This window comes from Callorhinus ursinus, unplaced genomic scaffold (assembly GCF_003265705.2).
Source record: "Callorhinus ursinus isolate GAN/ISIS: 27379988/994484 unplaced genomic scaffold, GSC_fseal_2.0 scaffold4, whole genome shotgun sequence".
In the NCBI taxonomy this organism is placed as follows: Eukaryota; Metazoa; Chordata; class Mammalia; order Carnivora; family Otariidae; genus Callorhinus; species Callorhinus ursinus.
Genome location: NW_027397066.1, coordinates 147,902,315 through 148,046,493, shown reverse-complemented (window position 1 = coordinate 148,046,493; position 144,179 = coordinate 147,902,315). Strand labels below are relative to the sequence as shown.

Below are 144,179 nucleotides of genomic sequence, written 5' to 3'. Positions count from 1 at the left end.
CCAAAAAGTAGTGATACTCAGACAACTCTCTCCAAGGTACATTCCTTATCCCATAACCAAGCATGTATGTTTCCTCCAATAATATGCTTGTCAGGATATGACCTGTGAGGGTTTTGCTTGGGGTGTTCCATACAGTACAGAGTTACAGCTACATAAATAAATAAGCAAATTCAAAACACTAATCATCTGATGCTTTGGAGTGTCCGGTATACTTCTAGTGGCTTGAGACAATGAGGCAGTCTGGAGAGAGAGCTAGTTTACGGCCACAGAAGAGCTAAATGAGAGGAAAAAAATCAAACCCACAATGGTACATTGAACTGCACATTAAAATGTCAAGGCAGTAGGTCTCAGACAGCCAATATTTATGACAACAAATGAATGTGTTTTGAGAGGTGGACTGAGCATCACTGAAAAATACAGCTGTTGCTACAAAGATTTCCAGACACACTGGAGTTGTTGGACCCTGTTACAAATTCTAACTTTCACCGTCACTTAGTGAATTCATTTGTGCCATTGAAGCAACTGAAATAAGAATGATGTTTACATTTTATCAGTGTTTTATTTTCAATTAAACATCTCAGCTGCTATTTACATAGTTGAATGGTGGGGCGTTTACACCATGCAATTTGATTTTATTTCTTTGTAAATATTTCTCCCAAAAGAGACCTACATTCAAATTGGTGGTGGAAATGTCACCAAAAATCAAATAAACTTTAATTTAACCTTGATCACAAATTATTGTTAAGCAAAAGCTGAGAACCTGTAAAAATTAAAAAAGGAAGACCAAAGGAATGAACTGATATGCACACGTCTCAGAAAGTGACTTGCTTTTTCACGGCCTGGTCCTTCTAGGACATAGGTTGAGTTAATTCAACTAAGGTCAAGTTAGAGTGGAAAGTGAAGCTATAGAAGGCACAGGAGAGTGACACAGTCAGGCTGTGCTCAAGGTTTCACCTCCCAGGCCTGCAGGTCCATTCTGGGATAGGTCCCAACTGGAATGTTTCCTATTTCTCACTAATAGTGGCTGTTACCCGCCCGGCTCCTCTGTCCAAGATCATTCATCATGGCTAGAAATCTCTACTATCTGTGTCTGAAACTTTCAGGGCCAGGCAAGTCAGCATCAAATTCAGAGTGGAAATAAAAATGTAAGAGAGTCTGCCTGGCTTCCACTGCAACTTCTACTCCAGAACATTCTCTTCCTGTTCTCGCTTTACTACAGAGAGAAGCCTAAATAAATAAGTAATGTTTTAGATTTACTTTTCAACATTTCCTTGTTGATTTCTTCCAATGTTTTAGATTTTGACATAGAAATCTGAATATAAAAAAACCCACAGGCTTTTGGGTAAAACTTGCTTAATATACTCACAGTGTAAAAGTCAATAATCACAAGTATATAATGTGACTTGAGAGATTCCAATCATGCCGTTATTAAAAAAAAAAAAATCTGTTGGCTTGGCAGATACCAGAGACGGAGGTGGTTACCATCCTCTTTTAAACTCTTAGTAGCTCTAGAGGGGTAAAACATCAAGCTGGTGCCAGTCATTTACAATTCAGTGTGGATTCCTTTATTAGATTATTTTCCCCTGAGAAGGCTAAATGAAATAAACAAATAAGAATTCGACAGGGAAAAGAGAGAGATCATCTTTGGGCAGGGGTGATGTGATATCCAAGAAATTCAGCAATTTACCAATTTTGCCAGCCTACCAAATTTGCCTTGATGTGGGGGAAATAAGACAATCTTCCCCTTCCCTGTTTAGTCAGTAAACTCAAAGACCTTCACCAGTTAGGCAAGTAATATAAATCACACAGATTCAACCCTGGGGAAATCAATAGAGGGCAGTGGGCTCTATGATGATCTAGGAAGCACGAACTTCACCCCAAAAATTTGCAAATTCAAAAATGAAAATTATAAAACAATTTGACTGGCCAATTAAGACCTATATCAGCTGCTGGTTTTGGATTCCATTTAGTCCAACCTGAATGAAGTTTTATGCAAGAATGATATTATACACTATAGAGGGATTAAATTAAAACATGAACCCGTACCTTGTGAATGCTTGTTAAATCAAGCAGACCTAGAGAGAATCCAGCTGAGGGGCAATCACTAATTGCGTTCTCCCTGATTTGTATACATTTTTCTCATGGTGATGATGGTGGTTAGATAGATTACTTGAAAAAAATCTCATGTTATGCAGAATGAATTGGCAGCATCTGACAGAGCTGTGCAGGGACAGGCACAAAGGTAAGGAAGGAGCCAGCTTAGGCATTTGGGAGCTCAGAACCAGAAAGCAAAGTGCTCATCAGCAGCATCCAAATAAATACCACTTTAAATTATTTTCTTTTGTTTCTATATCTCCAAAAAGAACATAGCGCTTCCAGTGCAGTGCCTACCTCAGAGTGGTATTACGAATGTTAGTCATGTTAATGTCATACAGGTACTTTGAAGATGAAAAGGACTAATTAGCATCAAACCATGAAGTGGCAGCCAAGACATCCATAACAATTAGAGCAAAACAGGAAGGAGGCACCACTGAGAAACTTGGAAGCAATACAACAATGTATTTGTTTCTGTGCAAACCTTTTAATAATGAAAGCTTCTGAACTCCTCTTCAGATGAAAAGAGGCTTTAACTGTGCCTTTAATTAGATCATCCTATTGGAGCACAATATAGTGATAAAGAAGATTTAATAAAGCATTTTGTCTTTTTATTACTTTGATTTGATGCAACATATCTGCTCATCCAAGAAAGATGTTTAACTTCAAAGAAGTTCTGTCCACCCTCCCCTCTGGCCAATAAATAACTCCAAGAGGGGAAAAAAAACAATGTATTTGGAGCATCCCAGACTGCTGAGTGATGAAAAGATTCATCATTTTTTTTCCACTGTGGACATGGGTCTTTAATTAGTCCTTTACTTTTTTCCCATAACCGGTAGAATTTGCAGGGCTTTAGATTTTGCTGGTTATTGATTAAAATACATGGTGAAATAATTTTGAAAAAAAAATCTAACTACTCAACAATTATAGTAAGACTTTCCTGTTTGAACAAATCCTGGATATGTCCATTTGACTGGGAATTTTACGAATAAATAAAATTAAGTCAGAAAACTGTTGGCATCAAATTCTCTGGATCATGATAAACTTATTCTAAACATCTTTTTGATATGCAGGTCTATAATTGGGGCTAGTTCTTGAATTTAAAATTATGGCCAGGCTAAGCCTGGAAACATATAAATAGAATGTTTAGGAGGTCAAGGAATTGGTTTGTGGAATTTGTTGTTGTTGTTGTTGTTGTTGTTAGTCATCTTAAGAATATTAGCATAGATGATCAGATAAGCCAGACAACCATCCTGAGTCTATACAAAAGAAAACTTCAGACAAATCCATCCAAATAATCTGGCAGAAATTGATTGAGTGGCATGGATAAAAATAAGAAGAAAAAGACGGCAAACTCCAGGGAGGAAACTAAAAGAAGATCAGCAAGAAGAGAAGGGAAAGGGGCACCTGGGCGGCTCAGCTGGTTAAGTGTCTGCCTTTGGCTCAGATCGTGATTCCAGTGTCCTGGGCTCCCTGCTCAGTGAGGAGTCTGCTTCTCTCTCCCCCTGCTCTTATGCTCTCAGTAGCTCTCTCTCTCTCTCCCCTTCTCAAATAAATAAAATCTTAAAAAAAAAAAAAAGAGCAGAAGGAAGAGTGAGCAATCCTGTCACTTAATTGTCTTAACGACACTACATCTAAAAGCCATTCTGACTTTTTGGCCCTTAACAAATACTTGGCTGAACTGATGAACCAACAGCTTCTCATGGAAGCTGACCTAAATCATCAGGTAAACAGAAAGAAATAAGAAGTGTCCCAAATTGTTAGGTAACATAACAGAATTCCTACGTGATTTCTTAGAATCTATTTTTTGTATAACACAAACAGTTTAAAAAATAGTCATTCCCAACATTTCTCTTCTACAAGAAAACCATTGGTTTCTGTACCTCCCGACTTGGGTTCCTTACTACTACACTCGTACCTGTGGAATCAGAAAGACCGGAATTCAAACTTCACCTTCATCATTAACAGGAACTTCAGTTTTCTTATCTGTATAAATGGAGGTAATTAAATACCTATGACATGTAGTTATAATGAAGATGAAGTGAAAAAACATACATAAAGACCTCGGAGTGTTTGACACACTCAGTCACAAGTACGCATACTCCAACCACAACTCTACCCCTGTCCTCTGAGCTAGGCCCCTGTACTGGCATCTTAATATACTTGCATGTTCTCCTACCAGCTCTTCCACAATGGTATGGATCCAAGATTACATCCAATAAACTGCACGTGTCCAGGGGGAAACTTGTTTCCTTACCTATTGTTCATAAACTTTGCAAAGGCATTATCCATTTGCTCAGGGAGTTTGACCTGGATTTTTGGAAGCATATGGATATGGCTTTATGCTGCAAATTTCTAGAGGATAGGGGGCATCACACCGAAGGACCTGGCCTAATAGACTTGTCTGTTGCAGGTAGGAGAGAGACTCCAGAACCGAACGTATCCACTGATGTTGGACAGCTCCTGGGAGTCAATCCCCACCTGGAAATGATAAGGGACAGGCAAAATTTGACATCCAGCAGTGGGCTCCACCCTCCACGTTGCCAGTCAGTAGACTGGCAAGAACAAGGCCAGATTTGTGCAAGCAAGGCGCTGAAATTTGGGGCACGTTACCAAAAGATGAACTTGAAAGATGGGGTCTTAGTCGAAGCCTTCATGGTTACACATAACAGAAACCAACTCAATCCAGTTTAAGCAAACTAGATAATTTCTTGAAAGAAACTGAGGTATCTGATGGAACCCAGACATCTTTCCAAGGCTGGAAAAGCATCCAGGACCCAGGGAGACCTCTGTGTCTCTCAATCTCTTCCTTTCTCTACCTACTGCCTCTCTTCGTGGTGGGAGACAGCTGTCCAGCTGTGGCTCTCATGTTTACAGCCATTTGCAGAAACTGATTCCCTGGAAAGGATCCGGAAGGCCTTTGCTTGGATCAGATGATCCTAACACATCTGCCAGAGGCCCGTGCCTACGCTGAAGTGAAGTTCTCAGGAATAGAGGTCACTGGGAGGATGGTCACCATAAATATCTCAGCTACAAAAAAGGATCACAAACTCTGGAACAAACCAGCAATCGGAAGAAATGTGCTGAGCCTCAGCACATGATGCATGTGGCAGGAGAGCCATCCAGGCAGCATCTGCCTTCATGAAAGTGAATCCTTAAAACTGAGCCTGAAGGATGGATCCCGGATGAGCCCAGCCACCGAGAAGGGATACTGCCATTTTGGAAGTCTCACGGGCATGCCCATCCCAACATTTGTGGGGCCCAGAGCAAGAGCGCAAACAAAGGCCCATGGACTATATGTGTAAATATTTAAAGTTGTAGATCAAGCTCACAAACTGTTAAATACAATATATTTTTTTCTCTGACCTTGACAAATAATAACTTCATAACAACTTAGAAGGCCAGGTTCCAGTTTAGAATGCTCAGACTCCTCGGACTTCCACACTGAAACATGGTAGTGTGGACAAGCCGATGTGGATGCCCCATCCCGCACATCCACATTTAGCCCACATCCCTTGCAAATAGCCACCCCTTTTACCCAGCTGATGAGAAGCACAGACCTGGAAATGGACTGTTTAGGGAGAGAATTTCAGGGTCCTAGGAATCTAGAGCAAAGTTTCTCAAGCTTGGGACTATCGACACTTAGCCTTGGATAAGTCTTTGTTGCGGAAGGTAAGGAGGAGGTTTGCCTGGGCATTATAGGATGTTTAGCAGCATCTCTGGCCTCTACCTACTAAATGCAAGGCAACCCCTGCCCCCAAGTTCTAACAACCAAAACAATCCCCTGACATGGCCAAATATCTCCTTAGGGACAAAATCGCTCCCAGTTTAGAACCACTGACCTAGAAAGGAAAGGCTTGTGCTGTGACAAGTGGCAGGGCTGGAGAAGGGCTGGGATGAGGTAGGGGGCGCTCTAAAGCACAGAGACCAGAACAAGGGCTGTGGGGTGCCACGCTCAATGTTGGCTATCTTCCCAGAATTATTTTCTCAGATCTTCCCAACAACTCAGCAAGGTGAGTATTATTAGCCCATTTTATGGATGAGGAAACTGAGGCTTGTGAAGTTAAGCGTCTTGCCGAATTTCACACCATCTCGAAACTGGCAGAACCCATCATCCAGCACGGGTCTGTCAGGTGCCAATCTGGTTGGGACTAAGTTAACATTAAGCCAAACTAGAATCTCAGACATCAAAATGACCTTAATAGTAAAGTAACCCAATTCACGTTTCTGTCAGATACGGAGCCAATCTGCTGATACTCAGAAAATGGTATGTGGTGATAAAGAATACAACAGGAAATGTTCTCTCTTGTTTAGGAAAACAGCCAAGAGCTGAAAAGGTTATTCCCGACTTTAATATCAACACTATCTTTATAAAAATATCATATCTGAGTGGGAAATATCTATACCCTCCAGTCTCTAATTCATTCAAACTAAATGAGAAACTGCTTTTTTTTTTTTAGATTTACTTATTTGAGAGAGTAGGAGGAGGAGGGGCAGAGGGAAATGGAGAGAGAGAATCTCAAGCAGACTCTGCACTGAGCACAGAGCCTGACACAGGGCTCGACCTCACCACCTTGAGATCATGACCTGAGCTGAAATCAGGAGTCCAACGCTTAACCAACTGAGCCACCCAGGTGCCCGAGAAACTTCTCTTTTGAAACCAGTAAAGATTTCGTCTGTGCAATTAAGCAAAGACTAAGGTAAGAGACATGTAAATTAAGGTGTAGAATTATGTGAGCAGGTCCATAAACTCACATAGATACAGTTCTTTAACGGCAGGAGACACATCTTTCTTATTTTGGATCTAACACTGTATGTGACGCATAAAATATACTTAAGGCACTTTGTTGAATGAATGAATGACTTCAGATTTCCCTAGATAATTTCAGTTCAAAAAATCCACTTTCCTCCACCCACAGGAAAATTTCTGGATAATTGCCTCAACTTTTTATTTAGCTTTAACTGTATAAAAGCAATCTGAGAGAGAGCTTTGGAATATATCATATTTAAAAGTTTTAAGATAAATTTGGTATTTGGTGCAGTGTAGTTCACATTATGCAATGTATCCAGCAGCACTAAATAAGCATGTGTCATCAGAAAGCTGAAATGCATTAATAAATGCATTTGCATGCACTAGACGAAGGTAATAGTACACAAGGGCAAAGGTTAAACAGTCAGAGGCCCCAGTTTAATAGCAGACCTGAACTGTTATTTAAATGTCACAAATGTCAGTGTTCGTCTTCAAACAGTATTACAGTAGGATTAGTGTCCTAAGCCTTGTTCCAATTTATGGAGAATCAGGGAGAATGATTCTCATCAATTTGGTCCAAAGCAGGAGAAGATTGATTTTCCTTTACCACTCAGTCTGCTTTTATGAGTTTTCCAGACCCTCCCTCTCCCAGCCAGCATCATGGATGGAAACTGCCAGATCTGCTTGGAGGCCATATGTGAGCAGTGAATCTGAAAGAGTTATGGCTCATTGAGAAACCAATGAAGAAAATCCTGCCACTCTCGACCACCTCCCCCCAGCTGGGGCTCCCTGCAAATGTCTGAACCTCTAGTGGTTTCAACCCCCGGAACAAGTGTAGGGCCCACCATGCCAAAGGCAGAGACCAGCAGAACCAGGATGGGGAAGTTCATCCTTTGTCTCCATCACATCATTTGTCTTTGCTCAACCACGAGAAGGCACACGATTCTGAAGCCCTCATCATCTTTGTTAGAACTTACCTTTGCTAGTAGTAGTAGTAAAGTACAGGCATTTGAGCACCTACCATGTGCCCAGCACCACAGCCTCTCATCTCCTTGAATGTTCACAGAGCTCTGTGAGGTAGTTATTACTATTATGCCTGCTTAAATAATGAAAGTAAAACTAGAGGTCGTACAACATGGCAAAGGTTACTTGATTCCAGGCCCCCCCCTTAACAATTACATAAATGGAGTGGCCAGCAAAGACAGAAAAGGCAAGAGATCTCAAGGTCACAGAGCTTTATCCCTTAAAGAATTGCCCGCCACAGACATGGGGTTATATAGCTCGAGTGGCTGGAGCGTGGGATTCTCAGTCCCCCCTAGGATGCCTGATGGGCATGCCATTCGAGATGTCAAACGACCTCCAAACGAGAACAGTGTCTGCCCTTGATATAGCCATTTCCTCTTTAGAGCTTTGGAGGTACCACAGGAGTGGTTTTCCAAAAGAAGGTAGAGCCTTTCCTACCATAAAGAGGACCAAGGGGATGTCAGAGGTCATGAGGACCCTATTGGGGGCCTCTTAAAGCTCTCAGAGGGGAATGGCAAACACTGGCTGGCCAGGCAAACAGAAGGAAGCAGCCATTTCTCTACTCCAGCTCTTTCCATCTCCCAGGCCTTTAAGATTTACTGTAATTTTGGAAGAGAAATGAATTTCTGGTTGTGCTGAGGATTATGGGTGTGTGGTGGTGTGGGAAGGCTGCAGGAGGCCCCCGAGGGTCCACAAAAAAATATTCAAATAGCCACTGCAAGGCAAGGAATTAGACATATATCAAGATCTCCAGAAAGAAAGTGCTGAGGGCAGCCAAGCTCCTCTCCACTAAGTTTGAAAAGAGGTGTACCATCTATTCCTTTTTTCATTCAAGTACAATCAGATGACACACATAAACAATAACCTAGATACCTGTTTTGGGGCTACATTGACGACTAATGAGATAACCTCAAGACACAAGATTGATGCCATGTTGCAAAAAATAGCTCAGTATTTAATCAGTAATAACTAATCCTTTATATTCTGTGAACATGAAATGTACAGAGTACTTACCATGTGTCAGGAATTATTAGGCACTTTCATATATTCAATTTTTTTACTCACCATTTTTTTACCTACCTGTGAGGTAGGTGATGTTATTAACTCCTTTTTTATTTTTATTTTTTTTAATTGTATTTATTTGAGAGAGAGAGAGAGAGAGAGCATGAGCGGGGGGAGGAGAGACAAGCAGACTCCCTGCTGAGCAGGGAACCCAACCCCGTGCTTGATCCCAGGACCCTGGGATCATGACCTGAGCTGAAGGCAGATGTTTAACCAAGTAAGCCACCCTGGTGCCCCAATTCCTTTTTGTAATAGATTTTATTTATTTATTTGAGAGAGAAAGAAAGAGAGCACGAGCAGGGGAGAGCGGCAGAAAGAGAGTGACAAGCAGACTCCCTACCAAGTGTGGAGCCCAACACAGGGCTGGATGCGGAGTTCGATTCCTGGACCCAGAGATCATGACCTGAGCCAAAGTCAGATGTTCAACCAATGGAGCCACACAGGCGCCCCTAACTCCTTTTATGTAAGAAACAATGTGTCTCAGGGAAACTGCATGACTTCAGCAAAGTCCCAAAGCTATAAGACTCTGAACTGGGGTCTTTTGATTCTAAAATTCTTGCCATTTCCATTTCAGCTGAGAGCTCATCAAGGCCAGCAGTCCACGGGGGCAGGAGCAAAGAAAGGGTTTGTGAAAAGGTCATTACCAAGTAGAGAATTTTATTCTGACAAAACCTTCCTAGGTCAGCTCAGTTTGTTCATATTGGTAGTGCCCAGTGTCTAGATACTTTAAGTGGGATTCACATAGATAAAGTAAAGATTTATCTTCATAATTTAAAAATTATTATTGAAGAAATTGGAATTTGGTACCAAGATCAATCAACCATCATGTTGTTCTATATAGTCCAAATTCACCTAATAATTATTAATGACCCTTAATTTTGTTTGTGTAGACATGTCTTATTCACTATTTCATTCTTTCCATTAAAGTTTCTTGTTTTTAATAGTTCATGCATACCCATAGACCCTACACGCGCGCACGCGTGCGCACGCGCACACACACACACACACACACACACACACACTGACAAATTAGATTTGAGTAAGAGGAAGGAAGAACAGCAAAATTCAAAACAATTCCTATTTTGTGTTCTTAAAGTAGGAATTAGTCCAGACTAGTTTTTTTAAGTCCACCTTTCTTAAAAAATTTGTTTTTAAATTTAAACAAACTTTGAACCTCCTCTGTTAAAATTTTACACAAAAAGAAGAAGAAAATACAGCCCCAGAATCACTGGGGGAATAAAATTAAGCTCTTGTTCTGGAATTGTATACTAAATTATAAAATGATTTACTGTATATTGTCATCTCACATGATTTTTTTCAGAAAAAAATAATATAAAAGGCTTTTTGAGTGGGTTTAAATTTATGTGGTCCAGTGACCAGACTTCTATCCTGATATGCCAGAAAACTTTACTTTAGTAAGAAACTTCAGTTCTCATCACTTTTGAACATCTCCACCCCTCCTAGAATGTTTAGAAACCAATGCATCTTAAGGAGTGAACACATCCTATTTGACAGGTAGCCACTTTCCTGAAGAGGAGTAGAAATGAAGAAATGGGAGACCCTCGTTTGAGAGCAGAGGAGTTCTGGCAAAGTGGTGGTGGGGAGAATCAGAGTCCAGGAAAAAAATGCTCTTGGGCTACAAAAAGGCTTTTCAGTTTGCAACAAAAATCCAATTCAACTTACAAATTAACTTTTTCTTAGTTCACTAATAATCTGAAAATAATGTCTACATTAAGCTAGGAAGTAAAACCATTCAATTAAGGAATTAAAAATATCAATATGAACTAAGAACTTTCTGATGGTAAATGTATAATAGCTCTTTTGTTAGTCTGTAAAAGAAGTCCAGGAAATATTTTGATAGATTAATACTCAAATGAACAGCAAGTTACATTTTTCCAGCACAGTAATGCAGTCTGCTTTATGGAGCCCCAAAGAGAATGTTGCAAATGTCCCCACTGGATAACAATCTCTACACTGTTTGATTTTAGCAGGTGGAACTCCAGCTTGCCAAAGACTCAAAATTAGGAAACTGCTCTTCCAGCCATCTCCAGACTGCCAATTCGTGATTTGGCGAACAGAAAACTGTAGGAAGATTGTCCGTAAATACGTGATCAGATCTTGAACCAATCTTTTGTTTTCTGTTACATTCCAAAGAGGTCTTTATGCGGGCCAAATAACTCAACAATACATTATTAAATGGATAAAGAAGGCTGATGGAACATCAGTAAAGGCTGATCATAAGATTTCTGAAGGCTGAAACTTGCTTCGACACACTTATCTAGCTTATCCAGAAGGCAGTAATGAGAATTACTAGACACATCAAAGAAAGGAGGCCCCTTTATTGGATAAAATAAAATAAAATAACTAAGCTACATATGGAGATTTACTTCACAATGCTATTTTCTCCCTCTAAGAGGTCTTAAAATGTTTTAATTTAAATATTATATGCCATTTTATAAAGAGTTGTTTTATTGCTCCTGGACCTTAAAATAGTCATAAGTGTTATATTAACTCAGGGAGCCATGAGGAGATGAGCTGTAAAACATTTAATATAGAACCATGGTGGTTATCCACAACCGAATAATGAATTGCATGTCACACAGTGCATGATAGTTATCTGTGTTGCTGAAGTTATAGCTGAGGAATTATTGGTCTCTCTTATCTGAAAGACCAAATGTAGTGTGAGATCAAAGGAGGCAATAATTGCGCAGGAAACAGCATCTTAAAAAAATTCCTCTGAGGATGAGAAACTAATTTATAAAGTTCAAGATTAGTAAGTACTGAGTATCATTTTAGATTACCCAAGTTGGATAAAACATTTTTAGCAATATTTCTAATAGATCATTTGCAGCAAGAAAAAAAAAAGCACTAAAAAATTGCCAAATTGCCAAATCAAGGATCCTTTCTGGGGACTGAACAAAACAGCAGGTGAAATTATTTTCAGCCACTTACATGGAAATGGGAAATGTCCATGTAATAAATACAACATAATTACATAAATTTGTTTCATTGGAAAGAGATGGCTCTTGAAGTCCACTCCAGAAACCCCACAGACCAGATCAGATCTCTATAAGCCAAGAAGACCAGCGAAGGGGGGTGGGGGGCGGTGCGGACATTTCAGGGCCCTGCCAATTGAAGACATTTAATGTTTTCTAAATTGTCAGCCTCTGGTGATTCAAGAAACACTTTGTGCAGATTGATGGATGGTTCATATCAACCACTGGTCAATGAGTGAGATACCAAGCCAGATTATTTAACCCACTTACCAAAGCATGCCAACAAAGAAAACTTTTGGAAGTCATTAACAACTGATTGCAAGACATAATTTATTAACATCCTTAAAGACCTGCAGGGCAGAAATGCTGCAGAGGCTTCCCTAGTAAAAGCTCTTCACTCAAAAAAATTCTCCAACCAAAACTCAATTAAGGGGAAGTGAAAAGTTAGGATCCACAGCTTTCTACAATAGTAACTACCTCAACATTTAGAACTAGATGTTTACAAAGTAGGAAAACAGGGAATAACAATAACCATCTCTGAGTGAAATTAAAGGTGATTTTTATTTGCATTTTCGTCTTCTCTTTATTTTCCTAGCTAAATACAAGAAGCACATGTAACCTTCATAAAATCAGACAAACAGAAAATGTTAAGAAACATCCATAATGTGGACTTCAACTTCAGATAATAGATGATTTTTCATTCTCCATTTTACGTACGTTTATGCCTGCCTTCCAAACACAATAATGTTTCTAATACTTTCCATTTCTCTTTGTTGACTCTTTGGAATGTTCTATGAGCACTCGGGTCTCATTTGTTTTGCCTACCAAAGGAAAAAAATTTAGAAATGTTGTCGTGCAGTACTACATTAAGCCAAGTGAGGATTTGATCTCCCAGTTATGCCTACAAGATAATAACGGCCAAAACTTTTCTCCCGATTCAGTATACAGTCTTTTATGATTATTTGCCTTTCTGTGATCTAACAACACAGCCTTAACACTAAACACTTATATATAAGTATCATTCTATAGGAAAATAATCTTGAAACAAACCACTTTCCTTTTACATTTTAAACCTCCAGGAACAATCTTAAGCTATTCATTCTGGTTGTGGTCACAAATGAACATGTATAATTAATACAGAATACAAGAAGACAAAAACAACTATGAATCAGAAATTTGTTTCATGTCAACCACTGTTCGGTTTGAAAGACATCAATGTCATCTTTTACCCCCTGTGTTAGAGACTTTAATATAGAGCAAGTCTTGTCCCTGAAACTCTACCCACCCAAGGTGGACTCCCTAAATGTTCATAGTCCTGTCTGGGGTTTTGCTCACCTAGCTCATGTAGGCTACCTTGTACAATGACAGATACACACACACACACACACACACACACACACACTTCCTGTTTTCTCAAATTAATTGTAGGTTCCTTATGCCATTTTTTAGCTCCCTACCCCAACAATCTCCTTCCTGACCTCAGTGCCCGACACCATATTCAGCACATATTTTTTCGTTGCTTGATTTGAAGGACTACGCTTGACTTCACTTTCTCGTTTACCAATCAACCATCTTTAGCTATGTGCAGTTGCAGTCCTACTGTCATAAATGGGAAGGCAGAATGGTGGGGTCAGAAGTCCAATAAACTGGGAGACAAGGAATCAGGTCAGGTTCCAACTGCTCATCACTACCCATGTGCCCTTGGACAAGATGTTTCACTTTCTGGGCTTTAGTTTCCTCATCTATAAAATGAAAGTGCCAGACTAGGTAAATGATAAGGTTTATGCCAGCTCTTAAATGCTATGATTCTGAGGCGACTGGGTGGCACAGTCGGTTGAGACCCAACTCTTGATTTCCACTCAGGTCATGATCCCCATTTTGTGGAATCAAGCCCCGCATCAGGCTTCCCTCTTAGTGGGGGGTCCGGTTGGGATTCTCTCTCTCCCTCTCCCTCGACCCCTCCGCTGCCACATGCTCACTCCCTCTCTCTCTCTCTCTCAAATAAATAAATAAATAAATCTTTTAAAAAAAATGCTGTGATTCTACGTGTTCAGAATACCCCAAGAACTATTTAGTGCTCCACTGTCCAGTACAACTGCCACTAGTTTCAAATGTGACCATTTAAATTTAAATGAACTAAAATCAAACACAAATAATTCAGTTGCTCATCTGCATTAGCCCCATTCAAGTGTTCAATAGCCATATGTGACTAGTGACTATTGTATTGGCATCGATATGGAACATTTCCATCATTGCCAAAAGTTTAATTGAACAAATCAGATCTAGAATGATAATATCAGAGTTGTCCTTCCAGTGGTTACCAACGAATCCAATTAACTTTAAGTATATTACTCTCATCTCATTGCCGGCTTTAATCCTGAAAAGCAATTCATACATTACAGATGCAACGTGTACCTTTTTTAAATGACAATCACTAATGTTCCTTTCTCTTGAAAAAAACATAGCAACAAATGTCACCCTTAGAGCAGTAAGCTGAAAAACCGGAGCCTAAGATCCACCATTCCCATTTAAATTCCCTAGTTCAGCTAGGCTGAACCGTTTCCCCACCCCTCACACTTGGCAATTTCCTGTGTGCATACCTTTGCTTGTCATGTTTCTTCCACTGAGAATGTTTTCTCTTTCTTCCCAAGCCCCTTCCTAGGTCCAAATTCATCAAGGCCCTTTTCACAGTTATTTTTGGCAAAGCTCAAAAGAACTATTTCAGATGCAGCCATATCAGCTTGTAGCAAGAGGGGCCAGGATTGGATAGTTCAAAGAAGCTGCATCGGGAAAGTGCTTAGGCAGCCTGGGACTGTGCTCCTTGCCTCAACTCTACCAAATATGCTAGTTTCATGGTGAATCTGCTGAGACTGGGACAGGTTTCTCCCTCGGAGGGGGGGTGCAGCTTGAAAGACTCCCTCTGCCCCTTCCCCTCTGCCCCTCCCCCCACTCTCTCTGTCTCTCTCTTTCTCTCTCTCTCTCTCAAAATAAATAAATAAATCTTTAAAGAAAGAAAGAAAGTAATGTCTCCCTCTTTGGAACTGCCATAGCATTTTATGTCATTCTTAAAGTACTTAAATGCTTTCAATCTACCCTGTCCATTTCTTAATTCTCTTACAAGACTGTAAGGAATTTTCCAGAGTTTTAGTACGATGATTATACACAAATAAGTATGGAATATGAGAGGGTATAGGTGAATAAATGTATTGAATAAATGGATTTCTGAATAAATGAAAACCCTATAGCGAACCCTATTGCTATCGCCCAAAAATACACTGCCCTACCTTAACACAATGACTTTCTTAAATTCCCTCTCTTTAAAGGTCACACATAACAAGAAATGCCCAACAACAATGTTAACTACAGTGATACATTGTTCATGTACAGAGCAGTTTGAGAAGTACTCAGGAAAATGTTCTTTGGCCACATTCCCTGAATTTTACCTTCTTTTCTCCTTCTTATTTTGTCATTTAAAATAAATGTTAGAATTCTTCATTTGAGGGTCGCCTGCATGGCTCAGTCAGTTAAGCGTCTGCCTTCAGCTCAGGTCACGATCCCGGAGTTCTGGCATCTATTCCCACATCAGGCTCCTTGCTCAGCGGGGAGTCTGCTTCTCCTTCTGCCCTTCACCCAATTTGGGCTGTCTCTCACCGCCCCCCCTCTCTCCCTCAAATAAATAAATCTTTAAAAAAAAGAATTCTTCATTTCATACTTATTTGGATATCAAATAGAATTACCTGGATATAGTACATTCTTGAAATGGTATATGACAATATTAATCATTATTAACACTAACATGTTTTCTCACAAGATTTCTAACTCAGTGACAGAAGGGTTTTTCCCCACCATCCCCAAAGCTAAGAGTATCTAAAAATTATCCATAAATGAAAAGTATTTTTCACAACCAAACATTTCACTCATGCAATTATCATGGGCTCATACTTCTTATGTACATAATCTTAAGTAGGCTACAGAGACTTTTCTTTTTTTTTCTTTAAATTTTTTTATTGTTATGTTAATCACCATACATTACATCATTATTTTTTGATGTACTGTTCCATGATTCATTGTTTGTGCATAACACCCAGTGCCCCATGCAGAACGTGCCCTCTTTAATACCCATCACCAGGCTAACCCATCCCCCCACCCCCCTCCCCTCTAGAACCCTCAGTTTGTTTTTCAGAGTCCATCATACAGAGACTTTTCTAAATTTAAATTTGTTGTGTGGCTCTGACACTGACTAAAAGACAACCATAACCCCCAATCCACTAAAGTTTCTTCTCTGCTGGAGTTCCCTCAATTCTTTAACTCTTGCTACAGCTCTAGAATCCATATTCTTTAAATGTCTATATTATAATGTCAAGTGTAAAAGCAAAATAACTTATATTCTACAACCAGGAAAAAATGACTTAGGCATATAGGTAACTTGGAAAATGAAAATAGTGAAATGTATAATATGATAAGTTTTTTATAACTTTAACTTCATTAAAATTTCCATTTTTACTTTAAAATCCAACTTCTACAGATTAATTCTACAGAGGTACTTGCACATATATTAGATAATACACATGTAAAGTTATTCATTATAATACTGTCTATAAAAAATAAAAGATTGGAAACTCAATGTCCACCAATAGGGGACTAGATAAATAAATTATGATATATCCATTCAATGGATAATATGCAAATGTTAAAAAAAAGAATAAAAATGCTTTCTATGTAATGCATTCCGAAATAATTTATTCCATTGGTATCCGTAATAGAAAATATCGGAAACTACATCGAAGTCCATCAACAGGTAACTAGACAAATAAGTTATAATACATCCATTCAGTAGAATAGTATTTATATACTATTGTTCACTATTATATAGTGAAGAAAATGAGGCTATTCTTCATCTATAGAATGGTCTCCATGATATACTAAGTGAAAAAAGCAAGATTAAGAACAATGTTTATACTGTGTTAACCTTTGCATCAAAAGAGGGGAGAGTTTAAGATATAGTTGCATAAAAAAACCTCCAGAAAAGTACACTAGAAACTAGTAAAAATGGCTATCTAAAGGAGATAGAATTGGGTACATGAGGGACAGAGGAGGTAGCAAAACTTCTCACAGCATCCCATTTTATATTTTTTATTTTTAACCTTGTGAATTGTATTACATGTTCCAAAAAATTGTAAATGTATATTTCTATTATCATTCTTCTAGTGTTTGTCTAATAATAAATGGATTTTCAGAAAATCATCAATATATTATTCTCCATCCTTCTTTTGCCAAATTTCCATCTGTACTCTGCCCTCCCCTCTTCCATATCAAATGGCTTTTCAGTGCTCATAAAGACCTGGCTGGGGGAAACAGCTGAGATAGAGCACTTTGGAATGGAGTAGATTTTGATCCAAGACATGATGCTAAATAATGAAGTAATTTGGGGAACATGTTTGCCTAGAAATGAAAGATGGGATGTGTGGTCTGGGTAATGGCCAAAATGTTGAATAATACAGAATTGTAGTGGCTTCTTGCTAACATCTTAATGGTCTGATTATCAGAAAGTCGAATATAAATGTTTTCATTCTTAAACAAGATAATGATTATCAACCACTCGCTAAAAAACTAATTATTTATTTCACTAGCTTAAACAGGTTTTAAGGAAAAAGGAAGGTAACTGAATAGCCATACTGAATTATTTTTAATACTAAACCAGCTATTTAGATATTCAAGTCATTAATCTATATTTGGAAATCTGTAATCATCTGATGTAACAGCCTTCCATTTATTAAAAATGAATTCACACCAAAAAAGCAACAATGCTTAAATTTGGTGTTCAAAAGGCCCTCTTGGCAAGAGGTATTAAAATGTCAACCTCGTTTAAATGAGACATTATTGACCCCCATTAGTAGGACACGTGCTTGGTTTGGCTTTCTCTAGTGGTGGTGATGGATTTGCTCTTGTCCATCCACACACTCCTGCCATGTCCTCTTATGACCTGGGGCAGACATATGCTAGACAGCTGGCTGGACCAGGCCTGTGGTCACTGAACAAAGCAAACCTTGCTGGCCCACACAAAGATTGAACCTGTGACCTTGTTCTCATTAGCTCAATGCCCTAACCACCTGAGCTAAACAGCCACACACACACACACAAAGTGAAGTTTGAACACTGTGTAGATAGATGTCTGTGTGGGAGTGTCAAAGCCAGGTATAAAATAACATACAATAATGGACATAAAGCTGGTGCTTAGGTATTAAAGGGGGTATTACGTCCTCTTATAAGTTATATATCTTGGATCCCATGCCCCAGTGGCATTTTCCAAGCTGAGAACCAAAATATAATCACCTTAAAAGGAATTTTATATCAGTTCTGTACCACAGTTCAATATGGTACCAACCCTGAATAAAGAAATTGGCCATTGAAATAGTAGTTACCCAGAATGTGCTAGGAAATCCCAGAAAGCAAGAGATTCCACATCTCATCAGATTTGTGTTCCACTGAGCCTTGGGCCAAAAAGGAAAATAGAGATAAGAATAGTTGGCAGGGGTAGAGGTGAGAATATGAGCCAATAATCTGTGATTAGAAGACACAGAAGCTATGTATCCAACCAAAGCTTTGGGAAGAAAACATCTGTACTCAGCCAATCTACAACTTGTGGTTGAGTGTCCACAAGTTTTGTGTGTCACAGGACTTCTGGTTACAGAGATCTACTAACTGGGAGGGGACTTCCACTCACAGGACATACAATCATGGAGAAAGTCACTAAGTCTAGATTATCCAGTTTCTCCTTAGCCCTGAATAGACTGTTACTCTGGTGCCAAGTTCTAAGGGTCACCATGACTGTAGACCCAATGCAATACTCAGTGAGTGTGGAAAATCCCAGATTAGTGAGAAATTTAACCACAAGTACAACAGGGACAGTTTCATTGCCAAGGTTTTACATCAAGGGATGAAATCAAGTTCCACTCAGAAGTTCTTCCTCCTCACATGAACAGACATTTCTGCAAAGAAAACATCCAAATGGCCAACAGACACATGAAAAAGTGCTCAACATTGCTCAGCATCAGGGAAATACAAATCAAAACCTCAATGAGATACCACCTCACACCAGTCAGAATGCCTAAAATTAACAAGTCAGGAAATGACAGATGTTGGCAGGGATGCGGAGAAAGGGGAACCCTCCTATAGTGGGGGTGGGAATGCAACCTGGTGCAGCCACTCTGGAAAACAGTATGGAGGTTCCTCAGAGAGTTGAAAATAGAGCTACCCTATGACCCAGCAATTGCACTATTGGGGAATTACCCCAAAGATACAAATGTAGTGATCCTAAGGGGCACGTGCACCCCAGTGTTTATAGCAGCAATGTCCACAATAGCCAAACTATGGAAAGAGCCTAGATGTCCATCAACAGATGAATGGATAAAGAATATGTGGTGTGTGTACACACACACACACACACACACACACACACACACACACACACAATGGAATATCATGCAGCCATCAAAAATGAAATCTTGCCATTTGTAGCAACGTGGATGGAAGTAGAGGGTATTATGCTAAGCAAAATAAGTCAATCAGAGAAAGACAATTATCATATGATCTCACTGATATGTGGAATTTGAGAAACAAGACGGAGGATCATAGAGGAAGGGAGGGAAAAATGAAACAAGACAAAAACAGAGAGGGAGACAAACCATAAGAGACTCTTAATCTGAAGAAACACACTGGGGGTTGCTGGGAGTGGAGGGGGGTGGGAGGGCTGGGGTGGCTGGGTGATGGACACTGGGGAGGGTATGTGCTATGGTGAGCGCTGTGAATTGTGTAAGACTGATGAATCACAGACCTGTACCCCTGAAACAAATAATACATTATATGTTAATAAAAAATAATAATAAATTTAAAAAAGGATTCTTCCTCCTCAATCATTTGAATGGACTCTTCCATCAGGATCCTGGTCAACAAGACCACAGGCACAGCATTAACCCCCAACCCCTAAGAGACAACAACCGAAGTCATATCTTGGGTCACAAGAAGTATATGCCAAGAATGCCATCCAAAAATGCCATTGTTCAGCTCCCTCCCTTTTGAAAGATATAATTCCCCACAGCATAAAGCGCCAATTCTTTACCCTGACATCCAGCAGAAATTCAAGGCTAAGTCGTCTTTGTCTTTGCATCCCCATGCCTAGCAGAGGACTTCCCATATAAAATGAGTTCAATACATTCTTGAATGAAGAAATAAGTGAATGACTAAATCTGATCCTGATTTGTCTTTCCACATTATCTCACTTCACTTCTCTTACTTAATCCTTTCCTCCAAGACTCACACTAGTGTTCGTGTTGCTCCACGAACATAGCTGGCCCTCTCCTTCTTCTTCTTGTTGAGGATGTTCTCTCTAAGGGCATTAACATTTATTGAGAGCTTATTATGTATCATTTTATATATTTTATCTCATTTAATCCTAAAAATATATCCATTTTTCAACAAAATGCTTTAAAAAGCTGAGTAACTTCCCAAGATTACACATCTACAAAACAATGTAACTAAGATTTGAACCCAGATTTGAACTCTGTCTGGCTCCAAAAAGAAACTCCTCTCCCATCTAGGGTATTCTTCTGCCTTCACGTACCCAAATTCTGCCCTTCCAAAATTGGTCTCTCTCTCTCAAGGTTTAGTGAAAGCTGCACGGAGAGGAATTCGTACCTGTTCACTCCACCCCTAATGACCTTTTGTGGGTTTAACTTCGTGTTACTAACACAGAGTCTCAGATAACAGTCACAGGCTCCTTCAACACCCCATCTCCTATCTTATTCTAGTTCTCCTTTTCACTTTTCATGAATCCAGCCCTTTTCAGCCTAGCTAAACTGTGAGCTCAAAGGGCAGATTCTACATGTTATAATTTGCTGTATCCCTCCACAAGCATGGACGAGACCTCAGGGTGTGGTAAGCACCCAACAAACAGGACTGACTAAAAGTGACTAATGGCAAGACCTCCATCCTCCCACCAAGAATTTTTGTGCCAATTCTTATAGTTATGATGAAACACACTCCTTGAAGTAGTTATTTCTTAAGGCTATTGTAATAAAGAGAGACAACAAGAAAGTTTGGAAAATTGAAATAGCTATGTTTGTAAAACATTTTCACATCTTTCATTATTAACCTTCCGGAGCATCTCTGCTTCTGAGATGTCTACCAAACCAGTGTTTGGGAGATCATCTTGTTAAGATTTCCCTTGTTTTTCTCAAATACTCTCATTTCCAAAGGTTAATTACTTGGTTGTAAAAGTGCACTCCAGAATGAAATTTAACCTACAAGTTCTCCATCTTAAGGTGAATATTCTTAGCAGTTTTTTTTTCCAAAAATAGGAAGCCATCTGTTTAGCCAATTTGAATACATATAAAAGAATAAAAAAAAATAGGAATACAGAGGTTCACGGATTTTTAAGCACTTTTGAGTATTTGTAAAATACATTATGACTCTGATGCTTGAAAAAATATGAGGTGGTGCTCTTAGCTATAAATCAGCCCCAGAAAATAAAGCTGAGCTAGAAGGGGGGTATCTTTAGGACAAAAATTTTTTGATCATCCAAAATGTTGATCACTTGTGGGCCACAGAAAAGGAAGATTTATCATTTTTGGATGGTTCGATTTTTAATAAGATAAAGACATACAATTTGAGAGAACATCAAACAGAATGTGGTTCTTATTAATATCACATAACCTTTCCTATAAAACTTTTCCTTTCTCCAGCCCAGCTCCCATTAGAACCAAACTAAACACGTTGACAGCTACAATTTAGGAAGGTGTTAGGCCAATAGTCTCCCCTTTTGAGAAACTGGATCATTAATTCAATATCATGTTTCCGGTTTTCTTCATAAACCAAATACATGGGGATAGATTCTATTCTACAGGGTTTAAACACACACAAGTGACAAAAACCACAGAACACAGATCCTAATCAGCAGGGCCTTCAACCATGAACTCACTGTATGCACGTATGTCACTCCCATTATCATTAGTATGAATAAAACTCTAACTTATTTTACACATTTGGAAGAGGCTGGATCTCAGTGTTCATGATTAGATATGTTCTCGTAAAAACTACATTGTTTTATTACCAAATGTGTTTATACATATCAGTATGTTTTAGAATTGAATATTCTCTTCCTGAACAAAATAAATCATTGTTTCCTGAACAATCTATGACTTACTTATTTCCTTTTAATCCTAAATCCTCATGTAAGTCTAAAGTTAGCATTTTTGTCTTTAGAATTTTTAAGAAAATCAATGAACTCTAGGATCTCATGTTGGATTTATTTTAGGTCTTGCATACAGTAGGCATTCAATCAACACTTATGGAAGAATGAATTAATGACTCCCAATCATGTGAACTTTGTGACCCAAGAGTCACAAAAGGGTGCACCCTAGAAGAGACTCCAGCTGGAATTCAAGATAAAAGTCTAAAAAATGAGGCTCAGATCCACTTCATGTAATTTATTCCACATAATTCTGAGTTTGAATCCCAGGAAGAAATAGTTTTAAGGTTTCCAAAAGATGCAGTTAAAATTAGTCAATCAGAACTCAAAGATAATAGATGTGACTATATCTTTAGAAGAACTAGCTTGGACCTTCCTTTGTATGAAAGAGAACCCTCAGAGTTTTCTCCTAAATCCCCTCTGGAGGCCATCCCAAAATTGGTGAACCCAGAATCATATTCCAGAGTTGTATGGCTATCCATCAAAACAAACCAAAAATGGGTTAACACCAATGCATTCAAGGTGCCTGGGTGGCTCAGTCAGTTAAGTGTCTGACTCTTGATTTCAGCTCAGGTCTTGATCTCAGGGTCATGAGTTCAAGCCCCACGTTGGGCTCCATGCTGGGCGTGGAGCCTACTTAACAGCAATGCATTCTAAGATCACCCCGCCCCCAAATCCCACCGCTACTGCCACTATTACTGGCACAGCTGTATCCTAGTGGGGAACCCGCCCACCTAGCCTGTGACCTGAGACACACACCAGAGTATGCCTGCAAGCGAAGGTGCCTGCCTTTGAGGGTTCACATTTAAGTGGGCTGACCCTCCTATCCACTCAGATGGGGAGGAGAAGGAAGAAGACAACCAAGGTTGTCAGGGGAGGAGTTGGGGATTATTTATTTTGTAACCAGAAGTTTGTACATTTTGACCTTCTTTACAATTTTGCCCACTTCCCATCCGTACCTCTGACAATCACCAGCCTGTTGTCTGGATCTATGAACTTGTTTCTTTTGTTTGTTTATTGTGATTCCCACATTTAAGTAAGATCATAAGGTATTTGTCTTTCTCTGCATTAATTCAGTTAGCATACTGTCCTCATGGTCCATCCATGTTGTTGCCACTGGCAAGATTTAAAAAAAAATAAAATAAAATAAAAAAATAAAATAAAATAAAATAAAAATAGGTATATTTTTATTAAGGAGCTTATATCAAAATCAATGTGCCATACAAATATTGACTAATACTTTCTCATAACATCAAGTACTTTACACAGTAAGTCACTAGCTTCATGTCCAATAGACTGTAAGCTCAAAGAAGATAAGCATCCATCTGGATTCGCTAAAGGATTGGCTGCATAAAGCCCAATGCCTGTAGTATAAGAGATGCTCAATTATTACGTGGCAAACGAATGAATGAGAGTGGATAGAAGAATACAATCAAGAGCCAGTCCGCAGGGGTTTCATTCCTTCCTGTTACTCAGTAGTTATATGACCCTGGTAACTTCTGTGTGCCTCAGTTTTTCATCTGTCAAATAGGGATAACTGTACCTTAGTAACTGTGAAAAATAAATGAGATAATATGGGAAATGTACTTAGAAAAGGGACTGACATACAGTAAGTGCCATTATTATTATTATTATCACTATTACTAGTACTATTCCAACTTCTATTTCTATTTTTTTAAGTAATCTCTACAGCCAACATGGGGCTCAAACTCACAACCCTGACATCAAGAGTTGCATGTTCTACCGACTGAGCCAGCCGCAGGCACTCCCAAGCTCTAATTCTTGATGTTGAGTGGAACAAGGCCTTGACCAACTTCCTGAACTTTACACTATCCTAGAGGTGCTCATTGCCCCGTGAGAATGTTCACCCATGTAATAAATCATCCTCCTTTTGCAAATGAGAAGACAAAGTTCACCACTCAATAAAATGACTTCTCCTAAAGCCCTAACGTCTTGCAATGTTTAAAAATATTCTCCAGTGAGAAGTCTATCACCACTCATGTCCTTAATAATTAAAAAAAAAGTTGTATCCAAGTTACTACCCAAAGTCTACTGATATTAAACATAAAAAAAATCACCTCCCCTCATGTGCATAATTTGCACAAAATTCCATCAGTGCAATTTTGACAGGTATAAGGAGACTCCCAATATTGCTAACTGTTCACTGGGTTTAACCTCAGACAATGATTCAGCTAAATGCTATATTGGATTTCATCATTTCCATTTACACGGCCCCTGCAGTAATTCTCTGAGCGGTTTACGGTTATCTAGAATGGCCCGAGTGCCTGGGTGTGTGCACTCGGGTCACTGTGGAAGACTCTGTTAGTGGAACAGGAATGGGACCATCTTAAAACAAAACAGCTGCATCAGAAATGGCCAAGGCTTGGGAGCAATATGATAGCTGCTATTAAACCCCACTCCAAGCTTCCCCCAGCTTTGATGATTTCTTTCTTCCTCTCAAAAGTTTACCATTCTTTTCCTGACCTCGAGTCAACCTCATAAAAGCCCAATTTTTGTTTAGGTTCATATCAAAGTTATTGTTGTGTTATTGTGGGTTTCGGGATTTTCATCGTTTCTGTTGTTTGTATTTTCTTTGTCTATTTGGTCTGACAAAACACTAAATCGAGGTGGGCCAGCCATGCTAAATTCCCTCATATAGACATGCAGTGAGGACTTTCTGTTGCCTGGCGTTCACCTGTCTCATTGTTTTTGTCCCCCATGGTACTTCCTCCCAGAAAGCAACTGGAAATGCCCGGGGGGTGGGGCACAATTCTTTTTTTTTTTTTTTCAGGTTGTGTGGTAGCAATCACCCTTTTTGACATCTCTCATTCCAACTGGGAGCTAGCTGAGTTGGAAGACTTCATTTTAACATCCAACTATGGCATCCTTGAATAGAGTTTATCATTCGCTATTATAAGTGAGTAAGAGCTTACATGAGCTGTTAGAATGAAAAATTCTTCTTCTGTCTGACAGTTAGGAAAGCATTTAATGCACTTTAAATTCCTTGAAAAAGGTATGTTGTAGGAACACCGTGATAGAATTGAAAATATTATAAAGAAGCAGTTCAAGGGCCTTCTAACCCTGCAATGAGGGAACTAATTTAAATGAACTATAAATAATGTTTGCTGGATTAATGTACCTTAATTCCACCATTGTATTTAGCATAATCTTTTCTTAAGGTGATAATTGAGAAGCCATCACTTAGAGACGGTTTAATGATGCTGAAATGAAGCCGAGGCGGAAGTCAGCCAACTCATTGGGACTTTTTCCAGCTCCCAAAGACCACCTGGGATTCATCTCAATTCTCTGATGCTGTGTTTCAAATCAGCCACTCAAAGATACTATTTGCTGTCAGCAAGTCCACTGATTTATTTAATCCTTCCCCAAAATATGTCCTGAAATTCTCACAATTTAACCTCTATTTGTCATGATGGCAGTCCTCGGCAATGACTCAATCACTCTCTGGCATTGTCAGGTGCTTGCAGGGGCCCCGGCACGGTGCCGGTGGCCAGGAAGTGCAAGACCAACCCTCGGGAATCCTGCTGCCACTTTATCTTCTCAGCAAACCATCACTAGATTTTTTTAATTACACTTAGAATCTCCACTAGACCTCTCCAAAAATAAGAACATCCAAGCATACTGCACGCATACAGTATGGTGTGTATAATCAATATATTGTTATATTTTGCATTTTAAGAATGATATTCCTAATTCCATCTACAATAGGTACACTTATTGGTTTTTAGATTAAATCGTACAGTATAGCAAAATATGAGTCCGAGTAGGATAACGGAGAAAAGAAGAAAAACAAGTTTAAAGGACAAAGAGAAAGGAAGGATAATGAAAACTCTTCTCTCTGGGAGCCTGAGTGGCTCAGTCGGTTGAGCAACCTACTCTTGGTTGCGGCTCAGGTCATGATCTCTTGGATCCTGAGATGGAGCCCCACGAAGGACTCTGCACTCAGCGGGGAGTCTCTTGAAGAGTCTCTCCCTCTGCCCGCCCCCCACATGGGCGCGCACTTGTGCACGTGCCCTCTCTCTCAAATAATTTTATTTATTTATTTGACAGAGAGTGAAAGAGAGAGAGAGAGAGAGAACAGGATCGGGGTAAGGGGCAGAGGAAGAAGCAGCCTCCCCACGGAGCAGAGAGCCCAAAGGGGGGCTCCATCCTAGGACTCCAGGATCATGACCTGAGCCAAAGGTAGACACTCAACCGACTGAGCCACCCAGCACCCTAAATAAATAAATCTTAAAGAAAGAAAAAACCTCTTCTCTGACTTTAAGAATAAATGTGATAGCGGTACCTGGTTGACTCAGTTGGTAGAGCATGCAACTCTTGATCTCCGGGTTGTGATTTTGAGCCTCATGTCGGATATACAGATTACTTAAAAATAAAATCTTAAAAAAAGATAGATATGACAATCAGATCCAATGCAATCTAGTTTCATCTCCTTTTTTTTGTTTATTTATTTTAGTAATCTCTACACCCAACATGTGGCTCGAACTCACAACCCCAAGATCAAGTGTCACATACTCTTCCAACTGAGCCAGCCAGGCACCAGTCTAGTTTCATCTTCTAATGTGTGAATCAGTCACTTAATGAACTAAAAAATCACTATAGTTTGCAAAATAAAAGTCCTATGATGAAGAGGTGGCATTTTTTTTTCTTCCCCAGAATAGCAGTAAGAATGCATTATAATCCATATTAAAAATCAGAAGGAAAAAATTCAGACCCAGTTTCCATGGTGCACTGAAAATAATTCTTATAAAGTTGACAACTTCTACTCTCATTCCCAACATTCCTCTATTTTCAGGTCAGTTCTTGAAATCACTAAATGTCAATTGACTTTTTTATTAAGCTTCTTATTTTGAGGTAATTATAGATTCTCATGCAGTTGTAACAAATTATAGAGATCCCTTGCACCCTTTACCCAGTTTCTTCCTGTAGTAACATCCTGCAAAATTATAGCAAAACATACCAACCAGGATATGGACATTAATACAGTTAAGATACAGAACATTTCCATAACCACAAGGATCCCTTTTGCTGTCCCTCTATAGCTGCACTCACTTCCCTTCCACTGCTCCTTAACTTCTAGTAACTACTAATCTCTTCTCCACTTCTATAATTTTGTCCTTTCAAGAATGTTACATAAATGGAAACATACAGTCTATAACTTGTCCTGGTTAGTATTTTTCCCCTGGTGTAACTCTCTGGAGATTCATTCAGATTCTTGAGCTTATTGATAATTTATTCCTTCCTTTATTGCTGAATATATTCCATGGTATGGATATACTATGATCAGCAATACATGCTTACTTGTCAACAGAATGTTTAACAGTTTGTCTATCCACTGAAGGATCTGTGAGTTGTTTTCGGTTTACGGCTAACGTGAATAAGCTGCTATAAGCATTCATGTACAGGTTTCCATGCAAACCTAGGTCATCATTTATCTGAGATAAATGCTCAGGGGTGCAATTGCTGAATCACATGGTAGTTACACGTTTACCTTGTAAGAAACTGCCGAACTGTCTCCCAGACAGGCTGTACCATTTTACATTCCCACCAGCAGTGTCTTTTTTTTTTTTTTTTCCTCCAGCAGTGTCTTAATGATCCAGTTTCTCTGCATCCTTGCTAGCATTTGGCGTTGTTGTGGTTGATTTTTACCCACAGCCACAGATCCAATTTGGGAGAAAAAGTGCTCACAAGACTCCAAATTTAACATATTTTGTTCTTTTAACATTACCTGGATACTGAAAATGTATATATGTTTAATGTCAGCTCTCTTTGGTTTCAACCCCACAACTTAAAAGCTGTGCACTTGAGACAAATTACTTTAACACCTCTGAACTTCGATTTCCTTATATGTAAAAACCTACCCCTTTTAAGAAGTATATTAAAGGAATAGTGTGTGTAAAGAGCACAGGGTAAAATAAGTGTTCAATAAATGCTAATTCCTTTCCTCCACATTATTCCATTTGATCCTTGTGTGTCCCAATAGGCATGCTTCCTCTTAATCCTTTCCCAGCACCACCTAGAACCATTGCTTCTGTTGAGTTGTAGAGCTCCCTCTCCCCTCAGTTCAGACAAATATGAATACAGTCTAAAGTCAGTTAAGATGATGGAACAATGGGCACCTGGGTGGCTTAGTCCGTTAAGTGTCTGCCTTTAGCTCAGGTCACCATCTCAGTGTCCTAGGATCGAGTCCCGCGTCAGGCTCCCTGTTGAGCAGGGAGTCTGCTTCTCCTTCTCCCTTTGTTCCTCCCCCTGCTCATGCTCTCTCTCACTCTCTTTCTCAAATAAATGAATAAAATCTTTTTTTAAAAAATGATGTACAAGAAACAGTGTGATATTGCTGTCAGAAAACAAGTTCAAACTCAGCTCTGCCTCCTACCAACTGTGTGAACTTGGGCAATTATTTCACCTCTCCAGTCAATGCCATCGATGGTTCATTTCTTCCATCTTTAGAATGGACAGAAGCACACCTGCTTTACCACCCCTAAAGAGATGTTAAATTCAAGTGAAGAAATATGTGCAAGTGATTCACAAACAGTGAAGAGCTACACAAACAGAGTAAGGCAAATTATAAAAAACAAAGTCTAGTGCACCTAAAGGGTCTCATTCATTCTGCTGTAGAACCTTAAGGAAGAGAAATGCCAGGAACCATAATTATGTCTGAGTCAGAGACAGTGGTACCCCAAAGAATGGGGTGCAAGAAGACCACATTAGAAATTCTCTTTTTTTTAAGTATTTATTTATTTGAGATAGAGCTAGAGAAAGAGAGAGCATGAGCAGGGGGGAGGGGCAGAGGGAGTGGGAGAAGCAGGCTCCCCGCTGAGCAGGGGCTCGATCCCAGGATCCCAAGACCAAGACCCCAGCCCAGGCAGACGCTTAACCAACTGAGCCACCCAGGCGCCCCAGAAATTCTCTTTATATTTGTTTTTATGTAAATAATCAGAAATGAGTTCACCAACACCCTGGCTTGGTCCTAGTCAAGTTGCCCGAGGCACACATGGTATCCTTAGGGAAGGAGAAGATCTCAGCTGCAGAGGGGTTGACAGTGGCCCCCGCTTGAACTCACATGGACTGAGATGTGTGATGGTTTATCTGGCTCAGGTACGTGGAAACAGATGATGTAATCCAGTTTTAGCTAACTAACCTTCACCAAATGGACAGGGGGCTTTATAAAAAGCCCTACAACAAACCTTAGATTAAAGATCATTCAAATACAGGCATAAACCATCAAGAAAATGGCAGAACTGACACTCTCCCTCCTACTGAAGAGCTTTAGTCAGCCACACAACAAGGCAGAAACGTTGAGAAGACAGATCAGACAGTAAGCTGATGAAAAAGCATTTTTATTTATTTATTTTTAAGATTTTATTTATTGATTTAACAGAGAGAGACACAGCGAGAGAGGGAACACAAGCAGGAGGAGTGGGAGAGGGAGAAGCAGGCTTCCCGCCGAGCAGGGAGCCCGATGCGGGGCTTGATACCAGGACCCTGGGATCATGACCTGAGCCGAAGCCAGATGCTTAACAACTGAGCCACCCAAGGTGTCCCGAAAAAGCATTTTTAAATGACCAAGACCATTTAAAAGGTGGATTTGCATCCACTGCTGATAACTGAATTTATCTCACCTGAAAATATTTACACCTATTGTTTAAGTCTTCTTAAAGCTTGCCCTCTTTTAGTTCATTTTTTACATGGGCTTATAATGTATATATCGGTAAAGTAGTACAGATTTATAATTTGCAAATAGATCTATACCTAAAATGTCTTACTGTTAGAGTGCACAATTAAAACAATGGGAGGGACCATTGCCCTAGCATATTTCATTTCTTTAACGCATAGTTTCCCTCCGTTTAGACCATTGTGTCAGGCACCAACAGACCACACTACACATGGGCTAGATGGCATGAAACTAGATTTCCGCTGCCAATCTGGCAGGTTGCTATCACTAGGTCCATCTCCCCATTCCTTTCTGGAGCCTCTAAAGACAGACAGAAGCCATTGCCTTTACCCTGTCAACACTGAGGTCTGGAAGCCAGTGTAGGCTTCTCACACGAGTCTCCATGAAATCTGTGTGCTGTCAACATCTCCACACTTAGTGGTTCTCAGGAAGGTAACTGTGGCATGCCACTTTTTAATGCTGTGGAACTGTGCCGAAGAGAAGAGCTACTGTTTAGTAAGCATTTACTCTATGCCAGGCCCTCAACCAAGAGCCTTATGGGAATCATCTCAAAAAATGCTCATCACAACACTGTAAGAGTCTACACTTATTATCCACCTTCTGTGGCTGTGGTCCCTGAAGCAGAGAAGAGCCATTTTCCCAAGAGCACATGCTGCTATGTGTTGTAGTTAGGATTCAGAACTGTGCCTCTCAGTCCAGAGACTTGCTCTCAGTCACAAGGTTATGCTACTTTACACGCATAGTATTCATAGCTTTATTTCCATGTATTATGACGATGATTTCTTAATAATATAACATTCTCAAAATTAATTTTCAAAAATTTGTCTCATTTCAAATGTGACTTTGCTTCATCTTGGGATCAAATATTTGTCAGAAGACATCACTGATCTAGCAATAAGCAACAAAATCAATTACAATTAGATTTACAGGGATTATTTTGATAGGTTTTTAAAAATGTATCTTACCAATTATGGAAAAAAACAGCTTTAGGATCTTTCTGACATGAAGCAGGGCATAAACAATAACACAATAAAATGTACATGGCTTACGATTTACTCAAATGTATCTGAGACTGTAAGCTAAAACTAGCATTCAAGGCAATGAGAAAAATTCAGTGCATGATCCAGTTGTTTCCTCATACTCAGATAGCTAACAATGAGAACAAAACACAGGAACAGTTGAGTGAACCTTTCAATCATTAACGTAGCTATATTAATACCATTTGATAGTAAAGTATTTAAGGAGAGAAAAGCCCATTGGGTTGCAGGTGCTCTTAATTCCGTGACTTATTTTTTTAAGATTTTATTTATTTATTTGAGAGAGAGAGCATGAGCAAGCCAGAGAGCATGAGCAGTGGAGAGGGAGAAAGGGAGAGGGGGAAAGAGACTCCCCTCTGAGCAGGGAGCTTGAGGAGGGGCTGGATCTCAGGACCCTGGGATCATGACCTGAGCCAAAGGCAGATGCTTAACCGACTCAGCCACCCAGGTACCCCTCTGTGACTTTTAGTAAAATATAGTAAGTAGAAATATGGCAGGGTGGGGGCTGGCGTTGTGGGGTAGGAATGGCAATATCCTTCTGAGGGCAAGCTCCTCTACAGGATTGTGTGCTCTTGCTTGTGTATGTTAAGGACCCTTGAGGTTCTCTTCCCAGATATCCTCATTGCAAATATCTAGGTCATGATTGAAAAGCACTATAACTTACAAAATGCAGCCCACACCTCACCTCACATACTGCTTGGTTACCATGGCTGTTTTACCTTTGATGAGCCATCAGATTTATCTTCATAAACACTTCATTAAATATCAGTCTATCTGAAAAAAGAAAAATTCATCAAACAGGAAGGCACTTCAACAGCCCATATATAATCTATATTTGCAATAAAGCAAAAATAGTCACTTGATTAGATTCTGTAATTTTATTGCTGACATCATCTTTACTCGAAAACAAAAGATGCATGGAGCTTAACAATGTTGGGAAAAACCAAAAGAATTACTAGGAATGTAAGAAGGCAGTTTCTTGCTTTATTTATCCCAGAATAATAACAAAGTTCCCTGGTTTATCCCGAAAAAAAGTTGTTTTTAAGTTTTTTCTCAGCAAGTTGGAGATTATGCAAATTATCTCATGGATATATTTCACCAGTTTGAAAAAATTCGTTGCTTTTTGCCATGTATTCATTTATCACAAGGTTCTTTTTTGACATATATTCATGTAGAAAGAACAATGTATAATGGATTAAAGGTCCTTATATTTTAAACCAATATTTAAAAATCATGGAAGCTAGCATTTTCGCATATACAAGAATTTACATATATTTTTTATCTGGGCTTCTTCATCCAGTGAAAAATCTATGTTTAAAAATCACTGAATTAAAGAAAACAAAAACAATCTCTGATTATATGGATCCAATTCATCACTTTCCTGTTTATAGACAAAGAGCCAGATCCTGCCTAAGGAAATTGTCTTTTTCAGATTTTATGTTTCTGCACTCCTTCTGTCTTATATTTTTCATCCCCCTCTTCCAGTCATCACTTCATAACCGTAGTTAGAAAAAGCATTTGCTCATTTTCCCTGATTTCACATTTGAACAGAATTTCTTTTAGATGGACCACAAACAATCTCATGGAAAAACTCCATTTTCTGGTAGATTCTGTAAAGGGTAAGCAGTCTGTCCACTGCACTGTCTATTTGTCACCCCATACAAATAGGGAATCCTATTACCTACAAAGGTATTAAGAAAGTGCTCCCAGCTGAAAGCATTTATCCAATTCCAACTGTTGTTTGGAAGGCTAAAATACTAAGAGTGGTATTGTTCCAGGAGCTACTGTTTAAAACAATGCAATGCCTGTTTAGAGTGAAAAATCAGTACTTGAAAATCTGAGTTGGTTTAAAAAATAATAACTGTGCATCCAAAAAAGAATTCCTTAAAGAAACATTTCTATGCCAGGCACATGTTTTTAATTTTAATAACATTGGCTTACCTAAATAAATATGTAGAACCTAATAATTGTTCCCTATATTTTGATATTTTGTATATTCTATTTTAGTGAGTTTGCAAAGAAGCTAATGAATAACAATGTTGAAAAAATATGCATCTGTGAGTACAAAGTTGTTGTGGTTTTTAGATACTGCAAAATGCTGTGTTGAAAAAAATTCTGTTAAAAAGTAATTGAAAACTGCTCTGATTTTAAGAGAAATGAATGTAGCCATATCCCTATAGGATAATGCCAGATAAAAAGTAATCATGTTCCCTCTACAATTGTGTTTGTTGGCGTTTATAGAAGAATAATAATGCTTTAAGGTTATTTTCATAGTTGTTCACTTAACATGGGATTAACATCAAAATCTTCATAATTATCTGAGATCACCCATTTGAAAACAGTGTGGTAAAACATGTTAATGATTAAGACACTAGCAGTTTTAATACTAAACAGATTAACACACATGAAAGTAATATTATAATTTGTGCATTGAATAATATGCCAGGCCAATTTTTTTGGTGAAGAGAGAATTCTCATGAAATGGTACCCTTTCTTGCTACTGCTTCCTATTTCTTGAGAGATATACATGAGTGTGCATGACATATGAACTTGAAATATTATTCTGTGGCTTTGACACTGCACAATTTTATGAAACCATTATTCCTGAGGTGTGCTTTAAATAAAATTGAAAACCAAAATTTTACAATAGAAGTGCGATCCAGAAGAATGAAGCTACAATCCAGGTGGGATTATAAACCAAAAAATAATGTAAAGCTTAAAAGAGATTGCTAATTGACTAGAACACCTATGAATTTATTTTATGACCACCAGCAAACAAATGTAAGTCCATCCACACCTTATGCATTTTTAAATAATGAAGAAGTATATTTTAATATGTATCCCCAGAGTCTCATAAATATTTCTCTGCCTCAACTTTCCCACCTCCTTCAGAAGTCAACACGAGAGGAAAATGGGTAGTCATTTATAAGGTAATATGAAATCATAAAATAATGACCCAAGTCATGTCCACCTTTCTTGAATCATCGTGAAAATAGCATTCACATCCCAGATTTAATTATTCCAAAATCCTTGCTGCTTTTGCCAATGCGGATTGTGTGCAATCTTAGAAATTAAACTGAATGTAACAAATGCAGGTGCCTTCCCCCAGAAGGTGAAGAATGTGTGTTAAAAGACAGTATCTGTATAACCTCAGCTGTGCCTGAGGGGGGGGGGGGGGCAGGGCGTGGGGATTTAAATCACGTTGTTTCCACTTATGCAGAGAAAATCCATAAAAAGAGATTTATTATCATATTTTCTTTTTGAAATGTATTTGTTTTTGACTTTAAAAGTGCTCCGCAGTACAGAGCAGAGTAAATATTACAATTTTGTTAAACAGCAGCCAAGATTTAATTGTCTGTGAAATACAAGGCTTAGGACCTGATCTGAGTTAACTACTATTCCGCTGATACAAACTAGGCTGGCCTTCGCGGTGACCGAACGCACTCAGCGGCCGACGTACACAGAAGAGTCATCCCGCAAGAAGGCAGGGAGGGCAGGGGGCCCTGCACACGCCTGCAGGAGCCCGTCCAAAGGGCTTGGAGCTTTAGTCTTCCTGCGGGCGATTTAAAGCGACTTTGTACAAAAAGTCAAACAAGAAGCAGCACCTATGGAAAACAACAAATCATGCCAGCAGTTTAACAGCGAGAAAGAAGGGGAAACCAGTACCCGCTAACAAATACTGAAGAAAAATGTAATGGAGATAGAAGTGGGGGGAAAGGGAAGGGAGGAGAAAAGGAGCTGGATAAGGCCACAACATCGTTGTCGGCATGTGCACTGCACATTTTATTATTACTGCACATATCGCAGTGGCTCGGCCGGGAACCTGAGAAATCCCTCTCCTTTTACCATTGCTCGCGCCCTTTGCACGCGGGTTTAGGAAGGGCTCCGCCGCCCGCCTCTCCCTCGCGTCACCTCCTCCAGCGCCACCCCCCTTCCTCCCTCCAGTGGCTCTGCGGGTCGCTTCCTCCACCCGCCGAGGGTGCAGAGGAGAAAGCGGGCGGCTGCAGATTTGCCCCGGTGGCACCGCAGCCGCAAGCCAACCCGTAATTGCAAAGCAAACAAGGCTGAAATATTGGATTGGTCTCAATCGTGACAAGATCTACGCTTTTGCCGCCAATTTGTTTGTGCTGCTCTATTTAAAGGCACTTGATTGAGGAAATGTTGAAAATAGCGGTGAGGGTTTCCCTAATGAGACCTCTGGAGGGAAGCGGCGGCCTTCGCCCGCTGCCGAGGACTCGGGATTGGGGGCGGGGGGTGGTGGGGGGCGGGAAAGGGCGCGGTTAACCCCTTCCTGCCCGCCTCGGGCGAAAAGCCGTCGGAGACCAGCCGGGGATGCTGGGGGCCCATCCCGCCCCGGAGCGGTGACTTCCCCGAGCCTGAGCTGCGGGAAACCGGCCTCCTTGGTGGCGGGCACCGAGAGGGGGGAATGGGGATCAAAAGAATAACTTAACGAGGGTGGAGGGGGCGGCCCAGCAGCCAACGTAGTGGCCGGAGGGCCGGCGGCCAAAATCCGGGGTGGCGGCTCTGGCCGCGCCCCTTGCCCCCCAACGTTCGTGGGCAGCCGCCGCAGGCCCACATCTCACTCTCCCACGCCCAAGGTCCTGCGAGGCCTGAGGCCCTTGCGATCCCCGCGGAGACGCGGTTGCGCTTGGCTCAGGGCACTGAGGCAAGTGGTGCCCTCCGCCGCCACCCGGCCCATCGCCGTTGGGCTGGGTCTCCAAGAGGCTGTAAGGGAGGGGAAGAAACCGAAGAGGCAGGAAGAGAAAATACATATTTATTGAGCGCAGGCTGCGTGTCAGGCGTCTTGCTCTCGCGTGCATCTTGATCTCATTTAATCTCCCCTACACACCTCGAGGTCGGTGTCATTAACCCATTGTTCAGATGAAGAAACTAAGGCTTAGGGAGATGGACGATCTTGTCCGAGATCAGGCAGCCAGTATTTGGGTGCCCGAGAGTCCCGCCTGCCCAGCTCTGACTCCGGAGCTCAGGTTGTCGAGAGAGGCCACCTGGGGAGGCCAGGCCCGGGCTGAGTTTTCCACTCTCTGAGCCAAGGCCGGTTGACCAGAGACCCATTGCCAGCGGGATCCATCCCGAGGAGGCGTTTCCTGGTTCTCCCGAGGGCTTGGAGATGAAGGTCTGTTCCCTAATGAGCCGTCCACCTCCTCTACAAGCTCTAGTCGCTTTCAAAATAAAACCAATCCAGTTGCAATTGGGGTATGCGGAATTCACCCGTTTTCTCTAAGCCACCCTTTTACACAAACTGTTTAATCCCCCACTAGGTATGTTGATTGGGGGCTCAAGGAACCCAGAGTCACCAGAGGTTAAAGGTATGTTCCCAATGGTCTATCAGAGAGAGCGGTCTATCAGAGAGAATATGAGGGGGTGTGCCAAAAAGGGGACTTGATTTGGGGAAGCAGAGAGAAGGAAAGCAATACCTGGAAAGGCTTCCTGGAGGAGGCGGCATTTAAACTGGGCCTAGAAGAAACAAAGAAGTGTGGATTCTTTAAAAAGAGAGAGATGGATTGTTTGCCAGCTATGCTGGCAAATCATGGCATGCCAGACAGACGGTTGGGGACAATCTGGGAGTCACACTTTCACCACCTGCTGCCATCTCCCGGCTACCCCTCTAACTTGGAGAACTGTGAGTTGATCAAGCCCTGAGCCAAAGTTCCAATCTTTGGATTGGAAACCCAGGGCTTGGGATGACACCAGCAGCTAGACCTTGACCCCTCCGGAGCCCTGGACTTGGGCCAAAAGAGATTGTCAAAGACAGTGCAGGAAAATGGCACTGGGGATGCTCTTAACAGAGTTCTGAATAATTCCTGAGTTTTTCTTAGAGGGATCTGGTCAGAGATGTACCTTGGCCAATCTGAAGTCTGTCTTTCTGGAGTCAGGAGCAGATGTAGGCTGGGAAAACGAAGACCCCCAGAGGGCAGGGGAGGACTGGTTTCAGTTGTACTTCCCCGAGAATGATCTGCACCTTCTGTCAGCAAAGCAAAAAAGCATCAGTCATACCGATTTAGTGAACCCTCTAAATGTGTTCTGAATGGAATTCTGCCTTTTTTTTTTTTGTATGCAACCAATTCCTTCTTTTGAAGTTGGATGCTTCTCAAGCAGAATGCAATTCCATTTTTTGTTCCTAGAGGTTTTGGCCTGTATTAACTTAAGTGGGCACTCATACAAGTACTAAAAAGAAAGCCATTCTTTCCTGGAAAATAGAACAAAGTAGCGCCTCTCCTATCATGGTGCAGATATATAATCTGTAACAACAAATTAGCCTCCTAGTGCTGCGCATTTCCAGCAAGCATCCTGCCTTCTCTGTTTATATTATAACTTCTCTGCCTGCAATTATTTTTATTTTAATTTTCTGTCACTTTAACAGAAACCAGAGCCTTTTCTTCTAATGTTTTGTACACAACATGTTCATTTTGATAAGATGTTCTTTCCTATCCTCTTTTAGCTTGCCTTTCCTTGTTTAGAGTTCTGTATCAGGAGTTTCTAATATTTCTCCCTCTTTTTTTTTAAAGAACTTGTCCCTGTCTTGCTTTATTTGTTTGTGTGAAATTTAGTTTGAAAGGAGATCAGAGAGAGCAGGACGGGTTTGTAATAAGAGAATGACCGAATGACCCAAAGGCTGATTATCTATCATTAACTGGAGACTCGGTGTACCCAAATTACCAGGGGGGACCTCAGTCTGCCGGATCCTTACCCAGCCAGAAAGGCAAGGGTGGAATGCACACACTGAAACAGGCTCCTGGCATTGCAAATGAAGCCATTCTGCTCATGCATTTTCTTAAGGAGGTTTCCTCCAAAACTCAACTCGGGTTCAGTGGACAAATTTATTAGATTCTGACATGCTGTACACAGGTAAAACTCTTACTGAAAGACTAATTTTAACATTTCTGTAACTAACATTTTTGTGTTGTTTCGTTAGAAGCAAAATTGCAGTTAATTGTCTAAGCTCCAGAGAATATTGAGAAATCAAACCAAGCTGCTTTTGATCTGCTCAGGCTGCTAAACCTAAGCCTTGTAAAAATCGAGGTTTGCCATTAATATTGACAATAAAAGGGTTTCTTTTTGTTAACCTGAAACCTAACCATCCTGTCTCAAGTCCCTTGTCTAGAAGCAAAGGCCCTAGAATAAAGTAGAAAAGGTTTGGAAGAAACTGCCAGGGTTTAAAAAAGAAAAAGAAAATCTACACGAATTTGCAAAGGAGGCTTCAGAACAGGACTTCCTAGGAATGTGAGCAACCCGGCAGTTAGAACTGGGAATTCACCGGGGCCTCAAGTCACAAACAAAACCTTCAGTCACTTGAATAGCTTGTCCAAAGTTTCACATTTTAAGTTGCCATTTGCTTTTGTATTTTATTCTGGACCCCAGACTGTATTACAGACTAGTCAAAGTTAACTACTACTTATTTTTCCATGGACCCTGTATGCAAAATTACAATTATTTCCTCACCTGAATTCTAAACGCTTTCTTTCTGGCTTGGAAGAAAATGTTGCCAGTGTGTATGTAATTTGCTTGAAACAAAGTAGTTAAAGAAATCCTGTGGGATGTATTTTTTCATGCCACTTTTGCTCTAAGCTCTATCTATATTTTATTAGAAAGTAGCAATGATCAGATCTACCTTACTTCTAACCACCTCCCATGTACATATCCTGCTGCCTCTAGGGTGGCCCTTTCACTACATTATCTTTTGTTCCCTTTAGTCTGAATAAGTGTTTTAGCTTTACAGACTGGCTTGGATACCTGGCAAAGTATCTAGTCCTCCCTTATCAATGAAAACCCTCCAGAGCAGCGGCACATCTACCAGCTAATATGAAGATCCACTTATTGATTATTTGAAGAAAATGCAAATTCCCACTGCTTGTAGTACTGGATATTAAGATTTTTCTTACACAGTGTACATCTTAAACTTGCACAATGTGATGTCAATTATATCTCAATTTTTTTAAAATATATTTTTCTTAAAGGACTAAAAGATAAACCAGTATCTGATTCTTCACCAGTTTCAGGTTCAGTGACATCAGAAACCTCAGAAATCCAAGCATTGCTCAAAGGCAAATTAGAAGGGAGGGAGGGAGAGAGGGAAAGAAGTAAGGGCAAGGAGAGAAAGGCTAAATGGGGTGGGGAGGGAGGCATCAAGCAAGTCCCAATTTTCTCCCCAGACTTAAATGTTTCCTAATCAAAACTGGACTGAAAAAAAAAAAACTGGACTGACGGAGTCACAAGCAATCAGCCCCTCCCCGCCCCCATCTCCACAGATCTGCTCTGGATGGGAAAGAGGAGGGAAGAGGGATCACTCACCAAATACCCCACCCCCACCCCAAAATGCAAACGGAAAATGCTCAGAACAAATAAAACCTCGGAAGAGCCAAAGACAACTTTTCCTGTCCTTCATTTTTGAAACAGACATAAGAGTTCAATCAAACTGGAGTCTGCTTTGTAGAAGTGTGTGTACTTTGAGCACCATCACATTTCTGGAAACACTGTCACTTGTCTTGTCTGTAGACAACTGTTTCCCAAAAGGCAAACCAGAAAGGGAGGGATTACAGAACCCGAGTTGAAAGGAGATACTCGCCACCACTCAATGTGCCTTGTTCTTATGTCCTAATGGTTCTGGGACCAAGTGGCTAGCATATAAAATGATGCAATCCCACCACAGGCCAGACAAAATGCAAAGCCATCAAGGCGTCCTAAGAAGCACCATCCTTGGAACAGGTGGGGCTGCGGTTACATCTTCAGGAACACATTGCTTTTTCTGCCACTTTCTGGGTTTGATGTTCTTTCAGGAGTTCTTAGCAAACATTCTGGGGTTCACCTTATGTAAGAACATTATAGATATGTAAGGGAATGCTCAGTCACTTCTACTATGTTGCTTAGGAAAATAAGGTAAAACAAGACTTGAAAAACGATGAAGGGAATTGAGCCATAATTCCCGTAAACATAAAATGTGTGTTTATGGCCCTCCGGCCTGGTTCTTTTCAGGTCCAGTTTATTTTGAGTTCTCATGAGCAAAACACGAGATACAAACTGCCCTTGCCTTTGTAATAATAAATACCTCAAAAAGATCTGTATTTTCCCTAAAAACAGACTGAAGTTTTTTAAAAAAATATTTAGTTTAAACCAGATTGATTTTAAAAGGAATATCTCACAAGACCAAAATGTTTGTAAGGGAGTGCTTAGCCTCTCCCATGCTCCTTTGAGTGTTTTCCAGGGTAAGGAATGGGAGTGAAGGGAAAGAGCCAAGAGACATGGGTGCAAAATAAATTGTTGAACCCAGTTCGGTCTGTTTAGTTGGAGGCAGAGGTCATGTGCTGTACAGTGGGTATATTACCATCAACTACAGTGAAGACCGGACATAGAACCACAGCATTTCTCCAATGCGGGGCTGCCCACCTGGGTAAGATTGGTTGCCCATGGCTTCGGAAAAGGAGAAGCAAGTTAGTATACCCTCACCAGGATTCCTCCTTCGGGTACCCAGGGTGGCCTACAGCCTGCAGCATCTCAGATGTTTGGGCCCTTGAAGTACTCAGAACACGTGCCCTTAAGGGGGCAGCGCACCGGAGTCCACGCTAGCACAGTCCCTGGGCTACATCAAAGCTGGTAAATTCATGCCCGCATTTCCCTTCCATCACTATCCACCCCACCCCACCCCCCCAGAAGGTACAAGCCATCTAAACTGGGGGCAAACCGGAGATGGCATCTGCCTCACAGCCTTCCAAAACAGAGACTAGCCCAGCATCCCACTGGACCTGCAGCAAAATGTACAAAAGGGGACACTGAGAGAAAAAAGGGGACACCTTTAGTTGTGCATTCAGAGTGGCACTCAGCCAGTCTGGTCTCTGCAAGTCAAGAACTACAGCTAAGGACACTAGAGTTCATCCATTTGTCCCCTGCCTCTAAGCTGCCTTTCTAAGGCTGTAGTCTCGGGGCTTGGCTTTCTGAGCTACATGAAGCCCTAGACCTTGCAGAGCCTTAATTAACTGATAATGACACTGTCAGTGAGGACTGATGTTCAGATTAGCATCTTTTATGAGTTTTTTTTCTGTCCCGTGTTCTCCATCTCTTTTATCACTTGCCATGATATCTGGAACCATGAAGAGATTTGCCCATTTTTGGTTTCAATTAAAAGAGCATGAGAGAGGCTGAAACTGGCAAATACTGATGGCTTTGACACTGAGGCCACTCGCCTCTGGTGGACACAGCATCCCAATCCCCAACTCAGCCTTCTGCCTGGCCTCTTCTTCCTTTCAATTCTCAAAACTCCCTCTGGGTCTGAAAGCTGCCTACCAACGACTTCCCCTGGATTGTTATCTGTTCCCAGCCGGGGTGCAACCATTTTAACTTTGTCTACCTGCTTCCAAGGCCTAGATGTGTTCCTATAAACAAACTTTTTTTTTTTAAGTATCAAATGTCAGAGGATTGAACTACCAGTATTTACACATTCAAGGTTTGCCTCCCTGGTGAAAATGTAAACAGAGCCCCACCACACTACCTATATTCTTTCCTTGAAGAGCGAGGGCTTTAAAACGTCCCACTCCTGCTAAAATTGCAGATCCATCCAAGTTGGGGGTTGAAAGCTCTAGGTCGCTATTTTGTTCCATGCCCAAGTGGCACTTTACCAACAAATCCGATTTCAGCTTCTCCTCACACCCTGTTGTCTGCCTTAAGATGCTATGCTGGGAACATCCAAGGAAAATGACCCCTTGCCCAGGGGACAGAATGGGCCCTGAATGTACTCCCGCATTGGATCTGTGAGCCTATGCCCCTCTCTGAGTTCTTTCCCCTCTCCTATTGCCCAGCCACCGCAAACCTAAAAAATATCTCTCAGTGCTACTGCCCAGGGCTGTAGTGGCCGGTGGAGCCGGCCCTGAATCCCCTGCAGCAGAGGCCCTGGGAGCCCCCACCACCCCTCCCTCCGTTTGCACTGACCTTGCCTTCCGACCCCAACCACATAGCCCGCAGAAAGCGCCCATTGGGTTGAGAAAAAAAAAAAGACTGTCCTCACCAAGTCCTTGGGGTGGGGCTCCCTTTGAGGCCTGGGGCCTGACTCTGCCTGCTTCCAAAGGACAATACCCAAGGTGGAGGCAAGGGTCTTCTCTGGGTGACCCTAGCCAGGCCCAGAGACGAGTCCCAGGCCGCCACCGCCCCGCGCTGTCTCCTGTACACTCCGCCCTGGGCTTCCTCTAATTTACAGCCCCTGGGGTCCTGGCTGACACCCTTTTCCACACCAAACTCCATCAGACCGAATCCTCATCTACACCTCAGTCTCCCTTCGCGACTCCCAACCAAGCCCCCGGGAGATTCCAGCTCCCCGCCACTGTCCATCCCCTGCCCCAGCCTCTCTTCCCGCTTTCTCAAAATGCTCACGCCACGCGGACGCTGTGGCCGCAGGCCCGGTGACTTACAAAGAGAGATCCATTTTCCGTTATAATGCGTTCAAGATCACTAAGGCCAGCAGTCTAAACATCCACGAGCCGTCCTCCCGGTCTGCCTCTTAAACTGCTGTTTAATGGTTCCCCTCCGATAACTAAACCTGCTTTCCACAGATGCCCGCTTTTATGGGAGAGGCAGGAATGCAGAGATATATTTATATGTTTGTTCATAAAAACTGGAAAATAAGCTCTGAACACGCTGTAAAAAATATTCAGTTACTTACCAAACAGGCTAGTTAAACCAGGGGAACACCGATACCGGCCACATCACAAATTCGAGGAATCGAGGTGCCTGCGCTTTGAAATCGCCCAAGGTCGTCTCCGGGGCTGGTGTCCCTGAAGAATATGGAAATAAAAGTATTTACAATCGGCTTGACCGTTCGTCCGGGGGTCTCAACCACGATCTTCAAAAGCAGCCACGATAACAGGAGCCACTTGAGACAGCCCCCGCCAGGGTAACGTGCCGGGTAAGTAAATAGACATCGAGAGGGGCATGTCCAGCTTGTGCCCGGGTCAAAGCGGCCGCCTTCCCCCCGCCGCGCCCGCTGGCCGCCTCGGCGAGGAGACAAGACCGGCTCCCAGCCGCCCCTTTGCCGGGGGAGGGGGGGGTTGGGGGCCGCCGCCCGCTGCCTTGGCTCTCGCCCCCCACTCCCTCACCCGCACAAAAATGGCACGAGGCTGCCTGCTTATTTTCTTGCCTCGGTTACCTACAAAAACACTTCGAAAAGAGATATCTGCGTCCCCTCCACCTTTTTTTTTTTTTTTAACCAGAAAAGAAAACAGAGTGATACTATACCTGGTTTGAGATTCTTCAAGATTTGAGACTTGGGGGGGGGGGGATAATTTAATAGTAAAGCATCTGCTAAACACTTGCATCAACCTCTGGCTGATAAAAAAAAGTTTTTTTTAACCCTGCCCCCCCCCGTTTTAATTATCTCATGGTTATGAAGGGGCAGCCAATCCTGGAAGAGGACTTCGACAATTAGCGACGAGAACATCAAAAAGTTTTATTGCGGAGAGCGAGAGGCACCGCCCCTGCCGCCCCGGGATTGGCGTGAGGAGCCTCTGACGACATATATTAACCCGAGCAGCCCTAAAGATGTAGCTGTACATGGAGATCTTGCTGGGAAAATCCTTTTCCTCCCCTCACGGCGTCCAGCCCAGGAGAACTGCCGCCGCCGCCGCCGCCGCCGCCGCCGCCGCCGCCGCCGCCGCCGCCACCCGGGAGCTCCCTCGACCACCGCGCAGACCCCTCCGAGAACCCGAGCCGCCGCCTTCGCTCTCCGAGGCGCCTGCAGGGCCCCAGATCCTTCCCCTGAAAGAAGGAGAGGATCTGAGAAAATGGATGCACTGAGACCTCTCTGAAAACCCTCCGAGGGAGCCCGAGAGGAGTGAGGACACGTTATTCGCTGCTAAAATCACAGTCAAGAACCAAAACAACAACAACCAAAAATTTCATTAAAACAATAAGCGCCCAAGAACCCAGATCGGGCTGGTGGGGGAGGGGAAGGGGCGGGAAGGGGAGGGTCGCATGGAGGTAGCTTCACAGTGAGCAGTCGACCCCGCCGCCTCCCTGCAGAGCCGGGCCGGCTCTTCCAACCGCGGCTCGGACTCGTCCTGGGACTCCGAGTTAGCTTCGGTGTCAGGATCGCGGCCGCGGTGGAGCCCGGCGCCTCCGCAAAGCAGCCCCGCGGGAGCCCCGGCACCTTTGCATGAGCACGAGAGGATTCTGCCTGCCCGCAGCTGCCCGGGAAGCAGGAGCCGGCGCGCGGGCCGGGGAGCAAGGCGGGAGCCGGCGGCGGCGGCGGCGGCGGCGGCGGCCAGGGGCGCACGGTGCCGGGACCAGCTCGCCGCGCCTTATGGGGAGCCGGCGGCCGCAGGGCTGCTGAGGCGGGCCGGGCGGGCCAGGCGGGGGACCGGGGCCCGGGCTGCAGCAGCCCCCTCTGCGGCTGCCGGGCCGGCCCGGGCGCCCGAGGGCTGGGGGGTGGGGGGTGGGGGAGGCCGCCCAGCGCAGAAGCAGGAGCCCCGGCCGAGGGCGCGGCGGGGCTACGCGCACGCTGGGGCGCGTGGAGGGGCGCGGAGGGCGATATGAGTCTGGTGGGGGGCTTCCCCCACCACCCGGTGGTGCACCATGAGGGCTATCCGTTCGCCGCCGCCGCCGCCGCCGCCGCTGCTGCTGCCGCCAGCCGCTGCAGCCACGAGGAGAACCCCTATTTCCATGGCTGGCTCATCGGCCACCCCGAGATGTCGCCCCCCGACTATAGCATGGCCCTGTCCTATAGCCCCGAGTACGCCAGCGGCGCCGCCGGCCTGGACCACTCCCATTACGGGGGGGTGCCGCCGGGCGCCGGGCCCCCGGGCCTAGGGGGGCCGCGCCCGGTGAAGCGCCGGGGCACCGCTAACCGCAAGGAGCGGCGTAGGACTCAGAGCATCAACAGCGCCTTCGCCGAACTGCGCGAGTGTATCCCCAACGTGCCCGCGGACACCAAACTCTCCAAGATCAAGACGCTGCGCCTGGCCACCAGCTACATCGCCTACCTCATGGACCTGCTGGCCAAGGACGACCAGAATGGCGAGGCGGAGGCCTTCAAGGCGGAGATCAAGAAGACAGATGTGAAAGAAGAGAAGAGGAAGAAGGAGCTGGTCAGTACCAGAGGGCAGGGGGCAGAGCGGGTGTGGGGTTCGGGGGACCGGTGCTACCGGACTCTCTCCAACTGGGCTGAGCAATGACATCCCTAGTTTTTTGGCTGCATCCGAAGCCATGGTTGTTTAAACCAGGTTATGGAGAGAATGGTTTCCCCAAGAAGCTGAGGAGATTGGGGGGGGAGGTGTCAGCAGCAGAAGGAGGAGGAGGAGGTTAAGAGGGATGCTTCCCGCTGGTGATCTTCCCTCCGGGTTATGGCTGTTCCCACCGGCACTTCGGGCGTTCTTTTCGGACCCAGGGTCTCCATTGATCTTCCATTTGCACTGTCGCAATCATTCTATGTCTCTTAGAGCCTTCATTTGGCCTCCAGTCCTATCTTGCTTTCAGGTATTTCTAAAATAAATCGCCCAGAAGCCCTAGATAGCAATTATTCAACTATTGATCCCTATCCCCCTCTGGAGAACCAGGCCACCACTGATTTTAAGAGAGTTTTGTGGTTATTATTACAATTCTCAGAAGACGTAAAGGTAAACATAAAATAAGTACTTTTAACTTCAAAATGCACCTCCAGTTTCTCTTTGGCTATGAGGTTAAACTCCCCAGATTAGTGTACTTCATGGGTATTTCTTGTTTTATTTGCGTGAGCATTTTAAGACAAACAGTAAATACTAATATGGTCATTGTTATTGTTGTTAACAGTAACATGGAACTATAACTGAAAATTAGTTTTCTTAAGTTCCTACCAAGTGCCCATAGGTTGGTGGTGGTCGGAGCAGGACTGTTGCCATGAAGGGCCTGGAAAATAATCCCATTTGTCTCATTTTTCTTCTTTGGGGCCTGTGGTGCTTTAGTCTGTGCATAATCGAGTGACCTCCCGAATAACTAGGGATTTCAGAGGCCTCGGAGGAGAGGCACTGCCGTGTTGGGGTCCCGAGAGCCCCTTGCCCACCAGCCCAAGCCAGGGCACAGGGAACTTATCCCCATCTTCCCTAGAGTGCAAACCTGGGATTGCGATTGAAAACAGGGAAACCAGATTTAGCGCTGACCCCCGCTGGTGCCCCTACATCAGGAGTCAGAGAAAAGGCCCCCGGCTCCTCCGTAAACGACTTGGAAACGGCTGGTTGTTTATAAATTTGCCTATCCGGTAGAGCGTTGCAGGGGCGTGGAGGCCTGGGCAGTAGCTAGGGCTGCGCCAATCTTTTTAGCTTTTCTACAGAGGCGAAGACTTGAAACCCTCTCATCCCTTGCTCGTTCTCTCACTGTCTCTTCCCCCCCCCCCGTGAAAAGTGCGGGGGTAGCGTGGAACCAGGTCTCCTTTCTGAATTTCTCTTTCCACTTTTCTCCCCTTCACCTGTCCTCTGCCCAGAACGAAATCTTGAAAAGCACAGTGAGCAGCAACGACAAGAAAACCAAAGGCCGGACGGGCTGGCCGCAGCACGTCTGGGCCCTGGAGCTCAAGCAGTGAGGAGGAGGAGGAGGAGAGCGGGAGTGAGCCAGGGCCCAGGAGCCGGAAGCCGACCCAGGACTCCGGGCAAGCTCTCCACGCTCTGCTCTGAGGACTTCTTGCAGTTGGAATCATCCGGTTTATTTATGTGCAATTTGCCTCCCCTCTCTTTGCCCCCCCCTTTGAGGCATCCGCTCCCCACCTCCCCCCTCCAAAAAAAAAAGTGGATATTTGAAGAAAAGCATTCCATATTTTAATATGAAGAGGACACTCCTGCGTGGTAAGGGATCCCGGCGTCTCGTAGATTCTCTGTGTGTGAATGTTCCCTCATGGCTGTGTAGGCACCAGCGTGGCCCCCTCCCCACCTACCCAACCCCTTCCAGATAAAGACAGCAGACAATTGTGTGTATGTAAAGTGTATCTTTAATACCTGGCCTTTGGATATAAATATTCCTGGGGATTATAAAGTTTTATTTCAAAGCAGAAAACGGGGCCGCTAACATTTCCGTTGGGGTCGGTATCTAGTGCTGTCTTATCATCTGTGGTCATTCCCTATTCGAAGATGTTTCCAACAGCTACTTGTTTTGTGCACTTCCGTCCTCTAAAACTAAGTGGAATTTAATTAATATTGAAGGTGTAAACGTTGTAAGTATTCAATAAACCACTGTGTGTTTTTTTTACAACCCCCCCAATCTTTTAATGGTTGATACCTCAAAAGAGTTTTGAAAACAAAACTGTTATACTTGTTTTCATAATATTTAAAATATTCAGAAGTAAACTAAATTATCATGATTGCCTCTAACTTTATTTGAAAGAGTCAGTAGTTCCGATCAATCCTCACCGTGAGCTCCAGCCCTCGCAGGGAGGTGTCCTTGGTGAAAATCCTGCTAAAGGACCTGGGCTCTATCAGAGACCTGTCTCCTTCCCGCTGCCCTCCCTACCCCACCCCCGGAGTAGGCCGAGTGGTCAGTATTAGTAGGAGCTGGGGCCCGAGAAAGGCCTTGGCAGTTCGCTGGAAAGGTGGAAAGGTGTTCTTGTTTTCCCGAAATCAACCAGATGCCATTCTGTGGGGGACTGGTTTTTGTTTGGGGAGCGTGTTTTAGGTGGAGGAGATTGGAGGAGGATCCCAGGAGTTACTGCAGCGGCAGGAAATAGTCCATAGTTTTTAATTCAAAATGTAGGGTTTTCATCCGGGAAAAGAAAAAAGAGGAAAAGAGGAGTTTTTTGCTTGTAGTCTCCATCAGGGTGAGTCTCATCTAAGTGGGCCTTGGGGCGGGGGGAGAGCTTTTGGGGGGAAAAAGTCCATGATTAGGTAACAAGGAATTTTACGTCAAGTAAGAAATCGCGAACACGACCGAAGGTTTAAAGGGGGGTGGGGGGGGGCTAGATTTACAAGGAGCTACAGGGAACTCAATATTAACTGTGCGGTGTCTGAAGTCTTCCCGGCCCCAGGCCAGCCGAACAAGCGGCTCCCTCCCCTGGCTACCAGCCGCCGGGGACGTCACCCCGTCTGAGGTTTGGTCTTCTGGAGTCCCAGCACATCCCGAAGGGAAGTCCCTAAGGCCTCCTTTGCCCGTAGTCTTGGCTAGAGCAGGGATTCTGGCTCTAGGAACCAGAGAAACTGAAGTGCCATAAAGGACTCGGCAGGCCGGGGACGGGGTGGGGGGAGAGTGGGAGGGGGGGTGGGGGAAGAAAGGTGAAACGTATTAAAAAGCGGTTTGTTTCATGAAACGCCACGTATATAAATCTGGTGTTAGGGAGGCTTGCCAGAGGGTTTCCATCTTGGAACCCATCCTCGGGGTGATGTTCGCACCTCGGCTCCAGGCACAGACCCTCCCCTGATATCCCAGGGGTTCCCACGGCTCGCGGGTGCCCACTCTGAGCCTGCCGCCTGCAACGGGCAAATTCGCAAGCGCTGGGGGAGAGACGAGCGAGTGGCTCTGCGGGTTTCTTCTGCGGGCAGCTGACAACGCGAGGGCGAAGGGTTAGAACAACTCGGCCAAAGCGATCTGAACTTTCTCCCCTCGGGTCAGGCGGCGCTGGGCCGACGTGGTGGGCGCGGGCTGTGTTTACAGACACTTGCCTTTGTTTATAGCACTGGGGGGCGTAGGGAGGCGCGCCCTGATTTTCTATTACTCTCAGGATTCCTGTCGGTTTGACCGAGTGGCTCTCTCCCTTTCCTGCCTCCAACGGCCTTTTGCGTCTTGACTTTAATCTGATCGGGAGAAAGACTTCATATCCCAGGGGTAGAAGAAAAGAGTTTATTGAAATAGTGGAGAGAGTGGTGGTGGAGGTGGTGAGGTTTTTAAACCAGGAACTGAAGAGGAGTTATCTTCATCATGCATGTGGGCCTGTGCTTGCCTTGGGTAGCTGGTCTTCTTTACCATCTGGGCCTTAGTGCACTTTGGCTGGTCTAACCTTTTCTCTGGTTTGTTAAACACCAGCAGAGGAGATCCAGAAGAGCCTGGCAGCAGCATCGCTATGGGGCAACTTGCTGCTACACATGCTTTAAAACCCGCGCTGCAGAAATTCGTCCTCTTTGTCTGGCCCGGGCCAGGCGCTGCCCGCCTTCTCTCCTGCCTGCCGAGCCGCTTCCTCTGGCCCAGCAGCACCAGCCCCGACACCTCAACCATCTCGACATTCCAACCTGTGTGAAATCCCAACTGGCCAGACATCCAGCAGACCCGACACCCCAAGGGGCCGGGCCCCTAACTGGATGCACACCCTAAGTGGCAAGACTCCCCCAGATTATCTGTCTCTGCAGTCACCGGGGACATCCCAACCTTCCCAGCCACCCAACATCCCTGCCCCACCTTGTCAAGTCCCGGGAAGTGAGTGGTGTGCTGGGCCGGCATTTCTTCTGAGCTTCCATGCTTTTCTCTTCTACACATTTATTTCTCTTTTAACTCCCTTTCTTCTGTGCTTAAAAAAAAAGAAAGAAAGAAAGAAAGAAAGAAAGAAAGTTTCCAACCTCTTGCCTTGCGGGACGGCTAAAAGGCCTCTGTTTTAATTGCTCGGATAATGTGGTTGCTGCCATTTTGTTAAAAGCAATCACTCCTGCAGCGAAATCACAAGCTCTCTAGACAGGCCGGAGCCGACAAAAATGCAGGATTTGACGTTAAAAGCTAAATGGGAAGCTGGGGCGGCGGAAGGTAAATTGATGGTAGATCTGGCTGTCAGGGCCCGGCCCCAGACCGCCGCGCAGGCCGAGCGCCTGATAACCCTGGAGCACCGGCGGGGAGAGGGCTCGGCCGCTGTGTGTGTGTGTGTGTTTGTGTGTGTGTGTGTGTGTGTTCGTTCCTACAGACCCATTCTCAGCTTCTTGGGAAGTAACCTAGAAAGCTCAACAGAGCAGGACCTGAGCATACTCCTTGCTCCCAGTCACAATTTTCCAGGATTTTCGGCCCCCAGCTGGGACATAACGGCAGCTTTAAGAGTTTTTTTCAGGTCGAAACTATGAGAAGAAGACAGCAAGATCACTTGGGGTTCTTCCTGCCTTCTAAATCCCGCCCCACCCTCTGGAGGCTTGGTGGGAAGCTCCAGCATCCGAGTGGGCGAGCCACTAGGTCCGGGCACCTAGGAAGGGTGGGCCTCCCGGCCTAGGCTGCCCTTCTCAGGACCAGGTGGCCTGGTCGTCCCCGCGATGAGGTGGGGGCAGCGGTGGCGCCAGGAAGGGTAGCAAGTGTGCCTGAGTCGCGGGTGGAGGGTGGCTCGATCCCTTCCCCCTTGCCTATGCCTCTACTCTGTGAGGATCACAGAGCTGGTATCCCACCGATTGTTAAGGAAGCAGGAGGGTGAGTTGTGTGCACGCCAATTTCACTGGAAGGCGTGCCTAGGGTGAGAGTGAGCTCAAAATCAAAGCCACAGGGAGCGGAAGGAGACAGGTTTGTGAGCTACTTCCGAGACTTTAGCTTGCAGAGAGAACCCGGGCCAGTTGCAAGCGCTTGAGGTGTGCGTGCAGGGGACAATAAACTGGTCCGAGGATGCCACAATAGCCGGAACAGCATTTGCACTGCGAGTCTGAAAAGCGCGGGAAACCTCTCGGCTATTCCTGTAGCTTTAAAGAAATGCTGTGTCTAACGCTGCGTGTGCGGCTCCCAATTTTCTCTTCCACAGCCGCCTTGCGTTCTCTCTGCGCGCGAGTCCCACCCACGCGCCTGGACTTGGAAAAGGAACTGGTGGTAGGTGCCAAGCCGAGATGATCTGCAAAGGAGGCTTGTGGCGTACGCGTCGTAAAGGGCCCAACCTGAACCCTGGGCTCTGCATGTCTTTCCTGGATCTGTTGACCTGAGGGAACTCCTTCCCTCCACCCAGCCCTACTCCTACGGTCCAGACCCCTGCTTGAGGAGGTGGCACTAACAAGTCTCCGCGACGCACTGGACTCCTGGCCTGTCGCAGCCCGCGGATCCCTCGAAGAGAAAGACCTTGGAGCCGCCCTCAGACTGGGGCCCAGGACCCCTGCTCGGGGCCCCAGGACCCCCCTTCCTGAGGAAGCTCAGCCTTGCTGTAGGGTTCACGTCTACGGGGTGGCGGGGAGGGGATGGGGATGTGGGAGAACGAAATATTTTTTAACTGTTTAGAAAGGGGGGAGGGGAGGAGGGGGTAACTCCAGGAGAGGAAACAGTCGCACGTTTCCGGGGGCCGGGCAGCTCTGGGCACGCAGCTTTGCCCCCCAGCTTCTGCCCGGCGAGTGCTCTCCGCACCGCAACTGTCTGCCGGGCTCTAACTGGCCTCTAACAGCTCAGCGGCTTCGGCCAGTCAGGCTGGTGGAAGTTAAAGTGCGCTGCGTATCTGACTTACACGCGCACAGAAGTTAGACTTCTCTCCCTGTTCTCGCTCCACCCTGCCCAAGTCAGTTTCCTTCGAGGATCGTGTCCCCCGCCTCTCCCCTAAACGTGACCCCCCTACACACACATTCCCTTCAAATTCTCCTGGCATTTGGGCCGCTTTGATGATCAGATGGTAGAGCCCTGATTACAAATTTATTCCCGGCCGCTCCGTCCGTCTTTATCTCCGCTATTAGGGACATCTGGGAGTGATTAGCGCCGCGCCCGCGCCCGGCCGCGCTGCCTATCTCGCCGCGGCGGGGCCCGGAGCCTCGCTGACGTCAGGGCAGACGGCTCGGAGCCATCCCAGCCGAGCTGGGTGTAATCGGCGGCCGCGCGGCCAAGTCCTCCCCGGGCCAGGCCGGCAGCTGGAACGCGCCGCCTGCTTGCGCACAGGGACTTTCTAAATATGTATTTTTAGCCCAGAAGACGTTTTTGTTTTTCTTGTTTGAGGTAAGGCGGGGCCGGTTAAAGTTTCTATTGGCCCCCTCCTCACTTTAAATTTTCCAATTCGCTGCGCCTGGTGCGTTCAGCCTGGAAAAGCCTCCCACAGCCGGCCCTGACTGACCTGCGGGAACTCCTCTAGCCCAGCACCAGGATGCTGCTCTCCTACACCAACAGCTGCGGCCCTTGCCGCGGTGCCCGTGCAGGCGAGAGGCAAGGGAGGCGGCTCTTAGTGCTGCTCTTCCCGCACTGGCCCCCGCTCGGCCCCCACAGCCCTCGGGCCTCAACAGTGGGAGTTTCTGCCTAATGAGGTGGCCGGGCAGACGCTTATTACAGAACAGGCCTCTCTCCGAGCCTCTGTCTTTGCACCTGTTATTAAAGCCCAATGGATCTAAGGAACGTAGGCGCTAGACCTTCTTCTGCCTACTCTCCCCCTTTCCCCAGCGGGAATGCTCCTTGGCTGAAACAAGAATGACTGGCATCCACTTGTCCCCTACTATATCTCAATGCGCAGAACAGAGGCTAGGTATATTTGTATAATTCCTGGACCGGAGGAGAACACTCCAGACCTCCGACTTTGGCGTCCTGGGGCACTGTCCTGATCTCTGGGATGAATCCAACTCCAGAACACTTTAGGTTGGAGCTTACCACACTGGTTATCCAAAATCTCTGAAGAACTTGATAAAATTATCAATTCAGACCTCATTTCACCCCACCTTTAGGAGAAATCCTGATTCAGCAGGTCAGGTAGGAGAAAATAAATCTTCAATTTCCAAAAGCTCTCCCCTCCCCCACCCCAGGATTTAGGAACCACTGCCTGAGGCCACACACACCCACTGCAGCTGATTCCACATTCTTGGCACTCTGTCAACCACCACTGTGAAACACTGGACCCTAGGGGTGAGGGTGGCTTCATCAAGGATGGGGGAGAGGTAGGGCAAGACCTGCATTATTTAAAGTCTCCACAGGGAGAGAACTGGCCATCCCATGAATCAGTCCTACACCTCAATTTAATTGGGCAATGCAAGGACTCAAAACAAACCCGGAAAAAGCTATTTACTTCCACACAGGTTGCAAAGCCCAAGCCAGTGTTTACAGTGAACTTAGGTAGAGGGCAAAGAATTCATGGCCCATGATTTGAATGTAGTGACAAGAAGGTCTATTTGGGGGGCCCAGGATATCAAAAATAAACAGGAAATCCAGTGGAGAAAATTTTCCAAATGTTCACCCCTCTTTGATTCTTTGAGGCAACTCGAAACTCCAAATTCCACAGTGTCTTCACGTAATCTAGAACGGATGAGGACCATTTCCTCCTAAGTCAGTGAAAATGTTACATTTGAGAGACCTGGACTCCCTCTTTTACCCACTCTTACCCCAGCAGAAGGGTAAGGAAGGATTGAGCTGGGGTGGTGGAGAGGGCTTGGGGGCTAGGAATAGAGAAGGCTTTATTTTTTTTAAAGATTTTATTTATTTATTTGACAGAGAGAGAGAGAGATAGCGAGAGCAGGAACACAAGCAGGGGGAGTGGGAGAGGGAGAAGCAGGCTTCCTGCCGAGCAGGGAGCCCGATGTGGGACTCGATCCCAGGACCCTGAGATCATGACCTGAGCCGAAGGCAGACGCTTAACGACTGAGCCACCCAGGCGCCCCTAGAGAAGGCTTTAGACAGCTGAATCTGATGACTGGAGAAGGAGGGGCCTACCTGTACTTTTAGGGGGGAGGGGCAGGTAATAGCTGCACAATGTAGTTTCCCACAGTGCTGGTAAGTGGCTTCCCCATGATCTTCCTTAATGATGGAGTCTACTCAGGCAACTAGGAAATTTTCCGAATGATACAGACTCAAAAGTAACAACAACAAAAACCTGCATTGCTCAAAACAAGGTAGGCAAACATTACCTTTTATCAATACTTTTGTGCATATAGCATAAATGAATTTTTACTCGAATCAGATGTAATGAATCCACCTGGGCCACACTCCCAGAGAATCCCAGTTTGTATTTCCAAGCAAAGGAGACAGGCTTGCAAGCAGCTAAGCCGTTCATATAAAAGATTGGGTACTCAGCAATCTCTTCCCCAATAAGCCAGTTTTCTCAAATAGTATATTTAATGAACAACTAATTACGAACAGCCAGACCCCACCTGATGCTTCCCTGTGACCAGATGGAGTATTTCAAAATATCTTTCCTTATTGTAGAACCAAATTATCGTGGGGAACAAGAACTAGAGTCAGGGAGACCTGCAGATTTTTCTGTAAGAAGTGGGGTCATTCGCTGTTCACTTGTTTGCTGCTTCACCAGCTGAAAGGATTTAAAAACAGTTTCTTACTTAGGGGGCAGAAAGAGTTTTCAACCTTTATTAAGTACATTGCCTCAAGAAGAGGCCAAAAGAGACATCATTCTAAATCAAAGCAGCCGTTAATACCTCCTTCCTGAAAAGATGGAAGCCAATGGCCACTGAAGCCAGTGCATGATTGACTTCTATTTAAAATGGGCTGTTGTTTCTTTGAGCTGACAGTTTTGTCTTTAGGATAAGGCAGAAACGCAGGAAAAGAAAAATGTGTGTTTGTTGCTTTTATTTTTTAAGGAAGAAAATGCATCCGAAGTCTGTAACTAGAATTTGGCGGTGAAGAAAAGCCGGTGCGGTTTTAATGGGAGAAAGTGGCCGCCAGGCCGCCTGACCATCGCCTTCGCTTTGCAAATCTGGTTTTCATATTCTCGCTCAGTAATTACCCAAAGCCATAACTGTCTCTGAAATTATTCATTAAAGTCATTTTCAGGGATTCTCACAGGATGACTCTTTTACGTTTATGATCTTCTGAGAGCAATGACATCAGCCTCTGTCTCTTTTCCGCTTTTAATTAATGTGCTGGTTAGAGGAGAGGGGCCACGGCTGTGTCCGTGGGGAGGGGGCGCGCGGGGGGGTGGGTGGAATTCGCTGGCCGTTCCGCTCCCGGCGCGGTCAGCTGAGCTGCGGCGCGCAGACATCCTTTGATTAAGGAGGGTATTTCGGGGAGTGCAGGCTGTGCAGAAGATCACGTCTGTGCCCTGTGGTGCTGTCAGCAGTGACAGATCCCAGATGGGGCCGCTACTGTATGGCAGATTGAGTTTCTCAGCAGAAAACTCACCCTCCCTCCTAAACGTCTTCAAAAACCTTCTCCAGATACTACAGGTCCCTCCGTGTGAAACTGAAAAAGTCCATCACCAAAGTTGGTTTTGCGTGCTTGTGTGTATGTCAGGTCCCCCACCCCCCTTTCCTTCCCCTTCTTTTTTCTCTGCGCTTCCTCCTCTGAGCATCTTCGACACGCTGGGCTACCCCGCTGCCTGGCGGTTCCTGCTCGCGCGACCCACAGCGCCGCGGCGTCGACACAGCACCGAGGGGCCCCGAAGGCAATCCGGTGGGTAGAGGCACGGCGTCCGGGATGTGGGGGCATCGTGGAGCACCCCAGACAGCGGGGGTGGACCACAAGGCCCAACACTCCCGGTGGGGCGGGGTTGTGTGTGTGTGGGGGGGGCGGTTAATTGAACCTAAGGCGGAAGCAGAGAGCACCGGCGCTTGGCTCCCGCTTGCCTCCCTAGTTTTCCAGAGCGGAGCGCCATCACGCCAGCCTGGGCAATTTCGAGGGGCAGCGCCGAGCCTGAGAAGGGGGGGGGGGGGGGGGGGGGGGGGGCTGTCTGCGGGGATCGGGAAGTGGGTTGAAGGCGAGCCACGGGAGCCAGCAGGGGTCCAGCCTGGTCCTGGATGGGGAGAAGCGGGATAGGGAAAGTCCCGGTTGCGGCCTCGGCGGGGAAGCGAGGCTAGGGCATCTCCAAGGTGAGAGGGGGCGCAGCGAGACCCGGCTTTCTATGCAATAAACATCCGTCCATTTGTGAGTCTGGGACCTGAGTTTCGCATCCCTGGGCACACAATGGGTGCGAAACTCCGTTGCAAAAACATTTGCACTTACTTTAAACCTTTATTTAAAAAATAAACAAATGCCGCGTGTCCCTGCTTCCTCGAAGGCAACGGAGATTCCTCCCCTCCTCCCTTCCCTTTCCGGAAGGTTCCTAGGCCGGCTCCGGGGGAGCCGTAGTGGCCGGGAGAGCGGGATTGAAAGGCAGAAAGGAAGGCGCACGACACTCTGATTCTGCTCGAACATCTAGATCCCACCCATCCTTACCCCCATGGTCCACTTAATTATGGAACTTGTGTTCCCACAGACTTGGGCCGGGACGGGGGTGCGGGGGGAGCGAAAGAGAGAAAAGGCAGTGAGGACAAAAACCTAGAGAGTTTTGGTTTAATTTAAACGTAAGTAATTTTTTTCTTTCAAAATCCCCGTGCAGTCGCCTCCACCTACTCCCACACCCCCTCCCAGTGAGGGCAGTTTGGAGAGCCTCCATTTGGCTTACAAAAGAGCCTCTAGGGAACAGAGAGAAAAGCTAAAAATACCGCAGACGTGAGGCCCAAGTCCAGGAGGAGGTAGCCGCCTCCCCCCGACCCAGCCCTGCCCTGCACTGGAGGGGGCCGGCTGTCGGGTCCCTTTCTTTGAGCCAAGGGACAGAGCCCGGGCTTGGCTGGACGCCCTCACTGCAGCGGCCGGGCGAATTTCGCCTAGTCTTTGCGCCCTGAGCTGGTTACTCTTGAGAAGCCTTCCAGTCCAGTCTCTGGTAAAATGAGATGTTACACTATTTGACGCTTTCCATTCCGCCTCCTCTGCAGACTCAGTTTTCAAGACTCACTTTTTTAAAAAGAAAGTGGGACCACTGGATCCCACTTTACGTCAACAATAATCCGGTCACGCAACTATTTTTGTCCCCAGTTTGTAATGATCTGTATGGATGTATGCAGTTGTTTGCAGTCCTGGGACACAAGCTGATTTGGGAGAAACCTGTGAATTTCTATTACAGCCCTCTTCCGAAAAAAAAAATTTAGCAGTTATTTCCCCCACAGTTCCCCCTAGGTTATCAGGTAAAACCACAAAACCCTTTATATAAAAGCAAAACACACACTAAATTTCAAAACTCCCGATCGCCCCCTTTATAAGGCAGCTTCTATTTTCACGGCCCACGCTGGATGAAAGTGGTTTATTTTGATTTTTTTTCCCCCTTGTACTCATACGCCTTGTAAAAAGTTCCTGCGCACTGGCCCGGCCCCCCTCTGATGACCGCAGGGCCTTGCTTCCAGACTGCAGCCCCCGCCACTTGGTTTTTAAGTCCTCGCCTGGAGCCGAGGTGTAATTGTGACCCCGCCCGAGCGGCGAGCCTCCCGGGGGGACGTTTGGCCCGGCCAGCATTGGGGCCGGGACCTCCCAAGTGGCGGACCTGGGAGCCCTGAGCTGCGCGGTCCTCTTCCCCCACCCTCCCACCCCCCCCCCCCTCCCCCCCCCCCCCCCCCCGCCTCCTCCTTCACTCCTTCCCCTGCGGATTTTACTCGTTTTCTTCTGGGTTCCACAGCTCCCCTGCGCTTTGGCGCAGCACTTCTCTTTCCCACTACTTTTTTTGGTTTTTCTCTTGCCCTGTTCCTCCCTAGCACCTTTTCACCGCTCTCTCCGTGCCTTCACGCTGAAATCCCAGGCCCAGAGAAGCAAAGCGGGGCTTTGTCGGAATCTGGGGAAACCAACTGGGAGCCTCTGGCCCCTGGGCGCCGCGGCGGAGTCGCAACAGGGCGCGCTTCTGCGTAACGTCAGCGCGCTGGGTAATTTACCTTCCCCGGGCGTCTGTCAATATGACTAATTTCCATCGGGGTCAAAATGCCTTTCTCCGGCAGTCCATCTTGGAGCGCGCTCTTACGCCGCAGACCGGGTTAGTTGTTTTGTTTCCAGCCCTACCTAGGAATAAATACTCTTGGGGGCAGCTCGCGAGGAGCAGAGGAATATACAGTGTCAGTTAAAGGCAGTTTTCCTTGAACTACGAATTGGGATTGGGAGACCTGCGTGCCTTTTGGTTCACATTACCTAACTCGTCCTTGATGCCAGTGCTTTCTTTAGAAACAGGTAATCAAAAAAGAGAGATAATGAATCGTTCCAGTTTTTCTCTGTCACGTGTAAATCCCTATCCAAACATCTCCGCATTTTCAGGGTGTGATGTAAACGTAGAGTATGCGCGCGTGTCTTGCTAATCTGGCCTCGACAGACAATATATCATCCGGGCGGTGTTTTACAATAATTTCGAAACTGCCACTGACTTCTAGGTGTGAAAACAGTGCTGTGGATTTAAATATTCTTCGGGACTCGATAGAGGCTAATTATGCTGGTTGCATAACTCCGACTCACTTTTAAGAAATGCTCTGAAAGAAGCCAGCGTGGCTTATCTAGCTGAGACAGGGCGATTCTCTGTCTGCAGCCTTCTCTCTTGGCAACAGGGAGCCCAGACGTGGTTAGCATTCGCCTTTGAGAGCACTAAGTCGCATCCCTTGGGTGTTGAGAGAGGTAAACTTCTCCAGTCCAGGAATCGGGTCCAGCGGGAAGCGAAAGTCTTCAGACAACCCCTTTCCCTGCCGTCTAGGCTCAGGTGCTGAGGCCCCAACTAAAAGTTTTCCCCGAGTTAAATCTTTAACAAACTTTTGAAAAAACACGTTTCTCTCCCCCATCCCTCTTCTTGTGGCCTTTAGGCAAGTAAGTACTTGGACTTGGGGCAATTAGACGCTTCGGTGGAACCTAAGGGAAATGTAAGAACTAAAAAGGCTAAGCGGAAGCCCTAGGAAGCCTCTCCGAGTCTGGTCTCAAGTCACCGTCCCTGAACTCTGTCCTCGGGGTGTCACACACCTCCGCCCCTAGCTCTCATCGTGACCGGACTCGCACGCCCGCGCCCCCGTGCCAGGTGCGCGCGCGCGCGCGCACACACACACCCACCCACCCACCCCCCCACCCACACACACACACACACACGCCCCTCTTTCTTTCTCCTCTGTTGGTGCATTTATGACCTAATGAAAGTATATCCTTTAGGGAAAATTCTGTCTATAAAACGTGAAATATGAAGAACCGGTTTGGATATCCCCACTCCCGGCCAGGCCTGATCTTGAAGTTTTTTAGCAGGAACACCTTGACTTCTTCTGTTGCTTCCATAATCACTCTGTTATTTTCACTAAATGATGAGAATTGGTTCTAAGTGACCTCTGCTCATTCCCTCTGGAAGGAAAAAAATGCCTCCAGCCTGAAGATGTATATTTGGGGGGAAAGGCATGCCTTAGAGAAAAAAATAATTTTATTTTCTATCCCTTGTCATCTTTGGAAAACCCTGGCACCATATGTTTCAACTTCTGCAAACAGCTGGGGAAACCAAGGGCTCTTTTCAACTCCCTTTCTTTTCCTTCCTGCCACCCCTTTTCCCCAAATGCCACCTTTTGGGATTTTCACAAGCATTGATCAGTTCTCTATCCTGATCCATCTTCTGAAATCTCTCCTAATTTCCAATATACGAGTACGTCTTTGGAAATCACATAGTTAACCACCTGTTTTCGTGGGAAAAGGTGATCTGATTTTGTGTTTGGGGAAGATTTATTAACACAAGTGGGTAGAACTGAGATTATTCCCCATGTGGTTTTCTATATACCATACCTTTATTTTTCTTTAAAGATTTTATTTATTTATTTATTTGACAGAGAGAGAGAGAGACAGCAAGAGAGGGAACGCAAGCAGGGGGAGTGGGAGAGGGAGAAGCAGGCTTCCTGCGGAGCAGGGAGCCTGACACGGGGCTCTATTCCAGGACCCCAGGATCATGACCTGAGCCGAAGGCAGACACTTAATGACTGAGACACCCAGGTGCCCCTAGAGCATACCTTTAAGTAGGAGGGGTTTTTTTTTAAATATTTTATTTATTTATTTGAGAGGGAGATTGAGAGTGAGAGAGAGCACAACCAGGCCGGAGGTGGGTGGGGAGAGAGAGGGTGAAGCAGCCTTCCCACCAAGCAGGGAGCCCGATGCGGGGCTTGATCCCAGGACTCTGGGATCATGACCTGAGCCGAAGGCAGACACTCAAGCAACTGAACCACCCAGGTGCCCCCAAATAAGAGTTTTTTAAAAGTCCCTGTAATCTTGCAATTTGACCTTTGCCATGAGATCGGTTTAGGTTGTTTACTAGCAGGAACTATGCAACAGGAAAAACTGCAGGAGATGTAAACACTAGTGTTAGCTGATGAGCTGCATCCCCTAGTAGGGTGGAGTTGTTTGCTTATTTTTTAAAGGCACAGCAGTTTGAACTTCCAAGTCGTTTTAGCATTCAAGGGCCATCTAATGACCTTAGCGGGGGGAGGGGTGTGTTAACATCACTAAAGGAATTTATACCCTCCTTTTTTTGATTTAGGCTTAAAACATTGTTTCCTGAGTAGAATTTGCCTAATAAAAACTTTTGCACCTGGTTAAAGCTTAGGGAAAGGGCAGACATCCTAGGGCAAAGTGGTTAGCCCACCCTCAGCGGAGTGAAAGGATATGCTTGGAGGGGGAGCCACCAAGGGGCAGCCATTTCTAGGGAAGGATTTTGTCCTCCTCATACAAGGGAGGAAAATTGTCCATTTTCAAGTGTCTATTAGGAAACATCAGTCCTTTTACAGTTGTGCTCTCGCTTAACCTTTGTGCTTAGGACTGAGGGCTCAGCCAGTCCTGCAAGTCTGTGTTCCCAGTAAAACCTGACTTAACTAGAGTAGCAAATAGCTTTAAACTGACATATATTCACATCTGGGAATAGGATAGAAATATTTGAAGAGAGGAGTAGTGTGCATTTTGTCTCACCTAAAGGTTTATACTTCTGCATAAATCTGCATAAAATATTATTTTCTAGTCATAGTTCTAGCTTATGACCAATTAAGCAAAACAGAAAGTTTATTGTTTTTTTTTCTAGATCTCCTTTAGATCCTCCTCCCTAATGTGTGATGTTATCTCTAAATATAGTTAGCATCTAGCATCTCTCATATATATCCTGATCAGATTAAATAGGCAGTAATTCTCATGGTTCAAAAATCTACAAAATGTACATGTGAATAGTCTCTTTCAGTATCTGTCCAGGTGCTTCTCCCATTGTTCATTTCTTGAACATCCTTCTTGAGCTTCCTAATGCATAGAAAAGCAAATAGGAATATAATCTCTATGGATCTAGAATGATGCAAGTTATTCCATTTGTATCCATTTTGCGGGTCTGGAGGGCTTGGCGGTGGGGGGAGAGATCCCTGGAAGCTTTGAAGAATTTTAGAAGAGGATCTCACCAAATACAATCTGGCCAGGGTGTAAGATGCCTCCTGATTGTAATTAAAAGTACCTGGGAAAAAGAAGATGGGGCACATGCAGAACAAATCATTTCTAAAGCTCCAAACTGGGTTGTTTTTTCTCTGTGGCTGAGTCCAAAGAATAAAGAAACAGGGAAGAAGGGAAGGGAGAATAGCAAGCAGAAAGAGTGAGGTTATACCATTCTAGAGTTGTGGGGATGTGGCTCCTCATTTTTTGAGGCAAACACATTGGAACACAACTTAGAAAGGACTACACTGTTAGCATCAAATAAGTAACAAATTTCCTCCTACTATAAGGGAGGTTTTGCCATGTTCTAGCCTGCAGATATCTTGAATGGGTTATAAATAATGGGGAAAGGGATTGGGACATGCATATGTATTATAAAACAGTAGATAAGTTTGGCAGTGTAATAAGTAAGCATATGTAGACTTGAGAGAACCTTAGATATTTTGTCCTTTATAATTCAGTGAGAGATGAAGATAAAGCCATAGTTGATTGCTCCCTATACAGAGCAGGGGGCACCTTCAGTTATATCAGTGTGGTTCTCAGAGAGGCTCAAAGGTCTTGCTGGCTGGCAGTGACTGACCTTGACCATCCACTATGGAGGAGGCAGATGTGGATGGAGAAGAGAACACCTCTTGTAGGAAAAGTACCAGGCACAGGGCCCCTTGCCCGGGATGGAGCCAGTTCTATCTAGGGTGTTCTGTGACTTCCTGGTACCTGGCCAGAATTGTGGTTGCTAAATTGGCTCAAGTCCACATGCTTCTCCTCCTCACCACGCCTTATCCTTGTAAATGGGGTTGGAAGTATCTTCAGCTTTTTTTTTTTTAATAAATTGTAGTCATTACTCTGTGTGTGTGTGTGTGTGTGTGTGTGTGTGTGTGTGTGTGTGTTCAGGGAGAGGGTTGCTAAGTGTATAAATGCTAAAAATTTCTCTTCTTTCACTTTGGGCTTCTCCTTCCTCTCTCTCATAATAAAACTAGGTGCAGTGATAACAAGAAAAGCTCACTGCTAATTCCTTTTATCTCCTTTGAACAGATTCTTGCCTGTCCCTCTTAGGGACCCACTGCCAGCTTTCAGTCTTAGTGGCTGTGGTTAGCTTGCAAGGGGTTAGCTTTCAGATCACCCACTGTGTTCAACTGATGCGCTTGTAGGACCAAAGGGCATTGGTTGGTGAAAAGGACCCCAAACCCTCTGCCCCCTGAAGCCCTGGAGCTTTTCATTAGACTGGAAGCCAAAGGCCCACAATAACTCTAATTAGTGTGTGCATATGTTGGCCAGCCTCTTGGCTGGTTTTATGGGGTTTCCCTGGCGGTGCTTGAATTGGCCAGGTCAGATGAGGATTAAGGTTCCTAATGAATCATGTGACCATAAGTGGACTTGGATGGTGGCTGGGTTCTGGAGACCTATACCTGGTGTTCTCTTTCCATGCCCAGAGAGAAAGGCTGGGTTGGGAGGAACCAGCCAAAGAGGGCACTGTTAGAAGTCTAAAATGTCCTCTTCATCTGCATCTTGGACAGAACATTTACTGGAAACACACACACACACACACACACACACACACACACACACCGTTCAGAAGTAAGAAGAAAAGTTTTTTTTTTCTTAAAAGTATTGAATTTAAGACTGGAAATAAGCCTTTAGAGCTTACCTGTTCTAACCACTTTTTTTCCAGATGAGAAGACTTAGGCTCAAAGATGCTCCTGGTACCTAGCCAGCATGTGCCACTAATTAGTGACACTGGGAGTGGTGAGTTCTTTTCCTCTGGTTAGGTAGTTATTTCCAGGGATCTCTTGTTTAAGATAAAAACATAAATAAGAAGGAGGTCGCCGTAAGAACAGTTTTTAAGGAAAGAAAAATGATGTAGAGGACCAGGCAAGAGAAGAGGTAGCCGGAGAAATGACAATCTGGGGGATGGGTTACTTGAGCAGGCCTATCTCATCATTTCCTGAAAGTCTTTACTCGACTCCAAGACAATTATTGAAGGCTGATGTTTTCACAACACATATACTTTTCGTATGTGTGTATTTAAACCAGTCCAGAAAAATAGATTCTTCTCTCTCGGGGAAAGGGAATGGTGTTTTCAAAAGGGAAGCAGCTCTCATCAAAAGCCTTCGTGGATCTGGTGACAACACGGACACGCGCTTCGCTCAGAGCCTGGAAACTGTCAGGCGGTGGCGGCGGGGTGGGGGACAGCTAGCCCCGCGGAGTCCCAAGGTGAGCGCGCAAGGGTTGGGTTGGGGTTGGGAGGGGGGTGTAGTTCTACGCTGTACGGGGGAGAACGCTGTTCCAGGCCTTCTTCAGTGCCGTTCTGGAGTTCGGAGTGGGCTGCGTCCCTGTACAGAGGCTGTGGCTCAGCTAGGGAACTAGCGACAGTTCACAGGGAATCGTTGAGGGAGGAAGGTTGGTACAATCACCGCGACAGAAAAAGATGAAATGGGGGGGAAGAGATCGCGGGAGTAGAAAGGTTGAATAGTCATGAAACGGGGCTTCCGGATCTCTATAAGGAAACAGAGTCCACTTGTAGGGTGACCGGATCCGGTCCGCTGTCGGGGCTGAAGATCGTACTTGGGCTGGATGTGCCCCCTCTGTGTGTGGTGGGGAACCACCAAGGTGGCTCTGAGTTTTGCACAATTTCACGCTTTTAAAAGGGGTGGGTTTTTTTGTTTTGTTTTGTTTTGTTTAATTCTTTTGGCGTGAGTTCTCAGTGGGACCTGAGGTTGGAGGCTTTCCCAGCCTTCGGCTATCTTTCCTTACGTCCCGGAAAGAGAACTGAACAAAATTAAAAAATCAGCCAAGGAAACTAAACAACAGCCCCCACAAGCCGTCCCACAATATAGCTGGGGAGCAATGTTCTGGCTTCAGCGCTCAGGTTCGAAATCCGAATAAATGGAGCCAGATCTTGGATTACACCCCGGGGACAGGACTTTAATGTAAATGTAAAATATGCTTGTAATAATCACTTGTGAGCCCTGAAGCAGCTCTAGAATCTCTGTTTAATTATGGGGGCATGAGAGGAGAATTACCAGCTAATTAAATCCAATCCTATTTGTAATTCTCCCTCTGCTGCTGCCGACTTTAAAATGCGAAATTGCTTTTTAAACGTGCCTGCATATGAATTTTTTAACACATGTGAAAACTAAAGGAGAAACAAGGGGACAAGGGGCGGGGGAGGAAAAAAAGAAAGCGAGACACAGGCTGCTGGGCCCGAGTCAAGGGGGGGTATCACAATGGATCTCCCCGGCTGGGCCTGGCCCTCTCTGCGCTCCTGCCCGCGCTCTTAAGTTTGGCCACGAATGAAGCCATTTCCTGTCTTCGCAGAGGTTTCGACCTCTCCTTTCCTGCTAGTAGGATTTCTCTCAGCCCACGGACGTCGCCCCAGGAAAAGTCCAGGGGCGCGGAGAAGGCGCCGCGGCCCGAGTCCCGTGCGCCCTGCGGCTGCGGCCGGCCCAGGAGCCCGTTCCTGCTGACGCAAGGGAGCGGCGCGGGGAGGAAGTGAGCTCACGGGGGAAGGGAGGAAAGAAAGGCGATTTGGCCGGCCGCCGCCAGGCCCGAAGTGTAGGGCTGGGGCGCGCGGAGCCCGGGGGAGGAGCTGCGAGCTCAGGTCCCACTGCCTGCGCCCACGGAGGAGGCCGGGGGCCGAAGTGCTGGAGCCGCAGGCGACGACTACACCTCGAGCCGTGCATTCTTTCCTTCCTGCTCCCGGGAGGAGGGATGCGGGGCCCGAGTCGTGAACTTCAGGCCTCGAAGATAGAAGCCTGAGTTGGAGACTTGCGAAGGCTTTAGCGGGCGGACAAGGCCCCCGCTTTCCCCACCCTCCCGCCGCGTGAGCGTTTGCTTCTGTCTGTCCCTGCGCGCTCACACACACACACACACACACACACACACACACACACACACCCCTACCTACACTCCTCTTTCATTAGCGCCCCTCTCAAAATCAGGTCCTGGAACTTCGATTTATTAGAACGTCTATTGATTTGCATGAGAAAACCAGGGTGACCGCGGCCACCAGTTCTTGAACACGCCTTAGTACTGGTGAATTAGACTATCCCAGGGGTCTGTTCCAAATCTGGTACCATCTGCAGCCAACTACACTGTCACCCAACTGCTCCGAAACGGTCTGGTCTGGGGAAACGTTCTCAAGAGGGAGGCCGGCTATCTCTCCGGCACCAAGGCCCTGAACGCAGAAAATGTGAGACTGCAGCCACGCGCGTTTCCAAACTGACAGTGCGCCCAACAAGTGCAGTGGCACCTATCCCAAAGGGAGGCATTCACACCTCGGCCTCCTGGGCCGCGAATGCTACTCTAGCTAGCCGGGCCCCGCGTGCAGAGTCATTAATTGGTGGTAACAGAGAGGATTCGCGTCTGGAGGACAGACACCTGGCAACGGTCCAGAGCCCGGCTCGGGGGGTGGGGGGTAGGAGTGGGGTTGGAGTGGGGGTTGAGAGGTAGTTCGACGCTGTTCAGGGGACACCCTGGTCCCAGGCCTTGTCTTCTCTAGTGCCTTCCTGGAGCGCGCTGCCATCGCCCCAGGACAAGTCGCTTGGGCACCAACCTAGCGCGGGGACGGGGCCTGTGGTCTGTCTCCCCCTTTTGCCGGTCTGTGGTTTGGGCGTCCTGCAATTAGGGAGGGTTGAGGCCTGGGAGGTAGAAAAGTCTGAACCCCTCCGTGTGCCAGGGTGGGGGGATTATTTTCGGACCACGAGGAGGAGTCCTTGTCTTCAGGACCTAGTGTGGCGATGCTTGTCGGGTTTGTGCGTTCTGAATCGATTGGAGAAATTTCCATCAACTAGGACCTTGCCATTTCACCTCCGTTCCCACCTCCTGCAGAAAGCCCTCACATACCTCTTGTCAGCTTTACTCAGCCGATTGATAGATTGTTTCATAAAATTAGTAACCAGTAAAAAGTCAGTCTTTCTCCGTACATTTAGGAGAGAGGTGGTGAAGTTCCAAGAAGCTGCCTAGTGTCGACCTCGGCGGCGAGGAACGGAGAGCCCTCAAGGCTTTACTTACTGGGGTTTCTCCTCTATGCTGCCAGCTTGGCCCCCAACACCCCCACCCCTTCCGTAGTAGTCTCTATGCGCCCCGCCCCCCTCGTTCGGTCCTTAATTCCTGCCCCACAAGTTCCCTCAGTGGTCCCAGCCCAGTAGCAGCGCCTCCTGGCGCCGCGCATGACGCAGCAGGGACTCGGGAGTCTTCAGGCCAGACAGCGAAGGGGCCTCGCTGCCTACTTTGGAACCTCTCCATTTTCCCACACTATTTCACATTCATATTACTTTTCACACCCTGTTAGGAGGTAATAGCACTGAACCTGCTAAATACTTCCATGCAGCAAGCCAGCCCTCCCGCCACTGCTCCAGATCATCCACCTTCTCCCGGTGATGTGAATGAATATTACTCTCATCCTGTGGGGTAGTTGGCTTCTTCTCATCTCTCTGGGATCTACTTCTAAACCCTAGTAAGGTGGTGCTGGGGGTGGCCACTGGTTAGAGGCCCTCAGGTGTGGTGGGGGCGGTTTTGGGGGTGGCTGGAGATTTGGGGTCTGTTCTGGCTTTTGGTAATTGTGTGAAGCTAGATTGGCGATTTTTTTAAAGAACAAGGCCTGTCCTTTGACCTTAAGCAAGGAGTAAGGCCTGTCCTGCATAATAAGCACCACCTCCTGGCCCTCGGTTCTGGAGCTCCAGGCCCAATGGGTAGCATTTGGGCATTAAGGGATTCTGAGACCCCAAACCATAGTGCCCCCCCACCCCCTCCGGCAGCCTTGCAGCAGCTCTGAGAATCCGGGGTTGCTCCATAAATCTGGGCTTGGGGTGGGGGAAATTAAATTAGACTCCTGTTCCCAGTTGGTGTAATGAACGCTCGGGAGGAGAGGACAAAGTAGCAAGGCTGGCCTGGGAAAGCCACCACTCTTTGCACCAAGAGTTGCTTGCCCTTTGGTTGTCAAATGAACTTAGTCTCTTGCGCTGGGACCTACAACCACAAGAGATTTTCAGAGTCCAGTTAGAGCAGACTGGGCTCCATTTGGTGCACTAGGCACCGCCGTCCTGGCGCTCACCTAGGCTTGGGCCTGGGCTCCTGGAAGACACTGTGGGAGGGTGGGGAGGGACTGAGAGTCCACCACACAGCAGGACTGAGGCCCATGGCCATGGGGCTTAATCTGAGAAGTCAGGGAAGTTAAGGCTGGTCCTCTGCTACTCTTCCAGGACCTCTCTCCTCAGTTGTTCCATCAAGAAAAGAGGGGTAGGGGCGACTGGCTGGCTCAGTCCATACAGTATGTGACTCCTGATCTTGGGGTAGTGAGTTCAAGCCCCACCTTGGGTATAGAACTTACTTAATTTAAAAAAAAAATGTTTTTTTAAATAAAGAGAAGTAATAAAATCTGCCTGCCCCTACTTCCTCCACAACATGGGAGAAAGCACTACTTTTAATGAGAGCCTATTAAGTGTCAAGCATTTTATAGGCTGTATAATGTTTAATCTTCACAAACCGTAAGAGGAGTATTTCCAAACCGTGTGTGCCTCCAAGGAAACAGGTGCAGAGGGGGGGGGACCTGGCCAGAGCCATAGATGTGTGTGTCCAAACAAACTCCAGGCTTCCTTACTACCAGACTCTTGCTTCTAGCAATGTCCTGAGAGTTGATGACACGATGAGAGGTCCTGCAGCCTGGGCTAGGTCTCTTGTTGACCTTGAAGAGGGAGATGAGCTGTCTTCCATGAGCCTTTAATATACCTTCCCAGGGAGTGATTTAAGTGATGGAAAATCCAGTTCTAAAGAATTAAAGCTTTGAACACCATTTTAAGCTGTAGCACCTTTATACCTATTCCTCCAAAATGTTCATGATAAAGTCCAAGTTAGCAGGAATCTCTTACTCAACCAGAGGAGTCCAGAGTCTGTCACACATATGTCCCTCGCAGTCACTTTTCTTGCCCCATCACACCAGGGTTGAGAAGACTTAAACTCAGATTCACTGGACCTGAGTTTCTGTTCTTGCCAATAACATCTAAACTGAGCCCAAAGCACTCCCCTTCAGTCTGGGCTTTGAAGCCCAGGGAGACCAAGAAAGGAATTACCTTGGTTCCTAACTTCTAAGTGACACCCCAGACCTTTCTCCACTTGTCAGGACCAGAGTTTGTCCAGGGAGCAAAAGAGACTGCCTACCCCTAAGCTGGGGGAGGACTGAGTGTGGGCTCTGGAAACCCACGGTTCAACTTTTGGCAGTGAAACCCTAGGGGCTCCACCACCCAAACATTCTTATTGTTGAACCCACCTCTCAGCACTGGTTCAGCATTTGCTTCTTGGTATCATGGACTTTTCATCTACAGAGAGGCTTCTGGTGACTGCTTGCTCACACTCTTGAGAAAATGCCTTAGATTTTGGATTTGAGGCTTTTGCAGAAGGTAGGAGGGGTGAGACAGAACAGGCAAAGGCAGAAAGCAAGGAAGGAGAGTGCAGAGGCCTGTGGTTTGGGAGTTGCTTAGGGAAACTTTTTCTGTTTCCTCTCCTACACAGCACAGTCCTAGATCCTCTCCATGTCTACTTACTTCCCCATTTTCCTTCTTCTTTACTCTCCTGATGTTGGGCCTGACCAAGGAGAATGAGGGAGCCACATGACCACGTTTTTCTCTTTTGGTCAGTTGCTGCATGGGACACAGATTCCAGGTGGGTATTCAGGACAAATTGTTTTAAAGAGTCCCTAAAGCTATATTCATTCCTGTTGAGCTATCTGTTCACTTTGGGCATGGAAGGTAATTTCTGGGGTATCAGGTACATTTCCTGAATTTCAGTTAATCTAAGACCTCTGGACCTTAATTGCCCCTGGAGCACTCTTCCAAACCTGGAGGCAGCTAAATGAGTGGTCATTGAATAGGATTAAAAAAACAAACAAACAAACTATCAGGGTATATTAATTCACTTTATAGTCATTGTGGTGGGAGAGGGAGAGACTATGGTGATTTCCTAAGTGCTAACTAGTTAAGTCTCTCTGCCTCCTCGGCCTGGTTTTATTTTACAACTATTGATTATCTAGCTCACTGGTGACAAACAAGGCAGATGGCAGACAAGTAGAACTCAAGTCAAGAAAGTTGTACTGCATTCATGTATTTCTCCTCTAGCATCATCTGCCATAGTTTCTGCTGCGGCTCATGGCTAGTGGCACCACACTGGACCTTAGGAACAGCAACTGGAAGAGCCTGACCATGAGACTAGGATTAGGTTGCCAATTTGAATTGAACTTGGTTTTCCCTCCTCTGACCAGAATGCCATGACTCAGGTATAAAATCTCCTCTCCTCTCAGAGACACTGGCAGTCTGGAAACTCTAAAAAAAAAAAAAAAAAAATTAATAAATTGAAGAGAGATATTAAAAGAACAGGAAACTGTAGGAAGAGAGGGAAAGAAAAAGGAAAATACTTGTACACAAAATTGGAAGGGTGTTTGGAATTCTGCCTGAATTTCCAACAACCGAAGCTAAAGCGTGTTTGTCTCCACCGGCTTTCTCCACTGGTTTCTCGAACCCAAGTCCCTTCTTCAGAATCTGGGGGGTTTTGCCTGGGAAAGGCACGTTCAAGTGGGTTTGGTGGCCGGCAGGGCTCTACCCACTGGCGGTGGGTAGGGACAGCTGGAGGTGGCGGCAGGGAGTGAGATGAGAAAAGCCCTGGGAGGTGTAGGTATGTCAGGTCGAGGCCCTCCCCCATACAGAGGGGCACCAGCGTCCACCACCCAGCACCCCAGGGGAGCCTCTGGGCTCCAGGCCACCCCAGGTGACTTGAGCCAGAGTGCTCTTATTACAGTTATTAATGACCAGACTGATTTTTTAAGCCAAGACCAAAAAGAAATGGATCCAAATGAGGAAACTAGGACAGCTTGGATTCAGCATGACAGCCAGGAGCCAGGGCATTGCACCACTGACCAAGTCCATAGCTGCTTCTTCAGTATCCACTCTGTGCCAGGTGAAGAAGTACATGCAGGTGGGCTCTGAGCTCCAGGGTTTGTAGTTGTATGGGGCTGGAAGGCAGTTATAGGAAACAACTAGACTATTAGTGCTTATGGTTGGCAGAAAATGGGAGGCACTCCTGGCCTACTTAAGACCGCCCCTACTTCCTCCCCAGCAGTAGGTTTAAGGTAAGTTTCTCCTTTGCTAAGGATGACCAACCCCACCCCCTAACATCCATCAGGAGTTTGGACAGATCCTGGACTCCTGGAGAATTAGGTCTCTAAGATCCCACTTGACCTCCCTTGTCAGAGGCAAGTGTTTTGTGCATTTCTTGGCCAGGTACACCTGGGTTGGGTCCTGGCTTCTGGACTTACTGGTTTTGTGATCTCAAGCTAGCATCTTAGCCTCACGGTTTGTTTCTGCCTTTGAAAACCAGGACATTTGCCCAATAAGGGGTTTGAAAGTGCCATTCCTAGCCCTGATCATCCTCATCGTTGTGCATTTGTTTATTTGTCCTGGGGGGGGGACGCATTTTCTCTATAGAAACTCCAGAAATGTGACAAAACTTAGAGCTCCCTTTCCCACAGGAGGTATGGCTTGCTAGGTTGATCAACTCCCTCCTCCTCCCCCACCCGCTACTAGGCAACTCTTCAAATTTCAAATCCTTCCCTCTGAATCTCACCAGCGCATTCTCAATCTTGCCCCTATTTACATTCTCCAACTCTGGTGGCAAGGTTTGAGTTTTATATTCTTGCTATTGCTCCTTAGTTAGTTCTAATAACCTTCAGCTACACTTCCAGGAAGCCCATATTTGACAGACCCAAAGGATGGTCCCTCAAAGCAGGCCAGAACCTGTGCAAAAATTCAGACCTGTGATGCCAGGGGAGCACAGCTACCCACCTGCCTGGGGGGCTAGTCCGCATGTGCTTGACTAAGTGTTCTGGGAGTGGGAAGTATGTGAGGACTAGCTGGCCACAGAGACCGAGGGGCAGCGACGCCTGCACTGGCCATGCAGGATCTTTTGCTAGGATGAACCCAGGAATTTGGGCTGTGGAAAGCCTCTCAGGCCTGGGCTATACCATCCCTTCTCCCAGCCTTTGCCCAGGCAGAGGAAGGTTCAAGGTTGGTGTGTCTGGGCCCCTCTCAATGAACAATGCTTCCCAGGGAATCTTGAAGAGCTCCTGAGCTCCCTTTACATTTTTTTTTTTTTTTTTGCACTAAAGAAAGTAAATGTCTTGTGTGTATTTCCATAGTGGTCAGGCACTAATTATGGAAGATGGCCTTGCAGAAACTTGGCTGTTCTGGCCTGTGGACCTTGGGGCCGAGTAAGGCGCTTGGGACTTTACACAGAAAAAAAAAATTGTTTAGTTTGCACCATCTGGGTAGGGTCCAACAAACAGATGGTGGCTGGAACAGTGGGGGGGTGGGAGCACCTGGGTTCCCCATTCCAAAACGGGGGCCTCTATGTCACCTTGCAGGTGAGAGCTGGGGAGGCAACAAATCAGTGAGACTTAGACTGCACCTGCCCAACCTGAGCAGTTGCCATCTGCCAGGACCCCTTCCAGGGCACACATTCAGCCAGCACCACCATTCAACTGGGACCCAGAAAAATCTCTTAAACTTGCAGACTTGGAGAAAGAGGAAGGTAGCCAGGCAACGGAATTGCAGAAAACATCCTCTCGGTCACATGAACTTTATTGTAGATCAGGAAGTTATCTAACAGCTGCCAAAACTCTTCTGACTCCACGGCTCCAAATGTTGACTGTTTCTCACACCTCACCATTGGGTACAGAGTCTGCTGCCTTGGGGGTTGTTCAGATTTCCCATTCCCTTTCAGATTCGATCTACCCCCACCTGCCTGGTTGCATTTGGAGATGATTTCCTTTTTTCCATTCAGGAGACCATGTGGCTCCCATACTTACCTGGGCTGGCAGTTTCTCCACACACCCTCCTTAAGGAGAATTCCAAATCTCTTGAGGAGGGAAAGCCAGATTAAGAAAGGTCAGAAAAAGGAAACTGAGCCTGAAGTCCAAGCATACATTATTATATTCTCCTCCGGGTGCCTTTGAATCATTCCAGGAAAAAAAAAAAGTGCAGCACAATAAGTAATTTTAATGGGCGACGCCCTTTCTTTCACCAATTCCCAGTCCTGAGCCAGGTTCATGAGAGCAAGAACCTAGTCTTCTGTGGCCTTGTATCTCCCAAACGGTCTGGTAAAGATACTGAACACACAGTAGGAGCTCAGACAATTGATCCTGGTTGACAAAACGGATGCTTCGAATGAAAGGGGGCAATTATTTGAGAGCAAGTGTAAGTTAAAGCGCACGCACGTGTGTATCCGGTGCCTTTTCAATTAATTTCAAGCTCACATACAAGATTACCTAGAGGATCTGCTCTCACATCTCAACCCAGCGCCCCAACACAAGCGATTCCTCCTGGTTAACCCTCATTTTGGCATCGAGGGAGTCCCCTCCAGCTGTCCCATTTGCAGACATGGCATCACTGTGACCTCTTCCTGGCAGTGCTCCTTTCCTCATCCTCGAGGGTCGAGGTCAGCTGAGCCCACCCGACTAAGTCATACTCAATCCAGATGACCAGGAGCAGAGACCCTCCTGGAAGCCAGAGCACAGAAGGGCCATTCCTCGTGCACCCAGCGAATTTCTCTGCGTAGAGGCGCCCCGGGCCGTGTCCGAGTCCCTGCGACCACGGGTGGGACCGCGATGCTGAGGCGGGCGCTCTGGTCCCCCCCGCGCTTCACGCAATCCTGGGACATTCCGAGCCCCTACAGGAAATCCCCTTCTCTGGTTGGCGGAGAGCAGATGTGGACGTGCTCGAGCACTGGGGCCTGACTACGACTATTTAGGGGGGGCCCTGGTGTCACCCACCCCGGCGTTATCATCGGCCACAGTCGTTGCTGTTCTCCTTCGGCGTTAAGCGGCCCCTTGGCCTTCGGTAATTTATCCGTAAGCCCAGAGAGCAGCCGCGTGGCGCGCACCCCGGAAGCGCTTGCTGAGACCCGGAAGCAGCGGGAACTCGGACGCGGCTCTTCCCGCGTGTGAACCCTCCTCGTCCCGCCCACCTTTGAGGTACCCCAGTTGGCGAAGCCTCGCGTCGCGCGAGAGCGGGTTCCGGGTTCGCGCCACCCTCCTGCCCTGCGCTGGGGAGTTTTCTGCCTCTGGGGCTCTCGCTGGCGGCACGCCGGGGCTTCCCCAATCCCCGCAGGGACCCCGAGTGGGTTTAGGTCCCTCGTTTAAGGTCGTCGTGGCGTCTGGCCGTGGGTAGAAGGAGTCACAGAGAAGGAGGAATTTACAATGGGCGCGTGAGTGACTAATAAACTCCCGAAATATCAGAGTGTAAATTTACTAGGACTCTTCAGTTGTGACTCACAATTCTGCGAGTAATAAAATGTTCACCCCTCCAATTTCCCGCTTTGTTGGCCTCTCCCCGGCGAGCCGCAGTGGGCGCGAGCGCGGGGGAGTGCGGGTGGCCCCCGGGCGCACCCCGCAGCTCGTGAGGGAGCCGGGCTCGCGGGCGCCGGGCGGGCCCCGTGACCCGCCGTCGTAAGAATGCTTCAGATCCAACCTGGGTTCGTTTCCGTGACGCAGGAAACATCTGGGGAATTTGCGCCGGGCGTTTGGGAAAGTACTTACTTCCGAACTTGGCGCGAAGGTGTGCTAGGATCCAGACAAACGCGGGCCTGAACGGGGGGGATGGGGCCGGGACGGGGTGGCAGCCGTACCAGCTGCCAGGGTGCACGCCGCGAGCGAACCGGTGGCGAGCACTTGGGTGAAGGGCGAATTAAACACTTAGAGCCCGGTCCGCTCGTTCTGGCCTCATTGTTTTTTAATGTTTGTAGTACTTAGGCACAGTTTGAGAAAGAGTAATGTCTTTACTTTCAGAAAAAACATCAAAGACCAGGGGCTGCTCAATATGGAGCACATATGGTAGTCTCCGAAGGCCTTGCCTGCCAAAACATGTTTCTCAGTATTTTTCTCCTTTCCTTTTTCGATCCCACCACCCCCATCTTTTTTTTTTTTTTTTTTTTTTCTCCCCAAATGGGAGGGAGCCGCGGGCTCGGGTTACCTAGGACGTGGAGCGTTCACTGGAAGCAGTTGGCGGCTGTGCTGAGGCGATCAGTGAGGCCTTTGAGGAACTGAATGTAGCCCAAGACGGGAACCTTGAAAATGGGCCGGCTGGCTGCAGAAGCCAGGCTGGGGAGGCCGTGGCTCGCCCAGGACCCAGAGCCGGGGGCGGCAGAGTGAAGCATTATCAGATTCAGAGGCTGTAGGTCGCTTTTGGCATTATATCTGAAAAAGCACGTTTCCTTGTTAGTGCTTCCTTAATGTGGTCAAGTTACACTGGCTGAATCCCCAGGCTCTTAGTACAGTGCTCGAATAGGGGGCACTTAAATATTTATTGAATGAATGTTGAACGTACTAAGTGAAAGCAATAGCCTGCACACTACTTTTTTACTAAAGTCTAAACAAGAGTTAGTTGCAAAGTTCATCTTCTTAACTGCTATTATTATTACTACTATTACTATGTAGACCACTATCCCAGTTTTTTAAAATTTTTTAGCAGAGAGAGGCAGGGAACAGCTAGCTGGCTAAAAGCTCGGGCAGTTTGCTTCAGGAATTTCTCAAGAAGAAATCTCAGAATGTCAGGGGTCATTAATGTGATATAGTTCAACTTCTGAATTTCTCTGAAGTTGAACTGAGACCCAGAAAGGTAGTTACTTGTTCAGGGCTCACAGCTGGGGTGGAGCTGGGGAAGAGCCCTCTTTCCTATGCCTAGTGCCCTCAAGGCTCACTACCTCACATTACCCTCAAGGGAAGGACAAGTTGGATAATTTCCTCTCTTTTAGCTTCTCCCATTAAATGGATTCCTATCATCACCTCTGAAAAATGATACTCTCCTTCTGCAAATTTACATGGAGGGTTAGTATTAAAAGCAGGGGTAAATTCTTGGGGCTCCCATTTAAAAGAAGCAGCATGCTGTCGCCAGAACTTGCAGCTTTTTCTAATGCAATATTGATGGTGGGGGAAGGAAATACATCACACATGGAGCTGATTAAACATGAATCTTATCACATCTTCCAGTGTTCTCATGCCTTATGCGACTTATACACAGAGACCAGTGGGCAAATTATCTGACAAGTAGTTCAAAAATCTGGACTTTAGACCTGGCTTTGCCATCGACCTGCTGCATATCTTGAACAGTCAATTTTGCTGGATCTATTTCTCTCTCTCTCTTATATATATATATATATATATATATATATACACACACACACACACACACGTGTGTATGTGTCAGTAATATATACACATATATATTAATTTTTAATCTAGGTGATCTGTTCATAAATCCAATTTCTGTTCTTATATTCTCTGTTGTATCAACGTACAGTGAACCCCTTACCCATACCAGATGGAAAAGAGTCAACCCTAGAACCCTTCTTATTCTTGTATTAGTACTGAGTGAATATTAAACTTGCAAAGTGCTTTAGAGATGCTTCTGCCCCTTCATCCTGGAGCCCAGAGAGCTGATTTCCCTATGCCCACATTGCACAGCTGGAGAACCCTAGTTAGCTTCCAGCTCAGGAAGAGAGTTCCTACTCCCTGAAGAGAGTTACTGCAAATATGGGGGTCCACCAGTCTCTGCGACAGGTTCAGATGAGCATGGATCAATTAGGTTTTTAAAAAAAATTTTTTAAGATTTTTTTTTCATTTTTAAGCAATCTCTACACCCAACGTGGGGCTCGAACTCACAACCCTGAGATCTAGAGTTGCTTACTCTCCTGACTAAGCTAGCCAGCTCTGCTGCCCCCCCTCCCCCCACCTCCTCCAGCATGGATCAATTCTTTAGGATGCTTCCTTCTACTACCCATTCATCCACATTCACCGCCCCACTTTCTCATTCAAACCAGGAATAACTTAGCCAGAATATAATAGTCTTGGGTTCAGGAGGGTGAATTTAAAGCAGAACTGAAAGTCAGTACCATTTTACTTGGGAAGTGGTTCTTTAAGCTTATCAGCTGTGTTGCATGAGACTTTGAGCCCTGAAGACCCATTGGGACAAAGGTTAGGGTTCCTCTAATGAGGAGTATAGCAGCTAGTCTTAACTTGTTTTTAGAGTCTCGAATCTAACATAAGCCCTAGTCAAATTTAGTAATGAGGCAAAATAATAGAATAAGGCCATGCTCAAAATTTTATTCAACTCATCCTTTCCCCTCACACAACAAACTCCCGAATTACCAATGTTGGGGGTGAGTTGAGGGAGGAGCTAACATTATCCACCATTAAGAATAAGACAGTAAAGCTGTTCTTGCTTGCTTTGGGGGAGCACCTTCTTGATGTGATAAAATTACTTGGGGAACTCTCTACCACATTGAGAATCAAGTCTAGGGCACGTTCTCCCTCCTGCCTGCCTGGCCTAGTTGACCTTCACTAGCCTGATGCTGCCTGGTTGGAATCCAGAGTGTTTCAAGGAGCAGTTGTGATGTGTTTTCCCCGGGTATGGAATGCAATAGGAAGTTTCTCTGCACTGAAACCATCTTTTCCTCTCACCTTCCTGCTGGGAACCTTGATGACCTGGGGGCTAAAAAAAAACCCCACATAGTACCAGGTTTGAGGGAATCTCCCTCAGCAGGGACTTAGGTGCATGGGATTGGGCTGCCCGGTCCAGACAGCCGCTCTAGGATGTTGTCCTAGGCATGCAGAGAAAGGATGGAGCTGAAAATTCAGCCAACTGGAGGTCAACATGTCGCCTCTTGTGTTTAAATCTGGCTGATAGCGATACCTGGGTGGCTCATTGGTGAAGTGTCTGCCTTTGACTGGGGTCGTGGTTCCCGGGTCCTGGGATGGAGTCCCGCATCGGGCTCCTTGCTCAGCAGGGAGCCTGCTTCTCCCTCTGCCTGCCGCTCCCCCTGCTTGTGCCCCCCTCTGTCTCTCTGACAAATAAATATTTTTAAAATAAATAAATCTGTCTGATAATGGAAATTGTTCTTTGTGGCTATAGCTACGCAATATTGTAGAAAGAGGTCTCCTGCCATTCCTCTTAAACATGATCCTCAGGATCCTGTTTTGGACCTTTTCTTATATGAAAGCCTCTCCCTGAGCAATAATCATAATACTGACTTCCTGAGGTCATTATGGGGATTAAGAGAGAAAATCTACTAAAAGTGCTTTCCAAAGTGCCAGATATATAGCAAGTACTCAATGCATGTTAGCAATTATTATTAACCATTCTATGATTTCATTTGCTGTTAATGACGTATTTGTCTACAATTCAGACCTTTCCTCAGAATACTAGACCTGAATATCCAACCGCCTACTGGAGGTCATTTACATGTAGACAGACTTAGATTTGTAAGACCCACTATGCTCAAAGCAGATTGGATTTCTTGTCCCTGTTGCACACTCAGAGCCTGTTCTACTAGTCTCTGTGAGCCACACCAGCACCAATCAGGAGCTCAGGCCAGCTACCTGGCAACTGTCACCAGTTCCTCCTAAATAGCTCAAATCCTCCACCCACAACCTCCTGCCTTAGTAATGACAAATAGTTTTGCCTGTATCATTCCATCATTTCTCCTACATTATACCCTCCAGTCTGTCCTCACAGCAGCTGGAGTGATCTTTATGTAATGCAATTTGATCATGTCATTGCCCTACTTTAAATCTTTTTTTCCCCTACTTTAAATCTTTTATGCATTCCCCATAGACACTAGGAAAACCCAAATGCTGAGTGTATAATGCTCTTTATAGTCTCCTTTCTCACCACTTTCCCTTCATACCTGCTATTGACTGCATTGAGATATTGTTTGTTTGGGTTTTTTGTTTGTTTGTTTATTTGTTTTTGCCTTTATGTCTTTGCACATGTTGTTTTTCTGCCTGGTACCCAGCTCCCTCCTTCATCAGACCCTGCTGCTTGTCCTTCAAGATTCAGCCTGTGTGCTCTTCTTGGAAGCCTTCACCAAGCCCCAGGCTGATTACAGAGTTTTTCTCCTGAGTTTTACAGTTTTATAGGATTGTAATTGCTTTTTCTTCTCCACTAGGTGTGAGTTCCTTGAGGGCAGTGGAATAAATCTTTAATCTTTGTGGCCACAAGGCTTTCATGCCTGGCCCACAGTAAGGGTTTATCCACATGTTTGCTGAATATAAGAATGACCCAAAATTAGAATTAATGACTGGTTCCATATGACTGGTTCATATCATCAGAATTTGGGGGAAGTTATTTTTCTGAGCCTCAGTCTTCTCATCTGTAAGATGGGGACCAACAATACCCCCTGATATGCTGAGGATTAAATGAAAAGTGAATGCAAGTCTTCTGTAAACTGTGTAGTGCTGTACCTCAGTCATTGTTATAATAAGTACAGACCCACATTTCTCATGCATGTATACATTTGCACATGTGCACTTGAAGCACACCTATTGTATGCATCCATATGTCTGTGTTTGTGCACCTTCATGGTTACATGGAAAAGCAGTTTCCAAACACACCTTTCTCTAGATTCCACCCTTCAAAAGGCTTGCTGAATAGGTGGATAAATACCTTTGGTAACTAGTCCAGGTTCTAGATAAAGCAGTTTGTAGCAGTGTCCTCCAATTAGCAACCATTCTGTGGAATCGTTATATCCAAAGACACATATACAAATAGTGCAAATTTATAGAGCACTGAACGGGTAATTACAGCCCATTACTATTTTTACTATGACTGTTATTGTACCTTCCTACTCAAACAGTAACATTGAAGCATATTCCCGGCAGGTTTTCATTTTGTTTTTACATGGGTCACTTGGACCAGTGATGGATGGCATTGTTTTGCTCATCTTGCACGTGAACAAACGGAGACACCGAAGATTCGTTTAACAACATGCCTTCTTTCCAATGTTGCAACCGTGTGGAGATCAGAACCCTCGGATGCCCTTTCTCCTGTCTTCTTTCTTTTTCCACGGGTCGGAGTGGGAAGTTTGTACAGAATAAGTGATTGCTACAAACGAGCCGGAGCTGACCAAGGTGTAAACTGACCCGTGCTTATGTAGAATGCTTTGCGTTGCCACAGTTGTTTCTGCACATTGGACCTGCCTTAAATGTGGAATCCACTATTCTCACATCAGTTCCCGGTTCTTTTCAATACCCGGCAGGGTAATTGCCTCTCCTTCCGTAGCGCACAGTTGCCAGCTGCCCGGCTGCCCGGCTGCCCTGGGGGCTTTGAAGTGGGGGGCGCACCAGGGCTTTCTAAACGCCGCCCTGGCGCGCGGTGCACAGGAGCGCGCGGGCTCTTCTTCGACCTCGTCCACCTCCTGATCCCGTTCTTCCTTAAAAAGCCAGGTGGCGCCAACTCTCAACCCCTGCGAGAGCCGGCGGATCCTCCTGCCCGCGCCGGGTGAGGAGGAGAGATGGAGGAAGAGCACAGCCTCAGGCTGGCTCTTTGCTCTGCGCAAAGGGACATGTACTTTTCTCTTCGCGCCCCTCGCAGCATGACGGCAAGCCCAAAGGGAAACGAGGTGTCCTGTGTGCCACGTGGAGCTTGGGGAACGGAAATAATTAAAGCCATGAGGTTTTCTGGCTCTTCGCGGTGTTTACGGTGGGTTTTTGATTTGCGGAAGGAGAGCTAGGAGAGGTTAAGGCCGGTTCCAATCTGCCAGCATCCTGTATCTGTCTGTATAGCAGATGACTCGTGGGGCCGGGAGGGCGCTCGCGCCTCGGGGTGCGCATAGCCGTGGGTGCAGGATCATGTCTCTGGGTGTCGTGTGTGGTGGCCCACCGACTACTAAGTAACAGAGTAGGTGCATGTTTATTAAAAAAAAAAAAAAAAGGGTAGAAATCCTCCCAGTTGTGAATGGAGGGCTTTGAGGTTCCTTCATATGACAGCAGAGGGTCTGAATCTATTATGGAAGGCACACGTTTCAATTTTCAAACGCCATTTTTTTATCCTTGAAATGTTTCCAGTCTATGAACTACTGTTATTTAACAGGAAGAAGGGAGAAAGTCCATTATGTGAGTATACCGATTTACTTGATCTAAACCAAACGCCACTGAATAAAAAATGTTGAAACTTACAAAATAACTACTAATCTGGTAATGAAAATTTAGCTGTACGCATGAGCTGCTGTTGCAAATCATCACCAAATTTGAAGTTAAGATGAATTCAATAAAAGTAAGTTATTTTTTTGTTTTTTTTTTTTTAATTCACTGGAACACTAAGAGTAGAGTTGGTATTATGGCCTATAGCAATTTTAAGATTTTAATTGAAATGACAGTAACATACATACAAACACATAGAGCACTCAGCAGCATTAATAATGATGACAGTGTGCTATTAATGCTGCTTTTTATATGGTGCTGGTGGTGTGTTTATTACAGCGTGTGCTCCGAATCAGTGTTTTTCATACTGCAGGTTGCCAACCATTAGTAACTCATGAAATTGACACTGTGGGATTTGAGCAGTACTTTTTTTAATGAAATAGACAAGAATAAGTATTCTTTCACAAATCATTTTTTCCCCATTTTTGTGTACCTATGTCCTGGATCACAGGGTAAAATGTCTTTCTCATCATGGTTTACCTTTAAAAAGGAGTTTGAAAGCGTGGTTTTTAATTAAAAATTTATTTTATTTTATTTTTTAAATAATCTCTAAGCCCAGTGTGGGGCTGGAACTCACAACCCAGAGATCAAGAGTCACATGCTCTACTTGACTGAGCCAGCCCTCCCCCAACCCCAGGGTATTCAGTTTTAAAATCTCAACATGGTGGGTTCTTTTCCTGATTATGAAGGTTACACTAGATTAGAGATTGTGTCAGGCCTAGGGCCCCAGGGAGAAGATCAGCAAGAAGGAAAGGCCTGGAGTCCAGGCCTCAGAAAGGAAGATTACCATAGGAACCGTGGAGCAAAGACCAAAGCATTAGGCTGCTTATTCAAACTGGGTGTGGGAGGGTGGTCCATCTCCCAAAAGGTGGGAGGAGGGATGGCTGGAGTCACATACTTTGGTAAGGGGACCCATTATCTTAACAGGAGCAGGTAGAATAGCCATGAACCATGAGAAGCAAGTTAGGAGCTCAATGATTGATGTTGAGGGGTAAGGAATGCTTTTGTCCCTCCACTTCTTCCCAGTCTCAGTGTTGAAGAGACCAGATACTACACTCACTGTTTTAGGATGCCGATTGAACCATATTTATTAGAAGCCAGGTCATGTTGTGTTTAAAGGCAGTGGCTCCCTTTGGCTCTTTCTCCTAGTTCCTGGTAAGTGGACCTGCTAGGTACAGCCTGCCCTAAGGGATGACATCTAAGGGTTGACATCCCTTTCCAACTCCAAATAGCAGAGCTAGTTGGCTGAGCCAAGACCTAGCTTGGGTGTGGCCTTCCTCTTCTCTCTTCACCTGGAAACATGCTGGTCACGGCTTTGGGTTCCTGCATCGTGTGGTCAGCCAGGGATTAGGGAGATGTTGCTTTGGACTTCAGAAGTGATGGACCTACTACACGCTCCATTTAGCTTGACTAGAGCTCTGTGCTGAGATGTATGCCATTTTTGCCTCCAGTAATCAAGTGGGCATTATTTGCCCTTTTCTGTTGTTCCAGAAATGTCTGATTCCCTGAGCAGTTGTTCTCAAACTTTAGCATGCATCAGAGTGACCTGGGAGGCTTGTTAACACCACTGATTGCTGTATGCTGCATCTAGTTTTGATTTACCAGGTCTGGGCTGGGCCTTGAGAATTTGCCTTTATTTTTTTTTTAATATTTTATTTATTTATTTGACAGCAAGAGAGACAGCGAGAGAGGGAACTCAAGCAGGGGGAGTGGGAGAGGGAGAAGCAGGCTTCCCACCTAGCAGGGAGCCCAAAGCGGGGCTCGATCCCAGGACCCTGGGACCGTGACCTGAGCCGAAGGCAGACGCTTAACGACTGAGCCACCCAGGTGCCCCGAGAATTTGCCTTTCTAACAAGTTCCCAAGTGATGCTGCTGCTGCCGGCCCAGGACCAGACCTTGAGAACCACTGCTCCATGAAATTCTGAGAAGGGTGTGGAGTAGGAAGGTGGCTTGCAGGGCAAGATGAAAACACTCCGTAATGCCATCTTAATTCCATGAGCCCTGCCCAGCCTGTCCCAAGCCAATCCGCCAACACTCAAGGCTGCCAGGGGATCCTAACTGGAGGAGGGTGACTCTAGCAACAACGTCAGCTCTTAGTGGTTAGTTTGGAGACTCCATCTTGAGGGGGACACAGGAGAGTATGGGTTCGGGGCACTTTATTCTTGGACAGACCACGAAGAAAAGTGATTCACTATAGAGTCCCCATAGGACTGCTAGTTACTATCTATGTGCTCTCCACTCCTAAGTTTCTCCACCACTGTATATTACAGGGCCTAGGAGTGTAAAAACCAATTCCTAGTCACCTTTGCAGCTAGAATTCAAGGTGCACTTTAGGTTCTGATACTAAAATGCAGTCACATAGGATTGAAAGGCAAAAAAGTGGAGCACGCTCTCTTCCTTTAGCTTGTGGGTGCGCAAGAAGGCTCTGGAAGGCATGAGTATGGGCAGTGCCTGCATTCCATGGTCCACTGTCTAGTCACCAGCCTTCTGGTTATGGGGGCTCTGACAGCTTCTCCTGACTCTACTCCTCCAACCCTTCCACTTGAGAACTTGTATTAAATCCCTCTCAGCTCGAAAGATCTAGATTGTCTTCTCTTTGCTGTATTAAACCCTGACTGATCCAGGGAACGAGGCTGTTCGGGTGCTTCGTACTTGAGGTCAGGATTAGTGTGAGCAGAGAGGGTAGTAGAGACCCTGCAGGTGGTAAGATGACTGTCATCAGCGGGGAGCAATTGGGGAGTGCTGAGCCTGATCCCAGCGAGCCTGCCTGCTATCCAGAAATCAGGAGGGTGAAGAGATGAGCGTGCTGAATCGCTGTCATCTTGTTCTGCCTCTCTCGCAACAAAGCCTCACTTCGGCTGGTACCCCCTTCTGATTTTCACAGCAAAGCAGGGAAAACAGCAATTTTTGAAGCCTTCAGGCAAACATTATTTTACTAAGGCTCAATGACTGTCTGCTCTGCCTATTTCGATACTTGATTGTTACTGTCTGTGCTGTGCTCTAAGATCTGGACACTCACTCCATGATGAGGTTATAACCGATTTAAGGGAAGATAATGAGTTTTCAGTTTCCAGCATGAGAATGCATGATGAATTACTTGGGCAAGTCAGCTTCACTCAGTGTGATCTGCGAGCTGAGTTGACGTTGCAAATTTCTGCTGCAGCACAGAGTAGGGCCGTCCCCTCTGCCCACCTTGTTGCCTAAACTCCACCTTAGGGCCCTGCCCCTGCAGATATTATTCAGGAGCTGATTCGTTGACTCATCAGTTCTTGAGCAGAGACGAGACCGAATATATGTTACTTAACTAATTTTTGTCCAGAAGGAACTGATTGCTCTGGTAACTGTCATTGTTCACAAACGCATGGTACCGCCCCCTGCAGGAGGCACACACAGCCCTACTCTGTGGCTTGCAGCTGTGGTCACGTGAGACTGGCCCTGGCCAATGATGTCTGAGTGGAAATGACTGTCCTTGGTCCTTAGTCCCTCTAACCACATGTCAGCAATGATGCAGATGTGTACAGGTGGCTCCAGACAGAGGCCCAGGCGGCAGAGTGAAGAAGGTGGAGCAGGGCTGTCGGAATCCAGACTGGACATGTTGCTAACACTTATGTTTATATATTAATTTTGGACTAGTTAGCTTACTTCTGTGAGGTAACTGGCATTCTAGAAGCCTAATATATCACACCTCTTGTCCTGGCCAGAGTTTGGTCCCAAAGGGCTGGACTGGGCATGCTCAGGTCTTTCTTCCCAAGGCACTAATCAAGTCGCCCCTCCTCCCTCACAGGGGCTGGAGGGGTTACTCCGAAGGAGATCCAACCCCCGGAAAACTTGAGGCAAGGGAACTGGAGGTTTCTGAAGGGATTTTGTTACTGTAGAATTTTATCACTCCATTTATCTAAAAGAATTTGCCAGAAATAGAACTATCAGGAGAGGCCATAGAAATGTTAATTTTTCGTATAACACCCAGTGCTCCATGCAGTATGTTATATGAAAACAATGGATCGTGGATCACCACATCAAAAACTAATGATGTATAGTGACTAACATAACATAATAAAATTTAAAAAATGTTAATTTTTGTCTCATTTGTATTCTTGCATATTTGAAAGTGGGGGGGGCATTCAAGTGACAGATCAAGGCATTGAAATAAGTGTAGATAATGGTAATCCTAATGGTTACATTAAATAGAGGTAATTTAGTAGCACATAGCTGTGATAGGAAAGCAACTCCGAGGTAAACGAGAATGGAGGCTTAAAGGTTAATATGACCGACTTTCTGCCAAGACATCCCTTGCTCCAAGGGCCTGGCTCATTGTTAATTGACGGCCTGTGGCTCCCAGCACAGTGCTCTGCTCCGGCTGCTGGACCTGAGGGAAAAGGGCTTGTTTTGAAACCCAGTGTTCTTAATGAAGCAGATCCTGACCCTGAAATGTGCAAGAACATCATCTGAAAGTGTGATGAAAAACTGGTCTATTGAAAAGTCAGTGACCTTTCCAGTGTTGATTTTAAAATAATAGATTTGTTTTATTTGACACTTTGGTAAATGCTGTAATAAAACATTACAAGGTCAAAGAAATTATCCAGTGTGTTTTGTGTCTTGCAGCCTGGAAATCCAAACTATATGCTTGCAAATTAGCATCCTTATTAGTGAAATTTTGTTGCAAATTTTGGCATGGACTCTTTTGGAGTGTCAGACTTTAAGGCGCTATCACAGAACTGGCAAGATTTGAGGGTTTTTTTTTTGTTTTTTTTTTGTTTTACTGATTTAATAACATTGTTCTTTATGGTCCCCATAATCACCTGCTTTATGAACTGTGGCTAGAGCTGATGTTGCAACTGGTAATTTTCTTAGAAGCCAAATGCATTTATATTTTTCCGTCTTTTGATTTCCATCATTTCTGGGAATTGTTAGTAGATGGAATAAATAGAGAATACATTATAAACAATTCAAAACACCAAAAACAAAATTCCTTGGGCCTTTTACAGATACCACACATGCAAATAAATGTGGCTTTGCATTCCAATGGCATTCGAGTGGGGATTACATTTTCCTCATTAGCCTCTTTCTTAACCAAACAATATTGTTTTTCAAGCCTGTTTATAGAAATGAAGTTTGATGTTTTAAATTAATTCACACCAACTCAGTTCAAATGAAGAGGTAGACTGTCTTCTTTTGATCCTGGTCCTTTGTGCCGTCCTGGTTGAACTCTATCAAAGCAGTCAATTGGTTTAGGATGAAATCGGGAGATTGTGTTGCTTGCAAAATCAAAACATTCCCAAAGTACTAGGTGTGGTTTTTACTGCATTTCTAAGGAAAGAGTAGAAGAGTGATTGCAATGTACACCTGAGGTCTGATGTGCCTGCTTTCCTGTGGCAAACCTTTATAAAATGAATGTACTTATTTCTAATTGAAAGAATACCCAGTCCTTTTTCCATCAGTCATAACCAATAATTCCTCTGCTAATATGTGGACCTTAATTTGAAGCAGTGGGAATCTTCTCTTTCCTCCAGGAAAATCAACAGAGTTGTGTAGAAAGATTGCATAATTTTGGTAGGAGCAGAAATATAACTGGATTATTTTTTAAACTTCTGTAAACACTCGTGCATGAATCTGCAATCTGTGCAGTATACATTGTTTTCCACGTCGATATTGGAGTGTGGGTGATAGGTGTGTGTATAGGTGTTGTCCATCTCAGTAAAATGGAAAGAGACATGAAAGTAATTCTCAGTCTGAGTTAAACCCACCAATTTTAGGAAAACCTGTGTTGGTTGTGTTCACTCAGCTGTTAGCTCTGACTCCTTTTGGCAGGCGTTCTGTTTCATTCCACCATCTTCTCCTGCATTGTTTTTAGACTCCTATAATCCTGGCTCAGGATGGCATGAGTTAGAGTTGGAGAGAGAACCAGCACTAGTTTTCTTAGTGTCCACGGTTTCAGAACACACTCTTTAACGTTACTTGACACCCTTTTCTACATGTGCTTTCTTTAGAAAGTGGAAAAATACGTTATTGAGAGTTTGTCAGAGGAAACCATATTGCCAAACATTTGCAAAACTGAATTATTGACAAAATGCATGTGATTCCAAAAGGGCCTGCTTAATTGAAAGCAGTTGCAGTGTTTCAACATGAGAATGTGGCTTATCCTTTCTGTTGTCTATCTGTTTTTAGATTGCTATAGAACATACCTCTGGACTTCCACTGTCCCCAGATAGCCGTTTCTACACAGCTAACTCAGAACAGATTAGAGCTAGAGTTTTAGGACCCTTTATGGCTTTTATTTCTTGAGCAAGCATTCAGGAAAATCGCATCCTCATGTTCTCCCACGGTCACCTCTAATTCCTAGGAGGCCGAATTCCCGCGCATGCCCAGAGTGCTCGGCACAGCCTACCAAGTTGCACAATCAGGCTTGTCCACTCCCCGCGTCGGCCGTGGTTGCCAAGATGCAGCTGTGCCCTCGGCTGGGCCTTTGAGGGGATGCTCATTCAAGTCATGCAGCTTCAGGGCTGATTTGTTGCTCACTCTTAAATGTCCCAGTTTGTCTGACATTTAGCCTACCTCTGAGAATGACACTTAAAATCAGCTCCGTCACTAACCAGAAACAAGGCTAATTTCATATGGTGAAAGAACAGTCCGCCTCATGGAAAATTGCACTTGCGTACTCGGTGATCATAATTAACAATTAGAATTGAAGATGTAAAAAAGCCCAAATGCGTGCTGTGTGTCATGTGTGGTAAGGGGGGATTTTTCAAAAATCTAATGTATTTGACATCTTAATTGCCTTTTGACTAACCGAGAATTGACATCTTGAAGACTGACCAAAGAAGGAGAAAAAAATTGTGTTTCATTTTGTCATTTTAAATATGCTTCCTTTGTCAAATGACTCCCTTAATTAATACGGGAAACTATCCAGGGCAACGTAGTTTGTCTTCATCTGGAATTTCAGAAAAGCTAATGTCCCAAACTGTCTTCTGAACTTTTCAAACTTTCTGAACTTTTGTGGTCGAGCTTCATCTTGTGTAAAGATGTTAGAGCTGTGTTGAGATTAATATCAACAATCAGAAAGTAATATCATGGTTCTGGTTGTCATTATTCTGTTTAGACACGCTAGAACTAGATTGCCTGTGTTAAAACTTAATGGACTAGAGAAGAGAAGCATCCAGAATCTTAATGATGGGGGCTTCCACTATCCAGGCATTTGCCAGATGTCTCAATTTCTAAACTCAGAACATCTGATAAATCCACGATTTGCCTCACTTAGTGTTCTCAGTCCTGGCTACACATTAGACTAATCCCAGAATTAAAAAAATATCTATATCTATATTGATAGGCAGGCTCCACCCTTCTAATTAAAGCGGAATCTCTCAGGGTAGACTTCTTTTTTAAGTGCCTCTAAGTGATTTGAATGTGCAGCCAGGTTGAGAATCACTAACCCACATGATAATTTCATCTTTCAGAAGGGAGAGGAAGTGATGAAGAGGATTAACACCCTGCTTCTAATTCTGGCCAACTCGGAGGCCCTGCATGGAAAATCAGAAGTGACAAGAATCCTGGAAGAGGGCCACCTGGCCATCAGAAAATTCCAGAGGGATGTGGTCACTGCCAGACACACACTTGGTTAGTTGGAGTTTTAAAATACCTCAGGAAATTATAAAAGCCTGACTTTGACCCCCCTCCCCCATCTGAGATTCCAAAAAGAAGCAGGGGAGAGTCCTCAAAATAAAATTTGGATGCTACTATTGTAAATGGTCTTAGACAGGGGGGAAAAAAGAAGAAGAAAAGAAAAAGGAAGGAGGTAGCCAAGAAGATTTAGTGTCTTCATGCAGGAAGCTGTCTGCTGAGAGCAGATATATTTTTAAATGGTATATGTAAAATGTGAAAGATGATCTAGAAAAACAAGCATGGATACAAAAACTCTGTCAGGAATATGTGAGAAAAGAGTCAGAAAGATTAAATCCAGAAAGAGGCTAACATTCTAGATGATGAAGAGGGCTGTTTGAAACAAAAGCAAGAAAGTGTAGAATCCATGCAGGGCTGTGATAGTGTTAGGTCAAGGTTATGTCAATGGTGAAAATACAAGGTGGCCACACCTGCAGACTCCATTTTACTCTTTAAGATGAGAAAGGGCGGGATGAAGTTTGAGAAGAAGGAATTAAAAAATAAGATCACTTAGGAGCAAATGCTAGCTGTCCTAAATAAATTCAAACACTGGAAATAACAGACCAGAATATTATCAGAATTTTCAAATGAAATGGCTTTCATCTTTAAAAAATATGGAGAATGAAAAAAAAAAGGAAAAAAGTATGGAAAAGGAAAGAAGTATCTAAACACTGTCCCACATTTTTTAAAAGATTTTATTTATTTATTTGACAGAGAGTACAAGCAGGGGGAGAGGCAGAGGGAGAAGCAGACTCCTCACTGAGCAGGGAACCTGATGTGGGGCTTCATCCATTGAGCCCCACATCGGGCTCCCTGCTCAGCAGGAAGCCTGCTTCTCCCTCTCCCACTCCCTCTGCTTGGGTTCCTTCTCTCGCTGTCTCTCTCTCTCTCTGTCAAATAAATAAATAAAATCTTTAAAAAAATGTTCAAATATGCAGAGAAATAGAAAAAAATAGTACAATGAATACCCATGACCTAATACCTTTAATCAATAGTTATAGTCATTTTGCCATCTTTGCTTCATATGTTCTCTTGTTGTTGGACTATTTTAAACACCCCAAGCACTAACACATACATCTGCAGAAAATGAGCACATCCTTTTACATAACCAAATTCTAATATATCCCACTTAATAAATTAATATTAATTCCCTAGGATCATGTAATACCCAGTCCATATTTAAGCGGTAACCTTGGTTTTATGGATTTTTTTTTTTCCAATTTAGAATCCAGTCGATTCTAGAATCCAGTTGAGTAGCACATACGACAGTTATGTCTTTGGTCTTTTTAAATCTAGACTAGCACACATATACCCTTTTCACATGCTAGGTTGATTTTTGGAAAAGGCGAGGCCAATTGTCTTATAGAATGCCCCAGTTCTGGACTTTTGATTCTTTTGCTCTTTCATCTTCTGCCTATGCCTTAGATCCCAAGATCTATCTTGATGCAATTCAGGTTATACATTTTGAAGAATATTTGATAAGTGAGAATATCTACTTCGGAGTGCATGACCTCAGCAGCACGTTGTCTGGTTGTCCCACTGTTGGTGACATCGACTTTGGTCACTGAGTTAATGTGATGGCAAACACAGTTCTTTTCACTTACTAGTAAGAAGCATTTTCTCTTTGTCAGTTAGCAAGTCTATCAGAAGGGTAGTAGTTTGGCTCCATGAAAAATTCAGTTCCCTAAAGTTAGGTTTTTTGGGTTTTTTTTTAAAACCATAACTCATTGTGCTTTTGGTTTTTATAAACAATTATACTCAGTTTTTCAGAGCTTTCATCTAGCTGGGTATTTTCAACCTAAAATTACAAAATTCTCTATTCATATCTTTGTCATTTTGGGTACCATTTTGGTTTACAATAGTCATGTATATCTGGCCTAGTAAATTGGGTATTAATGGGTTACCAGAGCTATGTGTTGTAGTTCTCTTATTCACTCATTTTCTTTTATGATTATTACATGCCAGGTTAGAAATGGAACTATGTAGTGTTATGGAAGTGAGTGGCATATTGCCATGAGTAATGAGATATGATCCCAGCAGCACCCACCACACCAAGAAGCTGAGCGTTGACTAAAGGTATGATGGCTACTAGACTCTTATCGTGAACTAACTGTGCCACACATTGAAACTGAAATGTGGGTCCCTTAGAGTAACTTCTTTGTTTCCTGTTTTAAGAAGGTCAGAAGACGGGAGTGCAAACATTCCAGTAACCAAACATGGTGGTATCAAGCCTAATTAGGAATAAAAAAGCATTTCTAAAATCTGTGTCTGTTCATTTTCCTTATTTCATTGGTTTCATTTCACCCTCATCTGTGATTCATTTGCCTTTTGTCATCTTCCACAATGGCTTCTGCAAGAATATCAGTCTTAAAACGTACAACATGGCTTGCACCCACTTCAAACACTGTTTAAAATCTCATTTATTATTTTGCACTGTGGTCTCACTAAAAGCCAACGTAACTGAGACTGCAGAGCAAATACCTTCAATTCCCAGGGTGAGAGGGAAAAGAGAGAGCAAGAGCGAGCCAGAGGGAGAGTTAAAACTGTGCGAAGCTCCACAGCAGACATGGGAGAAAAACAAGAAAATTCAGAAGTCTTAACAGGTAGCTGAAGTCTCTAGACACAAGAAAACTGGAAATTGCCCAAACCTGGGCTCAGTAGAGTATAGAAATGTGATGAAGACCAGGAGTAGTATTTTTTCCAATAAGAGGTTAGTTACTTAAGGACCACATGCCCAGGATTACAAAATTTGCCTGAGTAGCCCAGGGAACACTTATCTGCAGTAGAATTAGTAAAAAGGAGAGATGAGATGCTATGTGAGCCACCTATTATGTGAGACTATATTTAGAACTTGAAATTAACGCTGGGAATAATCATATTAAAAGGATATCAGCAGATGAAAGCTATAGTAAGTAGGAACTCTATTTTTCTAATTAGCTTAAATTTTTAGATACTAAAATCCAGGTGTTTGGGGGAGTCAAACCCAGTCACTAGGGTTTAGCATCATTCCTTTACAGAAAAACGCAAACAAGATCACGTGCTGGATATCTCAGGCCAGAAGCTCCATCATATTCATTCAACTCATCTCCCTTCCTCCCTAGAGGAAGAATAGACTATAGGCACCTCCCATGGAAGGCCGCTTCTGGGCTGTGCTGGCGTGGAAGGGGAGAGGGTCCCAGCTGTCTGTAGGTGTGAGCTCCATTGATGAACCCGCACCCCAAGATCTTGGTGAAACATATTTTGAATGACAGGATAAGAGCATTTACCTAAGAGGGAAAAGCAGATGGGAAGGAAACTTCCTGTTTCTGGTGCAGTGACTATTTGTTACCCTTTTTCTGAGAAAGCTCTAAGTCACACCTGTATAAAGAGCTCGACCTCCAGACCACACCTGTACTTCGGGCAGTTATTTACTCAGCCGCTCACCGCAGCAGGGTCTCCTCACCCTGGAAGCTGCAAGAGGTATGGACATAAGAGAGTAACAGGCATCAGACTGCAATTCTCATTGCTCTTGCTGAAGAGACCTCGGCTGGAAGAGCCAAAGGAGGCGGGGCCCCAAGCTTGCACCTTGGACCTACCATTCATTTCAGTTAACTTACCTAGTTCAGTGCTGCCATCTTCAACTTCAAATTCTGACAGATTGGACAGCCGACTTTTTCCCTCTGGGCCAGGTAAAATAAAGAATCAATAGACAAGGCATCACTCAAATATGCGAACTGAAGTCGCTGATGATGGAAATTCTCACACAAGTGAACATTTAGTGGGGAGTGCTATCAGGAAGGCCCCAAGTGACCCCAAGTGGATAACCTTTAGAGAGCTGGAAGAAACGTGAGGATGGCTTTTTCTACCAGGCTGGAGATTCAGTGCATATGAAATGTAACTTCATGAAGCGACTACAAACCTATTTCAAGCCATCGTTTGGTCAACTCAGGAACTGTCTTTGTCCCTAGAGTCACCTATGAATTCTAGGGTGGTTTACACAGAGCCAAGGCATTTGAGAGGCTCATCTAGTTCTCCATGTTATCCATCCATTCAGGGACACTGAGTTGCCCATCAACCAGGTTGTCCCTGGTCACAATTCAATCCCTTCATCTCTATCTGCCTCATGATGGTGGCTGGTTGCCAGGGAAACTTTCAGTCCCAGCCCTCAACCTCCAGGGAAGGGAGAGGGGCTGGAAGTTGAATCAATCACCAGTGGCCAGTCAGTGATTGAATCAGTTATGCCTATGTAGCGGAGCTTCCATAAAAACCAAAAGGAAGGGGTTTGGAGAGCTTTTGAGTTGGATACCTGGAGGTGTGGGGAGAATGGTTGGCTCTGAGAGGGCAAAGAAGCTGCGCAAACTTTCCCCCCACCTTGCCTTGTACATGTCTTCCATCCGGCAGTCCCTGAGTTATATATGATCTGGTAGTCTAGTAAATAAACTTTCTCTGAGTTCTGTGAGCCACTCTAGCAAATTAATCAAACCAAAGCTGGGGGTGGTCATGGGCACCACAAATTTATAGCCGGTTGGTCAGGAACGCAGGCGACAACCTGGACTTGTGATGGCATTTGAAATGGCTGGTGGGGGGCAGTGTTGTGGGACTGAGCCCTTAACCTGTGGAATCTGATTCTGCCTCTGGGTAGAGAGTGTCGGAATTGAGCTCACTTGCAAGACGCCCAGCTGGACTCACAGCATTGCTTGATGTGTGGAAAGCCCACCCAGCAGGGGTCAGCAGTGAGGCGGCAGAGTAGAGGAGTGTGAGAGTCAGGGAGAGACACACGCAGGGGTGTTTTTCCTTTAGGGACAGGAATGATATTCATCACTGCATTCATTTTGTTAATATAGTTCTTATGCTTTTCTGAAGGACATGTTTTATGCTAGTCTAGGCCTTTTTAGAAAATCTAAATTTGTCTGAAAAGAAAAATGACAGAGTAACTCAGTTACTCAAGAGAAGAAAGTGAACAAGATGAGAAATCCTTCTGTGGTGAGTTCATATTCTGAAATATTAATCTTTCTGTCTCTCTCTCTCTCACGCCTCCCCCACCCCCATCCCCTCCATTTAATTAAACTAGGCCTTTCTTTGCTTATTGAATCAAGGAAGTGATGTGACAGCAAGACAAAGAAAAAAAGGGCCTCTTCCAGGACTTTGAGTTTCCAAAGACAAGGCCTTAGGCGTCAGAAAACATTCAAAGCATGTGATGTGATGAGCACTGGGTGTTATACGCAATTTATTGAACACTACATCTGAAACTAATGATGTACTATAAGTTGGCTAATTCAATTTAAATTAAAAAAAAAAAGAAAAAATATTCAAGGCATAGGCCAGGGGTTTCAAGGGGACAGCTTCCTCCCACCCTTTAGGTCCCTTAGGGGACGTTTGAAAGTGTAGTGAGGGATGGGGTAGGTGTTTGTCACAACAACTGGGAAACATTATCCCATTATGGGCAAACAGTGGGTGGGGCCAGGGATACTAACCATTCTGTAAAAAGTGGGACAATCCTGCATAAGGAGGAAGGACTGACCCCAAGTGCCAAGAGCACCCTTGTTATAAAACTCACTGGTGGGCAAGAATACTGAGAAAAGGAAGCCCCTGTGTATGCTGGTAGGAAGGTAAAATGATGCAGCCGCTGTGGAAACAACATTGCCGTTCCTCAAAAATTAAACAGAATTACCATATGACTCAGTAACTAGATGAGCTTCTCGAATGCCTTGGCTCTGTGTAAACCACCCCAGAATTCATAGGTGACACTAGGGACAAAGATAGTTCCTGAACTGACCGAACGATGGTTTGAAATAGAATTGTAGTCGCTTCATGAAGTTACATTTCTTTTTTTTATTTTTTAAGATTTTATTTATTTATTTGACAGAGAGAGACACAGAGAGAGAGGGAACACAAGCAGGGGGAATAGGAGAGCGAGAAGCAGTCTTCCCTCTGAGCAGAGAGCCTGATGTGGGGCTCGATCCCAGGACCCTGGGATCATGACCTGAGCTGAAGGCAGATGCTTAACGACTGAGCCACCCAGGTGCCCCAAGTTGAATTTCTTGTACACTGAATCTCCAGCCTGGTAGAAAAAAGCCATCCTCACGTTTCTTCCAGCTCTCTAAAGGTTATCCACTTGGGGTCACTTGGGGCCTTCCTGATGGCACTCCCCACTAAATGTTCACTTGTGTGAGAATTTCCATCATCAGCGACTTCAGTTCGCATATTTGAGTGATGCCTTGTCTATTGATTCTTTATTTTACCTGGCCCAGAGGGAAAAAGTCGGCTGTCCAATCTGTCAGAATTTGAAGTTGAAGATGGCAGCACTGAACTAGGTAAGTTAACTGAAATGAATGGTAGGTCCAAGGTGCAAGCTTGGGGCCCCGCCTCCTTTGGCTCTTCCAGCCGAGGTCTCTTCAGCAAGAGCAATGAGAATTGCAGTCTGATGCCTCTTACTCTCTTATGTCCATACCTCTTGCAGCTTCCAGGGTGAGGAGACCCTGCTGCGGTGAGCGGCTGAGTAAATAACTGCCCGAAGTACAGGTGTGGTCTGGAGGTCGAGCTCTTTATACAGGTGTGACTTAGAGCTTTCTCAGAAAAAGGGTAACAAATAGTCACTGCACCAGAAGCAGGAAAGTTTCCTTCCCATCTTCTCTTTCCTCTGGGATCTTGAATGATTAAATGACATTTCCTACTCATGGTTTCATCCAAAATTTAAAAGCAAATAGTCCCTGAGGAAGCGCGTGAATTCAGGGAGCACACTCGGAATATCATAACCTTGGTGACGACACACAGGGGGCAGCTATCTGAGAAGGGCCCGACGTGAAACTAAGAGAAGTCTCGCTCTCCTTCCTCTGGATCCTGCTCTTGCTTCTGGATGAGCGCTGAGAAAGTGAAAACATTCCTGGAAACATTATCAAACGCGCTAACCTGAAATGATTGCTTCTATCTTCTGAAAGGGTGAGCATTTCTTCCCGACCCTCGCACAGGTAGGGGGAAAGGGATCTGACATTTACCTCAAAAGGTAAGGATGTGGGGATTAATGGAGGCAGTGTATGTCACCTGTTTAGCCTAATGCCTAGAACTTGATAATCCTCCGATTTAAAAAAAGCCCTAAAATTGTGATGGTGAAGACAATGATGCCATCAATTCGAATACCTCAGTTTTCAAAAGTTGGTTCAACATGGTAAATACTCAGTCAACTTTTTTTTCCCCCAGAAAGTCAACTTTTAACAGACAGGTTTATTTTTCAAAAGCACAAATGTAACCTACACCATTATCTGCCCTGACCCTGCCAGTGTCCTCCTCAGCAAGAGGATGTGTTCAGATTCCTCAGCCTAACCCGGAGGGGCCTTCAGGGTTGGGCTACTGGGAACTCCTGCAGCCTTACCACCTCCTCCCAACCCCCGGCTCCTACCGCCCCAGATCTGTCAAAATATTTATGGTGGTCCTGCACCTGCTACTGATCCATGCCTTTTGTTCCTTCTGCCCAGAGCCTGCTTTCTCTTCCTCCCTCTGTCCAGTAAACACCTGTCCTCATTTGTCAGGGTCAATCTCAGGATCCATTTTTTTTTTCTTTTTTAAGATTTTATTTATTTATTTGACAGAGAGAGACAGCGAGAGCAGGAACACAAGCTGGGGGAGTGGGAGAGGGAGAAGCAGGTTCCCTTGAGCAGGGAGCCTAATATGGGATTCTATCCCAGGACCCCGGGACCATGACCCCAGCTGCAGGCAGATGTTTAATGACTGAGCCACCTAGGCACCCCAATCTCAGGATCTGTTGAGAGCTCTCCTTCCCCTCACTCCAGTGGTAGCTCAGCCTCCCTCATGGACATCACCTATTTCAGAGAAACTCCTATCACATCTCCTATAGCTGGGTGGCCCCATAGTTTATCGCCCAAATTAGGGTACTTTTGCAAATAACACAGAGCTCTTTTAACTAGTATTTCACAACAGCAGATGTAAAGGGGGACTGCTCTGGGCAGTAGGATGTGTGATCATCCCACCGTTAATACTTCATTTCATACATATGTATATCGAATCATTATGTTGTATACCTGAAACCTAATGCTATAGGTCAGTTATATCTCCATTTGGAAAACAAATAAATAGCCTACTTTGTTTCCTAATTTATTTAGTTCCTGGCTGACAGGAAGCAGGTTTCTCTCCTTTGGCATCTGAATGCCTTGCCAGGCACCATGTGGGCACATAGTAGATACTCAAAGGAAGTTTGTCAAACACATGCATGATTGACAGATGAATAAATGAACTAATTAAATAGTGTGTAATAGTTTTAGAAGATTTTTTGTTCCAACAATAGCTTTGCAGATAATCCTGCAAAGGCTAATTTCTCATAAAAATGGCTACTCAAGGGGCGCCTGGGTGGCTCAGTCAGTTAAGCATCTGTCCTCAGCTCAGGTCATGATCCCGAGGTCCTGGGATTTAGCCCCGCATCGGGCTCGGTGCTCAGTGGGGAGTCTACTTGCCTGATGCTCCCTTCTGCTTGTGCTCTCAGTCTCTTTCTCTCTCTGTCAAATAAATAAATAAAATCTTTTTTTAGGTCTGTTCAGGTTTTCTATTTCTTCCTGGTTCAGTTTTGGTAGTTGATACATCTCTAGGAATGCATTCATTTCTTCCACATTATCTAATTTGCTGGCATATAGTTGCTCATAATATGTTCTTATAATTAAGCTTCAATTTCCTTAGTGGTTATAGGTCTGTTTACCCCAAAGGTACAAATGTAGGGATCCGAAGGGGTACATGCACCCCAATGTTTATAGCAGCAATGTCCACAATAGCCAAACTATGGAAAGAGCCAAGATGTCCATCGACAGATGAATGGATAAAGAAGAGGTGGTATATATACACAATGGAATATTATACAGCCATCAAAGGAATGAAATCTTGCCATTTGCAATGACATGGATGGAACAGAAGGGTATTATGCTGAGCGAAATAATTCAATCAGAGAAAGACATGTGTCATATGACCTCACTGATAGGAGGAATTCTTAATCTCAGGAAACAAACTGAGGGCTGCTGGAGTGGTGGGGGGCAGAGGTGCCTGGGTGATAAACACTGGGGAGGGTATGTGCTATGGTGAGAGCTGTAAATTGTGTAAGACTGTTGAATCACAGACCTGTACCTCTGAAACAAATAATACATTATATGTTAAAAAAAAAAAAAAAAGGAGAAGCTAGCAGGAGGGGAAGAATGAAGGTGGGGAAATCGGAGGGGGAGACGAACCATGAGAGACTATGGACTCTGACAAACAAACTGAGGGTTCTAGAGGGGAGGGGGGTGGGGGATGGGTTAGCCTGGTAATGTGTATTAAGGAGGACACATTCTGCATGGAGCATTTGGTGTTATGCGCAAACAATGAATCATGGAACACTACATCAAAAACAAATGATGTAATGTATGGTGATTAACATAACATAATAATAAAAAAATAGTAAAAAAAATCTTTAAAAAAAAACTACTCAAGTCTCCAAATGTTCTTTTTTTTTAAAAAAAGACTTTATTTTTATTATTTGAGAGAGAGAGAGCGAGCGAGTGAGAGAGAGAGAGAGTACAAACAGGGGGAGAGGCAGAGGGAGAAGCAGACTCCCCACTGAGCAGAGCGCCCTACCCAGGACTGGATCCCAGGACCCTGGGGATCATGACCTGAGCCGAAGGCAGATGCTTAACTGACTGAGCCACCCAGGCACCCTCAAGTCTCCAAATGTTCTATAGTCAAATACTTGAACTTACGATAAAAGCATAATTCTATACATGCGAATCTATCAGCATCATTTAATCAGATAATTGAATCTCACCTGGTGTGGTGGTTAATTTTCTGTGTCAACCTGACTGGGCCACAAGGAGCCCAGACACTTGGTCAAACGTTATTCTGGGTGTGTCTATGAGGGTGTTTGTAGGTGAGTCACATTTTGATTCAGTAGACCTGAGTAAAGCACATTGCCCCCCTCATGTGTGTGGCCTCATCTAATCAGTTGATGAAAAATAGAACAAAAAGGCTGATCCCACGAGTGAAAGGGAAGTCTCCCTTGCCTGACCACCTTTGAGATGGGACACCAATTTTCTCCAACCTTTGGACTCAGATGGAAACATGGGCTATTCTTGGGTCTCAAACCTGCAGTTTTCAGTCTAGAACTATATACTATCGGCTTTCCTGGTTCTCAGCTCTTCTGATTCCAACTGGAACTACATCATCAGTTGTCCCAGTTCTCAGCTCACTGACTGCAGATCTTGTGAATTCTCAGCCTCCATCATCATGTGAGCCAGTGCTTTATAATAAATCTCTTTATATGTATATAAGATATCTATTTTTATAAAATAAAAGAGCCAAAGAAAATCTGATTTTGTCAAGTTCAGCCATGAAGTATCACAAAGGTTCCCATAAAAATAATACTTTTAAAGTTAATGTACCGGAGATGTGACTGCTGAAGGACATTGTATGCGATAAAGGTAAAATATATGTGAATGCATCTTGCATATTATTATTACCCCATAGCCGTGTGTCAGACATTGAATTTTATTTTTCTTTGTTTTCCTTTTTAAAAGAAAGATTCTCCCATGAGCAATAATGGCTTCCATGATAAATAACCAAATGACAGCTGAAAACTTTGTGCCACAATTAAGGAAGCGACAGGATAAGAAAAGGAAGAAGCAGAGGTGGTAAGCGGTCAGTGTGATTCTTACTCTCAGAACGCATTGCCCACCTCCCCTCCCTTCTTCAGGAGTTAGCACTCTCTCACGGTTTGGGGCTGCAAAAGGCTACCAGAGTGACCATTTCACAATTTTGACAAGCCAATTCACTGGTTTGCCTGGTTGGTTGGTTTGGTTTTTACTCTGAAATGGTTATTTTAAAATTTTAATTTTTTTAAATTTAATTAAATATGCATTTGAATATAAAAATGTGTGTGTGTGTGTGTGTGTGTGTGTTTGTGTTGGGCAAAGTGTTGGTGGAAGCTTAAGAAGGGGACTATTCCAATTTCTATACTGAGCTGCCTGAGAGATGGGGGAGATTCTTAACCAGAGTGCAGTTCAGGTGTGAAGCCCTGTGGAGGCTTAACCACGATGAAGAAGCCACGAAGAGTCTAGAAGACTTTGTTAATCCTCCAAGCCAAAAATGTGTTGTTTTCTCCCAAATGCACTTAGTATTTATTAGGAACCTACTTTGTGTTTGCCATTATACAGGATGACTTCAATTCTTTGCCTTCAAATAGATTGACATTTATTCTCATAAACCTATCAAGTGATTTCTTTTTCCTAACTCTGTCTATACTGCATTTCTAAGCTCAGTATCCAGGAATCATGGACTTTAAAAACTCTTCGTGCATAGCCAATATTATTTCATCACATAACCCAGTTGCTATGCTTCTTTTAATGTTCAAAAAATATATAACATCTTCGGCTTTTATTTCTTCATAAATACTTAACCCTCAAAGGTTAAAAATGACAAGGTTTTCCTTATTTCTTCTCAATTCTTACCCTTTGATTTTTGGGGAAAATGTATGTAAAGGCTATTGCTCACAGAGGGTTTTTTTTTAAAATGTCTTATTTCTTAGAGCCCACTAATATTTCATAAGATTTGTTCATTTTATTTGCCTTTGGGTACTAAACTACGAACATAACTAACTTTTATTATTTATTTATTTATTTATTTTAAAGATTGTATTTATTTTTTTGACAGAGAGAGACACAGCAAGAGAGGGAACACAAGCAGGGGGAGTGGGAGAGGGAGAAGCAGGCTTCCCGTGGAGCAGGGAGCCCGATGTGGGATTCGATCCCAGGACCCTGGGATCATGACCTGAGCTGAAGGCAGACGCTTAACGACTGAGCCAGCTAGGCGCCCCTGAACATATCTATCTTTTAAAAATTATTTAAAAAAACTTATATTTCACTGCTTTTAGTTAGAATGACTGTGTTTCTGAAAGTTCTCACAATGCTAAAAAATAACAAATCAATGCACTGAATACCCATATAATTTCACTGAACTTTATTAAAAGGAATAGAGAAGAAAAAATAAAAAGAAATAAAGAGAAAAGTCATATGATTTCTTTACTATCATATAAAACAAAAGCTCCTCTACGTAGGCAAATGTTCATATGAAGTTCATTTAAACCAGAAAATGGCAAGGATTCCAAAGGGTCTTCGTTATTTAATTTGCTTTGGTGGAAAGGCGATTTTCCCTCCTCTTGTCTTTGTGACCACGTCTCAGTAACCAGAGACTATTGGACAAATCAATATGACGGAAACACCAAGTCACCTGTGAACTGATCTCCAGTCATTTAGACGGTAAACTCCAAGAGGGAGGGATTATGCCTTGTTCATCTCGCCTGTCCTTTATGACCTGCATGGTGGAATGCTTATAAGAGAGGCCCAATATAGGTTTCCGTACCATAATGAAAAGTCTTATTACCTTCTGTTTCTATAATAGCTTATACCACCCGGTAGACATATATTGGGGTGCTTACCAACGATAAAGGGAGAAAAGAGAGAGAGAAAAGGGGGAAAAAGAGACAGGGAGGGGCAGATCACTCAGATGAACTATACCCCTTGTTTCTGACTCTGAGTTCCCCACCTGAGCTGGGTCAGATGCTCGGCCCCCCAACAGAGGGTAAGACCCCAGAAAGGCTATCATTCCTTGACCGGAGAGATTTGTGCTCATGCACAGAACCTGGGTAGCAACAGAACAGCAGTAAGTGACACGATATGCCTCTGACAGAATCAGTGGCCTCGTGCACTTACTAAATAAAGCCAGCAGTAACAAGGTTCCCCAGATGCAGCCATCAACTTGGAAGGAGCTGGAGAACAGTTCTTCCCCTTGGCGTATCCAAATCCTCTGAAAGAGAGAACCCATGATGGGCAGATGGTTTCTTCTTGCTTCCTGCAGGTTGTTTCATTGCTATCTGATGTTGGGAGAAGAATTCAACAGATGAAAATGGACTATTCACTCTTATTTATACAGCATTTTCCCCTCCAGTGAGAAGAAAACTGCTACTCACATCCAAACACATCTCATTCCAATAGGGAGTTTATAGCATTTGCTTCCCACCAAAGCAAAAACCCTCAATACACGTGAAATCTGAGATCTTGCCAATTTAATGGATCCCTAATAATTTTTAAATAGCATATATTATTTTAATGCTTTACACAGTTGGAAGGTTACTGAGCACTAAATTGGCGGAGTCTCTATTTTCTTTTGAAAAACAAATTCATAAAAATGAAGTGTTCTACATTATTTCATATCGTTATTTCGGCAATTTTATTTTTACGACAAAGCTCTGAGTCTATTATATTGTCTGAATTCTAAAAAGATTCAACTGATTACAGAAAATTTTATTTAAAAATTTGCTTTGCCATTTTTTCCCCCTCTGGCTAATTCCTGAGTTTTGTTATACTTACTATTTAAAGGACCTAATTTATTTTTCAGGGCCCATCAACAGTATCCAAGATAATATCCAATTTCTTAATTCTGAACTCTGCCTTGAGTGACTTCCAAAATAAATGAAATGAAAATACCTCAGGGCAGTCTTTGTTTATACACGGTGGCAAAATTAAGTTACATGGATCACTGCACAGGGGGCACTTGCTAGCCTCTAACTATGCATGCTGTCAGGCAGAAGGCTTCTACTACCTTCACTTCAGATAAAACAGGACTTTTTGAGCACCTCCTCTGAGCAAAACACAGTGCTGAAAATACAAAATTGGATCAGGCTCAGTCCCCGAATGGATGATCTTTGTTGGAATAGGTTCTTTAACTGTGATGTCATTGTGCACTGTGTCTGTAGAGGCAAAATGTTTCATTTTCTCACTGCGTTTCCAAAACGTGGGTGAGTTCCCTTACAAGCCATTCTTTGTGTCATTAATGTGCTTGCCTCTCCATCGTCAAGGTTTCATCCTGATGCCTGTCAATTGCAAAACGGGAGATTAACCACATGCTTCAAAAGACCGTCTGAATCACCATCTCCTCCTTCTGGATTGGGAGAAAATGTCTGTGGTAGGGAGACTAGATGGCATAAGACAGTCGTCCCTGTCTGGTTGGAGCCATTTCTGAGAATGGCGCTCCTTGCAGAGCCAGGAGGTGCTTTTTGTTCATTTCTCGTACACATCACGTGTTGTCTAATACTCAGCCATGGCCTTGGCACACAGTAAACATCCAGTAAAAGTTTTCATCAGTGGATGGATAAATGGGTGGATTTTGTGGACCTATGTGGACTAAAATATGTAGGAAGCCAATGTTTGACTTAACACCCTAGACATCATTGTAACTGATATTTTTCAATAATTCCATTTTTGCAAAGCCTTGTTTCCATTTGGGTTCAATTGCTTAGGGAAAAATCTCCTCACTTCCCACCCTCTTATAATGAAAAAGCATGTTCTGTTAAGACTCTTTCAAAATGTTTTCCTCTGCCAACTCCCAAAGCTTGCTGGTTTGGGTGACCCAGCAGTGCGACTCAACATCCATGGAATATAAGAACACATGTAGCTTTTAGGATTCCGGTGAAATGGAATTGGGAGCACATTAAGTTAGCCTTGAGATACTGAACCTCAGAGGACCATTTTAACATGAGTGTTTTAATCTTGATAGTCAGCCCCAGCCGGGAGGCTATATGAGTCACAGACAAATGTCCAGCTTATCATCTTTCCTAAATTGTTGGCAAAATTCTCCCAAAACAATCCAAGGCAAAAAATCTGGCCTTGGGTGACCAGCAATTTTTGTCAACAAATGCAGTCTTTCCCACTCTCCCCACATTCACACGAACCCAAATGGCAACAGCATGTCAAGAATCGACTACTCTGTGCATTTTCTTGCTTGTCTCTTGGGTGGGTTCATTCACTTTGAATCTAGTGCATTGAGTAGTCACTTAGGTTAAATTCTGGTGACTCTGTTTACATAATATAGAAGATGTCTAGATTCTAGACCAATGCCAAAAAAACCTAGGTTTTTTTTTTTTTTAAGATTTTATTTATTTGTCAGAGAGAGAGAGAGAGAGCATAAGCACGGGGAGCGTCAGGCAGAGAGAGAAGCAGGCTTCCAGCTGAGCAGGGAGGACGATGTGGGGTTCGATCCCAGGACCCCGGGATCATGACCCGACTCGAAGGCCGATGCTTAATCGACTGAGCCACCCAGGCATCCCAAGACCTAGATTTTTGAAAAAAAATTTAGTACCACAGGAAAATACCTTTTGCCGGTATTAACTAACATTCCAACAAGAGAGAATAGAGGAAATTAACATGATAAATTATAATTAAGAAAAATACATTTTCTTTAAAAATCTTGCTTTAATTCACTGTATATTCCAAGAGAAACATTTTGTTAATCCAAATGATCTGGAGAATTCCCAGCTTCCTACTTTTCATGTATAGATACCACGTCCCCTGTTGTAGTAATGTTAGGTCTGAATTTAGACAAGGGGGAGAAGAACTCATAGCTGAACATTCAGAAACTAGGGAAACTAATTTACAGCCAAGTTTATTTTTTTTTCCTGTGGCTATTCATGGGCAAGGTGGTTATATCAAGTTTTCTGAGTCAAATGGAATATTGGCATATTTTTGTTCAAATGAAGTAAATGAATGTAACATCTCAGAAGTATAAAGTTTTACATTTTAAATCTATTGGAGTCTTCAACTTGATTTTTAGCTGAATAATCAACTACATTTTTTGCAGTTTGGGGTATTAACTCCATTGTTTTGTCAAATATTACAAGGCTGAATGCTAAAACTTCATCATTAGACCATCCACGTGTTTCAAGGACTTGACAAAGAGACTGAATTAAGCATTTGGACTCTTTAAGTTTGTGTCAAATATTTATCAGGCCTGAATTACTGGTTTTTCCATTCTTCCTAAGTGACTGTCTTGTACCAAACCCAGCACTGCCTTCTGACTGGAGTCCTGGTCTCTTCTAACACCAACCAACACTGTGTTGGTTCCAAAACTCTGTATAAGGTTCTAGTGCTCATTTTCCTATTTGACTGTGTCTCCCCACCTGGGAGGTCATGGAAAAATGTGGTCAACACCGATGAAAGGACCTGGAGGTTTTCACTCTCTGTAGACTGAACCATTGTTGGTTGGGAATTGTTCACTTGGATTCCTACAAGAGGGTGGAATGGAACATATCCCAGTTGACGCCATCCAAGTCAAGAAAATATATCATGGTTAACTTGACAAATGACTCCAAACCCAGCACTGCTGCTTGGGAATTTCCCCTTCAAGTACATTGCTTAGGACAAGTTCATGTACCAAATAGAAAAGGAACTTGTTCCATTCGACGGCAAGTATAAGCACACTCCGAATTTTCGCAAGATTTTTGACCTCCTTCTTTTCCTTCCTCTTCTTTTTTAGCCTGTCTCTCCCACCCCCACCCCTCTTTTTTTAACTTCAGATTGGCCATTTCATCCTTAAATGTTGTTTAAATCGAGGGAAAATGGGCCTGGCTAGTGACAAGTTTCCCTGATTGCTAACTTTCTCCCTGTTCAAAAGCAGGCTCCGGGGAAAAAATGACACTCCTTTCACACATGGGAAACAGACCATTTGCCCCACGCATAAAAAGGTAAGGTCAGGACATCGTGTGCATTGTGTATGCACACACACACACACACACACACACACACACACACACACCACACACATATAAACGATGGTAAGATATAACATTTACCATTTCCATGTTTGTGAGTGTGAAGTTCAGTGACGTTAAGAACATCCAGATTGTTGTCCAGCCATCATCACCGTCCCTCTCCTGAACATTTTCTCCTTCCCAAACTGAAGCTCTGTACCCATTAAACAAGAATTGCCCATTCTCTTCTCCCTCCAGCCCCTGGTAACCACTACTGGGCTTTTTGTCTCTATGAATTTCACTATTTAAGTACGTCATATAAATGGAATTGTACAGTATTTGTCTTTTGTCTCTGGCGTATTTCATTCAGATTGTTTTCAAGGTTCACCCATGCCGCAGCATGTTTCCGAATTCCGTTCCTTTTTAAGACTGAATAATATCCCAGTGTATGTGCATATATTTTGCTCATCCATTCCTCTGTGGATGGACGATGGGATGCAAGTACAGGATGAACAAAACCTGTGAATCAAACACTCCAGGTAGTGGAGGGAGAACTTTCATACATGCCTTAGCTACTACAAGATGATGTTACTTTTTGAGCACACATTTATGCCTGTAACACTACAAAGAGCAAGGTCTCATAGATAAAACCCACATTAAAAGTGGAGTTATGAAAGAATATCGAGTAACGGGTGTCAAGGCGATTCAGGGTCTGGAGTGCAAGGCTTGCTGGCCCCCACTGGGAGGACAGACATCTTGACTGGGAGGTGGGTGGGGAGACTGTCTGCAGGCCAGGCCCCAAGGATCATGATGCTTTTAACGTTACCCAGTGTTTTGTTTCTCTGTGAAAACCAGAGAAAAACTCAACTCAAAAGTAATATATATATATATAATATATGTATATATATTATATATATATATATATATATCTTCATAACAACAATGAAACATAAGGAATTTGCTCACTCCCCTGAGTCTTCTGAAACATAAGAAAATGTTTTAAACTGTCATTATCAGCATCCTAAAAAAAAAACAGCATTTGTGTGTCTTTGTGTCTTCAGAATTTGCTGCATTTTTCTACAAGAGTTCTCGTCTTTATTCCTCTGTTGGTCTACTGGTCATGGCCTGGCTTAGTGGTGAGCGCCCTCTGCCCTGTACCCCTTCCTCGGCAGGAGGCTTTTCTAAGAGAGGTAATGGCAGAGCTCAGGATATCCTGACCTTCAACACATTTAATGCTAGTTTTGGTGAGAAGGAAATGAATGCATCAGTTCCTAGTTCTCCTCTCTGCCTCCCTGGCCTCTGTTGTAGAGATGGAGAAAAGCCTCCCTGAGCCCCCTTTACAGCTCCTCTGAGACACAGGGTTAACTGTTGACCAGAAAGCAGCAAGACCAATGTCCAGGCTAAGAACCTTGAGGCTGAGAGCCCCTGGGAGACAGGGACTCTGACACCTGCTCTGCCCCTTGCCTCCACACTGATGAAGCCCGGAGAAGGGAACTGATCTTCCAGGACCCTAAACAAAAATCTTTCACTTGTCTTTGGAGCAGTGCAACGTTTTCTACTCTTGTGACTTTTCCCTTAACCTTTATAATTAGTTTCTCTAATTCCTACCGAACTTTGTACATATTGGTAGCTATTCAACATACATACCCGTTGAGTTGCCAATGCTGGAAATACAGTGCTTCCACTTGTGATCTCTGTGGTTTTCAGTAAGAATTTACGAATGGGTGGACATTATATAACACAAAAGTTTGTTTTTTAATATAATGAAGCAACACAAAATGTTAGAGCAATATTTGTATGTTATGTGTACACAAGTGTGTGTTCTAGGTGATGGCAAACAACCAAATGAAACTCTGCAACTGGAAAAGGTAGCTTCCCAGGAGAAAACTCACAATGTGGTATAATTTTTTGGGGACCAAATCAGACCTTCAGATTCATCAAGACCAAATCAGTTCACATAATTATCGACAACTGAATGTAAATATATACTTTTGGATGTTTCCTATTCATTCATGTGAATTTCTTTACCATATAGATTTAAATTCAGTGCATATTGTGAGTCAAAGTTGTGAAGTTTTCATAAGAATACTCTACTTCAGATCAAGTTCCCTATCCATAGAATTATAGAATCCTGGGGGTGAAAATAACTTAAAGTCACTTTGTTCAACAATCAGAGACTTGAGTCTCTCAGCAATGTTCATCCAATATGATTGCACAAAGCTTGAATGTCTCAAATGACAGAGGACTCAGCATCTCCCAAACCACCCTCTCCATTTTTGAAGAGCTCTATCAGAAAGTACATCCCTCTTATCTCCCATTTTTTAAAACTTAAATCCGTTTTCATGGTGTTCCCCCTTAATCACAGGTGTCTACCACCCGTGCCCCTGGGAGAACCTTCTTCTTGACAACCCTTCAAAGTATTTGAGGAGTATTTGAGTATTTGAGTTAGTATGTACTCTCGAGTCTTCTCCTATCCACATAGATCCTGTTTCTTTGATCATTCCTAATGTGGCATGGTTTTGTGTCCCCTCACCAACCTGGCTGAATGTATCTCCTGTGACTTATCACATTTTTGGGCTTATATTCCTCCCCAAGTGTGGTATCCACAGTCAGACACAATGCGTTGGGTTTGGTAATTTTCTGTGAATAATTTGGCACTTTGATGGTTTTTTTCACTTATGACAGATTGCTTTTCTTGACATGAGCCCACATCATGCACTCCAGTTCACTCTGAAGGCTTACATTGGTCACCGGCTGTGAAAACTTCCAGGCTCACTTTCAGGGAACAGTTTAATGATGGGCCTGAGTAAGGCCATAGGGATCATTGCTCCTTTGCCAAGTTCAGTGGTTCCCAACTGGGGGCCCACACACCCCAGGTGGCCAATGGTCAGGGGATTTCCTATCAAAAGATTGCCAATCATGATATTGCTTCGATGTTGGAACCTTGGTGCACTTGACATCTGCCTTCTCATTAGGTAAGTGTTATTTATTTCCCTCTGGAAGGTCTACAACAAGTATATGTTCTGTGACAAGTGTAATGTGTTTATGAGCATGTGCATAATAAATTATTGGAAATGCTGTGTTTTTAATATGCTCTTAATATATAAAATTTGACTCCTGTCAGCCATGGGCTCTGTTAAAAATATTTAGGAGATGGCTTACAGGGTGGTCTGCCAAAGCCTTCACTGATGTTCTACTGGCCTCACTACGGAACGGCTGAGGACCCAGGATTGTGGGAGGCCCCCAGAAGATGATGTGAGCCCAGGGAACATTTAAGGTGGCATTTCATTCATCTTTGGAGAGGCAGGTATGAGACTTGCTCATGTTGCTTGCAACAAGTTCAAGGAGCCAAGACTATTACTAAGAATAATAAGAAACCAGTACACGACACAGAATTTCAATTTCCAACCCAAGGGTTAAAGATTTGGAGGTTAAGCACTTATTTTATCAAGGGGACCCTGCTCTTCAACACATTGTTAGTGCCCTCCAATTTGGGAGGACAGAGCTGATATTGTAACTGGTCACCCCTTCTGACCAGAAGTGACAGATGTCACTTCTATCAGTCTGTCCGCACACCGAGCCCTTCCTGATGCTGGCCAGGAAGGATCCCCCGAACTCCTTTGGACCTGACCCCTGACCCCAGGGAATGGCCTGATCCCAAAATACACGGGAGAATCCAGCACCAAGCACACTCGGATGACACCCTCTTGAATGAGAAAGTCTATGAAAATGCCACTTAAAGTAATCGAGTTATGAATGACGCTATAAATCAATCCTTACAATGCAAAGTGACCTAGAAAATTTGCCTTGATGCTCTACAGTAAAGGAAACAAAATTGAATAAATACAGGTGTGTCCTCCTGCCAGGTGGCAAACATTCAAGTATTCAGTATTTCATTCCTAGGCCGCTGCACTAAGCTCCTGGTAGTCTCTTTTTCTTGTTTCTAATCGCCTCCACTCTGGCCCATCCTATGCCATGTGGCCAGTTAGCACTGTTACTGTCCCTCCTCATTACTGTAGAAAAGTTTCTTGGGCCTTCCAGGCCCTCCAGAGACCAGTTCCAACCTCCCACAGGCTTCCTAAATGAACCACGGTCTTTTCAAGCAAGCTGGTCTTTTGTGGGTTGGCAAACATGTCGTCACATTCCTGTCTCCACACCTGAATGCATACGTAGAAGTTCTCTCTCCTCTCTTGGCCCAGGTTCTCCCTCCCTTTCAAAGTCCAGCTGCTTTCCCAGATTTCACAGTCCCTAGTGCTCGCTTCTCACCTGTAAGGGGCACACCAATAATATTTAGTGTTTCTGGTATTTGGCTGGCACTTGGCATGCTCTGTCTTATATCTGGTGAGAGACAATTACCCCTGGTCTGTCATGTTTCTGAAAATCTTGCAAGCACAGACACTCACCACCTTTGTTCTGGATGGACTGTATTTATAGGATGTTATTATATAGCAAATAGCTTTGGAATATAGAGGCAGTGCTTCCTTCTGGAGAAAAGAGCAGGCATGCTTACTGCCCATTATAAAAGACTCTGCTTCCTTAAGCTCAGTGTTCCTCTCTGGGGCCTGGGGAACTTGCATGAGTAAAGATTGATGCTCTGATTATTGCTATAATAAAGTCCTTTATCTCTGACCCTGGAGCCTTATGGCAACACCCATGACACCATAGGAGTATGGCTTGTTAGCTTACAAGTAGGGGAAAATCTCAGGTTCTTTACAGTTCTTGATGCAGCATCTTTCTATGAAAAATTTAGCTACGGAAACAGTGTCTCCCCTAAATGAGAAAGTCAAGGTTAGAAAGTGGAACCCTATATTATATTTCCTAACACGTCTGGTATTTTCCCATAGCTATACATTCTAAGTACCCAGTAAGTTTTATTGTTGGTGACATAAATGACATTGATAATAAGGTAAAATAATCATAGCACCAAAATCCCTAGTTTGACTCAGATTCAACCATACTCATCTTTTCTGCTCTGTAAGGCCTCTGGCTTTCTAGCAGTAGGGTCTTTTTCTAAATGCAGTGTGCGAAAGAGGGTGGGGAAGGAGAGGGGGTTGCATAGGGAAGAAGATGAGGGGAATATGTTCAAGAAGCAAGCTGTAGTAGAAACTCTTAATTGCCTTCAAATATTACCTATCCCTACCTTCCCTTGTAAAAATATTCCAACTTTTTTCAGCTGAGAGACATTATAGCTAACTAAAATACTACATTTCTCAGCCTGCCTTCAAGCCAGAGGTGACCATATCACTGGGTTCTAGACAATGAGATATAAATGGAAGGAGAGAGGAGATTTTATCACTTTAAAAAATATTTCAGAGTTACTTTGAAAATGCTTTGTAACCCTGAGTGCCACTAACACTGCCCAGAGTCCGGCTGGGCCTAGCTTCTTCCATCCTCGGCATCCTTCCCCTTGTACCCCAGTCAGATGTTCAGCCATGATTTAAATCCTTAGGGCCAAGCTCAAGCTAAGGCAAGAGTTGTCCCAGCCCTACCCTCTTCAGCTGAGATCTCAGCTTCAAATGACCACTGCTGCTCATCAGTCCACTTTATGGAAGTGTGTGATATTTAATCAACACTGTGTAATGTGGAGAAGGTAGCATGGTGGAGCAATACTGAGAATGTTAGAGTTCTAGGTTCTAAGTTCTAGTTCTCTCATTTACTCGTTCTGATACCTTCAGGGACGAATGGGTGTTTTGGTCTCAGTGTCCCTGCCTGATAGAAAAGGAATGATATTTAGGGTTTGACTGTCTCCCTGGGTTTCCCCAAGGTTTCCTGAAACAATGTATGAGAAAGAGAGCCTCATAAACTAGAAGCTTCGGAGACTCATTATGTCTCAGCTCATGAAGATAGGAATTCCTGACATTTAGAAATCCACTGGAAAAGGAAGGAAAACATATGGGATAATCTTACTGGACAAACATGAATTTTAGAAGGATATCAGTCCTTATAATCAATAACTTCTTGGATGTCTATCAATCCAAACCTATTAGGATCTTGCAAGAGTTAGCTCAGAGTAACAACAGTTGCCCTTTGAGAAAGTGGGGGTTAGGGTGCACTGACCCCATCCATGCACAGTCAAAAATCCACATATAACTTTTGACTCCTCGAAAACTTAACTATGCTAGTAGTTTATTGTTGACCAGAAGCCTTACCAATAACATAAACAGATGGATAACACATATTTTGTATGTTACATTTATGTATTGTATTCTTACAATAAAGTAAGCTAGAAAAAGGAAAATATTAGGAAAATCATGAAGAGGAAATACATTTACAGTACCGTACTGTGTTTATTGATCCTTTAGTTTTCCATTATTTGTTTACAAGATTTGTTTACAATCATCTATCAGGACCTCCATGAAAATTATCTACATGACACAAAACACTGTAGATGTTATACATATTATTAACACTAGACATCAAAAATGAAAAGAAAACATGAAAAAGAAATGCATGTTCATTTACAGGTATAACAATTCAACAAGAAGCAGCAGTATAATTGCTTTATGGCGGCCTGGTGTAATTGATATGATTACTTCCCTGTAGCCTCACTTCTATGCTAGTGAATGAATCATTATGGCATTTTTTACGGCATACAGCGTTGTAGTCATAGTCATAATATGGTTTGGGAAACTTTGTTACATTTTTTTTAAAAACCACTTACCTGTGATGATAGGCTGATAAGCAGTTTCTCTACTTATGAGAGAGAGGAGTGTACTGGACAGTCATGTAATTCTTTGAAAGCACAGTATAAAACTAAGAAAACTAACACATTATTAATTTTATACTAAATATCACTCACCTTGTGCCTATGAAAGGAGAGGCTCTCCCCTTCCATACAAGTCTTGCACACAATGTTGGACACATTGAAAACTTAGGTGATGTTGGTGAGGAAAAATGTCTCATGCAGTTCTTGCTGAGCAGTTACTAGATTGCCAGAGAAATTCCTTCATCCACCTGCACCACAGATGAGTTTATTAACTGTACGGCATGATGATTATTTACTAGTCATTAAGTGGGAGGGGATGATCATAAAGGTCTTCATCCTCATTGTCTTCACACTGAGTAGGCTGAGGAGGAGGATGGGGGCGGGGAGGGGGAAGGGGAAGGGGGAGAGGGAGGAGGGGAATGGGAGGAGGGGGAGGGGTTGGTCTTGCTGGCCCAGGGACGGCAGAGGCAGAAGAGATGGAGGAGGTGCAAGGGGAGGTAGGAAAGGCAGGCACACTCAGCATAACTTTGCCCAAATACATCATAATTTCTGTTTGACTTTTATGCTTTTTCATTCCTCTAAAATTATTTGTACATGGTATGCATCCTTCCTCCACCATTTGCTTTAGTTTCAGTGCCCATATCATAGAAAGATCCATATTATAAAAGAAGTCAACAGCAGTCCTGAATAATCGGAACCCTCTGACAGATTGTCTAATGCCACTTTGTTTTCTGGTTCTACTCTTCTCCATTTTCTTCCTCATCGTCCAGCATTGGTTCAGAAGCACTCATTTCCATCAGGTCATCCTCTGTTCGTTCCTCCAGTGTGGTGCCTATTAGCTCTTGAATTTCTCCAGGACCCATATCTTGAATTCCTTCACACCTTTTCTGACATATCCACAATCATTTTCATGATTTCTCTGATTGATTGTCATAAATGTGGTGAAATCATGCACAGCATGTAGACACAATATCCTTCAGCAGGAATTTATTGTTTCGGGCTTGACGGCTTTTGTGACCTATAACAACGATGGCATCCATCAAAAAAAAAATGAAATCGTGCCATTTGCAACGACATGGATGGAACTAGAGGGTATTACGCTAAGCAAAATAAGTCAGTCAGAGAAAGACAATTATCATATGATCTCACTGACATGAGGAATTTGAGAAATAAGACAGAGGATCATAGGGGAAGGGAGGGAAAAATGAAACAAGATGAAACCAGAGGGGGAGACAAACCATAAGAGACTCTTAACCTCAGGAAACAAACTGAGGGTTGCTGGAGTGGTGGGGGGTGGGAGGGATGGGGTGGCTGGGTGATGGACATTGGGGAGGGTATGTGCTATGGTGAGCACTGTGAATTGTGTTAGACTGATGAATCACAGACCTGTACCCTTGAAACAAATAACATATTATATGTTAATAAAAAAAAAAAACAAAAAACCAACGATGGCATGTTCAATGGCGTAGTGCTCCCAGACTTTGATGATGTTCTCTCTATCGGGGTTCTCTTCCATTGTATTGGCAATCCTTTACACAGAATGTCATGCATAATGGATCTTAAAGGTCCTTATAATTCCCTGCTCTAGAAGCTGGATTAGAGACATTGTGTTTGGGGGCAAGTAGACCACTGCAATACCTTCGGTGTTGAACTGAAGCCAGGAACATTTCCAGTATCAAAAGAGCTTTAAAAGGCAGTGCCTTACTGGTGAGGTACTTCCTGACTTCAGTGACAAAGTATTGATGGAACAAATCCAGAAAGAACGTTCTTGTTGTCCAGGCCTTTCTTATTGTCCAACCACAAGACTTTCTCTCCAAGACTCAGGGGTTAACCACTTTATAGACAAGTGCAGTCCTCATTATAAACCCAACATGGCATAAAACAGAATTAGCCTATCTCTTCCTGCCTTAAATCCTGGTGCTCACTTCTCTTCCTTATTAATAAATGTTCTTAGAGGCTTTTTTTTTTTTTTTCCCCCAGAACAGGGCACTTTGTCTGTGTTAAAAATCTGTTCCAACAGACATCCTTTCTCCTCAGTGATTTTCTTAATGGCGTCTGGGAGTGTCTGTGGCCTCTTGGTCAGCAGAAGCTGCTTCTCCTGTTATCTTGACAATTTTTAAGCCAAACCACTTTCTGAAATTATCAAACCATCCTTTGCTGGCATTAAATTCTTCACGTTTAGATCCTTCACCTTCCTTTTGCTTTAAGTTGCCATATAATGACTTGACTTTTCTTAAGTCCTATTCCAGTCTAGGAGTACGCCATATTTATCGCAATCTTGTACCCACATAAAAGCCACATTTTCTATAGGAGATTAAAAGGTACTTTGCAAAAAGTGCAAGGGTTTCCGCACCTGCTGGCATAGCTGCAGTGACGGCTTCATGGATTTCCTTTTCTTTTTTTACAATGGTCCTTAATGCTAGATTCATTTATCTTGAAATGGCAGGCGCCCACAGCTGCAGACCTCAGTCTATGGTACATAGCAAGCAATTCAGCTTTTCTTTGTGATGTCATGACTTTTCTCTGCTTCTTGGGAGCACGACCAGCATCACTAGTGGCACTTTGTATGAGTGTCCTGGTGTTATTCACGGTTTACAGTATTGCACTAAACACGATGAAAAACACTCAAGAATCTCACGGGGTCACTTTTTACTGCAGTACACAATTTCCTGGAGAAACCCGCCGCTCACATGAAGATGATTAGCCTCTCCCAGTGTTTTAAGTGGATACTTGCAACACTTGAGCTCACCACGATGGCAATAGCAGGTGACTACAAAATTATTACAATAGTACATACAATAGGTACTGTAGTTAATTTTATGCGGTAATGATTTGATACCGCATCTTTATGTTTGTTTATATTTCTCTAGACTGCAAACGGCACCATGTAAGGTCTATGTGGGCATACGTTTTGATACATTTTAACTTTTTGTAATCAATTTGTATATATTTTATGGTAGTAAATGATAAAATAAACTAGCATCTACATATATTTTATTCATTCATATCTCACTTTTTTCTTAATTATTTTGGTATTTCTAGGCTATGTAATTTGTCTGTTCTTCCAAATTGTCACAGATGTCCAAAATTTTTTCAAATATATTTACTGGAAAAAAAATTCACTTGTAAGCAGACCTGCACAATTCAAACCTGTGTTGTTCAAGGGTCAAATCATATTTCCTTCTGACCTCTTGTCCAAAATGCATAGTGGAGGTGAAGGACATTACTTTTAAACTCACCAAACCAAATAAGGTTTGTTAAAAAATAACTTAGATATTGGTCTTAAAACATCAGATTTTGCATGGTACCTTCAAAATGACCAAGGGACAGATGGTGGCATTTTAAATGTTCACCATTGTAGCAAAGCTACTGTTTATTTATTATTTTAATAGACCATCGGGGATACAGTTGAGGTTCATTCTTCAATTAGCAGTTTCTCAAATATCCTGAGAACTTGCTTTTTTTTTAAGATTTTATTTATTTGAGACAGAAAGAGAGAGCAGAGCGAGAGAGAGAGCACAAGCAGTGGGGAAGGGCAGAGAGAGAGAGAGAGAAGCAGGCTCCCCACTGAGCAGGGAGCCCGATGGAGGGCTTCATCCCAGGACCCGGAGATCATGACCTGAGCCGAAGGCAGACGCTTAACAGACTGAGCCACCCAGGCGCCCCAAACTTGCTGTCTTCTTAATGAAGTTCTTGGTCAGAACTTTAGTGAAGAACCCTACAGTTATGAGACAGAATTGGAGAAATAAAATTTGGGGATCTCTGTGAATTGAGCTCACTTCTGGACCTGCTCACCTCTGCTAAATAGGTCTCAGTTTAGATCCCAGGTTTGCTACTGAGCTCTGATATGATCCTGGTCCAATGACTGAACTTCAGTTTCTTCATCTATAAAATGGCAATAAAAAAACTTTATACTAGATGCTTGCTTATTCTCAATCCCATTCTTCTTAGTTACTCTTAAAAAAAATGAGATACCTGGGGGGCACCTGGGTGGCTCAGTCGTTAAGCGTCTGCCTTCGGCTCAGATCATGATCCCAGGGTCCTGGGATCGAGTCCCGCATCAGGCTCCCTGCTCCGCGGGAAGCCTACTTTTCCCTCTCCCACTCCCTCTGTTTGTGTTCCCTCTCTCACTGTGTCTCTGTCAAATAAATGGTTAAAATCTTTTTAAAAAATAGGATAACTGGAAGATCAGAGACTGTGGCTACATGCACTGGAGTCTTGGGGGAATCTGTGCCTCACTTCTAGTGTCCATAAAAGACTAGGAAGAGATTAAAGCTGTCAGAGACATTTCTTGGAGAAACGACTTCAAAAAAAGGATGGCACTATATTGGATGACATCAAACCGAAGAGAGGTCAAACTGTGAAGCAGGCAAAGTATGTTTTCGGTTCCTCCCTTACTCCTAATTTCAGGCCCTTTCACTCTCCCGATGAGATGTTTTTTTCTTGGACACCCAGTATCCCTTTGCTGCTCATGGGTGCTCTGGGTCAAGTCTTTCCCTTCTGGGGAAGCCCAGTGACCCTGGCTGGGTTTCAGCTTTCATCCCTCATGACAATTTTCTTATGCACAAAGCTACTCTCAATTAAGACTCTTCTCAAAGAAGATCTGATAAGGCAGTTCACTCTGTGGTTAAATAACTAAGATTTTTTTGGTTTCCCTACCCAAGACAATTTGCAGTTCCTCTTGTGGGAGATTTTAAGGCTCAAACACCATAAAGAAAACCTTTCACTATCCTTCCTAACCTCCATCCTGAACCCACATGTAAGAAGATTTTTATTTGCCAACGAGGTAAAGTAATGAGCAGTCACCTTGCTTGCTATCAGCGTGCCCTGACCCGATCTAATTACCACCGCTGCCCAAAGCCGAGTCGCCTGAGCAGTCAGCAAGGGGGGTTTTTTAAGATATTTCCAGTGGCTTGTGGACACCTGTCATTAAGCTTCTGGGATGACCTTTTGGGAATTTGTAGCCTTAAAAAAAAAAAAAGATTTGAGCATAGGCTGGTGTGGAACCATTTTTTAAGGCCACGAACTGCATACGTGTTCACTTAGTCTACCTATGGGAGAGGCATATCTTAGCCGAAAGCATCTCCTCTGCTTTTTCCGGTCTAAGGCAACACCGAGAAAGGGGAAACAAGTTATTTCAGCCTCTGTGATCTTTCCAGTTGAACACATTCAATTTTCAAGTGGCAAAATAAAATCACCAATAAAAGCTAATGAGGAACACAGCCCACCTCAAAGTGATTTTCTCACAAGCCGCAGTCTAGGAAGGAGGCCTGGCACTAGCCCGCCTGGCTAGCTTTGGCATGGGAGATGGTAAGCAGCTCAGGCAGGATGTATAATCACCACAAGCCCCCAGGGGAAAGATGTTCAAGCAAAGGAGACATTTGCGGAAGGCCGGAGCCAAGAGGCTATACCAAGAGCAGCCCTGTCTGCTGCGGACAGAGACATAATGACTCTATGACGAGGCAAGCTATGTGCTTGGGAGGCCAACAGACACAAAGCACAGAGGAAGGTTCTCCATATACACTCTGCAGAAAGGCCTTATCATCTGTCACACTCGGGTATTTTCAGCCACACTTGCATCCAGGGATAACCACAGTGTCAACAGTGTCATCCTTGACTACAAAGGACAACAGTGACAAATCTCAGGGCCCTTTGAATTTGAAGATAGCATTGGGAACTACTAGGAACGCCAGATTTTCTATTGTCAACAGAGCTTTCCAGGTTATTTATGCTGTGATGCCTTGTATTAGATCAGCCCCCTCTTTTAGCTGCTTTCCTGTGACATGTCCTAATGAAAGCTAGTCTGTTGTCAGCAGTAATATGTCCTACATTGCCTGCATGACGCTGAAATTGGAGTTCCCAAATGTAAGCTTGAGGTCTCTCACTCTGCCACCTCCCCGCTTTAGGCAGTCTCTGTGATTCCCTCGGGGAACTTATCAATGGCATAAAACGATATCTCATGCTTCATTCTGGGAACTTTGAAAACCTTCCAAGGGAATAAATCACTCCGTAAGACTCCTTAAATGCCCAGTCCCAACCATGCCTGCAAGGATTTTTGAAGAACCTGCACAAGGACGCTATTGTGTGCATATACAAATAAATGACACAATTCAATGGTTTAATACTATCTGCCAAGTTAAACTATTGCAAAGCAGCTGTGCACATTTAAAATGATGCCTGGCACAACTGGCGATCCATAAATCAGCAGCAGCATGCTTTCCTCCAATTAAGAGAGTTAAGTAAGAAAAAATCCACAAATTAAGATGTGTCTCACACGTGGATGACATCGCCATTCCTCTCTGCACACAAAAATAAATAAAAATAAAAATAAGTCTTCATTTCTGCTGCGTTAAGGCTAGGGTTCCTTTTTCAGAGGTGCAAGTTTTCTGGCATGTCAAATCCTGGCATTAAAACCTTCTTCTTAGGAGGTTCATTTCAGCCTCTCTAGTTTGTCTTTCTGTAAGTGGTAGGGCAAAACAGAAGTGATAAGTCAACCTGAAAATCAGTCATTCCTTCAAAGGAATGGATGGCTAAGCCAGGACCCAAGCCTTCCCCGGGAAAACTTTAACAATGTTATAAGTTGGGTGCTCCGTCTCTGGGCAGTTAGCCCCTTTGTTCTGGCATGTTCATCTGCAGGACAAAGCCATACAGCAGCAGGTCAGAAGGCTGGGCCTATAGATGCCTCCATCCAGCTTTGGTTGGCCTTGGGTGTATACAGTTGGCTGGAGAAGCCAGGTCAAATTAAAATGACAAGAAGTTGCATAATTATAAAGTTGGGTCACTGGAGAATAGACTGACCAACGGTCCTGTATTGCCTGGGTCTGAGGGGGTTCCTGGGATGTATGGGTCTTTGTGCTAAAACTAGAAAAATCCTAGGCTGGACACCTGGGTGGCTCAGTCGGTTAAGCATCTGCCTTTGGCTCAGGACATGATCTCAGGATCCTGGGATCGAGTCCCGCATCAGGCTCCCTCTATTACTCCCCCTGCTTGTACTTACACTTGGGCTTGTTCTTTCTCTCTTAAAAATAAACAAATAAAATTAAAAAAAAAAGAAAAAAGAAAAATCCTAGGCAAATGTAGTAGCTGTCACCCTACTAGTCACCCTGGTAGGAGAGCAAGTTGGAGGCTCCTTAGAACACCTCAATTACCCATTAGTCTAAATAAGCTCAATACCAAGTTGATATTAACAACCCAGACTCCAGCCAGAACTCTGCAGAATGTCATAGATGCTCCAATTAATATCCTTTAGTTGAGCCTTTGTTTTGTGCTTAATATTGTACTGTGTACAGCGTAGGGATAAAAAAGGAAAAAATGCCATTAATTCCTCCTTTTCTTTTAATTCACCTTTATAGAGTACAGCCAAGTAAACCTATGCTAGCCACTACAGGATCTCGCATTACACAGATAGACTTGCTTTTATTTGGAGACTGAGGGGCTTTCCTGTGCTACTTCTCTGCATGTGGCCTTGCTCTCAACACCTCTCCAGGTCAACATCAACCACCACGCACGCTGTTAGCTGAAGTTGGCAGAGGAGGGAGGTAGAGAGAATGCCATATCTTTATGAAGATGTAAGATTAATCTCTTCTGTGGAGGACTCTCTCTACAGATAATTCTTCTTCAATAGGCCTTCCGAAAAACATCATTGGAATAAGCATATAGCCTTCTAGGGGAACTACAAGGAAGAAATACACTCATTTGATTTTGTGAAGTTTCTCTATTTAAAAACCTCATTGTCCTGGGGCGCCTGGGTGGCTCAGTCGTTGGGCGTCTGCCTTTGGCTCAGGTCATGGTCCCAGGGTCCTGGGATCGAGCCCCGCATCGGGCTCCCTGCTCAGCGGAGAGCCCGCTTCTCCCTCTCCCACTCCCCCTGCTTGTGTTCCCTCTCTCACTGTGTCTTTCTCTGTCAAATAAATAAATAAAATCTTAAAAAAAAACCTCATTGTCTTATAGCCAGACATATTAAATCCTTATACATAACTAATAAAAGGAAAACATAATGTTCTTTTGGTGGCTGTCACTATTATAATGCAAATGTATGATCTGTGGTTGGAATTGAAATTTTATTCTTCCTGATTATAAAGCCAAAATTTTGTTGTTGTGGAAAACTTGGACAGTTCATGAAAATAAAAGAAAACTTGAATTACCTAAATTATTATTCTTTTTGTTCTGTGTCATCCCCTTCCCTCTCTGTGTACATGTATTTTTTTATTTAGCTGTCACCCTACTAGGTGACATTTCTATATTCTGTTTTTTACTCCTTGATATTGAATTTCCACTATTTTCAATGTTTCATTAAGTATTCTTCTAAATCAGTGTTTGGTTCTGGACCCCTTTACAGTCTTAAAAACTATTGAGTTCCCCAAAGAGGTTTTGTTCATGTTAGCTGTATCTATTGATATTAATAATATTAGGAATTAAAATGGAGCAATTAAAAATATATTATTTACTTCATGCTAACAATATTCTTTATGAAAAATAACTATATTTTCCAAAAAAATTAGAGAAGTGTTATTTTAACACTTTTACAAATTTCCTTAATGTCTGATTTAATAGAAAACAGCTAGATTCTCATATCTTCTTCTGCAATCAATCCATTATATGTTATTTTGCTTGAAATGTATGAAGAAATCTATCTTCAAACAGATATGTAGTTGGAAAAGGGAGGAGTATTTAAATAGCCTTTTCAGATAACTGTAGCTGTTCCTTGACACTACACCACAACCGGACAAGTGGTAATTTCCTAAAGGTTATTTACAATGTGATATCTGAAACCATATCAATGATATGTGTTTCTGTTTCATTAAAATCCATTGGTCTACCCTGCACTTAAAAAAAAGAATTATTTATTTATTTGAGAGAGAGCACAAGTCGGGGGAGGGGCAGAGGGAGAAGGAGAAGTAGACTCCCTGCTCAGCAGGGAGCCCGACACAGTGCTCCATCCCAGGACCCTGAGATCATGATCTGAACTGAAGGCGGATGCTTAACTGACTGAGCCACCCAGGTATCCCACCCTGCACTTTGAATGGATCTCTTACCCAGGCATGATATCATAACATAGGGCATAGATTGTTTGGAAAATCGTAGTTAATTGAGTTATATTTAAAAAAATAACATTATTAATAAAACTACTAGTCTCATCAGAAATGTCTTTATGTATTGAGAAGTTATCGAGTTCATAGTGGCAAATGCAAATTTTTCAAAATTCAAGTTTCACTTTAAAGCTTAAATTTTATCGTTGGCAACATTCCTTTCAGTGACTGGCTCACCTGGTTCATTTAAAAATAAATATCGGCCAAAACTCAATCTGAATAACCATTGTCTGTCAGTCATTCTTTCAAGTACAAATGGCATTTTAATGAAGAGGGAGGCTAGTTCAGCTCATAACACCTCTATCACCAGTGCTTCTCCTGCAGACAACCTTCATACTTCAGTATCAGCAGAAGTGCTTTATCCATGTGCCCCATTTTGTTTCACAGGATATTAAAAACATAGTATTCAGTGTTGAGATTTAATCAAAGTAATCATTTTTACTGATTTTTCAAGAACATTCTTTTTTTAAAGGTTTTTTTTTTAAGATTTTATTTATTTTTTTAATCTTATTTATTTTTTTTACAGTCTTCTGGTCTTTTATTTTCTTTACATTTATCATGCCATGAATTCATAGGGAATGGGTTCCAGCAGTTCCAGCTCCTTTCCATTGGTTCTCACAAAGTGTGCTTCTCTGGATAGAGCAGGCTGGTGCTTCAGTTGAACCCAAGTACATTTCTCTTTGGCTTCCTTCTTTTTCTTTTCTTTTTTTTCTTTTTTTTTGGCTTCCTTCTTTTTCTGATCATTTTCCTTCACACACTTCAGGAAGCTATCTCGGCTCTTTGAGTGTTTAATATGCTAAATGCGTACATTAATTCTCTCCCCAAGAATCTTCCCTTAACTTGTTTGTTTACAAAAATGCCAACAGCATGCTGAGTAACCCTGTAGACTCTTCCAGTTTTGCCCTGGTAACATTTGTGGGGCATTCCTTTTTGAACAGTGCCCATTCCCTTGATGTCCACAATATCACCTATCTTATAGATTCGCATGTATGTGGCCAAAGGAACAGCTCCATGTTTACTTTTTCTTTTTTTTTTTAAAGATTATTTATTTATTTATTTGACAGAGAGAGATACAGTGAGAGAGGGAACACAAGCGGGGGGAGTGGGAGAGGGAGAGGGAGAAGCAGGCCTCCTGCCGAGCAGGGAGCCCGATGCAGGGCTCAATCCCAGGACCCTGGGATCACGACCTGAGCCGAAGGCAGACGCTTAATGACTGAGCCACCCAGGCGCCCCACAACTCCATGTTTTCTAAAAGGCCTAGAGAACATATAGCAGGTACCTCTCCTTTTTCCCTTTGTGTTGGCCATTTTGGCGAATTACTGGAAGATGGCGATTCTGGCTGAAAGGCTAAGATTTTATTTATTTGACAGAGAGAGAGAGAGAGAATACAAGCAGGGGGAGGGCAGGGAGAGAGAGAAGCAGGCTCCCCGCTGAGCAGAAAGCCTGACGCAGGGCTCGGTCCCAGGACCCTGGGATCATGACCTGAGCCGAAGGCAGACACTTAACCGACGGAGCCCCTCAGGCACGCATCAAGAACATTCTTAATTAAAAGAGGCCTTTTGTTGTTGTTGTTCTGTGAGTGCATGGGATTGAAGAACACAGTGACTCCTAGCACAGTTAGAAGCCATGGCCTTGTTTCATGCTAAGACATGAGCAGTTTTATGTACCATTGTTTTTGCACCATCGGTGCAAACATCAACCCAATGAGAAAGGGAAATAATGTCTTACTATTGTGAAAATGGCTTTGACCTCACAGACTTCCTAAAATATAGTGTTATATTGGCTACAGGGCAATCATAAAGAAGAAAATAAATAGTAGTATCCTTAGGTGCGTGTAGGGTGAGCCATTACTTTTTACTTCTGTATTGTCTGATTTTTTTTTAAATCATGTATGACTTTTGTAGTTAATAAAATAGAAAAATTAATGGGCCTAGAAGTGTCTCCGTTAAATCCTTCATTGATCCCCAACATAATATTAGCAAACTGGATTCAACAATACATTAGAAAGATCATATACCATGATCAACTGGAATTTATTCCAGGGAATGCAAGGATCGTTCAACATTTGCAAAGCAATCAATGTGATCCACTACATTAACAAAATAAAGGGTAAAAATCATATGGTCATCTCGACTGATGTGGAAAGGACATTTGACAAATTTCAACATCCATTTATGGTAAAATTCATAAATTCATTATAAATTTGACATCCACTTAAAAAATCTCAGCAAAGTGAGTGTAAAGGGGACATATCTTAGCATAATAAGGTCCATATATGACAAGCCCATGACTAACATCATACTCAATGATAAAAAGCTGAAATCTTTTCCTCTACAATCAGAAACAAGACAAGGATGCCCATTCTCACACTTTTATTCAACATAGTATTGAAAGTCCTAGGTAGACAGTAGGACAAGAAAGAGAAATAAAAAGCATCCAAATTGGAAAGGAAGAAATAAAACTGTCCTTGTTTGTCGATGACTTAATATTATATATAGAAAACCCTAAAGACCACATACACACAAAAAAATGTTGGAACTAGTAAATCCAGTAAAGTTGTAGGATACAAAATTGGTATACAAAAATCTGTTGCATTTCTATACCCCAATAATGAACTATCAGAAAAAGAAATTAAGGGGTGCCTGAGTGGCTCAGTCAGTTAAGCAACTGTCTTCAGCTCAGGTCATGATCTCAGGGTCATGAGATAGAGCCCTGCTTTGGGCTCTCTGCTCAGTGGGACATCTGCTTCTCCCTCTCCCTCTGCCCCTCCTCCCACTCGTGTTCTCTCTCTCTCTCCCTCTCTCAAATAAATAAAATCTTAAAAAAAGAGAAATTAAGAAAACAATCCCAAACAATTTACAATTGCACCAGAAAGAGTAAAATATCCAGGAATAATTTTTTTAAGATTTATTTATTACAGAGAGAGAGAGAGAGCATGTATGCACATGGGGAAAGTGGCTGAGAGAGAAGGAGAGAGAATCTTGTGCAGACTCCCTGTTGAGCATGGAGACCAACTTTGGGCTCGATCTCATGACCCTGAGATCATGACCTGAGCCAAAACAAGAGTCCAGTGCTTAACTCTCTGAGCCACCCAGTCATCCCTAGGAATAAATTTAACCAAGGAGGTAAAAGACCTGTACACGGAAAACTATAAGACACTGATGAAACAAATTGAAGAAGACACAGATAAATGGAAAAATATTCCATGCTCATGGATTGAAAGAATTAATATTCTTAAAATGTCCATATTACCCAAAGCAATCTACAGATTCAATGCAATCCCTATTAAAATTCAATGGCACTTTTCACAGAAATAGAAAAAACAATCCTAAAATTTGTATGGAACCACAAATGACTTCAAACTGCCAAAGTAATCTTAAGAAAGAAGGAACAAAGCCAGAGATTATCACACTTTATGATTTGAAACTATATTACAAAGCTACAGTAGTAAAAATAGTACGGTATCGGCATAAAAACAGACACACAGATCAACTGAACAAAAGAGAGCCCAGAAATAAACCCACACACTTTATCGTTAATTAATTTATGACAAAGGAGGCAAGAATATACAATGGGGAAAGGACAATCTCTTTAATAAAAGGTGTTGGGAAAGCTGGGCAGCCACATGCAAAAGAATGAAACTAGACTAGCATCTTACATCATATCTAAAAATTATCTCCAAATGGATTAAAGACTTGAAGGTGAGACCTGAAACCACAAAACTGCTAGAAAAACACATAGGCAGTAAGCTCCTTGACATTGGTCTTGGTGATGATTTTTCGGACCTGGCACCAAAGCGGAGAACAAAAGCAAAAATAAATAAATGGGACTACATCAAACTAAAACCTTTATCATAGCAAAGGAAACCATAAAAAAACGAAAGTTTACCAACTGAATGGGAGAAAACATTTGCAAATCATATATTTGATAAGCAATTACTATCCAAAATATATAAAGAACACATACAACTCAACAGCAAGAGAACAAACGATTTGATTAAAAAAATGGACAGAGAATCTGAATAGACTTTTTTCCAAAGAAGATGTACAGGTGGCCAAGAGGTACATGAAAAGGTGCTCAATATCACTAATCATCAGGGAAATGTAAATCAAAACCACAAGATATTACCCCCCACTGTTAGAAGGGCTATTATCAAGAAATTGTAACCAGGGTTGGTAAGGAAATACACTGTTGGTAGGAATGTAAATTGGTGCAGCCACTATGGAAAACAGTATGGAGGCTCTTCAAAAAGTTAAAAAGAGAGCTATCATATGATCCAGCAATTCCCTAAGAATATGGAGAAATAGTCTTCAAATTCCTATCCTATCTGTTCTATAGGACCCCTCAGAATATTAAATTTGAAGTTAAGGTAATGACTTCAGATTTCTCATAAGTTTCAGGAGGTGAAAACTAGCTGGGAAGTAGTCATAGCAGTTTGAAAGAAAGAGAAAGATCTTCATCATCTGTCCCACAAGTAGTCAGCAGTGTGTTTGCCCAGCAGTGACTCTTAAGCTATCAGCAGGAAGCTCTAAGAGACACATCTGAGAAATGGTTGCTCCTAGAAAGTCACACATCTTTTTAAGCCTAAAACAGGTCGAGGGTCACAACAGAAATAAAACAAGGTGGCAGGGATCCCAGCAGGGTTAAGTACTAATTTCAAAGCTGACAATGACTCAAAGGCTTGAGGAATTAAGTACACTTAAAAGATCCAAGCAGGGGCACCTGGGTGGCTCAGTCGGTTAAGCATCCGCTTTTGGCTCAGGTCACGATCCTGGGGACCTGGGATCGAGCCCCTTGTCGGACTCCCTGCTCGATGGGGAGCCTGCTTCTCCCTCTCCCTCTGCCGTCCCCCCCTGCTTGTGCTCTCATTCTCTCTCTGCCAAATAAAGAAAATCTTAAAAAAAAAAAAAATCCAAGCAGGCAAGGGCCCAGAATCCTGCTCTCAAGAAGTTTAAGGTCAGGAATAATTCCTTCTGCCCCATAATGTTTAAATCTTTTTATTCACTACATCAAATATCTCTTCAGTAATTATTGTGTGCCAGTAATGGTGTATATCTTATCTTTTCTGTTTCCATATTAGACTAGACTTTTTGAGGACAGGCCATGTATTAATTTTTTTAATCTTCTTCACACCTAGCAGAGTGGTTTGTACACAGTTAGTACTCAAAAAACTTGTGGAGTGAATGATTGAATGAATGAATGAAGTCAGGTCTGATCCTAATGCAGGCATCTCTTATACTTCCTTATGAGTGAGAATACTTTTAGACTCCAAATCAGAGGAAAAGGAGAGGCCTACAGGTGTTTCATGTTTACAGTTGGAATAAGGCCAGGAGGCTGGGATTACAGAGAGATTCTTGTACTAGGAAGTGTTAATGTGATATGTATTTAGCACATGGACTCTAAATATTTCACAGCCAAGAATAAAGTAGGATTGCTTGGATTAAAGCAGTGAAGGAGACATTACTATAAAGAAAGACAAAGTAAGTGTTTGAGACTGAACCTCGTCTTAATTAAAATAAGGACTACAATAAAATTTTCTGTATAGAAGGCATTTAAAAAAAATTCTGCTTTATGTGGTGACACATGTGTTTAGGTGATAAACCACCTTATTTCTACTTTCACTTCCATTTATCCCTCAAGGGACAGCTTAGCTATCATCTCCTTCTTCCTCAAGGAAACACCCTTTGATCATCTTTCTGACTTGCATTGGAAGCTTGTACTGGATTAAACAGTGTCCCCTCAAAATTCATGTCCACCTGGAATCTGTGAAAGTGACCTTACTTGAAAATAAGCTCTTTCAGACGTAATCAAGTTAAGATGAGATCATACTGGATAAGGTGGGCTTTGAATCCAATATGACTGGGGTCATTATAACGAGAAGGGAATTTGGACCCAGACATGGTGGGTCCATGGAAGGCCATGTGAAGATGGAGCCAGAGACCGCCAAAATACATCTATAAGCCACTGGGTGACAAGTATTAGCAGGAGCTACCGGAAGCTGGAAGAATCAAGGAAGGATTCTGAGAGACTTCAGAGGGAATATGGCCCTGCCGACACCTTGTAACCTAGGATGTGATCTATTCTGGAGAATGTTCCATGGGCACTAGAGAAGAATGTGTATTCTGTTGCTTTGGGATGGAATATTCTGAATGTATCTGTGAAGTCCATTTGGTACAGTGTGTCATTTAAAGTCTTTATTTCCTTGTTGATTTTTTGCTTAGATGATCTGTCCATTTCAGTGAGGGGGCTGTTAAAGTCCCCTACTATTATTGTATTATTGTTGATGTGTTTCTTTGATTTTGTTATTAATTGTCTTATATGATTGCCAAGCCATAGAGTATTAACAAACAAATATAAAACCTATAAGGTTTACCAGTTGCCAGACAGCAAAAATAGAGAGAGAAGAAATTTATTTAGCACATCCTAAAACATAAATCTCCTAATTTTGACAGAAATATAACAATATTTTTTGCAGAAATACCTCTAACGTCTCAGAATAAACTTTTTAAACTTTTAAAATTTTGTTAAATTTAAATTCAATTAATTAACATACAATATATTATTAGTTTCAGAGGTAGAGGTCAGTGATTCATCAGTCTTATATAATACCTAGTGCTCATTACATCAGGTGCCCTCCTTAACGTCCATCAATCACCCAGTCACCCCATCTCCCCACCCCCCTTCCCTCCAGCAACCCTCAGTTTGTTTCCTATGATTAAGAGTCTCTTAGGGTTTGAATTTCTCTGAAACTTAACTTAGAGATATTTACTTGTTGATTACTTGAATTAAGAGCCATAAAAGAAGTTAACAATCCATATTAAACCTAAAAGGAAAATCAATTCTGTGAAGACAGTATCACATGTCCTTGTTCAAAACAAAGAAATAATAATATCATTCTGGGGGCGCCTGGGTGGCTCAGTCAGTCAGGCATCTGCCTTCAGCTTAGGTCATGATCCCAGGGTCCTAGGATCGAGTCCCATGTCAGGCTCTCTGCTCAGTGGGGAGTCTGCTGTTCCTTCTCCCTCTGCCTGCCATCCCCCCTGCTTGTGCTCTCTCTCTGTCAGATATTTAAATAAAATCCTAAAAAAAAATGGCATATCATTCTGTGTCAAAGCCCTGGAAGGAGCATCTAATTGTTGAGGTGAAGGCCACATACCATGTTCTTCCTGCCAGGGAGAAGAGACAAGGAATATCTATCTACCTAACTTTAGTTATACTGGTAGGAGGTGAGGACCTGTCACTGTGTATTTACCCATATAAGAACGCTTTTATGTGCTGGAGAACCTCCTGTGTTTTGCAATAACATATATATCCAAAAACCTTTTAATGCCAAAAAGTTTTATTCCTTGATTATATAAATAGGTATTCTTGTCCAATGGAAAGTGTTCTTTCAAGAAGTAGTTTTTGTACCCAAGTTTCTTCCATCTTATGACTCTGCCATTTTCAGTATATGTTTTCCAAGGGCCCTGCACTTCTTTGCATTTAATCTGGCTGAAGAAGAAAGAACGAGCATAGAGAAGTGCTCATGGGAGTCTCTCAGGGGGAGAAGCCCAGAAGTGTCCACATCACTTCTGCATACATCCCATTAGTTCAGGACTCAGGCTCAGGGCCATGTCCCATAGCAACAAGGGCCTTGGAAACCATGTGTGGGCTCAGGAAGAAGAGGAACCTGGTTTGGTGAATAACCAACAATCTATGTCTTACTACTTATAATTATTATCCACTATAGTATTTCAAAAAATTTAGGTCTTAAATCAGAAGAAGCAAAATATATTGATGAAGTATTGTAAGAAAAAATTAGATTAACAAATGAAAGATTTATTTAAAAACATGAACTCTAACAAAAACAAGGTATATAGATCTTTAGAATCCATCAGTCAAACAACTGGATTAAGGTTTTGTAACTTTTCTTCTAGATGTTTTATTAAAAAGCTTGTGATTGGGGCACCTGTTTGGCTCAGTTGGAGGAGCATACAACTCTTGATCTTGGGGTTGTGAGTTTGAGCCCCATGTTGGGTGTAGTGATTACTTAAATAAATTAAACTTAAAAAAATAGAAGTTTGTGATTAATATGTTAGTCACTGACAAATCAATATATTTTTCAGATTCCATTACTCTGTATATATAAAAAAATACTCCTTACCATCTCCAAAGTTTAGAATTTAGGGAGTGACGTCACAAGATGGCAACATAGGTTGTTTCTAACTTCACTCCCTCTCACAAGAAGAACTAACAACTATTGAAGAACAGACACCACTCAGAGAATCCTAGAACATGGGGATGAGGCTGAGGCACCTCTCTGTACCACAGAGACCAAGACAAACTGCATTAAAAGGCTAAGAGAAGTGGCTACATATTGATCAAACTGCCCATCCCCTTGAACAGTGCAGCACCACATAGAGAGGTCTTCCCTGAGCCTTCGGTTCCGCCAGTGGGAAAAAAGAACCCAGGGGGAACAACCAGCCACCCCCAGCATTGTGGATAGCTTGCTTTGTGGGAGCTCTTCCTCTGATCTCATGCCACAGGAATTGCGGGGGAATCTGCAGGGCCCAACCACTGGAAATCTAACTCTGACAGACAGAGAGAAGGGGCTTGTAACAACCAGCACATGAATCTTGACAGGCCAAGGTCATACCTGCAATGCCTAAGGTCATACCTGTAGTGCCCAGCCGGTAGTTTTGCTCACCTGTAGAGCTGTGTCATGGGCATATTCTGACCGGAAAACTTGGTTCCCTATCTAAATGAGCCTGAAGGATGGGCTTCATAATTGCCTGGATTCCCTGGTCAGGCTAACTAGATAAGACTGGGTACTATATTCAGTAGTAGGTGGGACTATGAATTAGCTTCCCTTCCCTGGCAGAGCAGCAGGACAGTACACAGAGTCTGTAAGCTCATTGTTTGGGGACCCAAATCAGGGCACAGTGTGCTTTGAATTCCCTGGTTAGGTGAGACCACCCGTTTTAGCTCTGCAGATGGGGGACACCATTGGTTGTGCTTTCTGTTTAAGTGCCGCTGTATGTAGGGCTGTTGGATGGGTTATGCAGTTTTTATATGCTCTGGTTATATTCCCTGGTAAGACAGGCTAAAAGCTGTATTCAGCATACAAACAAACAAACAGAAATCCTAGAAAGAATCAGTAACCTGGAGGATAGGACATGGGAAATTACCCCTAAGAGGAATGAAATAAAAATTTAAAAAAGATTGAAGAAAGCCTCTGAGAATTACAGGACACAAAGAAAAGAAACAATATTTGCATTATGGGAATTCCTGAAGGAGAAGAATAAGAGAAAGGGATGGAAAGTAGAAGTAAAAGAATGCTAATTACCATCATAAAAACATAAAAGGGTATTGTAAATCTCACTGATAATGGTAAATATATAGTCACAGTTAGATTCTGCACATGGTAATAGTGGTGCATAATTCATTTACAACCATAGTTTCAAAGTTAAAAAAAATGTAATAAAAAGAATCTGTTATTAGTTTCGTATGATAAAAAAATGTGAATTGTAACCATGATAACCTAAAATGTGAGGGAAAGGGGAAATGAAAATGTAAAGTTTACAAGTTCTATTGAAGTTAAAGTGTGATCAATTTAAAATAGGGTGTTATAAGTTTAAGATATTTTATGTAAGTCTCATGGTAACCACAATGGAAAATCTTACAGTAATTACACAAAAGAACACAATAAAAAAGTCAAAGCATAGGATACCAAGAGACATCAAAACAAAACAAAACAAAAAGACAGCAGGAGAAGAAACAAAGAACAATGGACCCACAAAACAACGAGGAAGCAGTGAGCAAAATGGCAATCCTTAAGTCCTTATCTATCAATAATTACTTTAAGTGTAAATGGATTAAATTCTCCAATTAAAAGACAGAGAGTGGCTGAATGGATAAAGAAACAAGATCCAAAAATATGCTGCATACAAGAGACTCACGTTAGCTTTAAAGACACATATAGACTGAGAGTGAAGGGATTAAAAAAAAATATTTCAAGCAAATGGTAGCAATAACAATAGCAACAGCAAAACCAGGGGCTGCTATATGTACAGCAGATAAAATAGACTTTAAACCTCTTATGAACACACGGAACATTTTCTAGGATAGATCATATGTTAGACCATAAAACAAGTCTTAGGAAATTCAACAAGATTGAGGTTATACCAAGTATCTTCTCTGACCACAATGGCATGAAACTAGAAATCAATAACAAGAGGAAAACTGGAAAATTTACAAACATGTGGAAATTAAACAACACTCTCCTGATCAACCAATGGATCAACAAATTTCTTCAAAGAAATTAAAGGGTAAATAAAAAGTTTCTTAAGACAACTGAAAATGGAAGCACAACATACCTGAGCTTGTAGGATGCAGCAAAAGTGGTCCTAAGAGGGAAGTTCATAGTAATAAAAGCCTATAGTAAGAAGCAAGAAAGATTCCAAATAAATGACCTAACTCTATGTCTTTAGGAACTAGAAAAAGAAAACTGAGCTGTAAGTTAGCAGAAGAAAGAAAATAATAAAGATTAGAGCAGAAGTAAATGAAATAGAAAACTAGAAAAGGTTAACCAAACTATGAGTTGGTTCCTTGAAAAGATAAACAAAATTGACAAACTCTTAGCTACACTAACCAAGGAAAAAGGTCAAAGGACCCAAACAACAAAATTATAAATGAAAAGGAAGTATTACAACTGATACTACAGAAATTCAAAGGACCATAATAAGCTTTTATGAACAACTATAAGCCAAAAAAACTGAACAACCTAGAAGAAATGGAAAAATTCTTAGAAACATACAACTTACCAAGACTGGATCAGGAAGAAATTGAAAATCTGAATAGACCAATTACTAGTAAGGAGATTGAATCAGTAATCAAAATTTTCCCATCAAAGAAAGGCCCAGACAGATGGCTTCATTGGTAAAATTTACCAAACATTTAAAGAAGAATTAATACCAATCCTCCTCAAACTCTTCCAAAAATCAAAGAAGAGGGAACACTTCCAAAGTCACTTTATGAGCCTGCATTATCCTGGTGCCAAAACCAGAAAAGGACACTCCTAGAAAAGAAAACTATCGGCCAACATCTCTGATAAATACAGAAAGATTCAAAAATTCTCTATAAAGTACTAACAAATTGAATTCAGCAGCACATTAAAAGGATCATACACCATAGTCAAGTGGGATTTATTCCTGGGACGCAAAACACAGAAAAAAGCATTTGACAAAATTTAAGCCCATGGCTAACATCATACTCAATGGTGAAAGGTTGAAAGTTTTTCCTTTAAGGTCAGGAACAAGACAAGCGTGCCCACTCTTACCACTCATATTCAACATAGTCCTAGAAGTCCTAGCCAGGCTTATCAAGCAAGAAAAAGAAATAAAAGTGTCAGCATTGGAAAAGAAGATGTAAAACTGTCTCTATTTGCAGATGACATAATTTTTATATAGAAAATCCTAAAAACTCAACCAAAAACTGTTAGATCTAATTGATAAACTCAGTAAAATGGCAGGATATGAAATTAACGTACAAAAATCAGTAGCATATCTATAGACTAACAATAAATTTTCCAAAAAGGAAATAAAGACATTGTCCCCATTCACAATTGTATGAAAAACAATAAAATACTTAGGGGTAAATTTAACTAAGAAAGTCAAAGAGTTGTACTCTGAAAACTATAAGACATTGATGAAAGAAATAAAAGAAGACAAAAAATAATGGAAATATATCCCATGTTCATAGATTGGAAGAATTAATATTGCTAAAATGTCAATACTACTAAAAGACATCCAGAGATTCAATTCAATCCCTATCAAGATTCTAATGGCATTTTTTACAGAAATAGAAAAAAAACTTGAACCACAAAAAACTCTGAAGGGCCAAAGAAATCCTGAGAAAGAACATAGTAGGGGCACCATACTTCCTGGTTTCAAGCTACACTATAAAGCTAACGTCATTGAAACAGTATAGCACTGGCATAAAAGCAGACAAACAGACCAATGGAACAGAATTGAGAGCCTAAAAATAAACTCAATCATATATGGTCAACCAGTATTTGACAAGGGAGTCAAGAATATTCAATGGAGAAAACACAGTCTCTACAATAAATGGTGCTGGGATAATTGGATATTCACATGTAAAGAATAAAACTGGACCCATATCTTATACCACTCACAAAATATCAATTCAAAATGGATTATAGACTTAAATGTTAGATGTGAAACCATAAAATTTCTACGAGAAAACATACGAATCAAGCTCCTTGACATAGGTGATGGTAATGATCTTTTGGATATAACACCTACAGCACAAGCAGCAAAACCAAGTAGGACTATATCAAACTAAAAAGCTCTGCACAGCAAAAGAAATCATCAACAAAGTAAAAATACAACCTATGGAATGGGAAAAATATCTGTAAAGATCTGATAAGGGGCTAATATTCAAAATATGTAAAGAGCTCATACAATAGCAAAAAATCCCCAAATAACCCAATTAAAAAATAGGCAGGGGACCTGCATAGACATTTCTCCAAAGAAGATATATGAAAGGCCAACAGGTACATGAAAAGATGTTCAATATCACTAGTTATTAGGGAACTGCAAATTAAAACCACAATGAGATATCACCTCATGCCTGTGAGAATGGCCATCATGAAATAGACAAGAGAGAACAAATCCTGGTGAGGATGTTGAGAAAAGGGAACCCTGGTGCACTGTTGGTGGGATCACAGATTGGTGCAGCCACCACAGAAAACAGTATGGAGGAGCCTCAAAAAATTAAAAACGGAAATACCATATGATCTAGTCATTTCACTTCCGGGAATACATCCAAAGAAAATGAAATCACTAACTCAAAAGTACATCTGCACCTCATGTTTACACACACACACACACACACACACACACACACACACACACACAATGGCATATTATTCAGCCACAAAAAAAAAAAGAAGGAAATCCTACCATTTGCAACAACATGGATGGACCTTGAGGGCATTATGCTAAGTGAAATGTCAGATAGAAAGAGACAAATACTGTATGATCTCACTTATATGGAATCTAAAAAAGAAAAAAAAGAAAAGAACAAAAACACCAAACTCACAGAAAAAGAGGTCAGATTTGTGGTTACAAGAGGTGGAAGGTGGGGAGAAGGGGATTTGGAGAAAGGTGGTCAAAAGGTACAAACTTCCAGTTGTAAAATAAGTGAGTATTTGGGACGTAATGTATAACATGATGACTAGGGCTAACACTGCTGTATGATATATAGTTGAGATTTGTTAAAAGAATAAATCCTATGAGTTCTCATCACAACGAGAAAATTTTTTTCTTTTCTTTTTATTGTATATGTAAAAGATGGACTGTTGTGGTAATCACTCCACAGTGTATATAAATCAAACCATCATGTTGTATGCCTTACACTTATACAGTGATGTACTGTATGTCAATTATTTCTCAATAAAACTAGTGAAAAAAAGTTTAGAATGTAAAGTAATACAAATATAACACATGGCAAACATTTTAATGTGGGATTGGTTATAAACTGCAGATTACCTTACAAAAAGCTTAATTGTCAGTGTATAAACTGTAACCTGGTTACCTGTTTTTGCTCTAAGAATGAGTGGGTCTTCACAACCATATTTTTGATCAAACCAGTTAAACTTCTGATAGCATCCATACCAAAACTCAAAGTTTTAGTGTTTCTTGGAATGCTGTGGTATAGCAGGCCTTATGGATCAACTGAAGGAAAGTTAAATTCAACACAAAATTTGGAACTGTTCTTTCCTTATGGTTGTTGGCACAGTCTGTTTTTTGTTTCTTTGTTTAATCTGTGTTCCACCTTCAGTTTGTTTCCTGAGATTAACAACTCTTCATATCAGTGAGGTCACATGATACATGTCAGCATAACGGTTTGCTGGAGTGGTGGGGGGTGGGAGGGATGGGGTGGCTGGGTGATAGACATTGGGGAGGGTATGTGCTATGATGAGCGCTGTGAATTGTGCAAGACTGTCGAATCACAGATCTGTACCTCTGAAACAAATAATGCAATATATGTTAAGGAAAAAAAAAGAAGAAGAAGATAGCAGGAGGGGAAGAATGAAGGGAGGGAAATCGGAGGGGGAGACGAACCATGAGAGACGATGGACTCTGAGAAACAGACTGAGGGTTCTAGAGGGGAGGGGGTGGGGGGATGGGTTAGCCTGGTGATGGGTATTAAAGAGGGCACGTTCTGCATGGAGCACTGGGTGTTATGCACAAACAATGAATCATGGAACACTACATCAAAAACTAATGATGTGATGTATGGTGATTAACATAACATAATAATAAAAAAAAAAGGAAAAAAAAATCTGTGTTCCACCTTGTCTTTTCCTGCAATTTAAGATTAAGGTAGCCAGACAGGGATGTCTAAGTCATTTATCTTTAATATGTAAAGGGACAAATTGTCATCAGCCTATTTAAAAGATATCATATCCTTGGGGCCCCTAGGAGGCGCAGGCAGTTAAGCGGCTTTCTTCAGCTCACATCATGATCCTGGGGTCCTGGGATGGAGTCCTGTGTCAGGCTCCCTGCTCAGTGGGGAGCCTGCTTCTCCCTCTCTCTCTGCTCCCCCCCATTGTACTCTCTCTCTTTCTCTCAAATAAATAAATGAAATCTTCAAATAAATAAATAAAAATAATAAAAGATACCATATCCTAACTCAAACAAAATAAGCCTTTGGAAATTCCTAGCTTCTGCTATAGTCATTGTTTTTTTCTCTTTTCTTTTTAGCTAATGTATGACCCTAACAAATTAGCCCTCTAATTGGCTGTTTGCTCAGTCAGTTAAAAAATAGAGTTAATAAGAAAAGCAAATGAGTTAATAAGCCCTTTTGTTTTTCTTAACGAGGCATATCTTAAAAATCTAAATGTTAAATTCCAGAACATTATTACCAAATCTCTTATTTGATGACATGTGTGGCTAAATGTTTAGGCCTTTTTGAGTGTGGAAGTTATTGCATTAAATAGTGCTGGACAAAATAAGTTGATATATATCTTATTAAATATGCTATTGAGCAAATGAGGTTTAAAAACAAGGAAAGGATGCCCAAGTTGTTTTGTTTTGACATGGTGTGTTTGTGTGTGTGTGTGTGTGTGTGTGTGTGTGTGTGTGTTTGGGGGGGGTGGCTTACACAGTAAATTGTTCTAAGATTGCTCAATAACAGGACTGCATACTCTGAGAAGCCAGGGAAGTGTTTGCTTCTTTTCTAAAGTAAGTCGGCAGAGAGTTTTTGGTAGGAAGAAGACGATGAAAACAGTCAATGTTAACATAAAGACAGGCTGCCTTTTATGTCCTCCTGGACTCTACAGAGAAGAATCCCAACCTCATTACTGAGCAATGAAATGTTTCTGGTTAATTTGCGCATGTGGGGAAAAACGGGGGAGAGGAGAAAGCCAGCAACACGCTTCCACAGCTAACTAACCTAGTACAGTCTTTAGAGATGTTTACATGAGTGAAGCAATTAAAATCAACCCACCTGGGAGCCTAGGAAGAAAAGTGGAGAATAATCCTGAAAATGCACACATCTGAGCCCACTGTAGCGTCTACAGGAAGCCTCTGAAGGTGGTGGTCCAGCCGGGCACCGAGGCGTCTTGTAAGCGCTAGTCGCCCACACGGTCTGTGTACAGATGTGGACTCAGCTTCAAGCTGACCTACCGCACATACACAAATAGCTCATGCACTTTCGGGAACAGTATGTTTTGACGCAGAAAAGAACGCACAGAGAACAATTGTTTCACTTCGGTGTGGAGGTGAACTTTGATGGAACTTAGTAAAACACAGAACATTTATTACTGTGATGAATGGCTCTCTGGGGAGTCATTTCCATGCCCTCCCAGCCAGAGTACAGGGCTGCAGTGACAACGCTGGGCAAGAAAGGGACAGAACAATAGGTTCTGTGAGTTCAAGAAGCTGAGGTTGCCCTCCCTGAGTGGGTGGTATGAGCATCAGCCCTAAGCAGCACATAACTCAAGAGAAGAGTGATGGATTCTTGTGGAATGTGGAAATAACAAAGAGCGTAAAATGAGAGCAAATTATGAAAGTGCACTTGAATCACCCAAAGTGCTAAGGATTTTTTGTGTCAACAGATTCCACGATTGAAAAGCCACAAGTCTGGTGAGTTCCCTGATCAAATCCAGGACCCACGATCCCAAGGAACCCAAACAGTATTCATCCAAACTGGATGTCGCTGTGATTGGCCAACTGGAGCAATTGGAAAACAAGCATCCTTTCCACCCCTTAAAATAATTATTTATTCATTTGTTTGAATTAAACAAATTATAATACAGTTAAATCCACATGTCTGGTTTATTTCAGCTCCTTCACTGTGCAACCTAGGGGCAGGGACTGTGTCGGTTTTTCTGCCTTCCCTTCGTCCAAGATGTAAGGGTATCTGCTGTACTAAACTGCAAACTCCACGTTATCCTTGGTTTTCTCGATTTTAACAGATTTTGCATCCTTTTCCCTGACCTTGAGCAGGAAGTTCCTGATTTCCTCAACTTTGCTAGTTGTAACTAGGAGGCACACAGGGAGGGAGTAAGGACTTGCACTGCCAGATAGATGCCTTATCCCCCCTTTTCCGCAAAAGGTTTGTTGGTTTTTTTTTTAAGATTTTATTTATTTATTTGACAGAGACACAGCGAGACAGAGCGAGAGAGGGAACACAAGCAAGGGCCTGGGGGAGGGAGAAACAGGCTTCCCACGGAGCAGGGAGCTCGTTGTGGGGCTTGATCCCAGGACCCTGGGATCATGACCTGAGCCGAAGGCAGACGCTTAATGACTGAGCCCTCCGCAAAAGGTTTTTAAAAATACTGAGGCTCTCCAGGGGCACCTGGGTGGCTCAGTCAGTTAAGCGTCTGCCTCTGGCTCAGGTCCTGGGATCGACCCCCATATTGGGCTCTCTGCTCCACAGGGAGAATGCTTGTCCCTCCCCCTCTGCCTGCTTCTCCCTCTGCTTGTTCTCTCCCTGTCAAATAAATAAATAAAATCTTAAAAAAAAAAAAAACTGAGGCTCTCCAAGCAAGAAAACGGACCCTAGCTCCGTTAAATGAGACTCTTCCTTGTTGCTCGCTTTGGCTCTGTTCTTTCATTCATTTCATTTATCTGAAAAGTTCCTGGCAGGATCTGTGGACACAGATGGCTGTTTATTTCAGAAGTCAGATGCCTGGCTACTATATCTTAGAATCCCAGGAAAGTAATGACTTGGCAAAAAAAACCTCTGCACTGATTGTGAAAGGCCCACTTATAACTTAGAATCTCAGCATTCTGACAGCAGGCGCCCCCTCGGAGCCCCAACAAGCAGACAGAAATGGTGTCGTGGTGTGGAAACAACCTGTCAGAACCGCCTTGGCTCTGAGGTTCCATGATTGGCTTTGACACTGGGTGGAGATGATCAAAAGCCCTTCAAAAATTAGCCTTGGAGGGAAGCTCCATTGCCTTTTGTCTCTTCCAACCCAGAGTTTCCCCACTGCCCCCTGCTAAGATAGAGAGACTGTCAGCACCGTGGCTCTTAGCTCAGACTTTTAATGGAGGGAAAAAAAACCCCAAACACTGAAATTTGAATCTAAGTTCTAAAAAAAAAAAAAATTAGAAAATTTTTATTTTATATAATAATAGATCCTAAACCTGTTATTATCAGAATCCCTCGTTCACATGGGGTTTCCCAAAAATAACAGTTCCAGGGGCCTAACCCAGTAGAGTCTGAATTTGACCCTGGTCCTGGGGTCCAATTCAGCAATCTGTAATTTTAATGATCTCCCAGATGATTCTGATGATCAGCCAAATTTGAGACCCAGAGATTTAGTTATTTTTTTAAACCAAGTATTTTTAAATGTATCCCTAGAGATTCCATGAGAACATATGCTCACATTTTCAATATTCTAATTCCAATACCCTACCAAGTCACACTACCTCTTTCCACTGTCTTGGGATGGTTAATCTGTGTTTAAAATTATGGCAAATACGGCCCTGCAGAAAGGTTACATTTCATTACATTTTTACTAAAATCACTGAGTAACTTCATAGGTGAAAAAGGAATTCACACTTCTATTTTACTAACACTCCAGAATGTATCCTATTATTTCAGGGGTGCTGTGAAATTTTCAAAATGAAACTTCTTTGAGTTCACTTGAATTTCTAAGGTCTGAAAACCATTGCTTTAGATTCAAGGCAAGAATTCAAGGCTTTTCCTCCACTGACTCTTCTACCCACTCTCCCAGCCTCCCTCCCTCTCCAAAGGCACTCCTGTGGAGGGGAAGCTCTCAGGTGCATTGTTTCCATTGAGGTCAAGTCAGGAAAATAGACACCACACTAGGTATTTTAACAGAGAGAATTTGATATGGGAAATTTGTTGCAGATGTTGGAGGGCTCAAAAACAGCACAAAGGAACACTAAGATAACAGAGTTAGGTAGCAAGCGGCTTTCTACTCTTAGGGAAGAGGTTGGAATGGCCAGAACTGGGAGGTGGGGGAGGGCCCCATCGAGGTGGGACCCAAGGCTCAAGGTGAGGCACTGCCAAGCAAGCCACAGTTGGGACTCGGGTGCTTTGAGGAGAGGCCTCTTTCATTTGGAGCTCTGACTCCCAAGGGGGCCACTACCTGGAGCTGCTGCTACCTCACCTCAGACTGCAATGAGGCTCTGAGAGTGTGGAGAGAAGCTGAGACAGCAACTAATTATTGCTGCCAAGTGAAGGCCACTGGTAGGGCGATATCTAGAAACAGCAAACAGAAAGGAAGAAGGAAAAGCCCTCTCCCTTCCTCCTGCTGCCCAGTCTCTCTCAAGGGCATCCCAAAAGGAAGCCAGATGACTAAAGAAAAATGTGGTTTCCAGGGTCTTGGCCCCTGCATCACCAAGTGGAGTAGAGGAGGGAAGGTTTGGAGCTGGGGGATAGTATCATAATCATGCACAGCGTCAGACAATCCTTTGAATCAAGAGAGCAGTGAAACTTGCATTGGCAGGAACAAGTTTAAAAGCTTTTGCTTCCAGGACTATGCTTTTTTTGATGGTCAAATAATTTTCAGAAAAGTATAATCCATTCTTGAAGTGTCACAATGCCCATTAGCATATTAAAGGAACTGAAAAGTCCTGCAGTAAAGAAACCTACTTTTTTTTGTTTAATAACTATTTCTAAAGTGTATGTAGTATGAATTCCTTATTTTTTCAAGATATAGTATTCCTCAGAACATGCAAACTGGATTGTAAATGCTGTTCTTAAAAAAAAAAAAAGGCACTATTTAAGTTTAAACTGCTTTTTTATCTGTTAGTTTCTAAAGCTGGGGTAAAAAAGAACATATCCAAGTGAAATAGGAAGAAAAATAGAATTCTATCTGTAAAGGATTAGATCTGTTTCTCTTTCATGTTTCCTGATATCTGTAAAAGGAACATCCTCCTCTGCCCTTAAGCATACTGTTAGGAAAAGAATCCCTCACTCAACCCACAGAAGACTCACTGTGACTTGTAACAAAAACCACCAGCTTCAACAAAATCTGAAGGAAAACAGTGGAGTGTTGCATGAAACTGTATGAATCATCTCAAGAGCCCAGGGATACCAACTGCTCTTAAATACACAGGGTAGCTTGAAAATTACCCCATGGGACAAAGAATGACTCTATATTCAAGGAGATAAAAAGAAACTTTATTACTTTTAGGATTATGGTTATTTCTACCCCTCCCATGCCTACCTCGGGCTGGAAGAGGCATCTGACTGTAACCCCTGACACAGACTGAGCGTGAAACACAGAATACAGCCCAGTCAACTTTGGGAGTGGGTCTGAGGCCACCATGTGGAAGATGCAGATGAGTGGGGAGAGAAGTTTGTCTGCAAAGTGGGTGCTGAGAGAAAAGAAGCAGCCAGGATAGAGGGAGAGGAAGGGGAAGGGAAAGAGACTGAGGGAAGGGGGAGGAGGAAGGGAGGGAGGAGGCGAAGGCAGAGGAGGGGAGGGGAAGAAGAAAGGAAGGGAGTGGGGGACGGAGAGAGGGTGGGAGAGAGAGGAAGGAAAGAATTAAAAATAACTGCCTGATGATTTTCCAGATTCCTTGGGGATTGGCTCTAAATTATCCCTATTTACCTAGAATGTTTCATTTTATAACACCACAATGTCCAACTAAAAGGAGTGTCTCCATCAAGTTATGCTAATCTGGCTTTTACCGTTGAGTTGGATTTTGTTCATGAAGACAGCTGATTCCTGTCTGGAAATCTGGAAATTTCTTAAGCAAAAGCAGTTTGAATTAATTTTATCTATTCCAGTCCTTATTCTAGAAACAGTTCCCAAAAAGTTCCAAGCAATTGATTGTGGGTGTAAGTAGCCATCACATGACTTGAGCACACTTCCTTTCATCATGACATGCTACCTACAGACCTGACATGATATTAAATCATATTAAGATATTAACACTAAATTCTGGTTCTGAGAAACTTTTCTGTCCCATTCATTTGGAAGCTCATCAGTTGAAACAGAAGACTCTGATAGTTTTGTCTCCAACAGCAATATGACACAGGACAGATGTTCCTGAGCCAGAGACAGGAGAAACCAAGCCTAGTCAAAAATGTATAGTTCTAGAGATTAAAATCTACTAGGGGCACCTGGCTGGCTCGGTTCGTAGAGCATGTGACTCGACCTCAGTGTTGTAAGTTTGAGTCCCACGTTGGGTGTAGAGATTACTTAAATATAAAATCTTTAAAAAATAAAATAAAATAAAATCTCCTATTCACATCCTAGCAGACAGAGTCTCCTTCTGAAATTAGGTTTCTTTCACTGGGTCTGGCTTCACTTCATAGCCAAAACAACGTTTCTGAATATTGCCCCAAACCGCAGTCCCCTTTGAAGGTGACCTATGAAGGGTCGCTTTCATCTTCCATTGGTATTCTCTTGCCTTAAGGAACACCACATCCTCCACCTCCTAAATTCATGGGTTTTGTCTTGCTTCTCTTTTATTTGGTTCTCACTCTTTTCCACCCTTTTGGAATTAGCCTACTTTCCAAACTTGACTTCAGCTGGAATACAAATTTGAACTTCTCTTTGCTCACTGGCCTGCTGTAGAAGGTTAGCAGCTGTGCCCATTCCCGGTTAGGTTTGCTCATGGAGACCCAGCATATGCAAGAAGGAATGTTCTGAAAATAACATGGAGTACCCTTTTGCCCATAAGCAGAACTCTGGTCCTGGGTTATTTTATAAGTAAAACAACCTATGAAAGAGCACACAAATTAATCCCTTTCTAGGCCAGAAAAATTACTCTTAGTAAATATTTTAGTAGTGTTTGTTTCTTCCCTTTAATAGTTTTAAGTATTTTATATTTCTGAAGTTCTTAGGGTCTAAGAAATTTATCATTGTTAATGATTCTGGATTGTTTCTTCATGTTTCTTGTAATTTAGAACTGTGAGTTCATGTTTGGTGGCACTTTATCTAGAGGAATCCTATGCAGGGTTGAAATGTCTTTCTAGAAAAATGTCTTTCTAGAAAAGACTTTTAATTACTTTTATTGAGGACACCAGTATTGTTATTAGCCTGACATTGCTTTTTATACTATTTTGTTGGAGAACATAGGCCTTTCAAAGGGTGTAAATTCAAACCTCAAATTTGAGTGAGGGGAGCCTGAGGTTTTCATATTTTTTTTCAGCCTCTCAGGACTTTCCTTCCCATCCCCGTCCCCATTAGATCAGGCTAAACAAAAGAGTTTCCTTTAAACCTCCCTTTGGGAGAAGCTAAACATTTTCAGTTCTCTTTCGCAGATGTATAGTCATTCAAGGGTTCTTTATTTTAGTCTTTGATCCAAATTTCTGTCCTTCATGGACCCAAAAATATGTCTCCTGTACTTTCATAGCCATTAAAACTCAACCCTTTATTAATAAGACTGGCAAAAAAAAAAAATAATAAATCCAGAACAGTCAAAAAGAAGTCACGTCTGAAAATGGACTTGCTTGGTAACCACTTTTGATCCCTTATAGACTTACATTGAAAATATCTTCTTAGGCACAGTGAAAAGATTTGTGCAATTATTTGCTGGCCTCTATCAACGGTAACAATCAATATGGAGAGTGCAGCACCCCTTTCTGTACACCTCTCACAAATATTGTTCATAAGTCTTCTGGTACTTTCCAAAACAAATAGAATGAATGCTTCCTTATGAGAAAGGTTCCTTGGAATCAGCTTTGAGAAAGAAAGAAAGAAAGAAAGAAAGAAAGAAAGAAAGAAAGAAAGAAAGAAAGAAAGAAAGAAAGAAAGAAAGAGAGAAAGAGAAAGAGGAAAGAAAAGGAAGGGAAGGAGGGAGGGAAGGAGGAAGATAGATTCCTATCCTCAAAGAAATCTACGCTCTTCCTGGGAAAATCAGGATTTAGATCTTAAATCTAAGAATTAAAACTCTCTCCATTTTCAATTTTTCTTTAACTTGACTTCAATGGAAATCTTTGAGTGGGAAAATTATAAGACCACGCTTTTATAACACTAAAATGACTTTCAAATTGATAATTTAATCAAACTCAACCATCCATTAAAATATATATATAGTGGGGAGATGAACCATGAGAGACGATGGACTCTGAAAAACAAACTGAGGGTTCTAGAGGGGAGGGGGTGGGGGGATGGGTTAGCCTGGTGATGGGTATTAAGGAGGGCACGTACTGCGTGGAGCACTGGGTGTTATACGCAAACATTGAATCATGGAACACTACATCAAAAACTAATGATGTAATGTATGGTGAAAACATAACATAATAAAAAAAAATTTTTAAAAGAAAAGAAAAAAATATTTAAAAATATATATATATACTGAGTAAAAGTAATCAGAAAGATTATTTAGAAGAGTTATTTTGAAAAATTGCCTAGGGTAATGCAAATCTCATATGCTGGATAGAATATTCATAAGTCCTTATGATTTTTGAAAACTATTAACAATGGAATTTGTCATAATTTTACAGATCTTCTTAGGAATGGTATTACTTAGCCTTTCTTGGGCATCTATTTTACTGATTACCAATTCAGAGAGTATTTAGATCTAGCCTAAATTCTTCCTTCTGCAAATCAAACATATTTCCTCTTGTTCTATTCTTAATGGAGACCAGATTCTTACATAATAACCCTTCATCTTCTCGAAGACTCACCCTCTCAGCCGTGCATTCCACTGCATTGTCTTAGTTACCCGCTGCCATGGAGGATATCCTGAAGGGAAAAGTTCAAGATCAAACGAGATGTCTCTCTTCATGAAATAGCAAATACAATTTTCTCCTTTCTAGTTTTATTAACAGTGAGAATTTCTCTTCAAATAACACTCTAAAACCAAACGTGCCCCAGAAAATATATCACTTTTAAATCCCAGAGAGGCTTGAAAATGTTACTATAGTAAACATTTTCCAAGTAACGCTGTTTGTAGAATAATTATAGTTCGAGTTTTTCTGTCATAAGAATGTGGCTGATTCTCTAATGACTCTGTTTGCTCTACAAACACAATGATTCAGACTGTTTCTGACACAAATTATACTGTTCAAGGGTACACTTTCATTCTGTATCTCTCTTTAACTCTGTTTTCAAAGTGAAGTAGAACCCAGTGTTAATTCAAAATCAATCAATCTGGATAATTAAGTTCTATGCCCTTCATTCACCATCTACCTATACCCCTGCTTTTTCCCAGCTCCACCCCAAACATATACATAAATATAAAACCTTGGGGCCCCTGCGTGGCTCAGTCGGTTAGCAGCTGCCTTGGGCTCAGGTTGTGATCCTAGAGTGCTGGGTCGGGGGGAGCCTGCTTCTCCCTCTGCTCGCTCTCTCGCACTCTCTCAAATAAATAAAGTCTTAAAAAAAATAAATATAAAGCCTTTTATTTTCATAATTGATTCTTAGGTCTGACATATTCTGTATATTTATATATTTTCCCCATATAGACCCTCTCTTTATAGGTCTATTAATCCCAGAGAGTAACCATGTATTTATAAGATCATTACAAAGTACAGAAGGTAAAACCATTAAAAGTATGTATACAATTGCTATTTAAGTACTTCTCATAACCAAAGATTTCCGTTAGGTGCTTTAAATAAGTTACCATATTTCATTCCTTTAGGAACCTGTTACGAGTTGAATTGTGTTCCTTCCAAAAAGATATGTTGGAATCCTAACTCCTAAGACCTCAAAGTGTGATCTTATTTGAACATAGGGTCTTTACAGGGGTAACTGTGTTAAAGTGAGGTCATTAGGATGGGTCCTAATCCATTATGACTAGTATGCTTATAAAAGGGGGGAATTTGGATACAGAGACACACATATG

At 43.3% G+C, this 144,179-nt stretch overlaps 1 protein-coding gene, 2 long non-coding RNA genes and 1 pseudogene across 6 annotated transcripts; 2 read left to right on the top strand and 2 right to left on the bottom strand.

Moving 5' to 3' along the window:
• Positions 1 to 35,658: 35,658 nt before the first annotated feature.
• Positions 35,659 to 43,307, bottom strand: LOC141372676 (uncharacterized). The gene is made up of 5 exons (XR_012378081.1): positions 43,139 to 43,307; positions 42,567 to 42,678; positions 36,761 to 36,884; positions 36,337 to 36,376; positions 35,659 to 36,081 (listed from the first exon to the last, which is right to left on the bottom strand). It is a non-coding gene; the product is annotated as an uncharacterized lncRNA (long non-coding RNA).
• A 1,046-nt stretch (positions 43,308 to 44,353) lies between these two features.
• Positions 44,354 to 47,213, top strand: HAND2 (heart and neural crest derivatives expressed 2). Its single transcript, XM_025874461.2, has 2 exons — positions 44,354 to 44,985; positions 46,353 to 47,213. Exons 1-2 carry the CDS (start codon positions 44,431 to 44,433, stop codon positions 46,449 to 46,451), a joined length of 654 nt encoding a protein of 217 aa, XP_025730246.1. The 5' UTR covers positions 44,354 to 44,430; the 3' UTR covers positions 46,452 to 47,213.
• Positions 47,214 to 54,891: 7,678 nt separating this feature from the next.
• LOC112826223 (uncharacterized) lies at positions 54,892 to 89,813 on the top strand. 4 transcript variants are annotated; one of them, XR_012378083.1, is made up of 3 exons: positions 54,892 to 55,093; positions 87,368 to 87,527; positions 89,535 to 89,813. It is a non-coding gene; the product is annotated as an uncharacterized lncRNA (long non-coding RNA). The 4 variants fall into 4 exon arrangements; XR_012378084.1 differs by lacking the exon at positions 54,892 to 55,093 and adding an exon at positions 72,793 to 72,914; XR_003208870.2 differs by lacking the exon at positions 54,892 to 55,093 and adding an exon at positions 72,926 to 73,147.
• A 46,419-nt stretch (positions 89,814 to 136,232) lies between these two features.
• On the bottom strand, positions 136,233 to 141,003 carry LOC112825808 (large ribosomal subunit protein eL38 pseudogene; annotated as a pseudogene).
• Positions 141,004 to 144,179: the final 3,176 nt, after the last annotated feature.

Coding starts and splice junctions, on each gene's coding strand:
- HAND2 (XM_025874461.2), top strand. CDS start 44,431: ATGAGTCTGGTGGGGGGCTTCCCCCACCACCCGGTGGTGCACCATGAG. Junction 44,986..46,352: donor AGAAGAGGAAGAAGGAGCTG/GTCAGTACCAGA, acceptor TCCTCTGCCCAG/AACGAAATCTTGAAAAGCAC.